The sequence below is a fragment of the Gavia stellata genome, chromosome 4, assembly GCF_030936135.1.
Source record: "Gavia stellata isolate bGavSte3 chromosome 4, bGavSte3.hap2, whole genome shotgun sequence".
Taxonomy (NCBI): domain Eukaryota; kingdom Metazoa; phylum Chordata; class Aves; order Gaviiformes; family Gaviidae; genus Gavia; species Gavia stellata.
The window spans coordinates 73,523,341-73,667,519 of NC_082597.1; the positions used below are offsets into that span (position 1 = coordinate 73,523,341).

The 144,179-nt window shown below is 39.3% G+C and overlaps 4 protein-coding genes across 10 annotated transcripts; 3 read left to right on the forward strand and 1 right to left on the reverse strand.

Moving 5' to 3' along the window:
- Window positions 1-690: 690 nt before the first annotated feature.
- Window positions 691-19,284, forward strand: PYROXD1 (pyridine nucleotide-disulphide oxidoreductase domain 1). Its single transcript, XM_059816623.1, has 12 exons — window positions 691-771; window positions 5,054-5,134; window positions 7,349-7,468; window positions 8,925-9,053; window positions 9,942-10,015; window positions 10,986-11,146; window positions 12,170-12,270; window positions 13,396-13,525; window positions 14,432-14,544; window positions 16,149-16,271; window positions 16,551-16,688; window positions 17,207-19,284. Exons 1-12 carry the CDS (start codon window positions 691-693, stop codon window positions 17,453-17,455), a joined length of 1,500 nt encoding a protein of 499 aa, XP_059672606.1. The 3' UTR covers window positions 17,456-19,284.
- A 4,050-nt stretch (window positions 19,285-23,334) lies between these two features.
- On the reverse strand, window positions 23,335-38,615 carry RECQL (RecQ like helicase). The gene is made up of 14 exons (XM_009810097.2): window positions 38,567-38,615; window positions 36,972-37,169; window positions 34,888-35,067; window positions 33,877-33,983; window positions 32,838-33,036; window positions 31,555-31,721; window positions 30,943-31,024; window positions 29,739-29,887; window positions 29,536-29,653; window positions 28,123-28,261; window positions 27,209-27,300; window positions 24,835-25,054; window positions 23,806-23,935; window positions 23,335-23,599 (listed from the first exon to the last, which is right to left on the reverse strand). Exons 1-14 carry the CDS (start codon window positions 38,580-38,582, stop codon window positions 23,411-23,413), a joined length of 1,986 nt encoding a protein of 661 aa, XP_009808399.1. The 5' UTR covers window positions 38,583-38,615; the 3' UTR covers window positions 23,335-23,410.
- A 2,576-nt stretch (window positions 38,616-41,191) lies between these two features.
- Window positions 41,192-54,142, forward strand: GOLT1B (golgi transport 1B). Its single transcript, XM_059816590.1, has 5 exons — window positions 41,192-41,249; window positions 45,731-45,822; window positions 47,650-47,828; window positions 51,216-51,297; window positions 52,666-54,142. The coding sequence occupies exons 1-5, from the start codon at window positions 41,225-41,227 to the stop codon at window positions 52,702-52,704; spliced, it is 417 nt and encodes a 138-aa protein (XP_059672573.1). The 5' UTR covers window positions 41,192-41,224; the 3' UTR covers window positions 52,705-54,142.
- A 45,001-nt stretch (window positions 54,143-99,143) lies between these two features.
- BCAT1 (branched chain amino acid transaminase 1) lies at window positions 99,144-121,406 on the forward strand. 7 transcript variants are annotated; one of them, XM_059816399.1, is made up of 10 exons: window positions 99,144-99,269; window positions 100,458-100,514; window positions 102,586-102,696; window positions 103,602-103,721; window positions 106,016-106,179; window positions 107,842-107,984; window positions 113,907-113,992; window positions 115,896-116,036; window positions 117,196-117,270; window positions 121,354-121,406. In XM_059816399.1, the coding sequence occupies exons 1-10, from the start codon at window positions 99,159-99,161 to the stop codon at window positions 121,393-121,395; spliced, it is 1,050 nt and encodes a 349-aa protein (XP_059672382.1). In that variant the 5' UTR covers window positions 99,144-99,158; the 3' UTR covers window positions 121,396-121,406. The 7 variants fall into 7 exon arrangements, with proteins under 7 accessions (XP_059672382.1, XP_059672381.1, XP_059672385.1 ...); XM_059816398.1 differs by lacking the exon at window positions 100,458-100,514; XM_059816402.1 differs by lacking the exons at window positions 100,458-100,514; window positions 115,896-116,036.
- Window positions 121,407-144,179: the final 22,773 nt, after the last annotated feature.

Sequence of the window (144,179 nt, forward strand, 5' to 3'; positions counted from 1 at the left end):
ATGGCCTTGTGGAACAGCAACCGACACCCCGCGGGGAAGGGCCGGTGCTGTCACAGCCTGCGAAGGGAGGGTTACGGGCAGGGAGAGGAGCACCTCAGAAACATCAGCTCGGTGTTCATCTTCACACCAGGGTCTCAGTGGTACCTTTAGTATTGTGTCCAAAACTGGGGGGGGGGGGAGGCCTGGGGGAAATGCAGTCTCTCACATTTCCGTGTTTCTTTTTCCTGATTTCCTGTTAAGGAATGAAGAAAGGCCTGAACGTATTTTTGTTCTTTAATTTTTATCTTAACTGTTTGCTATCTGTTCTTTTTGGTCCCTTGACAAAGTCCATCAAAATCCTCCAGCGTTCAGGTCCGCGAAGTCCTCGCCCCGGCAGGAAGAGGAAGTAAACGCCAAATAAAAAATTAAAAAGAAAATCAGGGAAAAGCCTGTTTTGGGGCGGGGTCTCGGGGCGGATGAGAGAGGTGACTGGCCCCGCCCTGGCCCCGCCCTGGCCCCGCCCTGGCCCCGCCCTGGCCCCGCCCTGGCCCCGCGGGAGGGCGCGCCGCCAGCGGAGGAAGTTTGGGCGCTACCGCGCGCCGTAGGCGGGGCGGCGCCGCCGCCTTTTGCACCCTGGCGAGGGCGCGGCGGTGAGAAATCGCCCCGTTGGGTGAACGGCGATTTTTTTCCTGGTCGGGAGCAGGCGGGGAAATGGCGGCTGCCCCCGGCGTTGCGCGGAGTCGGTTCGTGGTGGTGGGCGGAGGAATCGCAGGGGTTACCTGCGCGGAGAAGGTAAGGGCCGGGGCCCCTCTGCCCGCCTCGCGCATGCGCGGGCCCCCAGCCGCCGGAGACCCCCCGCGTGGGGGCGCGAGGCGCTGCCGGGCCCCGGGCCGGGGGAGCGGCCGCCTCCGCCGGGGGCGCCATGTTGGCTCCGAGCGCCGGCCTGGGCCCCGTCCTCTCTCGGCTGCGGCAGGGGCGGCGGGCTCGTTTCAGCCGGTGAGGCCGGGGCTTGGCCCGTGGGCTCCCGGAGGAGGCGCTCCGGCCCCATGGCGTTATCGTAACTTCGGCGTGTCGGGGCCCATACGCGGGTGATGAGGCGTACGGGCCCTGTGTAACTGCGTGTGCGCCTTGAACTCGGCTGGCCCTACGCTGGGTGAAACCGGCCGCAACGACTGTAGGGCCTCATTAGATTTGTACAGTTATTACATAAATATTCTCATTTATACAGTAATATAAATAACCTGATAAAGGCATATGACCGCTTCATAAAAAGAGGGTTAAAACTTTGGAACTTGAGAAAGCTGGCGTTCTGTGTGCTGGTCAAGAGGTCAGAAACTTGAAGGAGAACTGCGTGCATTATTCCTCATAGCCGTAAGGGATCGTACTGCAGCTAAGGTGAAGCCTGCTAGGATGTGCTCCTTTTATAAAAATATTGCCCTGTTTTTATTGGTTCCATGTTTAGAGCTGTACACCTGTGGAAATTGTCCAATCTCTTCAGCTTTCCGTGGGCTCAAGCTCTAAAAATAAGTTTGTTCGTTTCTTGGTTTCAAGGCTTTTGATGTTTTTAAAGTAACAATAACTGGAGATAATTTTGAACCTATAATGTGGAATGAAATTATGTGGATATTAGTTCAGTGAAGAGTATTTTATCTGTTAAACCTACAAAGCAGTATAAAGACTGTGTTTCAGATGCATCTGTTCTCTGGTGATGAGGTGATATTTTATTTCTCGCATATTGTATAAACCGCATGCAGATTAAATTACAAAAGAATATTGATACTGTTCTCCATCTTTATAGAATTGATTTGTTTCTACCATTTATTAGTTTGAGGTTTTTTCCTCTTATTCATGGTTAATGTAATATGTGGGCTCTGGTACTACACACATTTAAATGCTATGTTAGTATGAGTAATCCCTTAAAAGTTGATTAAACTACTCACATAATTAAGGCTCTTGTGTATCCTTATGTGCTTGCAAGAATAAGATTTGAGTCAATATTTAATATTCCCAGAGACTTTATGTTTTCCTGGAAGTAATTTAGAATTGTATCTAATTGCTATGCTCATATTTCACAATACAGTTATTTCCAATATCTATTGGATGTCTGTAATCTTTAAGATTGCTATAAAAGGGACTAAAATTTATTGTTTTCTTGTAAATGCTTTCTAGCTTGTTAGTGCCACAGAGTTCAGGCTTTGCTTTCTTCCAAAGCTCACAGAGAGTGCCACTTACTGCTGTAATTCACACCTCTTTTCTTATGCTCTTTCCTTTCCCTCACCATTATTTTTTTTCCTGGAAGACCCAAATCAGATTGTTATATGATGACAGACTTGCCTCTTTTTCTTATCTCTTAGTACTGCAGGAAGCACGGTTAGCAGTATTAGTGGTCTTCTAGCATACGTTTTAATTCACTGAGTCCATTAAAAGTGGCACTGTGTGTTCTGGAAGGATTTCTGTGTCATACATCCATAGCTGGGGGCATGTTTTAAATAAAAGAGGAAGACTGAACACAATTTTTCTCAGTCCTGGTTTTGAGCAAGTACAAATCTGTGAAACATAGTTGCAATAAACAACTTGTCCATCATATTGCATTTTGGGTATGCATTATGTGGTGTCTTATAGTTCAGACTTCTCAGGCAGTTATCTGAGAACAACCATTGCATCAGGTCTGTCTCAAAAAAATTCAGAGTTACGTTTTGAGTACATTTTGAAATATTCTGACAAAATGCCTTAAAAGCTGAGTTTTCCTTAAAAGCTTGATTTAGATTTATTTTCTCTGCAACAAAATGTTTCATGTCTTACATAATTTCTGCCTTTCATGCTTATATGTCCACATTTCTTTCTGGATTGTGATGACTTACACATTTCCATATGCATGGATAAACCTAATATTCTGTCTGGCAGATTTCTAATTTTAGTATTTTAAAAGGTAAAGAAATGCAATAACCTTAATAATACTGAATGAAAGTTTCAAACAACCGTTAAATCTTAATAAGAGGGTAGGGGTAAGCATTTGAGCACATGTGAGTGATGCAAAGTACATTATGTCAATCTTAAAATTTTGGGTTACAGTGTACATCTAATGATTATTACATAGAATCACAGAATGGTTTGGGTTGGAAGGGACCTTTAAAGATCATATAGTTCTAACCCCCTTGCTGTGGGAAGGGACACCTTCCAATAGATCAGGTTGCTCAAAGCCCCATCCGCCCTGACCTTGAACAATTCCAGTGACGGGGCATTTACAACTTCTGGGGACAATATTTAATATTCCTTGTTCCAGGGTCTCACCACCATCATAGTAAAGAATTTATTACTTATACCTAGTCTAAATCTACCCTCTTTCAGTTTAAAACTGTTATCCCTTGTGCTGTCACTACAGGCCCTGGTAAAAAGTCTCTCTCCCCATCTGTCTTGTAAGCCCTCTTTTCATATTGAAAGGCCACAATAGGGTCTCCCTGGAGCCTTTTCTTTTCCAGCCTGAACAACCCCAACTCTCAGCCTGTCCTCATAGGAGAGGTGTTCCAGCCCTCTGACCATTGACCGTGGCCCTGCTCTGGACCTGCTCTAACAGCTCCATGTCTGTCTTGTGCTGGAGGCCCCAGAGCCGGATGCAGTACTCGGGGTGGGGTCCCTCGACCTGCTGGCCACACTTCTTTCGATGCAGCCTAGGATAGGATTGGCTTTCTGGGCTGCAAGTGCATGTTGACAGCCCATACCTAATTTTTCATCAACCAGTATCCCCAAGTCCTTCTCTGCAGGGCTGCTTTCAATCCATTCATCCCCCAGTCTGTACTGATACTGCTGGTTGTCCCAAGCCAGGTGCAGGGCTTTGCACTTGGCCTTGTTGAACTTCATGAGGTTCACGTGGGCCTACTCCTCAAGCCTGTCAGGGTCCCTCTGGATGGCATCCCTTCCCTCTAACTAATCGACTGTACCACTCAGCTTGGTATTATCTGTAAACTTGCTGAGGGTGCACTCAATCCCACTAGCTGTCATTAGTAAAGATACTGAACATGATCACGTGCTTTCCATAGCATTCTGTAGTTTTTCTGAGGCTTATTAGATACAGTTGGGAGCAACTGCAGCAGCAAGGTATGTTGCATGTCAACCTTTCTTCCTATTGTCTGTCAATACAAAGCATACAGCTACAATATGTGTGAAACACATGTTACAGATTTATGCTATAAAGTGTGGATTACATGAAGTTTTACATAGCCTCCTTAAATTAATTTGTATTTGCCAAGGGTATGACTGTGTGAATCTCCCTTAAACTGGCAACAAGGTTTCACCACTTTCGCCTTCAGATTACTATGTTGATTGCTCCTATCTGAGGTACAGGAATACATGCTAGTCCCTTTATAACTCAGTTGCTCATGTACAACATGAAGTATGCTTCCTGGTGGCTTGTACAACTGTTCTGTTCATCTGTAGAATCCAGGTGACAAGGAACCCTGGATTTTGTCTGTAACTCGGAGATGAGTGGTTTGTACTTGACAGAGCTGATCAATTTTCTGTGGCAGAGCAATGCACGTTTAAAATGGGAACTCTTCAGTTTGGCTTGAGGCCTGTAAAAGTCTTGTATTGCTTAGTAGCACTCTGAAAATGGTAATCTATTTAACAGTTTAATAATAACATTTAAAATAGCCAATAGGAACCAGCATTTCCTCTGTCAAAACAAAATCTGTGAACAATTAGTCACCGCAATGCAATAAAAGAAGTATTTCCAGCAACTGGGTGTCTCCAGAAATCACATGGTCATAGTGCATAGTGTGTTCCTACAGTTGGCCTTTAGAATACTGTACGAATAGCCTTTTGAGTAGTCATTTATACCATGGTTGCAGTTCTTGAAGATGTATTTGTGTGTGAATGAACTAAAATCTTGGGTCTCCAAATTCTGTTCATTTCAGTCATTATCTTTCCATAATCTTGAAGTAGTGTTTATCCAATGGGATTCCACAAGACTAAAGTAATGTAGTAACACATAATACTTTTCACCACTAATTTTACTGTCTTTAAGTCAAAATCTGCTGATGACTGTATTCACTCATCATGATTTCTGTTTCCTTACAAGCTGGCCATGGAATTCCCATCAGAAGACATTTTTTTGATGACAGCTTCTCCAGTTATAAAAGCTATAACGAATTTCAAACAGGTAAGAGAGACTTGATTTTTCTTACGGTAAGACCTTTGCAGAAGTTTGTATATGTACAGGTAATTTAGAACCTAATCCTGAAAATGCTTATGATTTTGAACTTGTTTTCACATTAGTGTGACTGCAGTGGTATTAGTAGGACCGATGAGATATTTTATAGTGATTCATAATCATTAGTAATTGGTGAATATATTCACAACATTCGAGCAAATGTTAAACTGGGTACTTCATGGTTGAAGTATTTTCTAAATTACTGAAGCTTCATTTCACTGCTTTGTTAATGGGTATGCTCCATTTTAAGCACTGAAATGGTGCCTTTGGAATAAATTACTTAAGAAACTTAGTCTTGCTAGTGGTTCTCATATACAGCAGTGTGTTTGAATTTTGGGCAGAAACAGACTGCTGACAAGTAACGAAAAAAGCGATAGCCTTCTGTGAAATTGCCATCAGCTTTATCTACATCTCCAGCAGCTGGTGATTCAATGACCTTTTTCCCTCTTTGAAAAAGAGAATAAAATCCATGCATGAGATCAGATTTCTGGCTTGTAGGTTCATTAAGCTAGTTTCACAGAGGAACTCAGATCTTGGAAAGCGCTGCTGTTTTTCCCACCCTGAGGGAACTTTTAAACTTTACCATAGGGCATGGAAAGAGTTGGAGACTGGATTGCATGGAACTGAGGATGCAAAGCTGCCAGCCAGGAAGAAGTTAGGTATTACCTCTCAGGGGAAGTTAAGACACATAGAGCTGGGCTTCCACCTGGCATTTGTGTTCATGACTCTTTCTGAAACATGATACCTAACAGATGAGGCATATCTCATGACAAGTCAAGAAAGGCCACTCTGTGGTTTGTCTGACAGCCCAGTTTTAACATAATTCTTCCTGATGTATGAATGCCTAATTCAAATCACTACAGGGAGAAAATAAACATAGAGAGATTTGAACGGCAGTTCTTTGCATTTAGTGGCTGTAATAGGCTATCAGCGTCTCTTCCTTTTCGCACTGTGGTTTTTGTCCAGGGCTAATGGGATGCTCAGGACATAGCTGAGAGACTGAGAGCTCTATGCGAGACTGGTAGAGTAACACCCAACTAAAGAGTATCTTCTGAGTTTGAGAGTGCTGGCGGTAGGGTCATGAGTATCCAGGAAAGACACACATTGCAGAGATGTGAAGTCTGTAACTCACATTGGCAGAAGTTTCAGTATCTGAAGAATAAGGGAATAGCTGAACAGTGTTTGAAGGCAGCATCTCTAAGTTTTGGACATGAGCATCTTAATTTCTCTCTGAATTGCAAGTGTAGTGTGGCTTCTGGTTCCTAGCTATGTTCCAGACTCTTTGAATATTCTATAAAGTAGAAGGCCTGGAGGTTCCCATGCAGCCGCTCTTTTCTGGGAGAAACCACAAATCAACATGACTTACTTGAATGTTTTCCAAGTTCTGGTTTGCCTCTCCTCCTCCCAACCCCCTCCCACCAATCTCAAAATACCATATAGTGACTACAGATGAGATGCTGAGTAAATGCACTGAGGTGGTCTTGAATCTGTTTTGCCTAAACACTTGTCTTATACATCCCGCTTATAAGCTGAACAACAGTAAGCACTTTTCCTGACATAAGGGCCAAATACCTGCAATGAGGTTTTTGAATCATCAGGTTTTTGAAGAAAATGTCACCAGATTTTTTTCTTTAAATAGAATAAAAATATATATTCCAGACAAAGGTGTGTTTCCATAATTCTCTAAGATATTTTGTCCAAATTTTTTTTTTTCCTGAAAAACCAAGGAGAGGAAGTTGCTTGCATGAGGGAACATCATTGAGTTATTTTATCAAAGTTATAACAAATGGAAAAACAGGGTCTTAACACTGCATCAGGTAATTTAAAAAGCAGTGTTGCCAACTCTAATAATGCAGTCTATATATGGAATAAAACATTACAGCAGTTAGAGCAGCCATCAGGGTTCTACTTTTTTGCTTAATCTGTAGCTTTAGAATTAAAATTCTCTGTGCTACTGTGACTCCTTACCAGGAATGGGCATGAAAAGATTCTGTATGTAAAAAGGAACTTTTAGCAGTAACGTTGTTAACATGTTTTGAGACAGTATGGGCTTTATGTTGTGACTTCTTTACTGGAAATGAACATAACACATTTTGTTACAAGCTTCAGAAAAAGAGATGAATAAAAGATTCATATTTTTAAATACCTCTCTTCTTCCTACAGGTCTCCAAAACACTTGAGGAATTTGATGTAGAAGAGCAACCAAGTTCTCTATTAGAAAAACGATATCCCAATATTAAAGTTATACAGTCTGGAGTAAAACAATTGAAAAGTGATGAACATGTATGCTAATGTTTTCCCTTTTATTTTTATGTAGTTTTTCAAATTACTTACAAAAGATAAAGCTAAGAAACAGGTGAATATTTTGGGCATGAAATCCTGTTGAAGAGCATTCTGGTTATTAAAGTGTTAAGTTACCAAAATTACAAGAAAATACCACCTAACTTTATTTTTACATATCACTTACACTGTTGTTCAAGTGGAAATATATGCAGGGGACATAATTGTTGATGAAAAATTACTTGTTAATTAAGAAACCGTATCTTTTAGATTTAAATCTTTGACACCTTAGAGATACTGCATTGAATACCTGATTGGAATAGCAGGAAAACCAGTCAATGAAACCAATACTGTATATCAATATAGGTGTCAAAATTTATGTAACCCTTGATTGGAAGTCTCTCTGATTCCCAAATTACTGCTTGTCGCTACAGAGACCAAAATATTAACAGCTTTATGATAAAAACAATAATAATTCTTGAAAGAACCAACATTTTCACCTTTTCTTCTTTCTTTTTAGCAGGAACTATGTTGCAAGCATGAGCAGTGTACAGCACATACAGATCCTTGTTAGTGGCTGTGTCAGCTCGACATGTTATTTTTCACTTCAGCATTTATCAGAAACTCGCATTCAGCTCCAAAACTGGTTTTGCTAATTTTAAGTCACAGAGATACGATTCCAGTTAGATTATAATTCTGCTAATATTCTGAATAGAATTATATTCTTGTATCATTATTATAATGTTGTTTTAATTTAAGTTCTGTCTCTGTGAACATGAATATTTAATGTATATGGATTTGGAGGATCTTTTGCCACTGTTTTCTGAAAACCTTTAAAAACTCCTTTTGTGCAAAACCACTGTAAACTATTTAGCTCATAGTCTGGAAAACAACAAATAAGGTCATAAAATGTTAAAATTTAAGTATTGCTTTTTGCAGAATGATGTAGCTTGTTTAGTGCCTACCCTTTCTCTTTAGCAAAGAACAGAATTTGCGGTCTTTCTAAACTGTATTCTAGTCTGTGCCTAGTTAACACAGGTCTACCTTTGCTGAAATGTTTTGAATGAGATTCTTAATTTCTGATATACAGTAGTGCATAAGTCTACATCTGTTACTGGGGTGGGGGGACGTTGTCACATAGAAAACTGATTATTTTAGCACAGGTAGTGAGTACAGAGCGCCACCAGGTGGTAATCTTTATGTTTCATTTTTCTTTAGGGCACTGTGGACGCTTTCCATTTTATCCATCATATAATGTCATATATTTAGGCTTGTAAGTCTGTGGTGAGTGTAATGCAAATAAATGACACACAAACAGTAAGAGTATGAAGGCTTGCACTTTAAGAATCCAGTTACAGCTTTTAATATCCACAAAATACTATGACATTAAGGGAAAAAAAAGCTGATGTTCTCTTAGATGTCTCCAATTGTTTTCTTCTTTTCTCTTAATTTTTAACAGAAAATTTTCACTGAAGATGGGAAAGAATATATGTATGAAAAACTTTGCCTGTGTGCTGGAGCAAAACCAAAATTAATTTCTGAAGAAAACCCATATGTGTTAGGAATCCGGGATACTGACAGTGCACAGGTAAATGTGTTTTGAACTTACAAGTGTATAGTATATTCCTGCTTCTGATGCAAAATACTAAAAATTATTGCAGAGTGAAATGGAGAAACATAAGATGATGGTTGTTATTATATGTCCTTAAACAGGAATACTTTCAGTAGCAGAGAAATAGCCTTAAAATACCATTAAATAAATTAATTAGTCACTAAATTTATTAAGCTTATAGATAGCTCATAGACAATATTTCTAACACGATAGTCTAGAATAAATGGTATTCTTTTACCTTTCAGGCAGAAGCCAATCTGAAAATATAAACAGGAAGTAGGCACCAGTAGAAACTTCCCTGAGAAGGTGTATCTGGTACACAGTACAAAGGGCTACTTCTTACAGTGAAAAGCTACTGAAGGACACTTTTTTCTAGTTCTACTGTAGCCTCTCCTCATTGTAGAAAAAAGATTCCTGATTTTTGATCAGGAATTTTAAAATTCCTGAATTTCTGTATCTTTGCCTTTTTAATGTTATGCAAATTACTGTGAAAGTTATGCAAGTTGTGATAAAACTGGATTAATAGATACTACAAATGCTAATGGTATCTAGGACAGAGAAAAGTCTCCTGGATTCTATTAAGGGCTCTGTCAAATTGGCTTAAATGTAATTATTTAACTTCTCCTGTCTCAATTTGAGACTTGTAAGGCAGTATCAATAACTTCATCCCTTAATGTTACAGAACTTACAGGTTTCATTAGCTTCTGTAACAGATCTTAGCATAAGAAAATGTGTATCAGTAGTCTGAGAAAATCAAAACAAGAAGACTAAGAGAGCCAGAAAATATTGAAAAGGGTGTAATTGGTCAGTATGAGGGAACACATGATCTAAGTTGTAATTGACTTTTTTTCTTCCTTAATGCAGGCTTTTCAGAAGAATTTGGCTCAATCTGAGAGAATAGTAGTGGTAGGAAACGGTGGGATTGCACTTGAATTAGTGTAAGTAAATGACTAAGTTTTAAAAATACATATGCAAACAAAATCTTTAACAATGCTATGTTAAATCTAGTGTGCATGAGTTTGGGAGAAGGTTGACTTGTAAAATTGTATCTCTTAAAGCATTTAGTAGCAAAATTTATTAAAATAACTTTTGCACAGTACAGTGGCGCTTACTGTCACATAAAATTCACCAAGCCTCAGAAGAAGTTTTGACACATAGATATCAAGAATGTACAGCATTTTTATGATTTGGCACGAACAGGTTTCTGTTAAGACTATTAAGGGCAATATTTAAGTTCCAAAACTTGTCTGACTTCTGGAGACAGAAGATGTGACAGGAATAGAGAGGCAGCTTATCTTGCACCCAGCCTAACTTAAGTTGATAGAGCTTCTGAAGTGTCTGACATGGCCTTTGTCACAGGTAGAATACTGAACCTTGTGGTCCTGAAGTCTTATAGGTTACAGAAACATCTGTCTGTATTACACAATTATATGGTCTTTTGTGTTGCAGGGGATCACTTTTTCACTTTCACTAGACTGTCCTCTGTATAGGTCTACCAGTTCATGTTCCAGGTAGTACAAACAAGATCTAAATGCCTGTTCTTAGCAGTGGGCAGTCTGGCAAAATTGCACAGTTTTTTCATTGTGGGGAATTGGAAATACTAAGTATTAGTATTATTATAAATTTCATGTGCCTCCCCTCACCCCCTGCCCCAGTTCAGCTGAGGTTGTGCTGGTAAGAAAGTGACCTGTCAACCTGAAGAGTTGTTTTTTTGTGTTTTTTGGGGGTTTTTTTATGTGCTCCTTATGTAAATATTTAGAAGCAGTAGTGGATTTGATAGGCTTAAAAGTCTTGGATCCCTTTTTTGTAGCTTCTGGAATGAAACCTGGCACACTTCTAGCTGTGTTGCTAAGAGTCAGATCCCTTTCGGACAGTCTGTCATTTTATCCACTGTTTAAATGTCCATAGGTATGAAATCCAAGGCTGCGAAGTAATCTGGGCTATCAAAGACAAAGCCATTGGGAACACTTTTTTTGATGCAGGAGCAGCTGAATTTCTCATTCCAAAGCTAACTGCTGAAAAACGAGAGACTCCAATTGAATGTAAAAGAACCAAGTATACAGTGGAAGGTATGGTGTTTTAGTCTTCTAACACTGCAGCAGCAGAATTTAATATTAAAGATAGTCCTAAGATCAGTTAATTTAGCAGGCCATAAATAAGGTTCACTGTTATCATCAATGGCATTTCACTGTTATCATCAATGGCATTTCCTTCTTTTAAAAAAACTAAAAAGCGATATAAAACCCCATCCAGAACTGATGTAGACACAGGACAACATGTAATACAGCAACCTAAAAACTGTAAAAAATGTGCTTATCTTTATAGCTGTGCCAAGTTTACATTTCATTTGCTGTATTCCATCTGCTGAAGAACCTATTCTATTTTCTGTAATATTTTAATGTTTCTCTGAATTATGTCAGCATTATGTAGGAAGGAGCTCTCCCATAATAACCTATTGGAGGACCATATGAAACCTCACAGAATGTTATTGCAGATGCAGCGAAACTGCAGTCTTAGTCACGACAGTTAACTAGAACTACATGAACAAACATTACACAAACATATCTCTGACCAAAATAATAAAAAAAAGAAGAGCATGGTTCTAGACTTCAGGTTGGAAGAATAAATTGTAAGAGAGTCAGCCTAAACATCACAAAATGGCACCCAAGGTTCTTCAAATTTATCATGGTATGTTAGAATTTGCACTTTCGTGCAATGGAGGGGACGGTGCACACTTGCTAGCAGATGGACATCGGTTTAAATATTAGCACTGATATTAAGCAACTAAGTCTACCATGGGTCTCCAGAACTCTGGTACTGTTGGGGGTCGTTCTCCATGCAGGCAGGTAAGAGTGGCATGGTTGTTTTGGAGATGAGTGAAGTAATGAAAGGCGTAAAGTTGAAAGGGGTTAAAAATACTGGCTTGGAGTTTGATTTTTTTTGCAGATGAATGGGTTTTGGGACATTACACATTTTTGTCTTCCCTTCTGGCAGCCAGATCATATTTCTCTTAATTGAGAATCCTCATTCTGAATTCTGCAGGCAATGAAGTATGCATGCTAAATCTGATATTCTCCATCTCTTTCCTTCAGGAAGTGAGGAAAAAGAAAGACCTACAGCAGCATCTGACAAACTTGGCAGTGCCTTAGGCCCTGATTGGCATGAGGGCTTACATCTTAAAGGGACTAAAGAGGTATGGTCATAATCTTGCATACACATTTGTTTAGATGTTGCTTTAAATGGGTAGGGATGACAGAACATGGAATGTCACATTCAGGATTATTAGGAAAAATAAAAACAAAATGTGCTTGAACTGATTCTCCTGTTCTGTCAGAATTAAACAGGAAAATATGTTAACACAAATAAAGTCATGTTCTGCTTGAAGAAGGTGGTGGCTGATTGGATCCACTGGCATAGTTTAGCAATTTGCTCTTCAGATTGAAACATAAATGTTGGTTTGCGTATTTCTGTAGGACTGGTGTTGATCCTAGCTTTAACCAGAAGCAGTGGTTCCTGTATTGTCCTGATTTTAGCTGCCATACGTACATTTTATTATGGGAGAAATAGGACAGTAGGATTTGTACAAAAGTACAGGGAACATCAGTCTTGTCACAGCAGATAATGAAATGTGAAATCAGTAGTGGACATGAGCATTGTGAAGAGTTTCATGTTTGAAATAAAGTAAAAATCCTCACATTTCAAAGTTTTTTATCAAGTTTTTATTTATTAATTTCTTAGCTGTTAGGTGTTTGCAAGGCCTGAATCCACAAAATAGCTAAGAGAAACAGGTAACTTCCTAGCATCTGTCTCAAGCTCATAATAGGAGTAAGTGGTTGAAACATGGGTTGATGGAACAGGATATATTTTCTTTTTCTTTCTACAGCATTTAGAACATAAACTTATTATTGTTATCAGAATTTAATTCGTGATAGAAAAATGAAGGATTAGAAATACTGGAAGATAGAAAGGATGAATTTGCTTTTTTTCTGTTCTGATAAGTTCTGACAGGTGAACTTTAATATGTTTTCTGGCATGCCAGAAAAATCTAAATTGTCATGAAACTTCAAGGAACATCAGATATCTGCTGAAAAAGCAGGTAAATTGCCCATTTGTTATACTTAGATCTGTGCCAAAAAAGGAGAAAGTATGGGAACTCAGCTAATGTGTCATGCTTTAGGATGGGTTGTATGGGTTTGGGGGTTTGTTTGTATTTTTTTTCCCCAGTTTAGTAACGTCAATTTAGGAGAAGGTATACTTGCTATTAAAAATACTGTTATTGCTAATCATTATGTTTATGATTTTTTCAATCTTTCTTTAGTTTTCTCATAAAGTACATATTGAAATACTATGTGAAGTAAAGAAAATACACTTACAGCAAGAATTTCTACAGCTGCAACGGACTTCTTTGACTTTTCCTAAGGAAGAGAAAAACGTAGAACCAGATGAGGGTAGGTGCCAGTGCTGATGAGAAATAACATGTTGAAGATAAAGCAGTGCTGGAGCGTGTTTGATCTTGTTTGCTGTTTTAGACCAAATACAGATTTGGAAAAAAAATTCCTTTATTTCTATACATTAAATGAAGCTCTAGCAGTTTATAGTAGTTGAGAATTTGATTTATGGGCTACAATTGAATTACAAAATGTTATGGGTCAGACCCTTTTTCCACAAATCACCTAAAGCTTGTATGCAGAATATTCCCTCCTTGTGACAGTCCATTAAAATCATGTATTAATAGTTGCGTTAAAACAAAAGCAAAAAACCCCAAAAAACATGTAGTGTCAAAACTGATGTAATCCTTCAAAGAAGGTAGAAGAAAATATCACTTGTTTCATGAATAATTCTATCTATAAATTCCACTGAATGAAAATTAATATTAAAAATACTATTTTAATAGCCAGTTACTTTCAGCATAAGATTCTAGGAAGTCAAATCTCTGATGTTCTTTTTGCTTTTGAGGCATTTCCTGTGCATCTGTAAATTTATATCCAAAAGAATATTTGGCAATTGCGTACTTCAGAGAATATCCCATGGGTCTGAAGCAGTGGCAGGGCACAGTATTTTCCCCCTACAAATGAGGGGGTTTTGATTTAGGAAAATCGCAGAGAAAGTTTATAGTAGGACTTGGAGCTAAGCTCCAAAATCTCCTCTTTCTAGTCCTGAGTGAAAGTAAGAAACGTTCTAGGTAATCTCTGGTTTTTGGGTTTTTTTAATTTTATTTTTATTTTTTTCCTACCTAATCAATTAGATCTCTCAAAAGATTACTTTCTTATTATTTCAAGTCTCATTATAAGACATTGTTAATAAAATAACTTCTGTTGGTTACATTCTCAGGGCAAAATTTTCCCCTTTTTTAGTGCTATGGCCTGTATATGTGGAATTAACTAATGGAAAAATTTATGGATGCGATTTCATTGTCAGTGCGACTGGAGTTGTGCCAAACATTCAACCATTTCTTGATGGCAATAATGTAAGTATACAGAGTTCCTTTGAAGTTTAAGCTGTTGTTTTTTTGGGTTTTTTTTTAAGTAAGGTGAAATAAGCTCTTTCAGCTGGTTTATGCTTCCGACGCTGATTGATAAAGGTTTTGAATGTTGTACAGCATTTCAAAATAAGGCAGGTATGTTGATATTGGAAATGCCCAACATGATAAAAATGAATTTCATTACTGTTCTTGGCTTATTATAATGCTACTCATGATATGTACTGATACACAATATACACTGTTAAGATTAAGTCTATACAAAGAGAGAAAAACATTTGTATTATTGGTTAATGTGGCAAAAATTTAGAATAATTTTGTGTTAGTTCTGCACCATATTCTTACCTTACAAATCTTAAAATTTTCTCCTGGGAAGGAAGCAGTTATTTCCAATAATTTTAATCTAGGAAACTGAGCTATAAAGGTGCTCGTGTTCATCAAGGGAAGTTACACTTTGAATGAGCATCTGAATGTGGATGATGGTGGTCAAGTTCATAGCTGCCATGTGAATTTTCAGGCCTTCAGATCGTTCTGTCTCCTTGTGAAGTGTCTGGTTTAACCCCAGCCAGCAGCTCAGCACCACCCAGCAACTCACTCGCTCACTCCCCCGGTGGGATGAGGGAGAAAGTCAGAAGGGTAAAAGTGAGAAAACTCACAGGTTGAGATAAAGACAACTTAAGCAAAGCAAAATCTGCACGTGCCAGCAAAGCAAATTAAGGACTTCATTCACTGCTTCCTGTTGGCAGGGAGATGTTTAACCATTTGTAGGAAAGCAGGGCTCCATCACGCATAACGGTTACTTGGGAAGACAAATGCCATAATTATGAACGTAGAAATAATGCTTAATGCTTTGTATCTTACCACAGAGGTCTTGCCGCTCCTGATATTCTCATGTTAAATAATTTTATTCAGTATGTAATGCTATTCTAAGCTTTTTTTAGTACATCGTTTGATATATTTTAAAGGATACGTGAAGGTCACATGCAACACTGATCTGTTCTTAAACCTGGTGAGAAAAGAATGCAGAGATTGCTAGGAAATTGTACTTTTGTAGGCTAATTTTGTCTTTGCTTATTTGAAAGGTTCTAGGTTTGATAAGATTGAGGATAAATTCGGGGGGGGGGGCAGGGTTGCATTATAATATGAGGAAGTAATTCTTTTATATGTGGACAGTTGTGGAAAAATACTTCATTACAGCACTGTTTGGGGGATCTGTTTTCTCCCCTTGAAAATGAAGGAGTCTTGAGGTTGTGAGGTTTGAACATCATGTTTCTCTTGTGGTTATCAGTCTTTTCTAATTGAGTCAGATTAGATGGGAGAATGAATAGCCATAAATTGTTTATACTGAGTGACCCTTTTCTCTCTTCTGCATGGCATCCAGAAGAGCATCTTGCTGGGTTCCCGTAGTATTCATTCATATACTCTTACACCTTCAAATGTTTTGATTAAGTAGAATAGTGAATTTACTGAAATTTTTTTAGGAGTCTGCCATTAAAAAGTAACAAATGAGATGACTGCTTAACATGGATGAAGTTGAATTACTTAGTTTAAATGATTATTTTTCTTATTGCTGATCTGTGCAAATACTTCAGTTTGCTGTAGGTGAAGATGGAGGTCTTAAAGTAGATAAACACATGCACACATCCCTACCAGATATATATGCAGCTGGAGATATGTGCACGGCATCGTGGGAACCTAGTCCAGTGTGGCATCAGGTAAATTTAAATCATACGATTCTGTGCTCAGCAGCAGTCTAATCTACAAAGTAAATTATACACTATTACACAGATGGGAGCAAAGAAAGTTGAATTGAAACAGACCAGTGAACAAGTAGATAATCCTGGGTGTGTTGATGACAGATAATTTTATCTCTATGGCTGAAAGGCAAGCTGTTCAGCCTTTCTGAGTATAATGAAAATATGTACAGTGAGTGTTGGTCACTGCACAGTGACACATACCTGTGTTTTTAAATCTTCTTAATTTTTTTTTTTTAGATGAGACTGTGGACTCAAGCTAGGCAGATGGGATGGTATGCAGCAAAATGCATGGCAGCAGATACTTTAGGGGAATCTATTGATATGGATTTCAGCTTTGAACTATTTGCTCATGTTACAAAATTTTTCAATTACAAGGTAAAGTAAATACAGTCTTAAACCACTGAGTAACACACATATTGCTTGCTTATATTCACTTGCCAACACTGAGCAGATGCTTTAATACTGACAAAACAGTTTTTTCTATATAGTAATTAATCTTAGTATGAATGGAGAAAATCTAAACTAACTTTGAATGCTGAAACTGAAGAGGGCAAAGATTTTTACAGATTTATTACAAATTTTAATCGGTGAATGACAACTGATCTACTTTGCATCTTTGTATATATTCCATTTCATTAAGTTTCTGTTCATGGATAAATTCAACGCAGTTCAGCATGGTAACTAGTTCATTATTGGGTTTTGTGTATGGTATTTCAAGGTGAAGATTTTTAATTCTGTTGTGGGTTTGAAAGCCAATGAAGGGGGGAGGTTCCCTAAAGACAAATACTTCCCTGTTTACATCAGTCTTTTGAGGCTGAGAACTGTTACCAGCAGAAACAGTAAAAGCCACTACAATGATCTTATGAGTGTTTTTTTCTTTTTCCTTCTGTTAGGTGGTGGTTTTGGGAAAGTACAATGCTCAAGGCTTGGGTTTAGACCATGAGCTGATGCTGAGATGTACCAAGGGACAAGAGTACGTTAAAGTAGTGATGCAGAATGGCCGAATGATGGGAGCTTTGCTCATTGGTGAAACGGACTTAGAAGAAACCTTTGAAAACTTAATTTTAAATCAGATGGATCTTTCAGCCTATGGTGAAGATCTCCTGAATCCAGATATTGATATAGAAGATTATTTTGATTGAACAAAACCCCATTTCCATTTTGTATAAAGATTCAGCACCGAGTAATGTGTCTTATAAAACTGTTCCCTCAGGATTACCAGAAATGAGGGATAAATGTAACTCCTTATTAAGATTTTGTGTTGATCTTGTCAAAATACTGACCGGCAAATTAAGTTAATCTGCATAGAAGTGCAGCAACAAAAGCAAGTGGATTAGTGTTGGCAAAGAGTTTTCATGTAGATTAGATGAGCATATGAGAACTGGGCTATAACAGTCTTAAAAAGTGGGCTTCGCTGTGCTGTTAAGATAGCACTGCATTCACTTGAATGGAAGGTAGCCTTCACTTTTAAAAAGAAGTAGATAAAACGTGTTAAATCCCATGCCTGCCTCATAGCTCCCTTCTTCCTCAAACCATGCATAATTCACCTGCCATGGTTACCAGAGCCCAGTTTCCCCATGGCTTACTGCCATGCACATTCCTCATCTCAACCAGCAAGCCACCCTTGTGAGCCAGGATGCCTTGATGTGATGGTGCTGCCTTACCTGCCTAAAGCTACCTCCGGACTCGAGCAGTGTGAGTATTGGCTAGCGTGGGAAAGCCCCTACTTCCTAAAACGACTTGCTCAGTTGAACATTGACGAAGTAGTCATGCAGTGTCACAGTCCACCAGTCCCCCTCCACCGCTCAGACCTGCAAATACCTGGCAGAGGTTTCAAGATTCTTATTCCACCTAACGGTATCATCTCTGTCGAGCTGGCTCAGATTAAGAGAGGACATCTGTAGGGCACAGGGCACTACTACCTAGAATGTGGTCTGCAAACATATGGCAAGATGGATGCTTTTTTTTTTTCACCCCCATAAGTTTATTTCTGAAATAAACTTATTTTCTACTCAGCTAAGTACAGAACACAAAAACTTTAAACAATGAAAGCCAGGATGAGATGTCAGTTGAGAGCAGGGTTTTTTACTGCTTGTCACTTCAGCAGTTTAGGTATTGTGGTAGAGCTGCACTGGTGCATCCTGTCTGATCTTCAGCAGGATCAGCATGCAGTGCACTCCAAGGGAAGGCTAAACACAGCAGCATTGGTGGATGTCACCTGCAGCGGTCTTCCCTGTCAGGAGCCTGTGGAGCAGGCTGCTGTATCCAGGCTGTGGTAGATGGTACTGGATGCCCTTTTGAATGTCAGTTTTGTATCCCAATGGGATACTTAATAGACAACCATTACAGTCACTTAATGAAAATGTTCATGGGGACTATGTGTCTTGGTCACTTTCTGCCCTCTCCTCACTTCCACTGTCATGCATATTGGTTCCAGGAAGGAATTTTTGCAGTACTAAACTCCAATTTGACTTGTGGTAACTAGTGACAAAATATCTACTATTAAACTCCCGCTTGCAACTTAAGCTGTTTGTTTTCAATCATAACTAGCTCCCTGGCTGTAGGTTTAGTTACACAAGATGCACTTTAATATTAAACAGTGATGTGTACATACAGGCTTGCTTCAGTCAAGTTCCTTCTTTTTTAGTTGCTAGATGTAATTTAGTGCCTAGGTGATAAAGCCCAACAATTGAAATTATGCCTTAATGTCCTCTCCATATTCCGTAGTGCCATGTGTGGACATAGGTTGTTTCATACTGGCTTTTGTTTACACTTGCTACTTGGGAGTTGCTGTTTATTTATGGTGAAACTGGGAACAATTTGTTGTACTCCACTAAACACAAAGTTGCAGTAATATTGACACTTCTCCCAGGAAATCACTGATTATTTTTTAAGAGAATGACTGTTTAATTAAATGAATTAATTCCATTTTTGGCAAAGGTTTCATTTAAATGATGGGTGAAATACTAAGCTTTAGTCACTGACAATATTCTACCAGAAAAATAAAGATGAAGACCATGTTCTTAATCATGTTTGTTTTATATTTAAGTTGGTATACATGTGGGGGTGGGGGGGGTGGGGGTGGAGATCCAAAATGAAACCTACCAGAACTTACATTTATAATGAGTTTGAAATTGCCTTATTGATCATTGCCTAAGATCTTAAAAAATAAATAAATTTAAAAAAATCTAATCTAACATTCAACCTTGTCTGTGCCTAAGCAATGCTTGAAGTCAGCAGCAGCTGTTAGGTCTTTACATGGGAGAGAAGGTTGAGATCAGTCTCAAAGGAGTTTCAAAGGGTAATTTCCTGGTTACTGAATTTATCCCAACAGCATTTTACAGTCCTGGAATTAGGGGCTCAATATACACCATCTTCTAGTTTAGAAGAAATTAGAGAAATCCAGAACCCTGAGGGGCAAGGGAAGGACCACTCGCTCTTACTTGAAACTTTGGGGTTCAAAGATTCTTTTCAATAAATAGCATAACCATCTGCATTAACATCTGCCATTTTTGCGATTAAGCACTGCTTAAAGGTTAAGTGTAAAAAAACCCCAAAGCCAGCAGTTGTTGCCACTCAGGAACTGAAAGCATGGACAGAGCTGCTCTTCAGGCCTTTTCCTTCAACCCAGCTATTCTTGCTCCCAGCTCTGACAAACACAAGTGGAACTGAAAGCACTAAGTTCTCAGTAACAGCAAAAGGCCTTACTGGTTACCAAGCACTAGGATTGCAGTAGCAGCTCACATTTTTCCAAACTTATCAAGGTAACATCTGAAGCATTCTTTTTATCCTCCTGCCACAGAAGTGGCAATTTTCTATGTGAATAACAAGCTAGAGAAATAACAGTTCTAAGAGCAACAGACATATTTTAAAGGGATAAATACATATAATATTTTACAAAAATCTCTACAGGTCAGAAGCACTGCGATGTTTTAACAATGCCCTGTTGAAATTCTTCTTTAAAGTACACTTATATGCTGTAGTAGGTGTAAGTATTGCAGAAAAGGGCCACATCTTTGCTCAAAACTGCAGTGATGGTGATGTCCACCTGGGCTGGAACAACCGTCCCTGGCACAGCAGAGGCTTTGACCCACACACAGCTCCAGAGGAAGGCTGCTGCCCAGGTCTCCGAAAGTCTGATGTCTCTCCCTGGGGCTGGCGACAGCAGCCTCAGCCATGGGAGCTGTGCTCTGGTTGCAGTGCCGAGTTGCTGGGTGAAGGAGCTGGAGGAGGAGGTGAGCAGCCTGCATAGCAGCCAGGAGGAGGAACAGGAGATGGCAGGGTCTTCACAGAGACTCTGCAGAGCTAAGGACCACCCCAGCCCTGCGCTGCAAAGGAGAGAAAACCTTGAGGCTACCCTCACAGGAGCAGTGGGTGCAGACTCCCACGAGAGAGAAAGCTGGAAACCTCTTGCATCCAGCAACACAAAAAGGCTCCTTTTCCACCTGCAGCTCTGCCATTGCAGTGCCATGAGAAAGACAAGGATGATGACTCCCCCCAGGAATGCATCGATGCCAGCTGAACCTGAGCCAAGTGTTCACACAATGAAGAAAAAGGAAGATGGGAGTTACCAGAGAATCCCTCGTGTGGGGGACAGAGGTCCTCATTGACTTGGAGACATCAACAGGTTTGTTTCTTACTAGGTGCCCAGATCCTAGATGTTGCTCAGTTGGCTGTGTGATTCAGAACTTTAAACTTGACAGAGAAGTGAGGAAGACATAGTAGAACCACTACTCTGGACCTCAGGAGAGCAGATTTCAGCTTGTTCAGGGATCTGCTTGTCAGGATCCCAGGGACACTGCCCTGGAAGGCAAAGGGGCTCAAGAAGAGCTGCTTGATTTCCAAACCACAACCTCCTCAAAACACAAATAGTCTATTCCTATGTGCAGAAGGCAGAGCAAGCCTGGCAGAAGGGCAGCACAGGTGAACAGAGAACTCCTCAGCTAGCTCAAACACAAAAAGGAGGCAGAAGGTACAAGATATCCAGAACAAACAGAGACATTGCCTGAGCACACAGGGAGGGAGTTAGAAAAGTCAGTGCTCAGCTGGAGGTGGAACTAGGACAGGATGCGGAAAGCAGTAAGAAGAGCTTCTGTAAGTACCTTAGCAGCAAAAGGAAGGGTAAGGCAGTGCGGTCCCATGGCTCAGAGGGGCAGAGGAGCTAGTGACACAGGACATGGAAAAGACTGAGGGACTCAACCCATTTTTTGCCTCATTCTCACTGGTAAGGTTTGCCCTCAGACCTCCCAGGTCCCCGAGCCTACTAACAGTCTGTGGGAATAAACAGTAGAGGAAGGTGAAGTTATAGACCACTTAAGCCAATTGGCCATACATAAATCCACAGGACTGGATGGGCTGCACTGAGGAAGTTAGCTGAGGGGAGGTTCCTGACAACCGGGAAAAGGCAAATATCTCACCCATCTGCAAAAAGGAGAGTCGAAGGAGTTACATGCCAGTCAGCTTCACCTCAGCCCCCAGAAAACTTAAGGAGCAAATGCTGCCAGAAACATTTTCAGACACATGGACATGATTGGGAACAGCCCGCTAGATCTACCAGAATCAAAGCACACCTGATCTACCAGATTGACTGAGATAACTGCCTGTGTGAATAAGAGGGTAGCAATGGATGTTGTACAACTTGACTTTAGCTAAGCTTTTGACATGATCTCCTATATTTCCTTACAGCTAAAAATATCAGTGAGATATAGACTGGATAAATGTACAACAAGGTAGGTAGAAAGTTGTCTGGACCACCTGGTTCAAAGAATTGGTATCTGTGGTATGAAGTCCAACTGATCACCATTTACTAGTGGCAACACTCACAGATCAATACTGGGGCCAATATAATTCAGGGTCTTCACCAACAATCTGGATACAGGAATGCAGTGTGCTCCAGCCAGTCTGCAGGTGATACCAAGGTTGGGAGAGCTGTTGGTAACACTGTAGGGTAGGGCTGCTATTCAGAGAGACCGAAACAGGCTGGACACATGGGCTGACAGGGATCTCTAAGTTAAAGGCAAAAGCAAAGTCCTGCATCTGGGATGGAGTAACACCATGCAACAGTACAGGCTGGGGCCAGACTAGTTAGAAAGTAGCTTTGCAGAGAAGGACCCTGTTCCCAGTAAGTACCAAGTTGAAAACGAATCAGCAGTGTGCCTTTGCAGCACAGACGACAACTGCATAGTAGACTATATTAACAAGAATGTAACCAGTTTGGGGGAAATGACTCTTTCTGGGTATTCAGCATTTTTGAGATTACAGCTAGAGTGCTGGGTTAAGTTTTGCACTTCCAAGTAAGAGAAACACACTGATACACTGGATTGAGTTTAGCAGAGAGCTACCAAGCTGCCTGGATGCTCAGAGAGGAAAAACAGGGGCTTAGAGAGGAGAAATAGAGAACTGGATTTCTTCCAGATTAAAAAACAGGAAAGCCAGGGGGAGGCAGAGTGATTATTGTGATCTTGCTGTTGTCTTTAACTACCTAATGGAAGAGCATAGCAGCAACAGGGCCAGACTCTTCTCAGAACACAGTGATAGGACAAGAGGCAACAGACAAATTGCAACACAGGAGATAAAAAAGGATATTTCTTAGAGTTAATTGTTCTTTTTTTTGGTCATGAAGGTGGTCAAATACTGGAACAGGTGCTGAGAGGGGTTGTGGAATCTCCATCCTTGGGAATGGTCAAAACTTAACTGGACACAGCCCTGAGCACCCTGTTCCAACTGGACCCTGCTTTGAGCAGGAGGTTGGATTAGATGATCTCTGAAGTCCCTTCCAGCCTGCGTGATTCTGCAATAGTGTTACTATACACTACACTTCCAAAAGAGTTAAAAAGGCAACACTGTAATTATTTACATTTTGTAGTCATTGCTGTATCATAAGACATGCAGCAGTTATTTCAATATGAAGCATTTTTCCCTTGACTACTAGACTTTTTCTAGATTTGAGGGTTTTAAAGACACTTGCTTCCCTGTTTGTTTTTTTTAATTAAAAAAATGCACCAAAAATACCATTACTAAAACACAAACTGAACTTACACACTGCATTGTCCATAGAGAAGCAAACATGATTAGATCTTAAATACAGTCTGTGAAATTCAGTCAAGAACTACTGGTTGGTCGTCTCCACCTGCCTGAAGCTTAAGCTTCTTTGCTTTTAAGTTAGAACCACAGTTCGGCCGTTTATGTTCCTGTGAATTCTTCACTGCTGAATCTTGGACAGTCTTTGAAATAGTCTCAGCTTTTTCTCTGCTTCCTTTCGAATTCAAAGATTGAGATGGTTTGTCCTGTAAGTTATAAAAAATTGTATTAAAATTCTAACATTGTTTTCCCTCTTTTTCAGTGTTCCCACACAAGAGAGAAGATAATGAGATTTATTTTAAATCCTGTTGATTGTATTACTATGAAAAATATATTGAGCAGATACCAAACTACTAAAATAAACTATAATGGGAAAGATACCTATATGGCAAGTCAGTACAGATATAAATACCTTGTAAACACTTTTCTTGTTTGTTATCCCTTGTATAGTGATGACATGTGCCTCATTTTTCAGCAGACTTGCTTTTGGTCCTATCTTCAGGTAGGATATTGTGGCGAATGCCGTGAAGCTGAAGTCTTCCCTGCATAAATTAGATCAGTGTTATAAGAGAAGGCTGGAGACAAAGACAGGCTAGACGATGCAGGGGAAAAATGGGACACATTAACACTTCTGATGGGTGTTCCAAATAGCAGCTTGATTCTGCTTTATCTATTCAAGTGGACAGTCACTTAATTTAGAGCAAGTCTGGCCAACACTTAACATAGTTCAGTTTGTGGACCTTTACACACACACACACACACATATCATTCTGTTGGAATACACAGAGGAAAATGAGGAAAAAAGATGTAATAAGTCATCTGCTCACCCTCTTAAGAGTGTAAAAAGTCAGCTGTATAAACAGATGCCAAAAAAAATTTAAAACAAAAATAAAGGGATTAAATATTTGGTTTGTACATATTCTTGGAACTTCTAAAACTATATGAAAAGACAAACCACATATCACACAGACAGCCAGGTTACAAGAGAAGCACTGTTGTTATTTTTCACTACGCTTTCTTAAAATTCCTGAGTACCACTTTCCACATTAGCCAGCCTGTCCTGACTTAGATTTCATCTGGGCAACCCCATTTGCTCTGCTTAGCCATGGAATGTAAATGAGGCTCCATATAAACAGCAGAGTTCTCCAAAATGAAGCCTGCTGCAGATTTAAAGGTTCAACCTGAATACAGAAGACCTCAGCTTTTTAAAATTGCAAGAGATGCAGCATTTCAAATGTTTCTCCAACTTTTTTTTTTTACATTTTGAAGTAGAAATACGGTAATCTTTTGAGGTTTTTTAAAATACATTAAATGCATCTGAAATAAAGGCTAAAAATGAGACTACAAAATGTATGCATTAATAGTATACAGAATTAACATGAGAGTAAAGAAAAATGATTACTAGATTTAAAAAAAAAAAAGTAGTAGTTGCCTTACATACTTCAGATACTGCTGCAGCAGTAAATGCGCAATAATTCTCTCCAGTTCCTCTCGAGGGTGCTTTGGTGGAGTAACTTCAGCCACCCTGAATTTTGATACACCTTTCCCAGACCACGCATCGATTAATTTCAGTGGGGTGAGTTTCTCACTCATGCTTTCAGCTTGCTCAAGTATCTTGATTAGATCCCTGCAGTATCCTGTTATATCCATTTTCTCACATGCTACAAATTAAAGTGAAGTAATATTTAAATAGCAAGTTATTTATAGTTATTTAGATAGTATCCATATATACATTAGGTGTATACATATATATGCACTTTTATATGTGTATCTATAAATATATAAATGTACAACAAATAAAGCTGTAACTTCTAACAAATAAAGCCATAACTTTCCCTCTGTCAAATTAGGATATATTTGTACTCAAACTTACATTTATCTTTCTACTTCATTACTAGAACTCCAATTCTGCAAACATTTTTACATGTAATTAATGTTACAAACCACACATATTATTTCAAAGAATTGTTTACAAAGCATAAAATTTGTAAGGTAGCTACTATGTTACTCTGCAGCTGGATTCCTTTTCCTCACCCATAATATTTATTATGGAAAGAATAGAGAGCAAAGAGGAATTGAAGAATATAAGTGAGACATTTCTTCTCTCAATACATGGACAAAATGAGACAGAAAAAAAATTTTTGATTTCATTATACAAATCAGCTTCATCATGACTAATTATTCTGAGCACTAACACATCCATGTAGTACTTCTACCGCATGATCAGATCATGGCATAGAATTACCCCAACTGCCGCCTCCAACACTAAGAATTAAGTACTGAAAAACTAGTACTACTGCTAGGTTTCCTCAGACCTTGCTTACACATCAAAAGGCCCTGGGGGTAAACCAGCAGTAAACAGGATACATTTCAACTATATTTCATCACATGGCTCCTGTAAGTCTTGGGTACAAGCCAGCTCCACACTCTTCTCAACCTCTAATCCCATTATAAATTTCAACTATGCCCCATTTCCAGCTAGAAGATAATAAGACATTGTTACTTGCATAACTTTGCAAACCAGTTTTATTATATAGATATTACTAATTGTATAAATAAATAAAAAAAAGAAGTATCTTTGTTTTGTCTACTTTACCCTCCAAAAAATGTACAGGGAAATAAAGTCTAGTTATGAGAACAGCTTTGAATACAGAGTTGTTCCTAAGTTTTTCAAGTGCTGATCACTACATTACCCAAATGCTTCGCAACAGATATGAGGTATGAGGAGATGGTATTTTCCACGTATTACAATTCATCAGGTCCTCAAAAGAAATTTAAGGTGGTTTTGTGTGTCCAGTTACAGATGCCCAAGACCAACTTTTTCTCAGCACTCTTTTCAGAGCTTTCCAGCTTTGTATGGGATTTCCTATGTCTAAACCAGAGCTCCCGCTCAGTAATTGCAGCAACAGATACTTTGTGCATCTTCAGAGACTTATGGCTTTCTGGATGGATACCAAAAATGACAGTTAAAGCAGCCAATGATCACCCGTGAAAGTGTAGTTTAAGCTAGCTACCCAACACTGCCCAAGGCGTTTGTGGGCAAAGCAGCAAAAGAACTTATGTCCCAGAATCATGTTCTAATGAAACCATCCTCCTTTACCATGCAGCAGGTCTTGTTCAGCTCATGTCTCAAGTTCCCCTCTATGTCTGGCCCATATGCCTTCCCTCATATGATCCCAACTTTCTTCCAAAGGAAGAGCACACACTAGACAGACTTTATGCTGTTAGGGCTAACACAGGGCAAAATCCTGAATTAGTGTACTCAGTTCTGCACAACTGTCATGCACAGTCCTGACACAGGTAGGTCTCATGAACATGCAACACTGAAATCCTCAGAGATTTTACTAGGCAAGTTGTAAAAGGACATGTACAAACTGTGCCTTTTCAGAGCCAAAGTGTGAACAATTTGGCACACAGAGAACAAGAGTCTCCTTCTCAAAATAAAGCTTTCACACCCCAAAAAAATCCTGAAACAAAACCCAACACATACCAGCATCTTTTTAAAACAGGTAAGCCAATCTCCCCCTTGCCCCAACTTCACTTTTGGGAACAGGTGAACAGCTGAGCCTGAAAAGATACCAAAGTGTTTGGCCTCAGACAAAAAGACAAACCAGGAAGCGTCCTGCTAAACACCCTGAATTTGGCAACACTAAGCCACTGAAAACTGATGTTCATAACAAAAGTTGAACCTTGGAAAGAGGCAGTACTATGAGCACACTTTACAGAAGTTGCTCACTGTTTGTCTAAACTAGGTATTTCTTTAAGCAAACCTTCTCCATGTTCTCTGTCCTTGGTTACAAAAACAATTTACTCACAGTTCTCTCTACAGCAGTTATCACACATTCTGTTGCAGTTTGCAGAATCCCATACTTCATCAAAATGATGGGCTATGAGGACCCGGCGACACCTGAAAGAACAGAGAGCAAAGAGGAACTATAGAACATAAATGTAGACACCTGTATCATAAATCATGAAAGTGGCAAAAAGAAGGTCCCCTGAGTGAGCTCATATCTCAAAACAAGCATGAAGAATTATCTTAGGAAAAAAACAGAAAACAAACACTGCAACACAGTATCCCCTGTCAGTTACACTAATAGCAGTAATCAGTAGCTTTCAGCAATATTAAACACTGCTGTAGAAACAGTTTGGTTAAAGCAGAAAAGTAAGTATAATCTGCAACTCCAATAGAATGAAAAATCGTAAGAATATGAACTAATTCTCAGACTGAGGCCAACAAAGGCTATACTGAATGCACGAGTTGTCCACAACGCAGATACAAGTATTTTCCATGAATTATTCAATACAGCAGATGAAGCATTAAACACATGCAGATTCCTGTATGGCCATGAAACACTGGTACCTTAGAGTAAAAACCAAAGCATTGCAGTATTTGCTCTGAATGGGATTTGAAATCCAAACATTGTATTGACAGATATTTTATCTCAACATAACTGCTTCCAGAACTTAATCCTGAAGCTGGCAAGCAACACACCAACATTCAGTTATGTGCAAGAACACATATACCGAGCAGCCAAACCACAAGCTCCATACTCAAGCCTCTGTTACAATGTTAGTGTTTCTACAGTGTGGTGGGGTTTTTTTTGTTTTGTTGTTGTTGTTCTTGTGGCTTTTTTGTTCGATGCGTTTTTTTAAAATACCCTCTAAAAAACCCAACAAAATTAGCCTAATTATTTAAAAACTAAACAACCAAGCCACCACAGTAACTTACTTGCTCATATTCTGGCAGTAAGACACCATATCATACAGCTTCTCTTGCCCTACATTTTCCATCACTACCATTGAGCTGATTCTGAATATATCTCCAAAACCGTAATACAAAATGCAGTCAGCTTTTTGGTCATCTCTACCTGCAATGCATTAACACAAACAAAACTTTTAGACTTTAAACTTTAGAAGAGATTTACTTTAAGTATAGCATTTTCTGGTACAAATTCCTCTCTTATCTGCATGGGCTTCTGCAGCCCCTATATGGAAAGTGCATGACTATAACAGAATATCAAGCATAACATATTAGCCAATAGAACGTAGCATGATACAGACTAGAAATAAAATAGATTTAGAACAGTCTTCTACAACTACAGAATCAAGCAAACTGAAAATACTACACAAAGAAGATTTTGACTCTTTAACAACTAAAATAAAATATTAAAGTCATACAGAAACTCAGTGAAATCACCATTTTCTCACCCTAACACCTCTTGGAAAATCCTAGCCAAATACATCTTGAAGCCTAATTCTTATTTGATTAAAAGACATTGTGAGCTTCAAATACCTTATTAGGTATTAATGGTAATAAGTAAATAATACAGAGAATTAGGTATTATTTAACAAAATATTCCATTTAAAACCAACAGTGTCTTCTATAGCTGAACTTAGATCATCTCTATGTAAGCAAACACAAACTCCCACAGACTTTAATGACTTGTATTTCTTAGGCCAGCATTAAGGCCAATTTCTATCATACAGACATAGTTAAAATCTCAACCAATTGCCCCTCAGAGTCCTTAAAAAGCTTTCCTCCATATAGATTCAAATCTGTCTTTGAAAAAGTAATAATGCATAAGGTCAAAAAATTGAAAGAAAAACAGAACACCACAAAACCTTTTTTTTTTTTAGCCGTAACAGCTATTTAGTGTTGCTATACATTGATCAATCCTTGAAATTCCCTGCTCCAGACTCCCCACCCTACGGGTATTTCTGTGGCCACTGAAATTCATACAGCAATGTCTCTAGATGTTTAAATCTGAGCAAATCAGGCATCCCAGCTGCTATGCAAAGGAGAAAAAAAAATATTCTGTAACATACATCCGATCACTCAATGTCATGTTATGAAATTATTCTGGTAAGCCACAGATGTCAAAAAAATCAAGTAATTAAAAAAATGCTGAATAAAGGGCTAGGTACTCAGTTATTCTTTGCTACACTGCAGCAGAGAGGCCTGAGATCATTAATGTAATTTAGATTTGCTTTAAAGCCTCTTTACAGAGTCAGAGTGGCATTATAAACTTTAGAACCTGTCTCAAAGACAAGACACTTTGCACAAATCACCGAAATCAAAGTACAATTTTATTGGTTTAACAGATGTAAACAGCTACTTTGCAAAAGCCATTTCCTACAATACCTGCACGTCCACTCTCTTGGTAGTAGTTCTCCATGGATTTGCTCATAGAATGATGGATTACAAACCTCACATCAGGTTTGTCAATTCCCATGCCAAAAGCAACAGTTGCCACTACAACCTGAAATAAGATTACGAAACCATCAAGATACCAAAACACAATTTGCTTAAATGAGACATAAAACTATGAAAAGTATCTGCTTTACCTGGATTTGATTCGCTGCCCATCCTTTATGAACTTTGGTCTTATATTTAGCATCCATGTTTGCATGGTAAGTCCCTGCCTTGATTCCCAGTTTCTGCAAACTCACAGTAACTTGCTCAGAATCCTTCTGAGAAAAACAGTAAACGATTCCTGCACAAAAAAGATGCCTTATCGTAATGTCTTAAAAAAACCCAACAATTCCCAACACTTAAAAACAACTTCAAAAGTTTTATTAACTTAAAAATAAATAAAAACCAGTAAACGATCTTTGTGCCTATTCAGTCTGCAATACTGGTAGCCATGAATGGAACTTTAATTATCAGCTTTGACTTGGAGGCTAAAGAGAAAGTATGGGTGCCAATCCACATCATCATGGAAGTATTCTATTATGTTCAAGGAAGACTATGGTTACTAATGCTTACGTAAAGGGGTGCTGTTCCTTATGACATCTCACCTGAGGTTTCAGATAAGTCTGCTTTTTGTCATTAGTCAGTCTTGGCTAAGTCAAGGATAACACAAAACCCCATGCAATTTGTGATCATCTTAGCACAGTTTGTACTCGGGGAGCTGCTCAGCACAGCCAGAGTTCCACAGTAGAGACAGGGACAGACTGCTGCTCTGGAAAACAGAGTTCTGTTGCCTTCGTAATATAGCTCTCCTCTTCATTTGCAGTACATAATTTATCGATTACATAAAGTCCAACTTTTACAGTTCTGCATTCATCACAAAAGCGCAATTCACCCCACCACACACCCATTCTGGGCATTGAATAATAAATGAATCTCATGATCAAATACGAAAAAGTAGTGTTAAAGACAGGAAGTATCCTGACATATAGATACTAAATGGCATATGCATGATTTAAGAACAGAGAGATAACCTTTTTTGAGCCTTGTTTTCACAATCTTAAAAATTGCTATTATTCTTATCTATGTAAGATTGTTCTATATACATCAACATCGTATTTAAATACTTCAGAAGATATAAGTAAACTGTAAAGACATTTAAACACTAATGACTGAAAAGTGTAATTATTTAAGGTATGGATCTTGTTAAATTTCATTTCATTTAATGCTGGGTGCCTAATGTATGGTGAAAGTGGAACTTCTCTACACATTTCAGGAGCACTTGAAAACATCCCAGGGGTAATGGTGAAGATTATAAAAAACAACTTTTTTTCCTTTTTTTTTCTTCACCCTTTTTACCTGAAAGTCCTTTGTATCTTCCATTAATGATCTTAACTATGTCCTCAATGAAATCTTCATTATTTGAAGGCTTATGTCGAACCTCAAAAATACAATAAACACATGCCAGAGAGTTCTTCAAGTGGGCATGCAATCTGTCAAACAATCCTACTATTCTAATTCTTCCAGTACAATAAACACAACTGTTCTGCCATTTAACCAAAATTACTAGATTCTCTTTTGTGTAGTCAGATTACATCTCAAAGGTCCATAGAAAAAAAAGCACACAAGTTTTTCCATGAAGAACAATAAAAGAAGCTGTGGTCAAACTGAAAATGCAGTACAACACAATAATCCACAACTTTTTGCAATCATGACATACTTTCCAACAATGTGGAAGCAGTTTGAGCCTGCTACCTACCCCTCCCCTGTACACAGTCTTATCTATTAGGCCTTGCTCACAGAGCAGCCCAAATTCCTCTGCAGATGACAGCAAGTTCAGCAAGATGAAGTCATGAAAGAACACCATCATTCAGTTGAAAAGCTATTTATCATTAAAATGTATAATTTAAAATCTATTCTAAAATTCATCAACTGTAACTTATAGTCAAACAAACAGGTAATAAGACATACCTCATAGTAAAGATTGGGCCGGTTGAAAGATGCAGTAAAGGTAATGCACTTCTGAACGTGCAAAATTTTCTGAGCATCCTTTAAAACATGATTTGTAGCAGTTGCTGTCAATCCAATCAAGGGAGCATTGGGAAACTGTCTTTTCAAGATACCAAGAGACTTGTAGTCTAAGCAAGAAAACAAGAAGGGGAAAAAAAAAGATTTCTCATGACATAGATCCAAAGTTAAAAAAGATAATAATGTAGATAGCATTCAATGGCGTAATACTGCAATAAATGTTATTGCTGATCAATTTACTACAGAACTAATTTATACATCCAAATGAAGTAATAAAAAGGTCACACTTATCAAAATAGACGCTTTCTCTTCTAATTGAATTTTATAAAAGCAGCCACAATTCAGAAGGCAAAACATACTGAAATAGAAGTTCTTAAAAAGGTAGAAAAATGTAAGTGGCACCGCATTTACCAACATTCAGGTTATTTTGCAGATCTGTTCTTACAAACAGCTTTTCAGTAAGCACAGCTTTGCTAATAAACAAGCAATGTGGAATTTGAACACATAGACCAGACTGTGCTAAGGAAAGATCTTAAAGGCTCAGTGCTGACAATCACTTGCTGCCTTAGAACAGAAATGCAGCCAGAGGTACATATCCAAATTCCACACTGCTTGTTTAACTGGCATGGCTCTTTGCTGAGACGGCGCTTTTTAACAAAACTGCAAAGGTTGACTTTAAAGTTACCATGGCTTCAAATCAGGTTTTCTTTCAAAGGCAAAGAAACAGTAACCAGTAACTAACAGTCTTCTACAACTGACAAGATAGGAAACAAACTGAAGCACACTTTGTTTCCCTGCAAGACAAGGGCATTTGTTTCAGCATCTAGAAGCAATTAAAATAGATCTCATGTCTACCTCTGTCACCCAGAGTGTTAGGGAGCGGTGTACAGAATGACACTTTTTCATGTAGTGCTAGATTAAAGATGATGGTATTGTCCATATTAAACATAGCAGCCAAAAACTTCCATTTTATTAAGCTCCAATTAAAGTAAACTGATTTAGGAGTTTTTCAGGATACTGACAACAAAATCTACATTGAAATTGCTCCTGAACAAGAATATAGTCATTTGTGAATTAAATTTAAAGTCCTTGAGCTAACGCAGGTACTTGCCATACTCTAAGTATTTACTTAACACATGAAGAAAGGACCTGGCTTTATTTCAGGCCTAACTCATTATTTATTGATGCCTGAATAACACTGCAAACTGGATTTCTAATGAGCATACCAGGCCTGAAGTCATGGCCCCATTGACTACAGCAATGGACCTCATCTACAGCAATGCGAGCAAGACGCCCTGCTTGATAAGCTTTCTCTAGCTTTGACATGAACATTTTGCTTTTTGCAATCTTCTCCGGGGTCACATAAATGAGCTTCAGTTGCGAATTTTTGTCTAGCATTTCGGTATGAACCCACTTCACATGTTCCTGTTCAAAACAAAAGGAGAAATCAGGGGCTAACAAACTAGGACAACACACAGAAGTTGCTTAATGCTAAGATTCTTAGGCTATTAACAATTCATAAGGGGTTATTAACAGAGACTGATAAACTGTTACATAGTATTTACCACTACTATAAGTCTTTGCAAAAGATCATTATATATAAAATGTTCATTTTAATACTCGGAAAATCTGTCACAGAATTTTTGTAATCTTTACTACTGAGTTTTCAAAGCACCCTACCTCAAAGCAGACTCCAAGTTTGACACATGGCATCAAGCCACTAACCTATGAAATCCAGTGCCATGTGCAAGTTAGTGATGATGGCCTCCTGGTAGTCAGGAAAATATATTTCACTCTAAAAAGCAATTGACTAATAACAGACTGGGAAATAAGTTGCTTCTTGGCCTCTGAATCAAACAGCTTACCATCCTAAAGTCAGACAAATACTTATATGTAAAAGCCCGCACTGCTTGACATGTGGTCAAAAAAAAAAAAAATCACCTACTCCAATCTTCTTTTAAGTCTAGAAACTGAGTAAAAATCGCAACACACATCAGCCAAAGGTACTTCACATCTTTTAAATAGTTCCATGAAATCTATTTATTCCGTGAAAGGTGTTGGCTTACATGCCTTCTTGTCATTAAAACAAGAACGCAAGATACTTATTCACATTATCCGTATCACAGCATGTAGCTGGCAAGATACTGTTGACAGAATGGCATTAGCTGATAAAACTGCCATTCATTCAGTATTCATAAATAACATAGAGGCAAGACGCCGGCACATACACCACAAAAAACATGAAGACTTGGCAGTTAAACATACCTTAGTGCTTGAGGCATTTAATAAAGTTGCAGAAATACCAAGCTGTTCCAAAACCATGAGCTGATCTTCCATAAGTGATATCAAAGGACATATCACGAGTGTGAAACCTGTAACAATCAGTCATTGTGCAATCTGAACAGTTCAGATGTCACAAATATCTCCTCTAACACTTTTTACTAATGCATCAGCCCTGTTCTGAAGGAACTGCCAAACATGAGCTTAAGCTTCATACACAGTAGCAGATTCCCCTCCTAGATAGCTAGTGAGTGAGTGCTAGGTCACATAGGTATACTTCTGATCAACTGCCTATGACATGCACCTTCTCTTAGAATTTAGACCACAAACAACTGAGCTGCTACAACAGAGTATAAGAACTAATATACAAAACAAAAAGTTGGATTCACATCTGTGTCATGAGGTGATAATTTACCACACAGCTAAGCGATGCTAGGTATTGGTAAATTTGGTCTTTGTAAATAAGTGAACTTCCATGCAACTGGATGGGTTATTTTTCAAAAAAAGAAAAAAAAAAGCTTAAAAAACTAGAACTGGATACTTATTTTTAAAAATTAATACTCAAAGTGTCTCCCAAATAATCTGAAGCTGAAACTTTTAAGTGGAACAGACAAATAACAGAAATCTATACCTTAAAAATTTATAATCTGTATATGGAATTAAAAGAGAAAGAAAGAAAAAAAATTAATGACAAACTTTTAAAAAGTTCTTTTGGTGTTTAGTAACATAACATATTTTGAGAGGAACTAGATATATTATTTAAATCGAAATCACATCTAAAAGGCACATCTTATTAAGCTGCTATTGCTCTTTCAGCGAAAATAAAATAAGAAAGCAAAACAAATACTTCTGGTAAATCTTTCTCTCATATCTTTGCTCTTTTTTCCCCCCATACTGTGACATTAGACACCAATATAATGTTCATTCTCCAAATAACTATAAAAGGGAGAAAATAAATCCAATTGTTTATACATGACCTTTTCTTCCCTTACATACCATCAGAACAGACAGCTGGTAACTGATAGCAAAGGCTCTTTCCACCACCTGTAGGCATGACAAGAAATATATCCTTTCCCGCCATTGCAGCATTTACTGTTTCAAGTTGCAAGGACCTAAACTTCTGGAGTTTAAACTTGCTCTGCAGTGCAGTTTTCATCTTCTCATACCAAGGAAAATCTGTTAAGGAAAAAAAAACCAAACATGTTTCATAACCAAGTTTGTTAAAATATAAGAAGAAAGGGCAATTTACATATACAATAACTAAATCTGGAAGTGATACAATTTTAGATCTGATAAAGTATTCAAAGATTCAACAATGGTGCACAAAAAGCTACACACAACCTGAGTCTGTATAAACTAATTTCTAAGGTGGACCTTTGAAAACCCTATGAAATGTAAACACAATCTACCTCCAGACTAAAGTCTCTCATTGCATATAAATGTGAATTAATGCTAAAAACTCAAAAGCAGATGAAGAGCTTCAAAGTGCTAATGATCAAGTTAACTGTTTAGTCCAAAATTAAATGGAAATGAGAAGCCCACCCTGAAAATAAATAAAACCAGACACTGAGCCCTACAACAGTCTCACTACTAAGTTGCCCAAATGATTCTCTCATACAAATGCAATGATTAAAAATAGTATAACGAAGGCAGGGCTACCATTTTTTTCATATATTCCACAGATAATAAGCGTTTATTAAGAAAAAAAGAAGGGGAGGGGAAGTTTAGTATTCCCCAAAATAATCACCCCAACATGCTCATAAGTTTTTTTTTCTTCAATAAAGAGCTAAAGACTGCACCATTTAAAGAGATAACACTGTAAAAACTTAAATTTCAGGTTTATCAGGATGCATATTAACCATTTCCATATTAACAAAATTAAAATGCAGAAAAACTGTGGCAACTCCAGGCTATACTGCATGCAATGCAGGATTTAACTCTGGGACTTGAGGTGACATTGCTTCCTAGTTTACAGAGATCACAGCCAAAATCCAAGGCTCTCTGAAACCAAGAAAGCCTCCCACTGACTTCAGTGAGCTTTGCACTGGGGCCAGATTTAGCTACTGTTTAGCACAGCATCTGATTGCAAAGATGTTCGTTTTCAAAGCACAGGAGGAGAGAATTAGGCATAAAGTCACCCAAAACAAATCGATTTGTTCAATAGCATCAATTTGCAATTATAAAGTATCAGTATTCTTACATACACACAACACTTTTCTCAAACACAGACAGATATGGATTAGACTACAAAATTAATTTCATTTTTAAGAAAGGCAAAAAAGAGAATACATAAAATAGATACAGGCAGAAACTAACAATGCATTTCCAAATTGCAAGTCAAGTAAAAGAGGAGGGGAAAAAAAATAATAAAAAGATCTGAATTGGATTTGGCTAGGCATAACATGGTCAAGACTCACCAGCTATCCAGGACTTCAGTTAATGTTTAACTTGAAAGATAGCACTTCTAAAAGAACAGCAGCCCTCACAGCACCATGGGGCACTTACCACTTGGACTAATGCTACCATACTAATGTAGTCTATATTACTTTTGGCAGCCAGCATCCATCTAATTTGCATAATTTGGTAAGATGGTGAGGCTACATAACCCATGGCAGACACAACCAACATCCTACCCACTCAAGGAGGAAGAAACACAAAGAGAGCAAGAGGTAAATTTGAGAGTGCAAGATTGTTATTATTAAATCCTGAAAAGATCCAGAGTAATTATTTTTAGAACATAAATAAACAGGGAGTGTAAGTATTGCAATATATTCAGACTTACTCTGGGATTCTTACAGCAAATCAAATCAAGTTGTGACTTTGCAACAAGAAAAGAATAAAAGTAGTTGTAACAGGCCATTCCTGTGATAATTCTGCCCAGAGGAACTCAGATTAGTATTTAGGAATGTCCAGGGACTTATGTACAAACATTACCCTTTGTAATTAAGATGGCAAGTCACCCAGCTGAACAAAATTACATAGGACAATATCATTATCCAAACAAAACTCTGTATGAACACATTTTTCTCCCACTGAATGAGTTTACTTCTGTTAGAATATTTGAATTTGATTCCGCAAACCTTTTTTGTTCCATGCCTCCGGTGAAGTTTCGCTGTCTTTACTTCCACCTGCCTCCAAGTCTCCTGAGGACTGCTTTATTAGGCTCTTTACCCTCATCTTCTTTTGAATAAGTTCCTGCTGTTTATCCACAAGCTCCTGAATCTGCATCTCCACTGCCTGCAGCTCATTTTCAATGGAAAGCAGTACCTCCTCTAGCACTGAAGGGAAAAGCAAAGTGAAGGCAGAATAGAGACTACAGTAACATGCTAATCACAGTTTTAAAGGATATTCTATTTCATTTGTTGATTGAGAATAATCAAAATTAAACACAAACCAAAAGCATCTAGAGAAACAGACAGCCTGACAGGCCCACTGGTAAGATTATAGCATCTAATATTGTATATGCCATATAAAAATACTTAGCAAGCTTAACAACATATTTCTTATACTAGTGGGTCATATATACACAGGTATACTGTACATTGTCATCTCCGATACGGTGTATGACAGATATGCAACACTACCATTGCCTGCATTGATTAATAGAGAAAAAATACATCACAATCCAGTTTCTCAAAAGCAGTGCCTCTCCAGAGAAACACTTGAAATTATTTTCTTTTCTGCAGATGCATGTTAAGCAGTGAAAAGCATATTGCATCTGCCCTGGTATAAAAGCTGCTGTGTTACAATGAAGACAACGAGTACTCCAGCCAACTGCAAGGTGAGCACAGCATTAGAACATTTTTAATAGAAAACATTTACATGTGAGAAGCAACATTAATCTCAGCAAATAAAGGTCTTCTGAAGATGGAAATGGGGACATTAGCAAAAAGCTGCATTTCATGAACCCAGATCTCCCTTCCATGCAGAACCAGCGGATCTGCTGAATGTCAAGGTCTGAACACAGAGGGCAAAAGCTTTTGTGGACACAAGCCATTCTTCAGATCTGAAAAAGCTGAAGCAAATACTCCCTAAAAGCTTAGGTTACATAAGTGAATCTTTGGCAGGAATTTACCTCTTTACATCCTTATATGCATCTGTGTGAATTACAGACTGTGCTCTAGAATCCAATCCCCCAGGTTTAAAAGAATAATTAACACATACCACAGCATGCCAAGCATGTATCAGTTTTTCAAAGCCAGGTCAGAAAATCATAAGAAATGTTTTCCTCTCCACCCCACCACACAAAATAAGAGATTTTGGTCCAGCATAGCAGATATGATAATCTGCTTATGGAAGCAAAAATGTATGATATGGAAAAAGATATCCTCATTACAAATGCCACAAAATGGGGACATATGTCTTCCTAAATGTCCACTGTTACTCAGCAGGAAAGAGTCGAAAGTATCTTAAAGTATGAAGCATATTTTCAAAATATTGAAAACTGAGTAATTTCTTTGACATACGTGCTTCTGTTTTAGTTTTTATCTAAGAAACAAGAAGTTATCCAGTAAAAGAACTTTTTCTTCAAATCTGAAGTATAACAACATAGACCCCACAAACTCTTTTCTGCATACCTTAAATTCATGTAAATAACAAGCAATAACATCAGGTGATTGTGTCCGTTAGTTAAAAGACAGCAAAATGAACATATTGAATACTAATTTTGGATTACCTGCAACAGCTGTCATCTTTGGAGATTAGAGAATGTTATCCTTAAGAGATCTTATTTAACCAAGCAACTGTCACTAAGAATAAAATAAATAAAAAAAGAAAAAATATTTCATGAGTAATCCTTCTAAACCTTGAAAAAATTTACTGCAAGAAATTATTCATTAATACAGGAGGTGTTAATGTAACAGCTTCATTTAATCTGCCTATATAAATTTGCCCAACTAGATGACAACACACTTCTTCCCGTCTGCAGAAGGGACAGATACAACTCACAACCAATTCCTAAGGCTATAGCTCGCGAGCCTTCTGAATGAAACCAAGTGAATTTTGACCAAGTCATAAATTTTCTATGAGAGGCACCATATAGACCAGTCATCCACCTACCTTCGACCTATCTTTTTTTCTTTTTTCATCTCTTCAAAGACTATTTTACAGAAACATCTGAACAAATTATATTGTGCCCCTTAGAAAAGTAGCCACCATAACACCTAGAGGATCTTCTAGGAGGAAGCAGAAAGGTAGTTTGGTTCAGAGACGGGGGACTGGCTTTGACTAGATCATCAATGAGATGAACTTGGAATTCTACTTATTGGCTAATTTTTTGAACAACATTCTTCATCGTATTATATGCTAATAATACAAAACTCAGACATTCTCTCACCCTTGTTGAATTCTGAACTATTTATTACACACACGGGAACCAAGTCTGAGGGAAGGTAGGTGAAAGGCAACAAATTCAGTGGACCCTCACTATAAGCTGATGCTAACATAACAAATATTTTGCTGCTTTCTTATAAATGGGGGGAAAATACATTTCAAAAAGAATGTGTGAATAAAACACTGACTTTGCCAGAAGAGGTTATAACTAAAAACAAGTTAAAGGCACACACTTCAGAACTAAGTTGATTATTGTAAAACACAGCAGTGCCCAGGTCACCCACATAATGCGAGTTACATAGTTCTGTCTTTATACCACCTGCCACTTGCACAGAAGTGTTTGGAAATATTAGTCTTCCAAAGTACACAGCAACTAGGGACATCCAGAAAAATCAATAGCTATGGCACAGATACACTGTAAATGCAATATGCTACTTCTACTCTCCCTGTAAACACAATCCTCACAAATATCACCAGGCTGATAGCTCAGGAAACATAAGTCATTTTCTTACCCAAGGAGGGGGAAGAGAATGAAAATTACCTCAGAAAATTTCCCTATGTGCTGCTAAAGCTCCACAAGGCTTTAATTTAGCTCCTGTCTCTAAATGAAGTAGCTCAGCATACCTTAGAATTGGTTCTATACCACCACTGCCACAAAATGGGGACATACGTCTTCCTAACTGTCCACTGTTACTCAGCAGGGAAGTGTCGAAAGTAACTTAAAGTATGAAGCAGCTCCTAAGAAAGTGAATAATGGTGAACACATATCTTATAAACCACAGTGGACAAAAGGCAAGTGCAAGCATTTTGCCCATTAGGCAGTTTTACCCTTCTGTAAACACCACTGAATTCCTAGGAATTCATCCCATTACAGCCTCTTCTAAATAGCCCACTACTGGGAAAAAGAGACTTCTAAGCAGATACACGCTGGCCATGCCCAAAACAGACAGGTTAGTAACCAGCATTACCTCCCACCCTGCACAGTGTCCCAGCACTGGAAGCTTTCTTATCCCACCTTCTATCCAGCCTCCCAACTAAAGCTCTTCAGCCCCAACTCTAAGAAGTAAGTGATGTTAAGACAGCATTATTAAACACAGAACCTGTAAAATTAGGCAATAAACCCAACAATAACCGCACAAGCATGGTGTGTCATCTCAGCAGTAGTAAAAATCCCCCATCCAGCCACAAAACCCCGAGAAGCCAACTTAAAAAAAACCTCCATAAGAAAGGAACAAGAAAAAAGCCAAACCGACAGCAAGGAGATATATTTACACTAGCCGTTTCAGCATCCGTCACCTGCCTGCCGAACGCGAGCCGCGGGCCAGAAACGCAGGGAGCGCCCGCCTCACCGAGGCGGCCCCACGCCTCCAGCGGCCCGTGGCGGAGCCGTTACGACCAGGCAGAGAAGCCACCTGCTTGGCGAGCCGGAGGGCGGAGCGGGGGCAGGCAGCGCCCCGGAGGAGGGGCGGGCCGGAGGCTGCTGGGGCCACACAGGCGGCGGAGGACGCGGCCGGCAGACCCGCGCCGCCAACAGCCGCAGCCCCCGCCGCGCCTCATTACCCACTTCCTCCCGCACGACGGTTACAGCCCCCTCCCCCCGCGCAGTCCCACGCGCCGGCACCGCAACTGCTCCTCACTCCCACCTGGACGGCCGGCTCTCAGGCCCCGCCCCCTCCTAGTTCCGCCGCTTCCGCTGCCGGCTTCCCTCAGCCAATCGTCAAGAGAGAGAGAGAGAGCGCGAGGGTGATCACGTGCATCCCCTCTCCCCCAATCAGCAGCGGCCCCGCGAGGTTCCCGTCTGCTGTAATGAAAGCAGAGAGGCGGGCACCGAGACGGGAGGGGGCGCAGCCGCGCGAACAACGCGTCCGCTGATTGGTGTCGGCCCCTCCAATCGGCGACCCCCTTTCACCCGGCGGCCAGGCGAAGGGGGCTGCGTGTTTCCGGAAGACGTGGCTGCTGTGGCTGCCGCTTCTGTGCCCCGCGCCCACTGCCCCCCGCAACCATGATCTCCCTCTCCGACACCCAGAGTAAGCACCACCCTCACCACCGGTAGTCCATGGCGGGGGGGTGGATCGCCCGCCGCGGGGCTGGGGGCGGCCGAGCTGCGGAGCGGGGAGGCGGGGGCTTGGGGGGGACGCCGGTGGCGGCTGAGCAGCGCGGGGCGCGCTGGCCTGTCGGTCCCGGACCCGCCCGGGCCCTCGCCCTTTGTTCGCGCTTCTGCGGCGCGTCGGTTGCAGTCGTTGGAATGGCCGGGGCTCAGGGCCCCGGCCCGGGCCGCTGTGGCGGAGCGCCCCTGCGGAGAGCTGGTCTCCTTCCTCGGCCCGCGCCCGCTCAGGGCCCCGGCGCTGTGGCTGAGCGCGGCGCGGAGAAGCGGCCCTTGGCGCTGGGGCGGGAGTCGCCGAGGAGGGGTCCGGCCTGTGCAGGCGAGGGAGGGCCGTCGGCACGCCCGTTTGCCACCCCGCGGCGGTCGCCGACGGGCACCGGCTGGAAACCAGCCGCGGGGTGGGAACGGGAGGGCGCGGGCGGAGCTCACCTGGGCGCGTCTGTCAGCACCGCCGCTTCGTGAGGGCTGTTAAAACCGCGCGGGCCCCGGCCTCGGGTCTAGCGGCGGTACCGTGAGCTGCCAGGTAAAAGGGAAAGTGAGGTGGGATGCAGGGCTACAGAGGCGCGCTCGGCAGGGCTGGTTCCCTCGTTCTGAGGAGGGCACTATACCCCCAGCGCCGCTGCCGCCGCCGCTAGCTTTTGTCTGGGTTGTGAGCTCTTTGGTGTTGGCGGGGGTGCTGTGATGTGGCGATGGCGAGAATGAATGAAAGCTGAACGGTAAACAAAAGTAACAATTAGATAAAGCCTTCTACTATGCCTCCATGTGGACATTAGTGGTTTAGAATCACCTAATTGTACGTTAGTGTCTTCACTGTGTGTCTCTTAACTTGCTGTGATCACGCTGAACAGGTGACACTGAGGGGTTTTAAGGTGAGAACCAGACACACAATCTGAAGTGAAAAAAAGAAGTGCTTGTATGTGACTGTAGTTTTGTTTTCACTGAATAGAAGTATTTGGAAATAGAGATGCTGAAAGAGAAAATGCAAAGAAATCAAAGTGAAGAGGCTCATAAGAGTTTAAACTGCAAGGTAAAGGAGAATGTTAGGTCTTTGATTTAAATTAACATCTTGCGTATGATGTGTTTCTGGCATGGTTGCCATGAAAGGAAATTAGTCTGCTTGATAAGCACCGTAGTGTCACTTATGAAGGAGGGTAAGTGTGAAAGATGTAGAAAAGAAAGTTAAAAGAAGTAAGTTTAACTTGATAGCAGGATACTGGAAATGGAGGTATTGGAGAGCCAGTCAAGGCCAAGGATGAAGACAGGCAGAAAAGCAGGTTAGCGTTATTCAAAGTCAACAATTTCTTGAGAAATTCAGATGCCTGTGCTCTGTTAGTGGGATGGATGCTAACCACTGGGGTTAACTTTTAGATTTCTGATTGATTAAACCCTTGTGGGCTTTGCTTTTGCCTGTTCCCCTCCAGTCTTCTGTCCAGAGTATTCATTGCAAAAAAAAAAGAAAAATCTCTTCAGAAATAGGAGATCTAGTCACAGTTTCTCCTTCTCTTAGTTCCTCGTTTGGGACCTTTAGCTAACTCCAGTGCTCACTCTGTTGGTTTTAACTTTCAGATCCGAGAGTAGTTAGTAAAATCCTGTGGAGTTCAGGGTTTGTCTTCACAGTTTTTATGAAATTCTGAAGGTATTTCATCAGATATTTTTAAACTCACTGCTGTCTGGAAAAATACAGAGTTCACCATAGCATCACTGGTGGAGTAGTGTGATAAATACCCAGAGAGGACCACTGTGTTAGCTGATGTCTGGAAAGTTAAATTTGCAGCTGTAGTCTAGAATGTTTTTTAAGTGATTTGTTTAATGGTCTTATAAATCACTAGTAATTGCAAAAGAATGCACTTAGTTTTTCCCAAACAATTTAGTTTTTTAATACTAAAGAATATTGCTAGCAAAATAATAATAATTAAAAATTGAAACTTTCATAACCTATAAACTGCATTATTTTTTCCCTTCTGAGAGCCTATAGTGCATGATCCTATTCTTATTTTGTACGCAAAAGATAGGGAAGACAATGCACATCCTCTGAACTTTCACAAGCAATGGATCTGAATTTTAAGTCTTAATATTTACTAACCTGTTTTGATACAGTGCTGCAGTACTCTTGCACAGCTTACAGGATTTCTGCAGAAACATTGAGAAAGCGTTGCTCCCTCCGCTCAGTAAATAATAATAATTTTTAAAAAAATCCAGAGTAAATATCACACGGCTAGTGTGTGTTTCTGTATTTCTAGGCATTGAAATGTTGTACTTGAGTAATACGGAAAAGCTCTTCTGGAGCAGGAGAGAGCATTTAAAAATAGTTCTCACCCTCTATAAAAATTCCTAGTTCATTGTTGCAAAGATTATGTAGAAAATTACAGTGGTTTGGGTTTTTTTCTTCCTCTAAGAATGCTAGTCAAATATATTTCCAAATTCTGATATTAATCAAGTCAGTAATACCTTCTACTGAGATGTTGGCAACAGAGAATAATAGTCCTGGACTACTCATCTTCTTTCAGCAGTAATTTTGGGATGATGAGTATGGTGTTTCTTCTTTTTTCTTTTCCTTCCACTAACCAGAGAATATGGTTGACTTCTAAAGTGAATCTGAATCTGTTGTAGGAGTAGGTGATTACAAATATGTTTCAAGAGAATACAGAAGTGTCAAGAGTAGTAATTGCAGCAGTTGTTGGGAGTTGACCTATGCCTTCTTGCTAGATCCCTACTTTGTGCTGTGTCTGCGGGAGGAATGAATACTCTCTTCCCGTGGCTGCATATTTATCTTACTGGCAGCTGGTAATTCCTTTGGAGTCCTGCCTCCAAGTGTTTTCCTTCCAGAATACAGATTGTTCTGGTCTTCTAAAGTAGAGAGTACTAGAGAAAAGGGCAGATTGCAATTGTTACATTGCCTTCAGTCAGCGTATTCATTGAAAATACAATTTGTCATTTCATTTTTCATTATAAACGAGTATGAGAATGTCTGCACTAAATCAATTGTAGCAGGTTACTTAGTAGTTTTAATTCTGGGTGGCTAAAATGCTCATAGCAAAAGTTTAACATGGCAAGCGATATTGTAGAACTATAGATTAATACCATATGGTCTGCAGCCTTGCTGAATGATGAGCCCTTACAGAAGGTAGGTTAGTGGAATGTTGCTGTAACAATGTTGCTTTACTCTGAACTATTTTGAAAATTTTTTTCAGTAACTAAATGGAGGCTCTGAAAGAGGCTGAAGGATACTCCATTACTCCTGAGGTCTTTGAGCAACAGTAAATGATCAGTTAGATCTACATTGCAGTCAAAAGTGCAACTAAAATACATTTAGGTAGATCTGGCTAACAGTAGCATTGTAGGCTATGATAGTGTGGGTGGATGGACTAGGCTGCCAGCCTGTCTGTAGTATTACGGCTGGTTTTGCTAGCTGCTTTTATGTGTCCCGTAGGTTTCTAAATTCTCTGGTCAAAGGGATAACAATAATGTAATGGTGAGTGCATTGATAAATGCAAAGATGTTTTTGCAACCGTGTTGCTGTTGTTCCTGTTATTTCTGTCCTATTCAGTCTGCCTGAGAGTCAAAGGAAGGCCTTAGAGGTTTAATTTTGAAAGTAGGATGTATTTCTGAGTATGGTCTTCAATATACCTTAGAGGCTATTGTCAAATGGTAGCTTTAATCATAACTTGACATTTCTAGCCCAGTTTCTCAGACAAACCTTCCATCCTACTCTTGCCTTCCCAGTGTTTTTTTGACCAACCCTTACAGACAGGCAGAACTCAAAGGTATTTAGTATCTACTAGTTTTGTGAAAACTGGCTAGAGACCCAAGCTAGTGTTTAATAGCCGTCAGCGCACGTGTAACTTGGAAGGAGCCTACAGCATTAATCTGAGTTGTGTTTAATCCAGAAGTTGGGGGAAGTGGGACTGCTGTGCAAGATTATGGGAGGTAGAATGTGAGGTCTTAGAAGGATGGAAAGGACTTTATGTTAATGCGGTAAACATAATGGGATCAGAGCTGCAAATGGAAAACAAAATTTCATTATCTGTTCACAAAACAATCCTTTTATCTATATTAGCATTAAATCAAAAGGGATGTCTTTGCCTTATGCATGCATGCTTTTTTGTTGCATTCAATTTCAGTATATAGTTCCGAATATGTACTTTTTCATTAAGCATCTTCCAAAGATCTCTGTGTCTGTTATTGAAGTAATTGGTGTTTACAAGACTTACTATATTTGTACACTCAGGAAATTTTTCAGGTGATCATAATATAGGCTGAGTTTTTCTATAAATTTAAAATGTCTGTAGATTGGACGTTCTAAGTTTTTCCACAATTTACATTCTACATTTTCCTACAATTACTGTGCATGAGTTTTTCCTGGTACCATGTTTTGATGTAACAAAAAAATTGTTTCTTTTTCAGAGATTGGAATGGGACTAACAGGCTTTGGAGTATTTTTTCTTTTCTTTGGAATGATACTCTTCTTTGACAAAGCTCTTTTGGCTATTGGAAATGTAAGTGCCTGCTGTTTAGTCTTAGATTCTGCACTGCTTAGAATTAATTATATGATACATTTAAATGTAGAACAATATGTTATCCATTTGAAACTGAATCACAAAAAATACTGTGGCTGTTTGGTATAAAGGAAGAGTTATGCTCAGTGATTTGAGCAAATAGTTTTCCCCCTATTAAAGTTAGAGCAGCTCACATCAACCTAAATTTTGTACCTCCAGGTCAGGCCTGCAGTATGTTGGTCAGACAAGAAGCAGCTTGTTCAACAGTTGTTATGCTGCTGCAAATAAGATTTTTAGATTGGCTGTCATTACTAACGCTTTCTTTTTCGTGATCTTGTAAAAGAACTGTCAAATTTAAGTATATATTTGGATAAGAATAGTGTTCTGTGCACTCTAGCTTTGCTGTGCTTTATGAGGAAAGAAAGAAGTATGAACTGCTGATAGTCAGGGTTTAGAAGAGCCAATCACTTGTCATAGTAGAGAGGTTTAGTATCTTCAGTTTTTACCAAATCGAAGTTTTCCCTTAAAGCAGGATGGAGAAGTAAATCCTAGTTCTGATACGCAAAATTCCCAATCCAAAGCAAACACAAAATTACAGGGTGTTTTCTGAATGTGATATCTCTGTGCCTCTGCTATTCTCAGCTTCACCAGCCAGCCAAGAGCACAGCCTCGTACAGGTTCACATACACTTTTGCTGATGCCTAAAAGTTTGTGGTCAAAACTGATCAGTTTCATTGTGTGGCAGCAGAGTCAAACACTGAGATTCACTGAAGGAACATTTAAAAACATATATTTGAATGTGGGCGCATTAGTTGAAGCGTTGTTCTGAACCATCAGTAAAGTGTATAGTGGAAGAGTAAAAAATAAAATAATGCTTATTTTTTCTTAATGGAAGGTGGAAATAAGAAATCCTGTTTAGGGAAAATGATGAAAACATAGGTAGGAAGAGACAATGACAGACTATGTGGTAACCAAAGATAATGCAAGAAAAGGTACTGTATCCTTACAGAAAATTAAAAAAAAAAAGTGATATCAGAAAGGGGAAAAGGTGGTAAGAGGGTGGTTTATTAAATAACATACAAAACTTAAATTTCATCTATAATCTTGAGTAAAATCTGAGAAACTATTCCCTTTTCAGCAAAAATGTTGCCCAGATATATGCTTAAAAGCTGAAATAATTACAAGTCCTATTGCTAAAGGATGCAAAAAGTAGTTCTAACTAGTTAGGACTAGTGTGATAGTGTTCAGTTTGTACTGGAACTAGTAAACAGTAGAAAGACTATACACAGTAAAAAAAACCCCAAACCCAAACAAACAAGGAAGATAACTGATACCGCTCTTCAGCTGTTTTCCTTTTTTGGCTTTGCGCCGTTCAGTAGATTAGTAAAATCTATTGAAGAAGACCATGGTACAGAACAGAGCTGCTTTTGTAACATGTCTGTTCTCAGTTTTTAGGAACCTTTGGTACCACCTTAGTGGTACTAAGCTTCAGCCCTGCTTGTGAATAATGATTGTACTTATGTTACAGGACAGATAATTGTTGTCACCAAGTCTTTTGACATGATTGTGTTTGTCAGAGTCCACAAAGATAGACTCGGCTCTTTTGGCAGCTGAGAGAAGAGTTTTCAATGCTAGCTACAAATGCTTTAAGATGGACTTTACAAAAGAAAATCACTAGTAAATTCCTTCTCACCATCTACCTTTCGGTATTAAAACAAGTTGTGCAAGAAATGCATCTAATTTTGTAGAAAATGTGTATGTTTACATCCTAAACTTAGGAATATAATTAGCTATTTTCTTTATTTGGTTGGTTTTTGTCTTTTCTAGGTTTTATTTGTGGCTGGATTGTCTTTTGTTATTGGTTTAGAAAGAACATTTAGATTCTTCTTTCAAAAACACAAAATGAAAGCAACGGGCTTTTTCCTGGGTGGTGTGCTCATAGTTCTCATTGGTTGGCCTTTAATAGGAATGATCCTTGAAATTTATGGGTTCTTCCTATTATTCAGGTAAGACTTGTCTCAAAATACCTTTCTGTGTTGGTGTATCTAGGAATAAATGTATTTGTTTAGTGTTGGCCGCATTACAGCTGACAAAGCGGCATCCTTTAAATATTCACTTTTGCTAGAATTTTATATAAAGTTGTTGATTTACATTTGCAAGAGGTGGAAAGTTGGTAAGTATTTTTCTAGAACTCAAATTTGCTAATGTTTGTGAGGCATATACCAAACTGACTTCGGTAATATTTTTCATGTCTAACCAAAGCATTGTAAAGCTTCAAAATATCTGGGAGCCCAAGTTGTTAGCAATACAAAGTTTAAATATCTCCTCCTTAAAAAAGGCAACTTAGATACTTAGTATTTTTCTGGTGGGGAGTTTGTTCTTTTCTTTAACAAATGGCACAAAATAGTTGGTTACAAACATCCTAAGGTTGTAACCTTACCATCTCATTACTATAGTAGCCCAATGAAAACATGTTTTCTGTCATGTTTCATTACACTTGTGCCCTAGTATAGTCAGAACTGCTGATTTTGGTTAGCATTATCTGGACTGAGTTAAGGAAAGGTGAAAATTCTTATTTTTTGAACAGCAATCTTGATACATGTTATAGCTTTCACAATGTGTCATTTAACTTCTTCATAAATGGAGTTGTAATAGTGAAATAATTTGACTTGTTACAACCTGTATATTTATATTTTATCTTTATTTCCATGGTTGAAGTTCCATACTTCAGTATAAAACAAAGTACAAAATATGCTAATAAGTAAGAAGGGAGGCTTTTAGTTGTTCTTGGACTTCTGTTCAGATGAAGACTGTTCCATTAATGCTTATTAATCTGGTAACAGACCCCTAAAATATTTTCAAAGTGCTCAGCTGCTGGCTAAATAATACAGTTCCTGTTAATCAAAATCAAACCAGTGTTTTCATGGCGCTCTTTTTTCCACTCAGTAAAATTGTATGTTAACCTTGTATTTAGTTTAGATAAAATGTTTAAATATTTTTGAAAAAAAAATCTGAACTTGGCTTTTAATATATGTTTTGTATTGTTCTATTCTGTATTACTCTGAACTCTGTCACTGCAAATGTTTTGAGAATCACAGTATTTTATTGAATACGTTGTCACTTCTTGCATGTAACACTTGAGTTTAATCAGCCAGTACAAAGCAAGTAGAGTGTGTTTCCAACCAAACACCCCTCCTTTTAAAAGAAGCTCTTGAAAGAATTATAAATTACTATGTCTAAGCAGGTATGGTTATGGATTATCTGTCAGTGCTAGCCAGGAGCTAGCAGGGTAAGAGAATGTTGAAAGGATTATAGAAAGTCAGTTAGTTATTCCTAGGTCACTAGGACTATCTCTTAGCCAGAAGAGTATCAACAAGGGATAGATAATTCCAGGTGTGACTGTTTATCTGATCTGTTTTAAATTAAAACATCTCTAGGCCATCTTTTCTAGTGCTTAATAGCTTAGAATCTAAATCCCTTGTTACAATCTTAGCTAGTTACTACTTCAAACAAAGCTTTTTGTTTTGCTTCAGTCTCGTTCGTTTTAACCATTATCGTGTTTTTGGCAACTTGCTCCTTTCTGAAGAAAGGCTCCATTTTTAACTTCCTTAAGCATCATTTTATATGATTCCTCAGGATCCCACTGTTTGGTTGCAGAAAACTTCCCTGGTTATCATTGGTCTCTGAAGTACATAATTTTCTTAGGCCCAAGGAGTACCAGATCAACTTACGCACCTTTGGATTTGTTAGGGCAGTATGTTGTGAGGATGGGCATTTCTGGGTGTCCTAATGATTCTAGTCATGTGGATTACCAGGACTTTTATATGAAAAACATTTATATTTATCAACAGCAATTTAGCAGTTCTGGTAACTTTACTTCAACTCAGACTAAGTACAAATGTAAACCGCTGTATGGTACTTTTTTCAGTCTGTTGATTTTTAGACCACTAAACCAGTTCCACTAGGTGTTCAGATCCCTCTAGAATCTTTACTTGTAGGTTGTTGTCTTGCATATCTAGACTAGTACTATTTACACAGTCATCTTTCATATGCCCTGTAGCAGTAATTGCAGAGCCCCTGTTGTCCACATAGCAATGGTTAGGTACTGGTGACCAAGAGCACTTAAACAAACGACAGGATTGCAAAGATTATTATTTTTTTTTAAAGATGCATCTGACTGAAGTAAGAGAGAGACACAGTTGTTATTTTACTCTGGTTTAAATCTAGAATGTCTTTCCCTTCTTGTCTTTATTTAACATGCTGCCACAGGTTTCCTACCAGAAGTTTTGTCTTTTGCCATACTTTCACATGCTCAGATTGCATTCGATGGAGAGTTATTATGGGACAGTATGTCTTCTTGTACTCTAAGCTGCTTTTGGAGCCTTGTTTACATTACAGGCATCCAAAGTTGTGGCTAACAGTATTTTGTCCATACTGACGATTCCTTATTCTTGGCTATACCAGTTGTTTTAAACTGTTACAAGTGGTTTGTGTGCCCTGCATCACAATTTACTGGACCACTGAAATGATCCAGGCTTTAAAAAAAGAAAATCTCCAGGAAAAACTTTCTGATATCGATATTATCCAACAAATAGTTCTTATCAGTGTAGTGAAGATGATGATGACTTGTGAAACTTCAGTTTCATTGTGGCTGAAGTTTTACTACTCATTAATCCTTATTCTACGCAGGAAATGTGTAGCTCAACAAGAGAACTTAGAATGCCACCACCAGCTGAATTACTGCAGTTGACTGCAAACAGCTGAGACACTGCAAGAGAAAATTTGTCTTCCTGCTGTAGAGATGAAGTGGGCAGTGCAGGGGGCTACAACGTAGCAGCTATGCTAGGCAACATCCCCTGGCTCATGACTCAAATCCTTGACTTTACATAAATTTGTCAAATAAGTGAATACACAACTCTGTCATGCTTAATTTTCTTTAGATAATGTGAAGAGTACCTTATAGGGTTTCAAAGGGGATTACTCAGAATTAACTTCTTGTTTTTACATCGGCTATTGCAAGAATGTATTTCCTATAATGTAAAAAGAAATTATCTCAAAATATGTATGGTAACTTTGAGAAATTGGTTGGGAGCATCAGCTCTGTTGACTAAGTTGGGTATTCTTTCTTTAGTTATTTTTTGAAGAGCTGACTGAGGGTTGCCAGCTATGAAGAAAGTTAAGTCCATTTAAAAATAAGGTGTTTCTTTCCTGGTTTTCTCCTTTCTCTGCTGAATGTGTGTTGATATATTTGGTAAAATTAATTTGCTGTTAACGAGCTACAGGATTTTATGTAATCTTGGTTTAAAAAAACCAAACTATTTGTTAATTTTATAGCAGTATGAGAATAGTTTAATTATAGAAACTAATACAATCTTCTGATATCTTACATAAAGGGGGTTCTTTCCTGTGGTGGTTGGCTTTATTAGAAGAGTTCCAGTTCTTGGATATCTCTTGAATTTACCTGGTATAAGCTCGGTAAGTGTTCGGTACTTCATGCAAAATTTGAAGCTTATACTGTTTTTTATTCCATTGTTATAGCAGTAGTAGAAATGCATCAGAAATAAATCAAATATAACACTAGAACAGTGACTTTGAATGTATTCCTGTATAGTTCTTGCACCATACAGATCACCTTCATTCCCAGTGAGAGACTTTTAGATGTAAAAGGAACAAAAGGACACCTTTGCAGAAGTTTACTAAGCCCCTGCTTACACGTTGTGAAGTGGAAAGAGCCCTGGATTGTGACTCGGAACGCTGGGGTTCTGCTTCATGCTTCACTGTTGGCCCTAGGTGACTAGACAGGCGAATCATGCCACTGTTCTGTGCCTCTTCTCCTGTCTGTACGATGAGGAGGACACTGTTTTTCTTTGTGTAGTATTTGGATATATTATGAAAAGTGGCCTGTAAAGGCAAACAGTTTAGTTCAATGTGAAGTTGCAGCCTGTACGGTGCATCCAGAAACTCTCATGATGCATAATCATTCATCAAATATATTTATTAAGGTCCACTACACCAGACTACATCTTGCTATTTACTAAGATTTGTATTTTTTCAAATGCAGTTTTCCATTTTCTTACCCAAATAGCCAGGGATTTGAAGACAATTAACAGGTGTCAGAAAGATGGTAATCTAGGGTGTTTCAGTCAACTACTTTTACTGTGTTAATTTCTGTATGTATTTTAACACAAGCATTTTTAACCCTAGTTTTAAAAGTAACAGTTTTAATAGCTACTAATAAAAAATTGATAGGGGATATAACTTAGATGTATATAGTCTGTTTTTCTAAAAATTAGTGTTCAAGATCATCTGTTCCAGTCTTAATTTAGGCCAAGTTCTGGCTCCTAATTCATGATCAATTGAATGTTTCATTTGTCAATTGATCTTACATTTAATTTGATCATAATGGGGTTAAATCTTGTTTTAAAAAGATAATTGTTAATGTTTTATTCAAAGCCTACGTAGGCTCAGAAGAGAATCCACAGTAATGGTCAGTTGAAATATCTTACTTGGTCTACTAATGCATGTGTGGCTGATACTGTATTGTTTTGTTTTTATCATTAAGCTGGCAGTGTTATCTGCATTCTTCTATTTCCTTTTTCATTCTGTTGCATCTTCATGTTGCACTGTTAATGTCTATATGAGAAAAACATGTCATGCAGAAACACAATTGCAATGTAAGATTTTTAATTTTCACAAACTTAAATCATGAGACCTTGGTGAGTATTATTTGACTCTCATTTTCAGTCGCATACTAACTGTGCAATTAGCAAGTAATATTTGAGAGTAACTTCACTGTACATAAATGTCATGCAGCTTAAAACCTTTTTGTTTCCTTTTCTACAGCTTGTAGATAAAGTTGGAGAAAGCAACAACATGGTATAATGACAAGAGGGCAGAAGACTGATTCTAAACTTAGTGTATTATTTATAAAATCCTTTTGAAGAATACTCAGCACAAAGATTATGTTGTGTACAAAAGAAAAGCTTGTTACATTCTTTACATAACAGTTTAATTTAAAATGTATAGTCAACAATATACATTAGAAAAGAAGCTCAGCAAGTATGCTTCTAGGAAAGTAACTCCAGAGTTCAGGAAGTAAACTGAAGAGGTGAAAGTCATGGAATAACCCATGTTACAACTGTTCAAGACTATTTTTGTTGTTTTTGGAAAACATGTTAGAGGCAATGAACCCTTGTGGAATTAATGGTGCCTGTACTTTACCTCCTTATTTTGAAGGTGCAGTAGAGCAAACAGGCCTACATTTTTAAGGGTGACCCAAACTTATCCAACCCTGTTGTGTAACCAACTTCTTGTGTAACAAGAGATGCGACTTTGCATGAAGGTTAAGATGACTGTTCATCTTTAAGTGTATTATGATAAAAAAAAAAAAGGAAACCCTACACGGTTCTGTTGTAAACATTTTTGTAAATATGTGGCTGAAATAAAACATTGTTATCTTAATGTTTCAAAGCCAAATGTAAGTTGATTGTATTTGCCTTCCATTTCGGAATATGCAAAAGGTCAATCTTTAATAACTTCAGTCTTAAATGTTGGTTCTGAACATGTAGAGCTCAGCAGGGAACTCTGGAAACGGACTTGCACTCCTTCCAGTTTGTTCTCCTTGAGTCATTTTACATGTGCATCTGGATGAGAATGTAGCCCCTTGCCACTAACATGAAAACTTTGTGAAATATGCTTAGTTCACAGAAAAATGCATTTGGTTAAGGTGCTGACATAAACCCTGTGAAATGTATCCTATCAAAATTTGAACCTTTGTTTTTAAATAGTTTGAAGCTAAGGTTTCTTTGTTTACTCTGGAACTACAAATTGACTTTTATTTTTTACTGTAATAAAATGAAAACTTAAAGTTGTGTGTATGTGAGTCTCTGGGGTGAAAATTGAGCTAATGGGGCTAACTAAAGATCAAGTGCCAATCTCCATATGTTTTGTAACTTGGTGCTTGGGTTATCTTCAAATTACTTAAAACTTCTGTGAGTCACAGCAACAACTTTGCTGTTGCAGAGATTCTTAGCTAACCTGGAACACATGTCCCCTACTAATGCAAGGGTCACATTTTTGCTTCTATTAAAGTGTTAAACATTGTGCACTTTCGATAGATTTAGTTACATAGTATCCTCACCTAACAAAATGTGACCATTAAGTAAATTGTATTTGTGGAGGCTTTGGGGGTTTCTGTTGTTTTTAGCTTTCTTTTCCCTTAAATGTAACCCTGAAAACACTGAAATGCAATGGTGGTATTTAAAGTAGCTATGTAGACTTAAAGGTCTAATGACTGTTTAATGGTGGTTTTTTTTTTCCTTTATTATGCAGTTAAAATTGGTATTTTCCAAAATAACTTTCAAGTTAAGAAGAATCCCTGTATACCAACCCTTTTGGAAATTGCTGCAAGGTTTATTTGTACAAGACATGTTTTATTTTCATTACAACTGTATAAATAGCTACAGTCTACTATTCCCAACATTTAATTTGCTTCCTTTTCAAATAGGCACAAAATTATTAATAGAAAAAATTGCCATTATATTTACAATGAGTAACATCTGAAAAATCGGTGGTTTTATTTTATAAATGAGAAAAAATGGCTATATTTGCCTAATGGCATGTGTGTTGTAGTTTACAGACAGGACTAAATATGACTTGCGGCTTCTACCTCAAGAGATGAACCAATTTTAACTGCTCCTGTAGATCTGTTGTGTGTTAAAATGACTAGAGAATTAACACTACAGCAGTTTAGCAAACTCATCTTGTTTGCTTTGGTAGAGCACTAGTCTGTACTGTGGGAATCAAGTACCATTTAAAGCAGAGGGTGTTCATCATTTACATTAGAAGTCAGCTACCTGAAGATTTTTTTTCTTGTCTTTTGAAAAGCAATGTGATGGGAAAGGTGTATTGCACCACATGACTACGGAGCTCTGACTGAAAGCAAATTGCTCGGTAAGCTGAAATACCATCATCAACAAGAAATTTGACGATATCTTTCAGAGGTGATGAATGTGTTGCTGTATATGATCTTTTAGCCCTCTGAAATGCTGGGATCTAGGCAGTTCATCTCACTTTTATTTAATTCATTGTTTTAAATCAAAAGTCAATTTTTGTCAGATGTGAACTGTTGTGAAAAGCATCTGAGGGAACAAAATCGTGTGTTGAATTTAGCATAGTCTTTATCCCTCAAGGTAATGTCTTTGAGAGAGTTTTGCCAAGATAAATGTAGGTGGCAGCAAAAGTCAAAATGACTTAGCCTTAAAAGTGTTTCTGTCGTTGTAAAAATATCTTTAACAGAAACATGCTTGGAACATTTCCCCTTTTAAATGTAATTTATAATTGCTGCTTTAAAAATCGTACAGATGGATCTTATTCTGAGCGAATGAATACTGTAAATATCCTTGTCATACCTTGAATAAATGGGTACCTTTTTCTATAATTTGTGTTTGTGTGTCTTTACATGCACGTTTTAAGAAAGCATTTGACAAGTTTTCCTTTCCAAAGGTTAGGGAATGCATGCTGTTACTGCTTGGTTATCTTTCGTAGTGAATAGTGTCTTTGATTAATCTTAAATGGAAAGGTTTCATCTTTTTCTTACAATAAGCCTTTTACAGAAACATCCTCCTAGTTATTCAGGTTCCAGTTTCAAACACATCACAACAAAATGTGGAAATTACAGTTACGTGGGAAATAGCTTGCTTGTTAAACTACGTCCTTTCCTTTCTGAGGCAATAGCTGTGAAACTTTAGGAGAAAAAGGGCGCATGTCTAGAATTTAGAGCAGGTTCTAGTCTCTGTGCTTTCAGTTTAGTTCAAGGATATGAGCATGAGCTCTTTATATCTTAGAGAGTGTCCTGATAAGCGGGTTTACTGTTCTGTGGTGATCTGCAAGCTTACAGCCCGCTCTGGAGGATTTTCACAGAGGGAGTAGAACAGCAAAGCAGGGATTTTAATTGGTTGTTGAGGTGTTGTGTTGGTGCAATGTGCAAATTAATGCCCTAAAAACTTATTTTGACCAAAGTTCCAGCCTCTCAACTAACTTTTACCGGAGATGGTTCCATCCTAAGAATTCCAAAGAATTATCACTTCCTAATTTAAAAGGAAAAAATCTCAGCTACATCTAGTTAATTTGTTAAACTGTGAGAGGTACAATGTTAATCTGTATGTAGCACATGGTCAGTTACTTTCAGTGAACAGCTGCTATTTATTAACCAGGAATACTTTGTCTTTGTTATTGCTCACAATATGTACCCCTGTGTCAAAAACATTGTAAAGAAACGTATCTTGTCTCTGCAGTAGACATCAAAGGCAAGGTTTTATTGGATTACTTTAAAATTGTTTCCTTGCCACGTCAAGGTACAGACTCATCTAGTTGTTGCCTTTCTGGTTCTCTTGATTATCAGGCTAAATAGTAGAGTCCACATCCCTCAACCAAGTGTAGTATGTATGTCTCCCTGTGGTCTCTTCAGATATCACTGCCAGCCCTTGGACTCCTGTCTCTATTTCTCTGGCTGACACGTCCTGGTTTGCTTTGGCTGTGACTTCTACCTTTCAGATTGCCGTTACCAGGTATGACAGCACTACCATGCCGTTACCAGACTAACTTACCCAACAGAATTTGGCCTTTGTGGCCCATTTGTTCTAAGCTTTACCCCTCTAGTATTGGTCTTGGCATATTAAAGCATCTTTCAGAAGACTTGGATCTCATCCTCAGTCCAACAATGAGATTCTGCAGCTGCTGTAATCCCTCGCCAAACCTAATTTCAGCACAATTGTTATATGCTAAAACATCCTCCTCAGATATGTAAAAATTCACAGAAAAATGACAGGACTGGTGTGGAGTAATTCGGTGTGGAATTCATTATCTCAAACTAAGTGTTACGACTGATAATTTGGCATATTGCTCAAGATCTATTTATAGAAATGCATTTATGTGTTTTTTGCCAGTCATTAATGTGTCTAGTTTACCTGCTGAAGTAGCGAATGTCCAGAGGTATGCTTGCTGAAAAGAACGTGTGTTCCTGTATGCTTTCTAGCAGATACCATTTTTCATTGAAGTAGTAGTACTACTTTGCTGGGGAATGTAATGGATCTCCTATAAAAATATATAGGTTTGAAGTATCTTACTGCATATGATGCCAAAAGCTCATAAAAGCACATACAGGAATTTCTCCACTGAAAGGGCAGCAGTGTTTAAGCTACTGTTTGGTACAGGGGTGTAGATCTCATTAAGATCCAAGAGCCGAGATGTTTAGAGCCGAGAACTGGTCTCCTGCAGCATCGAATTGACACGGGCAAAACACAGGTGACCCACAACCGCTCTGTTTTCCTTTTTTCGGTGCCTGGCTCTGAACCTCGGTTCGGGTCCGAACCGGCCCTTCTGCCATCAGGTGCGGCGGCGGTCACCCCGCGGCCGGGGCCCTCCGCGAGGCGCGGGGCTGCCCGTGGCCACCAGGGGGAGCCACGAGGAAGAGAAACGCCCGGGGACCGCCGGGAAGGCGGCGGAGCCCCACCCGGCCACCGGGAGGGCCCAGAGGGTGCGGGGGGATCACCGGCTGCTTGTCAGCACCAGCACGGGGCCCACGCTGCCCAGGGTCTCTGAGGCAGCGAGCGGGGTTATACCCGCCGGGGTAAACAAAGCCGGGGACTGGAGATGGAGTGGTGATAATCTCATGCAGTCGAGGGCAAAAGATGCTTTTTATTGTCATCTTTTTAAATCAGCCATGCAACGAGCCAACAGTTTGGGGTCCTATAGCCAGTAAGTGGGCCCCGAAAAACGTCTTGAAAATATCTGGCCAGTTTGTTGTGCACTTCTGGTGTCTTTTTAAGCTTGATTTCATTTAGACTGGGGAACCAACCGCAACGTGGCTTTAAAACACGAAGCGGATGTCGAGTTTTTATAGAGAGCTGTTCGTGCGGAAACGCACCCCTCTCTTGGCTGGCAGGATTTGAAGCAGTCGGGTTGTAATTTGGAGGTTGGGAAGGCGGGCTTTCCACTTGCCACAGCCCAGCTGCTTCGCTGCCTCCTTCTCTCTAGGCACTCAAAAGCTCTTCTAGTAACATCAGAGAAATCAAGATTTCACATTGATTTCTGCCATTTAATTCCACTGCTTTGAAATAAAAGGCATTTTTGGCCCAAAATGTTTTATACCACCCAAAAAAATCACATTAGGTCAGTCTTTAAAAGTATATTGATTTAGTTTTGCTGTTGAAACCAAGCAGTTCAGCAGCAAGTCTTCCAGGTGGCCTGGCTGAGGGACTTTTATCATTAACCATTTAACTTACGTGGAGAATTATTCTCAACTTGCTTTCCCCCCCAAAAAAAAAACCCAAACAAAACACCAACAGCCCAAAATACCAAGGGTTACCCCTCTCTTACTTTTCTGCCAGTTGTTCAGCAGGCCTGAGTGGGGGAGGAAGAAGCGACTTAGTGGTTATGAAATCTTGGGAATCACCATGGGTGGGAAAAATGGGCTGGAGAGGAAACATGCTGCTTCCCTTAAAAGGTGAAGGAGTGAGTTGATTGTGATGAGAACTCAGGATTCAGGCGGCCCGGGTGCTAAAGCCTCAGACGGAGCCAGCTGAGGGGAGCTCTGCAGCTGACCCGCCTCCGATCTGCTGCCGCCACCTGCAGCGTCTCCCTGCGCCCCCGCTCCCACCTCTGGTGCACCTAAACTCATTTAAAATGCCGTGTGAAAGCTTTGCTTCAGAAGCATGATTGACACTTTACCTTCTGCAATGCGAAGGAAGCTGGCCCCATTCCGGCAGTGCTGAGGCGAGGCGGGTGTGGCAGCCCGGAACCTTCTGGAAGAGGCCTGTGGGGAGGGGCCTGCGCTGCCCCCGCCCTGCCCTGCTGCTGAGGAGGCTGTGAGGAGGCGGAGGAGAGGTAAGTAGCTAGAAAATAAAAGTCTGGAAGAAATGCTGGAAACAAACTCTGTTCTTGGTTAATTCCTGGACCGTAGTGTTTTTCTTGCCTCTCAGGGCAGAAATAAGTGACACATTCACAAAGTGCTTATTTAGGAAGAATGCATAAAATGCTGTTTCCCTGAGTGGGTGGGAATGAAAGAGCAGGAGATGTTGTTTATTCAATTCCGATTACCCTCACACATGCAGCCCTTTTCCTTTCAGCCTTTTTCTTGGTGTTTTCCTGGTTGTCAGGTCTTCTGTGGCTGCTTTCCCCTTTATCTTCTCTCACAACTCTCGTTTTTTAATGTTTCTTTCTGAGAGTATAATTATGCAGTCTGTACTTTGTGAGAACGCCAGCTTAGATGCTTCCCGCCCTTTAGCATCTACAGCAATTACATCCTACTCCCATGCTTTTTATCTGGGTTTTTTAAACCCAGATCACTCTACTGATCCATTTTACAGCAGAGCCCGCACACAGTGGAGTTGGCATGTCCAAGGAGGTGGAAAAATGGCATGATGATGGAAATGAGGAAATGAACACTGGGAGAAGGTGCTGCCACAAAAAGATCTTGCTTCTCTGAAAATAATATCCACTGAAACCTTGCATCTCACTCAAGCCCTTCTGTGAGGTGACGTGTGCCTTTGACTATGAAAGAAGCCACTGTGCCTTCATCTTTCTGTTCCTACAAAGAATCCTAACTGTTTCTCCTCCTTTTCCAAAATTAGGACTAGTAATTGCAACCATTGCTTTCTGTGTATAAGGCTTATCATTTCAGCTTCTCCCATCATTCTGTTGTAGCCCAAAATGAGAAGACTTTAAATGACCTGTCCTTCCCTGAAATAAAAATAATTTTAATTTTTTCTTACCCTAATGTTTTGTACATACATGAACAAATATATACATATGATATTTACATAATATGGGGGTTTTTTTGTTTGTTTGCTCTGTTAGGAAATTTTTACACCACCAACCTGATTCTCATCCAAAGGTTTTTCTTTCCCTCACTTTAAAAACTTTCCACAACTGTATTCCCAGTTCTGCAAGGCAGCTATACAGAAATAATGTCCTGCAATTGCCTTAATTGTTCTGAAGAGTTTTAGTTTTGTGACTGACACCAGTCACAGGTTTTCCCTGAAGAATATTTTAGATGAAAGTTGATGTTTCGTTATTTTAAATATTTGTGCCAATGCGCTTTCATGCGGTTGCAGAAACTAAGCAAGACTGAGTTTTAGTACAAAAGCTAAGTAGAAGCAAAGTATTTCAGAAAGTTCAAAACATAACATTCTGATATTTTTGGAAGAGATACTTTTTTTTTAATAGCTTTGGGACACATTTCAAAAGGGCTTATATTACAAAAAGGTTTGAAAATTTTAAAAGATCAAAATCAAACTGACTGATTTTGTCAAAATTATACCTTTTGGATCAAAATTGCTTTCCCCACATTTTACTACGGGACGTTTTCATTCCATTTCAGAAGGAAAAAATCTCAGAATCCCAGCTTTCTCTTAAATAGAAAACCTGGTTTCTACCAACCTTCACCCTATCCTCTTTGTGCAGACCCGGGTTATATAGAGGAAACCTTTAAAAGTGTATCAAGCTGTGGGCTTTTGCCCTTCATTCTTTGTAGAATTATGGAATTATACAAGCTGCCTCTTTCAAAATTCCCCATTTGGCTTTACATCATAGAGCCTTTTCATTTTCCCAATGGTAGTTTCTCATATTTCTGTGGCTAAAATGTGAGTTTACTCAGTTCTGGTTTGGATAATGTGCACAATTGAAACCCGTTTGGTCTTCCGCAAAAATTCCACTCACGAGCCCAGAGCATGCAGAAGGAATGCTGTGCTCTTCTGCACGGCTTCTGTGCAGACCAACAAAAAGAATGGAACATACTGATCACAGGTTTTTGTGGCCATTCTACAACCGTAATCTGCCCCTAGGGCCGCGGGTTTCACAGCTCCTATTCGCCTTGTGAATCTCTAGAACTTGTGGAAACACTTTGGACTCAAAGCATATAAATTATCTAATTCTCTCATATCTGTGAAAAACCTACTCATTAAAATTTCTAAAGTTTAACAGTGCTGTCAAGCGTTCACAGCATGCTTTGCATTAATGGAAAATCTAGCGTAGACATGAACAATGGCCTGTTTTATGAAAATGAAATATTCAGAATGTAGAAAATTTATGTTGTTATTAATTAATAGATCAATACAACTGATTGAACCAGTAGAGGTAACGATAAAGTCAATGTTCCTTGCATTATAACTTCTGGAGTGTTACATAAGGAAGTGTAACTAGATTGAGGTAACACAAGCCAACACTGCAAAAATATGTGTGTAAGGCACATTTACTAATGGCAATTTCATTTTTTGGGGTGTTGCAGCAAGATGCAAGTTTTGAGGTAAGTTCTGTAGCTTCTCTGCATTTGGTCTCCTTTTTCTGATTTTTATTTGCAAGTTCAGGGCCAGTTTGACTATCAATAAAAAGATCTCTCTTTAATATATATCCTAGATGACTTGGTGTTTTGGCTTTGCACAAATCCTCTATAGTTCAGATAACATTTCTCCTTTCCCTTTCCTTCCTTTCTCCTATTTCTTAGTTATGCCAAGGCCATGGATTCTGCTGTACCACAGCAGTTGGCAGTAGTTTGAGGATAACTTGAAGTGCATCTGTATGGTGGAGCACGATGCAGAGAACTTAGAAAGTAAAAGGGCTCACAGCACAGTTCTGTTCCGACTGGCAAGTTGAGGTCTAGAAACAGTAAAAATGCATTCAAACAGCTTTTGTTCTAAGAGGGATTCAGGATACTGAAGTAAGTCTGGAGAAAGTGTAGAACCTGTATTAAGGAATGCAAAAAGACATATATGGGTAAATATCACATTGAGGGCCAGACTTAGCATGAGTTTTCTGAAAGGAAATCCTGACCTGCCTATCTAGAAACTTCTTTGAGGTCCAATTGATACAGTCTACTTGGATTTTGAAAGGACTTGACAAGGTCCCTTACCAAAGGCTCATAGAAAATAAGCTCCCATAAGAAAGGTTTTACGGTTGCTCTCAATAATTGGTTAAAAGAAACAGAAGAGAGAAAGAGTTTGTGCAATTGAGAAAATGGTAGGGAAATGGAGGCAAATAAAGAAAGAACAAAGTTTGTTGATGAGATTAAAACCTTCAGGGTAATGGTGTTAAACAATTCAGGCAAACCAGAGCTATCTGCAAAGAGTTGCAGAAGGACCTTATGAAGCTGAGTACAGAGTTGTCAAAATAACACATAATAATGTCTGCAAGTATAAAATTATGCATATGGCAAAAAAACCCCCAAAGCACTATATTTATGTAAACAGTGATGGGTTATGAATGACCTGTTAGCTTTCAGGAGAGAAATCTCAGAATTAGATCGTAAAAATAGCAGTTCAGTTTAGTGCTCGGGAACAGTCAAATTAGGAAAAGAAACAGAGGAAAAAAAGCAAATTAAAAGTAAATATGGCGACCTGCATTTTGAGAGTTTTGTGTAGTTCATGTCCCCATCCTAAATCAAGGGTGATCAAGGGTATGGAACTGTTTTTATATTAAGACTAAAAAGATTAGGACTTTTCATCTGGAAAAAAGAGATTGCTGACAGAGGATTCAAGAGTAGTCTGTAAAATCACAAATTATATAGAGGGGATGAATATTTTGATCTTCATTTGTGTTTACAGTCTCACAATATCAGAAGAAGGGAGCATGATGTGAAATTTTAAAGTGGCAAATTCAAAATAAAACAAAATTATGTATTTTTTCCACAGAACAGAGCTAAATTGTGGAACTCATTAGCACAAGATCTTATAGATGCCAAATTTTACATGGGTTCAAGGAACAATTAAATTAATAGAACAAAAATCCACGAAGAACTGTTAAGCCTAATGAATCTGTCTTTCAGGAAACTGCTGTGGTACAAACCCCTTGAGGCAAAAAGAGCATATCAGGAAAGTGCCCCTACACGCTTATTCTGTTCTTGTAACTCTTCTGTTGGTATTGTTACTGTTGACTGCCAGAGACAGGATATTGAATTAAATGGACCTTTGGCCTGACCCAGCATTGTTGTTCCTACGTTGTGGTTGTAATCTGAAGATAATTCATAGTGAATGGATTGAATTGCTCTCATGAGTGCTGAGGAGTAGTTCACTGGTGATGAATTGTATCTGTCTGATGCTTCTTTGCTGCCTTCTCTGCCTCCTGTTATTTGCTCCATCTTTCTTCTCTCCTAATTAGCCACTAAAACGTCACTGTTCACATAAACTTTCATTTTGGGTAGCATACTTTACCCGTGTTTCTTTGGAATCCAAATTTTTGTAATTCCATTAAATAGCACTTTCTTACTTGGCTGAAGAGTGGCAGGAGCAGAGATCTACTTACGTTTATGTAACCAATCTCTGGCATTATACAAGAGAGAAAAATTCACATACATCATGCAAAGCAGAACCTGACACTTTTGAATGTAGCATTGAGATGAAACAGCTTTCTACAACTATTCTCAAGCAGATCAGAAGGGTAAAACATTCATGAAAACAGTAGTAAAGGAAGAAAAGACTTAACCGTAAAATCAGTAAATATGAAAGTAAGCACAGTGTGAACATTACACTGTGGTTACACTGGGATTTTCTCTTAAAAATTCCTGGTTTTATAGTACAACTACTGTACAGTTTCACTGGCAGCAGCACTGGTAGAAGGAACAGAGTAGGCTGGCCTCTGATGTTTATTCTTTTTGTCTTCAGGCGCTGGTCACCTGCCTGCCAGGTACCTATGCACAGAAAACAGACGCAGTAGAACACACCAGCTGGCTGTAAGATGGCCAGCTGAGGTATGAAGAGCTGTGAAGGTGTAGCTACATGGAATTTGGCGTGGACTAGGCACTGGTTAGCAGTGGGAGGACCCAGAGCCCCATTGTGGAACATCTGGCAATCCCAGCCGGCTCCAAATAAAATGGGTAGTGTGGGCCCCTCCTGTCTTCCTTGCCAGTGCTGGAGGACTTGGAACAAGTTGTGTACGTAGTGGTGGAAGGCGGAAGGCCTGGGGAAAGCCTGCCGTGCAGCGGGAGAGCTGAAGAGCTTGCTAGTGATGGGAGGGGTAAACTGTGAGGTGTTTGGTGTGTCAGACAACTTGGACGCAAGAAGGAGGAAATGACTCAGAGACTGAAAATGATGAGTTTCTGAATGCTTGTTAGGGGAGAGGGGTAAGAAGAATGTGTTATACTCAGTATAAATTACAGTAAAAGCATTTAATTGTCTCTGCTTGGTAGGCATAGCGTATGATGCGGGGCCATTTTAGGGACAAGCTACGAGCCGCGGCTGACACTGCAAGCCCACCTGCCCCTGCGGATAGGTGTGGGCGGTGGGTTGGCTCCCGCCGGCCTCGTCCCTGGCTGGGGCTCTGCCGGTGCTTCCCCAGGGAGAGGGCGAGGGCGAAGCGGGAGCGGCGGGGCGGCCCGCCGGGAGGTGTGCGTGCCCGCCAGGAGGAGCCAGGCGGGGCGGCCCGCAGCCCCTCGCCGCTTTCCCCAGCGGCGGCCGGCGTGCGCGCCGCCCTCGCCCGCTGATGCAATCGGAGTCCGCAAGCGGCGGCAGCGGCCACGGCAGCAGCAGCAGCAGCAGCCCCGGCGGCGCCCGCAGGCGGATCGGCCGGCCCTGAGCCCGCGCAGCGCTCCGCCGCCGTAGCCGCACCCGGGGGCTCGGCCATCCGCTGGGCTCCAGTACGAGCACTGCCCAAAACGAGCGGCGGCCCGCCGAGAGCCCGCTCCTCCGCGGCAGGGGAATACACCCTGTTTGCCAGTATGATCAAGGTAAGAGGAGCGCGTTTCCTGCCAAAAAAATCCCCTCGTCCGTCCTTCGGGGGATGCGGACCAACAGAGGGACTTTTCCTTGGCAAACAAGGAAAGCGGTAGTTTACCGATTTGTATTTACGGATTTTAATGCTCTTATTTGTTATTTATGCTTTGCGAAGGAGATTTCTATCCCCAAGAGATTTATTGTTTGAGATTCAGAAGTAGGATGTGTGTGAGTCTACCTCTTTCCATGTTCTTTCATTGCAGACAGCATGTGTGGAAAAGAAATAATGAGTGGGGAGGGAGAAGCGGGGGAAGGGAAAGTGTATGATTTCCTCTGGGGGGGGATTTCTTACTGTTTATTTGTAACATGGGACTCTTAATGATTAAAAAGAAAACAACTGCAAAGGGTATGGTCCCCTGGCAGGCATCATGCCTTTTTATGCCTATGAGTTTATTATAGGTCTTATGTCTGCCATGGTACTAAAATAGACTACGGGTAAAACCCAGTCCAGTAACATGTATTTAGAAGTTTTGAGTAATTTCAGAAATAACTTTAAATAATGGAAGAGTTGTCAGTAGTGAACACTAATGTGAGAGATGAGCATCTGTGGGAACTATCCTTTTATAAATGTCATGTTTATCTTCATCTGCTTAGTGAGGCTGATCTGGGGATTAAAAAGAAGTCTTCCTTATCAAGACAAAGGGCATGGAGATAGCACAGGTGCTTTTCAGTTAGATTGAGGGAACATCACAGCAACTTTATACCCTGTGGAACAGCTGTACTAAGAATAATTCTTGGGTTTTGAAGAAGGTCTGGGCTGGGCTGACTGTGACCTTCACAGCCGTAGCCTGATGCCAAAGTTAACAGCTGAGGAAAACCAAGACTGAGTCATTTGTTCTCCTTGGGTAACTATAGCAGATGGAATATGGGCACAACAGGTATGTGACTGGCAGGTGTCTCCCCAGCTCCTCTCTGCTGCTGGTGACAAGTGTTACTCTCATTCCATCCTAGGTCTCATGAACATTGCTCTCTCCTGGGTGGGTCTAGCAGTGGTGCAGGTGCTACTGGTGGTGGCAGGGCTAGAATGGGTGAGTGCTCTGGAGGAGCCTCAGGAGGCTCTGATTAGTCCCATTTGCACTTTCTGCAACTACAGAGTGTCAGACCAGCCACGGCAGAAAACTGATCTGAAACTGCTCAGGGAAAATACCCAAGCAACTGCCCCCAGCCAGAATGCTTAGGGACAGAATGCAAGCATGCCGAGTGAAACAGACTATCATGTTTTATATAATTTTTGATGTATCTGTTGGGTGTCTAGGAAAGAGGGCATGACCCTGGTCTCTGGGGTGTTATCTAGCACCCAGCAGTAGTGCTCTGGCGTGCCCATGCAAAAATCAAGTAGCAGGCAAGACATAGAGGTACCTGCCTGTGTGCTCAAAGCAGCACTGACATCTCGTTGGGTTCTTCTCACCTGCATAAAACCTAATTTTGCTTTGTATTTTTACTGTAGAAACGGCAGCAGGAAGCAATAGCTACACTAGTAAAAGTACACTCTTGTCACTTGCAAGTGGTGTAGCCTTGGGCAAGTCAGTTCTGTCTGAGCCCTTTACCCTTTATTTGCCTCATCTGTTCAGACTGTAAGCTCTTCAGGGTTATGGCTGCCACTGTGTATTTGTAGAGCATGTATCAAAGGTGCAGAAAATTACCATTTGATTATCATAATACTTGTGCAAAACCCAATAAATTTATAAAGGTATTGGTAAGCAACAGCATTGTTACAGCTCCTTATCCCTTCATCTCCCCCTTCATCATTTCCTGCTTTTAGTCAGAACCCTCGCTTTCTCCTTGAACCATTTCTAGCCCAGCCTCAACCCTCTCTTTCTGGCCTGTTTAAAGGAATGTTATGTATAAGAAATTAATTATGCCTCTGGTTTCTGCAGTCCTGCCTTGTCCACCTATTGCATTGATTGTTACTGACAGGCCTAACACTCTAACGTTGTGTGATCCAGTGGATATTCTGATTTTTCCCATGGAAATTGAGTATTGAAATCTACTGCAAAGTCATAGGTAAAAAAGAAGCTCGCAAAATCATTAGGTAGCTTTAACACAGTTGATATCTTGCTAAACCAGTCCATAGACCATATCCTTGGTTTAATTTGATAGATGAAAATAATTCAAATGGAATTCACTAGTGATGAATTTATCCCTGGGAGGGCAATGTTAAGAAAGGAGGTAAATCAGCTTGTTCACTGTGTAAGCACTCAGTTGCTCTGAATCTGTTCAGCCATTTTAAAACAATTTATTTGGTGTGGGCATGCTAAAGAATCAGAACAGACATTATTTTCATTACGTCCTTATGTCATGCCATTTTCTTAAATGAATAATCATAGCTGAATGTATAGCAAACTACAGATTATTAGTAGGTTTGAAGGCAGGACCTTCAGTGTTAGAATGCAGGACCTAAGGGGTAAATTCTACTTGCAAAATTAGCATAATTAGCCTTCTTAGGCCATGCACGTGAGGACTGGCATCTTCATGTCACTACAGTGAAATATTATATTCTCCACAGTGCTAGATAAGCTCATCAGAGACTTCTATGATTTCAAGCCACCCAATACTGATTGTGGTTTTTGGTAATAAATTGTGGCTATCCAGCTGCCACGATGGCTGTAATGTAGAGATTAAATGCACAACCTTCATCCCTAATATCTGAATTTCAGTGATACTCAAGTGTAAATCAGAGTAGTACGTGACCCTACTTTTTTATTCAGTCACTTGCATGCTTGCAACTTGATACCTCCAATTCTTACATAGCAAGAAGTAAATGGGTGGTCCCATTTACCTTGGAAACAATTTCATTACTTTATGACTTTACACATTAAAGGGACAGGAAATACTACCTCATAAAATAGAGCACCTGTTGTAGAAGGGGAATTTAGCAAATATTACCATATGCTATTGCAGATGAAAATCCAGTGTTATGCTTATGGAAAGGCCTAATTTTGCCCTTTGGTGTGTATATCTAATGATCAAAAAAAGTTAACATGAACTAAATAATTGAAACTATCTTTAAAATGATCAAGCAGTTTTATCCATTTGTCTTTTTTGCATCTTGGCCCATAGTTTATTACTGTTTTTACAAACTAGCGTCATAATACCATTCCAACAGAGTTACTAATTTACTTTCTTCCCTTAAGGTCTGCAGTTTGTTCCAAGTTTTATTTTAGAGTCTACTTGATGCATTAATGAAGTGCAGCATATGACTTCTTAGTAGGTACACAGCTATTGTTAATTCAGTTTGCCTATTAGAGCATTTCACACAATATTTGATAAAAACACTCTTAGTAAGCACAGAAAATATATTGTTTTTCCTGGTATATGAATAGTGTCTAATTCCACAAAGTTCTGATTGTATTAATTTCTCCTAGCATTCAGAGAGATCAGTGCCACACAAGTCATGTCCACTTCTTTAATTTTATTTGGACTGTTGTCTTAGGGGTCATCACTTCTGTAATAAATGCTTGAATTGGTATTACCCTTACTGAGAATGAACTTTTTTTAAACTTTGACACTGAGAGGCTGAGGGAACTGGGTTTGTTCGGTCTGGAGAAGAAGAGGCTTTGGGGTAACATAATATCAGCCTTCCAAAATCGAGAGGAAAATCAAGGAGATGGGGCCACACTCAGCAATGATGTATGGTAGGAGGACAAAAGACAATGGCATAAATAGAAACAAAAGGGTTCAGTTGGGATATAAGGAAAAAATTCTCAGGCAGTGGAATGGGTTGCCAAGAGAGGCTGTGCAGGCTCTCCATCCTTGAGAGCTTTCAAGACCCAACTGGATAAAGCCTTGAGAAACCTGGTCTGAGCTCAGAGCTGACCCTGCTTTGAGCAGAAGGTTGTACTAGAGACCTCCTGAAGCTCCTTCCAGCCTGGATTTTCCTATGGTCCTGGAAAAAAGCTTAGGCACTAAGTTTTGGTTTTGAGTGTGGTTGGTTTTTTGTTTTTTTTTTTAATACAGTCTTAGTCTTTGACGCAGTAGTGTGGATCAGTACATGTTTGTCCAGAGTTCTGCTTGCTAGGCATTTAACAGTACAAAGAACTCTGTGGAAAGATGGTCTTTAAAGTCACCAGTATAGGCAGATTTCTTTGCAGAAGGTAATTTCTTTAACATGTCAGTATAGTAGTAATATTTTTTTCCTCTCTATTATCTTGAGGGACTCCAAGTGCTTAACAGAAGAGGTTGAACAGTAATGTTGGTGCAAGTCTCTTCACAAGAATGCTACTTTATTTGGACCCTTTGGAGTTTGTTTGTTGGGGATTTGGGAGGCTTTTTTTTTTCTTTGGTTGTTTTTTTTTTTTCTTTCCCCTGGGAACCTTGTTGCTTTAATTACCTCATTAGGATCCATGGTAAGGTTTATCAATATTCCATCAGTGTGCCTACTGCTGAGCCAGGAAAGAGGACTGTACCTCCTTCCTACACTCTCAACACCTTCCCTCTGAGTACTGCATCGGACAGCCAAGCTAGTAATTTTTCTCATAATCAGAATACATCCTGGTTTTGCTAGATTTTTTTTTTCCTTACCATGTATTTTAAGAATAATTCTTTCAACAAGGATCATTGTACCATTAGGCACTGACCATGGGAAGGGAAGAAGTATGTCAGAACTCCTAGGGAAGTCACTAGTGTCAAGGGAAAGTTAAGGGGATATCTCAGGGATTCAAACATCTTTTTCTTAAGGCTAGGGTTTTTATAATACTGCTGGCTTTTTAAAAAATAACAGCTTCTTGTTGGTTTTGAAATGAATTCACAAGGTCTTCTTTTTACTTCTTTTCAATGCAACTCACTGCAAGTAAAGCTCAATGCACTGTTAGAGTTCTTACAACAAACTACACTAGTAGTTTTCACTTCTGTAATATTTGATGCTAAATTTTTCCTTTGATATGTGGAAAATAAAACACCGGCAAAACTATATGAAGCACTGGAAAAAAAGGAGATCGTTTTTGATTTTCTGGAATGTGAACTTTAAATTACCATATCTTAAATATAATATATAAATATACCATACAAAATTGCATATTCTACACTTAGATCAAAATTATTAATTCACAAGGTTTTATACAACTGCATCTCATCATGCAATTCAATAAAATCACGTAAAGTCCACTTAAAATCAGCAGTAATAGTATAATTTCTGTTGGTGCATGGAGTTTCTCACCCTCCAGTAAAATAAAGGAAACTCTTAATCAAAACAATATGGGGAAGAAAAATTTATAGCAAATTTTAATACTTGCAGTATCCTCAACATATTTAGCAGGCTAGTTGTTAAGTAAGTTTCATACCAGATGCATCATGCAGGTTTTATTTCCCTGATTTTAAAGTTCGAGGAAACAGGTGGAGAGGTTAAGTTTTTGATCCTGGATGAATAAAAGCATAAGTCACTTTTTTTTTAATAGGATCTATAGTTTTAAAACATTCAGAAGTACCATAATCATTGTTGAGAACAGACCATCAAGATTTATGTAGATCATCAAATTATCAAGGTCACAGTCAGTGCTAGTTTTAAGAGTCAAAACTGTAAGTCCTTCTGAATCCTGCCCAATACTGTGGTAGTGCCTACTTACAAACTCAAAAACCCCCTTCCTAATTGCTAGAAAGTATTGCCTGAAGTATATGGGGTGAAAGCTATAAAAAATGAATAGTTGTGTACTAGTATAAAAGTGTAACGTAAGCCATGCTTATTGCTTACACAACATGAAGTAGTAGTTGTAGCATAAGGTATTGTAGCATAGAGTGGCTACACAGCCACATTTTTTGCCACACCTGTACGGCTGCATATATACATATACTACGTGTTGCATTCACATGTTCATTTATTTGAGGCATTTATCCATCATGAGTATATCATTTGGTTTTTAAGCAAGCATGATGGTTAGATATGCTGTAACCTATTTATATGTGCATGGGAACTAAATTGCAAACTCTGCCTTAAACTGGATTAACTGTCTTTAGAAACAGAAGTGCGGTTTGGGAGACAAATGAAACAAAGTTTCCCATGCTGGGAAGTGTTTTGTTTCCGTAACCATAAAGCAAGTACATTGGGTTGTTTGACTGTATTTGGTTCAGTTCAGTTTTTCTTCTTTCTATATCTTTCTAACACAGCTGTGGTTTTTTCTAAATCTGGTCCTGTGTTGCGGCCCAGTCCATGGCCCAGACTTCATCCTCAGTATTACACAGTGCTTTATAGAATACAAAGACATGTTCTGTAGTCTATGTTTTTTTCATATTGACAAATGTCTGTACCATTATAATAGCTTCATTTTTTAATATTATTCCTTGCCTTTCAACACCTTTTCAGAGATGGTTTTTGGTATTTACAGGTTGATTCTCTTCTTGACACCTGGAGAAAGAAGTTCAGTAATATCAGCATTCCTTTCTGGTTCTCCATTGAGCTGAAAATGCTGCATTTACAATTGCTTCCATTTAGATCTTCTTTAAAGTGGTTTTGCTGTAGCTGGCAATGTTTTCATCATGTCAGTTGGGCAAAATATTTATTACAACATACATATAAAATAAATGTTCTGTCCTGCCATTTCCAGGTGAACTGGATTTCAACAGTGGACAAATCGGATCCAATTCTAGACTGTTTTAAGATGCCTAAGATTAGCTTAATAAATTCAGAAATGTCAGTGACATTCTAGTCAATAGCATTGATATTCATGTGGGTTCATGGGTGTGTTATAAATAAGGCATTTGTCAAGATTTATTGAGTTGAGCAGGGCTGGTTGATCATTGATACAGATGTTGAACTGTAAGAGGACAAGCCTATATTATTTGTCATAGGCTCGTTTATTATCTTCATTATTGTGCCATTTCTTAATATTTCAAAGTTACCATTTTTCTAATAGAGACTGTATCAGTCTTGATTTGTGATGACCTTTTACCATGCGATAATTTTGGCATAGGGCCTCTGTTTGCTTTGCGTGCTTAATGTGTGCTTAATGCTGACACCTCTACAAATACCTCATTTGTGACCATACTTTTTCAAGGCCACTGTTAATGTGCTGAGTGCTGTTTTGCTCTCAAATTGCCTGGACAGAACCCAGTTTGCTCTGGGCACTCTCAACAAATGATAGGGGATTTCAGATGAAGGGCTTGTTCACAGGGTATTTAGAAAGGACACATAGGGTAACTTTAATGCAACTCCAAAACGTTGGAGTGTTATAATGTGTGATTTTCCCTGTCTTAGAGTTGTTACACAGTTGAATATATACTGAGTATCTGGCTTTGTCACTAGTTTAAAATATTTTACCTCTTTTGAGCAGACATCATCAGGAAAAGCAGCTTCTTGTGGCTGTTATCTTGGTGTTTTTCCACATTCAAGGGAGTAATGCGCAACACTGTACAGTGACACTGTAGTTGTACTCCTCTTTTCTTGGCTTGTTAGCAAGCTTCCATGGGATTTTTTACATTTGGTTGGTGTGGTGGATTGTGCCTACTACCTTTCGTTGCACCCACTGAAACTCATAAAGACTGTAAAGCAAGAGAAGTTCATAGCTTATTCTGAGCTGGACATCTTATCATCCAGATATGTTCCCTGTCTGTATTTTGTTGTTAATTTGAACAAGAACATGAACATCATTGTAGGTGCTGTCTTCAAACAGGTTCCGAGGATTTTCCCTGCAGGTTAGCACTGTTCCTAGTGCCCTTTACATCAAGAGGAAAGCTTCAACTTCCTTTCTACTTTGTTGAATTGTGTCCAGTTAAATCAAATTAAGGCAGTGTTTGAACACACAGCAAAAGACATGTCACAAGGATATAACCCAGGCTTTGGTAAAAGCCAGGGAGAGATCTCCCATTACTTTGAACCAATTATGCCAGGCTTAAAACCCACTAGAGCTAGTACAGGCAGGTCTTTTGCAGCCATCACCTGTGTGCTGTTATGCAAGAAGCTTGCATAGGACACAGCTGTGAGTAGAGTGCATAGCCAAAACCACATCAATCATTTACACTTGTTCTTCTTCCCTGAGAAGAACTCTAATGGGTATGTCTCCGTGAGGAAGAGGAGCTTAGTTCCCGGGGAGCTGTGCAAGCCCTATTGTGGCACCTGTCCACCTCCCAGTGAATTTTCTGAAGCAACTGCCAACCAGTGTGAGGTATGCAGATGGGACAATCTATGCGTAAATTTCCTGTCCGTAGGAGAGACAGATATTTCTACCTTTCTTCACTTAGGTGTCACGACTGTAGACCCAGTATTAATTTTTAAGGCTTCCAGGTATTACAGTGAGAATATAAGTTTAAAGCTTATAAATAATGAAGGTCTCAGTTCTTTATCTGGAACAAACAGTAAAATAACTGCAAGCATCATACAGACCAGCCCACCATCAGAATTCAGGAGAAAGCACAGTAATTGCAACACCTCTAGACAAAGCTTGCTGTCTTTCTGTTTGTTTTTTTCTTTTCCCCCTACCCTGGCTTGCATCACCCATTTAAAGAGACTTACTAGATCACTCAATCCTCTGTAAGCCTTGAAATCCCAAGTCTGGGTCCTTCTGCAGCATTGTGGCCAAATGTCCAGGCAGAACACATATCTAGGTGTATACAGTTCTGCCTGCAAGCAAAAAACATGGACTATGCTTAGCCATCTGGAAAGACTAACATAGTAGTGAAGCACGTTTATAAAGAGTAGTCCTCTGACTAGTCAGGCAGAATGTACCTGCAGTATTGAGCCCATTCAGATCCCCAGGTTAGATAGCTGCTTGCCATGCTTTATCAGCTTCATCTGTTGGACACTTAACAGCTAAACAAACCACTTCAGAAGCAGGGAACAGGTAATAACTGCACTAACAGCCTAATGCAATACAGAAAGTCATGCTTCTTATGCTTTTGCACCAGTGGCATTTGATACTCAGTGATGAATTAAATGGGCCATGCAAAGTTATCAGGGCTAGATGTGATATCAAGCCAGCATGTGCCTACCCTTTACAGACCAGCAACCACATGCACAGCTGCATAATGTTTTATTGTACTTGCTGTTAGTCAAGAGCCAACTGTGTAAGTTACTGTTTTATTACCTCTAGTGGGACTGTATACAGGACTGTGGTGAAAAAAGTGACTCCTTTCTCCTCCAGAAGCTTTTTTTTCACCCCAGAGCTTTTGTTTTCAGTGTATGATTCATCATTGCTCAGCGTCTTATGTAAACCTTTATTCCAGTGCAAAATGGACTTAAATGGGACACGGTCTAAGCACTCTGAGAATAGCTACAAATGACCCCTTATACAAGCCAGTGATTCAAGCCTGACCCTGTGTTTCTTCTGGTTCCACTGTAGTTATGAGGGAGCTTGCATACAGGAGTATGTCCTTAAATACAGGTTTTTGTCTGCTAGCTCTTTTCTTTAAGCTTGTCAGTTCTCATTTTGGAATCCATGGCTGTCTCTGCTGTGGTTTGTTTTTTTTTTTCCCTAGGAGTCTACAAAGATTTATTTGCAAACTGCAGAAGCTTTGGTCTCCCACACTAAATTGTCTGCTTCCAGTTCTAAACCCTCAGTAACTCTTCAGACAATGATTTTATTTGTTTCTGCTGTGTATGCATTCATGTTATTCACATTATCATTTAGTAATTACATCAAGCGACTTGCCTTGATCATCAGCTGCAGGATCTGTGCTTAGTTTCCGCATCAGGGTATTTCACAAATAAATTGTAAGCTATATTTTATGCATCTTTAAATCAGATCTGTACTTTACCTGTACAGCTGTCTCAGGATAAAAAATATAGCCAGTATAACTGAATCCCTGAGGAAAATAAGCAGGATAATTTTTGTTGTGCTTAGGCTCATCTTTGCTGGTGTAACAGTGCAGTTAAAAATGTATCCCATAGCTCTGGTTAACTTTACTATAAAAACTTAAAATGCTAATTTAGTACCTGGCATTATAGAATACATGAGCAAAGAGAAATGTTAGAGAAAACATAATGAACACAAGTTTCCTTCTGGTTAACAGCAAAGTCCTTTCACAGTAGTAGGGGAAAGTATATAATAGCATTTCTACCCTTTCTTGTTGCCAGTTTGATGTAAAAGATCTCATATCAATGAGAACCGGGCCCAAACACAGTAAAACCATGGTGACTTTCCAGAATTTTAATTTATTTTGTTTGAGCAATAACCATATTACATAGCCATGCAACACTATCTAGTTAGAACACAGGCGGATGAATTTATGGGTCCGCTAGATCTAGCTGGTTGCTTTAACATGTTTTTCTTTATGCCATTCTAGCAAACAATGCACTTGTTAAAAACCTAATTAATGCTAGAGCAGACAAACAAACCAACAAAAGAGGCACTTAGAGGCACTGTTCCTAGGAGTTAGAGATGGCAGAGCTCCATTAGGTCATCTGCCTATTCCCCTAATAGTATGAGGCTGTTTTCCTCAATCAGAAGGAAAGAGTCAGTGAACTGAGCAAGAGGGTAAAGACAGAGGAAATGGCACTGGGGAGTGACAGAGCAACAGGAGGGTCATAAGAAGGAAAACAAACAAGAACAGTATGACCAGTGGGCTTAGAAAACAAGGTTAAAGCACACTGCATTTGGAGGTCATTCATGAAGAGGATTTCTTCAGAGTACTTGCCTAGTTCTGTAAAGAATATGGGAAGGAGGATTGTATGGTTGTGCAGGAACTGTATTAAGACAGAACTGACTATTGAATAAAGGCACAACACGCAGGGATGTACAGCTGCTCTATGTCCTGTATTGAACAGGGCTGGTGGTAGGTTTTCAATATTTTTCAGTTGGGAAGGATCACACTTTAGGCTCCATGTTGTATGAGCGTAATTCACAGCTCATGTTGTAAATTTTCTAAAATATCTGGCAATATAATTTTAGCCTGAAACTGAAGAGACCTCTGGTCAGGTTCTCCTTAGAGTTTGTTACAACAGATTGATCTATTTTCTATTTCTAGTGATCTCTTTTCCCTTTAGCCTTCTTGATAATTGAGTTTGCCAAGCACACCTTCTTTTTGGATTTCAGAAGTAGTTATCCTTCACCTTGCCTAACCTTGCTACCTTTCAGGTGAACTGATACAAGCTTTCTTGTACAACAGGTTAGGCCTTACTGAACTCATTCAAATATTAATTTAACCACTGAGTCAAAAAATTGGTTTCTCACCTGAGTGCTGACTGCAATGACTTTACTTTGGCAATATTGTCCTCATGAAACCAACTTGGTCTGTTTTAGAGTTGTGATATAGCTATAAATGTTGCTAAATATGGATCTTAGAAGGACTAGCTGAATATTTCCATTTCTTTATGTTCTCTGTTTTAAAGTTTTTCTAACCAGTAAGTTATGCTCATGTAATCTGAATTGTCTTTTATTTAAACATAATAAAAACAGTCATACTTTTTTTTAAGAGGAGCATATCTCAGTGTTATTCAAACTACTTAAATTGCTTTAAATTAAACCCAATAAACTGCTCAAGCCAGAAAATAAGTGCCTGCACAGTCTTTTGGACTAATTTAATGATAATCTATTTAAATTCAACCTTTATGGAATGCATAAAGAAAGTCTTGTATGTTCTAAGCCCTGATGCCTTCACTCTGATGCAAAATTATCATTAAATAATGTGGAAGCTTTCTTTTTCTGCTTTGCTAGTTGTCTTGTATTTTTCTTTATTGTGTGCTTTTATTACACTGCCTCACTGTTTAACCAACAGTAGCGCCAGCTCAAGGTTGAACAAGCAGCCACAGTAAGGTGATAATGCCCAGCTGACAAGGCATCAGGGCAGATATATGTTAAGTAAGAGTAGTCTTAAAGAAACATATTGGAAGTGCAGAAACCAACACAAGAATTCTTGGCGAACTAATTAAAAAGCTAAGCACTGAAACTGTGTATGCCAAATTATCCTTATTTTTTCCTTTGTGTTTGGTTTTGTTTTTCCTCCCCAGTCCTGATCCGTGCATACATTGAGGTGTATCATTGGAGCTGCTCTGGGATTTGTGCTGTACATGTTCTTTGAATTCATTATTGAAGCTGGCAAGCCAATACATGGAGACTGCTCCAACCTAACAAACAAACATGCCTCAAAGACCTCTCTTTGGCTTGATAAGTGGTTAGAAATACAATTTAAGAATTAACCTTCTTGCTCCTTCTGTCTTGATTTTGAAAAGAGTAGATTTAAAAGAAGTTGTGTGGGTAAGGAGTGCCATGCTATCATGTGAATGACCCAGCCCAATAAACATACTTGGTGACACTTGCATGGTAACACATACCTATCTGTATGTTCACATTCACATACATACAATATAAAGACAGTATTAAAATATTTTTGTATCATGCAACTACTCCCATGACGGCTGAGGTAAACATGCCTGGCTGTTAGCTTCCATAAAGGAGCTTCCTGAGCTCTGGAAGTCTTTTATAAATGTTGTTAAGCAAATAGAGTTTTTAGTTGATATTAAAAATAGTATTATATGACTTGGCCCTACAGCAATATTCAGAATTTCTCTCTCAGTCTGATAACGGGTGGATTTTTTTTTTTTTAAAGCTATGAACATCATTAATGGTTTTTTCTGCAAATTCATCTTTTATGTGGTGTGGCTGCCAAATTGTATTAACATTTCCTAGGGGAGATGAAAACTGTTTTGAAGTCATGGAAGTGTTTTATATGACAGTAGCAATACACAGAATATGTGGCATTTGTGCACATTGGACTCTATTTTATACCTGGAATAGAAAGGCAACTCTGATTTGTATGGCTTTGAATGCCAAAGTACCTGTCATTGCACACCTGATTTGGCTCACCTGTAGGCAGTACCATAGTATAAGTTATGTATTGAATTTATTGATCTCCTAGATTCCTGGAATCTGATAAGTATTCTAATTTCATGATCCTTCCAGTGTAAATTAGAGCATGAAATATTTCTTAGACTCTTAGCCAGAAGCAAGCACAGAAAAAAGCAGTAAGACACGGTTTTAGCCTGGAGAAATGTCTCAAAAAGGACTTTCTTCATTGAAAACTATTTTTCATATGACTTCTGACTGAGAAGAAACTCCCACTCCATCTGTGCTGGGGCCTGATGACTGCTACAAGGTAGTCTTGGTTTTAAGTTTCTCTGCATAGCAGGAGGTGGTGTTGCCTCAGTAGAAGGATCTATATGCAGCCGTAGCTCTGTATCTGTGGCTTATTTGCTTCTTTAGGTTCTCGTCCTCCATGAATAACCAATACCTGCCAACAAAGCATTGTCTGCAATTCTTTCGTGTCATGAAACTGGGTTTTCAGATGTTGCTTGTCACTGGTAGTACTCTAACCAGGGTCCTGGTGCTATTGATGAAATTCTCACTCATAGTGGAGACATCAGAGCTGTCTGTGGGTTGACTTGGATAAGCATGCACTGGTGAAACCAAAAGGATGGCTAAGGATTTTGTGAAACTGCAGATCTTGAGTTGTTTTGAAAAAGCCACCAATATGATTTCCTAGCTGAAAGTGTTAACTCTGTAGAAATTATTTGCAATTTATTTCTTTACTTTTACCTTCCACTAGGGAAACTTTTCTGTTCCCCAGTGGTGAGAAGAGTTATCAAACAACAGGGGAAATTAAGTGAACACAGAACTGAGTAAAGAATTAGATATCTTTGAAAAAGGGTGACAAAGTACATATGGAGGTAACTGCAAAATTTTTTTTGAGAACCAGTGCCATTTCTTTTTATTAAATAATGTCATACACTGTAGGTTAAACAAGTGCAGTTTGCAGCTTAATTTTACAGTGATGAAACTTCTGATAACCTTCAGTTCCTATTTCATAACTGAGGATGAGCCTATGGGATAATGGGGTAGCTAAAACCTAAGAACAGCAGTTTGGCAAAGGATCTGGTAGAATCGCAGTTTATAGAACAGATAATCCCAAACGAGAACAAAGACATTGGTGCTACCACTGGGTCTCAAAGGCCACCAAGTGTGAGGGCACAGGAAAAAACTAAGGCGGACTTATGTAGTCTAGGGAGTTTAGGGAGGAGATGGGCCTATTTTTGTAGCAGAAGGTCCTTTCAGCTGAAGGACAAGTGATCTGACTGAATAAAAGAGGTAGATTCTCTGTTTTGAAGAAGCTGTGATATGCAGGAGGATACCCTAAGGCTTACCTCTTCTTTATATAAGAGTTAGATTGGAAGTAAGTACTAATGTAAGGGAGCTTTATTATCCAACTGGGTATAGTGTGATTACTTCTGTAAATGCTAGAGGATTTGCAATTATTATTATAGCATTGAGATCTGTGAAAGTAAAGACAATTACTCATCACCAGGTCTTTATTTCAGTAGTGTTTCTCAGTGATACAATGATATAAAACCCCATTTTTAAACAAAATTTAATCTAGTGTAATGCTTTACACTTTTTTTCTTATATAGGCTTTACAGTAATGATAAAATCAGTGTGCAATTTCAATATTTTTGAAGAAAAACTGTGAAATACTGTCCTATTTCCAATTTAGAAAAAGCACTTAATATACCATAAAGAAAATGTTGTTAGCTCTACACCACAACATAGGAAATACTGTCATGCTTGTGTAATTGCATTGCAACTTGATACAGACTTCAGTGACTTTTGAGGAGACACTGACCCAGTGGCTCAAATGTATCTTTAGGATAACATCAGTGTTTTAATGGATGCAGTTTTAAATCTACCATGCTATTAAACACAAAGGGCAAATTTAAGCTTGGCATATCTCCCTTGGCAATGTTGGCACTAAACCAGAGAGTAATTTTCCCTATTGCATTTAACAACATGTTTCAGATTTAAAAGCCATGGAGCCATTAAAATATGACTCCATCAATTAGAAAGTAATTGTGGTATGTCTTTCCTAGTGCTGAGGGATTAACTCAATTTAATCTCAGTGTGGTTAACAAAGGCAGTTAGCTACTTGCTTTAAATATGAGTCAAATCTGTAAAACATAATGACTTCATGGAGAACAGAATTGGCCCCATGGCATATGCCCCAAAAATGGGCTGTTGACTTCACAGACTTCAGGGGGAACCTTGAACTGAAAGGCATACGCTTGAGCCCCTAGGGGCTGTTCCTGTAGGTGGTCCACATTTGAAATTCACATATAAGTTTTGTATCTTTTTAAAGATCATGAAAGAGAATATTAAACTATATCCAGCTTTGGTCCTCTCTGTGTTGATGCCAACACTTGCTTTAGGGCAACTTCATGAAGCAGAGATGGGAAGAAACTAACGCATAATGGTTGAGTATTTGTCAGTATTTGCTGTCACCAGTAATTACTATTAGAAAATCCAACTTTGCATACTAGATATTAGACAAAAGCCAGCAATGGAGCTGGAGCTGCTTGAGAAATTCTTGCTCCACAGCTGGCAGTTATCAACCTGTTAGCTGGTAACCAGCACACTCTGCATCCTAATTCACTGCAGTGCAAAGAAAAATCAGTTGGCTTAATTAATCTGCAGAATAATTAACTATTATAAACTGATGGTGTCATGAAGGCCTTCTGGGATTTTACCACTGAATTTGGAAGTATTTGAAGAATTCCAAGGAAAGCAAGGACCTATTATAGTTCAGACCGTCCCTCAGTTTGGGTAACACTTTAGCCCTGCTAGGGACTTACAATGAATGCCATTGAATACTCTACCAAAAAGACTTGCCTTTCTGGAGTAAAAAACCGCTAAGTTTTAAGGCAAACAAAACATATTTTTAATAAGGTTTTAAGGTAAAGCATATTGGTACATTGTAAAGAGAGCTGTAATTTGTCTCAGCAGATCCTCCTTTAGTTGATAGGAAGGAGGCTGTAGCCGTGATCGCATGTCTCGCTGTAGAGGGTTAGGAAAAAAGAGGAACAGAAAGAAGGGTTAAAGCTGATGGTGAGAAAAGGCAGGAGGGATGTTATGGCCTCCCTGGGGCGTTGGGGGGGAGGGGAGAGGAAGTGAGATCAGCTGTGGCTGGGAGTTTGCTTTTTCTTTTGTTGGTACCAAACCTGCTATCTGTTAAAGGCCCACCGAAGATACCTCGCTTTTTCTTTTTTTTTTCCATCTGCTGTATCCCCAAGATCTGCAAAAAGGGAAAAAAATCATGTTATTTGCCTTGTGTGTGTCATGCTTCACAGCCTGTGAGCCATGTGGCCCCAGTCCTGGCCCCACAGTTTGGTGGCTGCTGCAGGACTGTGGTGGCTGGCATCTCCCTGGCACTGCCACCCACACTACACGCAGCCCTCCTTGTAGGGTGAGGGCTGCTCCCTGGTTAAGAGCTTGCAGCAGGGACCTTGCAGGCTGACCGTGAAGGGTATCCTGTGCTTTCCTTCAGGGGATTGATTATACCTTTGACTTGGGGCTTTCCCACCTGGGCTAGGACTTCCCACCCAAGATGCAGCAAGGCTGAGGGGTGGTAGAGTGAGAGGCAGCCACCAAGTGGTGAGCAGCCAGTGCAGGCACCTGCTAGGGCTTCTCCCTTGTAGGGTTGAAAGCCCCTTGCCTGTCAGCCCTGGCAATAGCATCCAGTAGTGTCCTTGTCTTTCCTTCACCCCCTTAGACAACCCCTCTGACGAGCCTGACTGTTTCCCCATGCCCACCCATCCCTGGCCTCATCTCAGTAGCTAGCCATTCCTTCTGCTATCCCCTCCATCTTGCCAGTTCTGCTTCCCTTAAGCCATCCTCCTAGCCATCCCTTTCATGGCCCATCCTCCAGGCAGTCTTGCTCCCAGCACCTTCTTCCCTCTCCCAAACCTCTGTCCCCACTTCACCTTTCCAGCTCTTTCTCAAAGGCTGCTTGGAAACAAGAAATGCTGTCAGGGCTGTTATTTGTCTCCTTTGCTCCATGCTGTTGGGTGTAATATGCATTTACTGGCCACTGGCAAGGAAGGTCTAGCTAGTGCAGGAGGGTCCACAAAGGTGCTAGTCTGATGCTGTGGAAACCGGGATCTTGCTCTTAGGTAGATGGCTTGCACCTGTCTGTGTTATCCCTCTGTTGCTGAACAGGATGGCTAGAACTATCACTCCTTTTCTTTCAGTTCCTTTCTAGCATGATCAGTCACAGAAACCTTAAGTTCAATGTAGTAGATAATTCAAAATACTGTGATTATACATTTATACAGGTAGACATTCCTTATCACTGTCTTCATTTAATGAAGGATTTAACAAAAACAATTCTTTCCCCTTTTCTTCCATTCTGCCTAGTCAGGCTTCTCTGAGAAAAAGGGAAAAGCAAATCTGTTAGGTGGATGCTTTAGTAGAGAAACTGGGATCTGATGGAATTGTCTATTCAGCTTTGAATGAAAGGCTTGTGATGTTGTCCATACCCTTCCACACTTCAGAGCAATAATGTAATCTAAAATGTTGTCCCTCCTATAAAGCCCTGAAAGAAAGAATAGAAGGTGGAAAGTTTTTCTAAGAAAGTACCAAAAAGTTCTTGCTAATATATTTACTGATGATGAAGTCTGAGTGATCATTCAATACAATCTGTCCCTAAAAAGAATTAACTGAATGTGTATCAATTTTTCTGCGATGTGCACTGAATTTTATTTCCTCTGGTTTTGTTTCTTCTAGGGCTGTCAGAATGAGTGCATGGCTGGAGGATGTTTGGGAGAAACAGCAAAGCATGTGACTGAATCTTTCAAGGTACTTTGTTAAAAGACGACTGTCTGAAGCATTTCAGTAGATGGTGCCAGACAGCATCCGTAACATGGCATTGATTGTTGTGCAGGCATTCATAGCTACTGACACGCTTGAATGTCATAATTCTGTAAGTTGCATTTGCTGAAAATGTTTTCAATGTAGAAATTAAGAATGTTACAAGAAGAACTTTAATTTGTTATAGTTTCAGGTACTAGCTAAAAGGTTAGTAGTCATTAAGCAAAAATTAAAATGGTATAGGTGATTTTATTTTTAACTCTTGCCTGCTTCAAAAGCAATAGAAATAAAGACTGATTCCCCCCATTAAGGTTTTTTCCAAACAAAGTCTATGTAACACTCTATTATTTGTTTAACTTTGGCATTATGAATGGTGTTCAAAAGTAGATTTTTCCATCTGGTCTCCAAGTTGCAGAGCTAAGGATCAGAAGGACTCCAAAGCACACCACAGCTCTGGCACATTATCAGCACTCAACAAGCAAACAGGGCTATGATAATAAGGAATGCTGAGCAGCTGCCAGGAGCTGACATGGAATTGAATCCCTTTTATTTTATTTTAATCTTATGCTTAGAACTGAGCTCAGTTAAGAAATCACTTAAGAAATCATCTTCTGCCTCTTTCCTGAATGCAGTGCCAGTAACTCAGAGCTCATTTTAAACACTGTATGGACACAGATGTCAACTTTTAATTTTCTGTTTGTAAAGCCCCTCAGCGTGTTCTCCTTTGAATTCTACCTTCTGTCCTCATTCCCTTTTTTCCCTGCCTCTCTTTTATACTTCTTTTGCCTTTATTCCTTATGTCACACATCTGTAATTCTTTCTTCCCCACTCTTTCCCTGCTTCACAATCTTTAAAAAGCTTCATCTATATTTTGCAGATGTTTAAAAATAGTCCCCAGAAGAAGGTGACCTCACTTGTGCTTTTTCAGCAGTTCCCTTCCTGTTATTGCTGACTATCGTCAGCAGTACATGAGACGAAATTATAATGATACACTTTGTAACTGTCATGTTCTTCCTGATTTTTTGGGCAGTGTCACTGCTGTGCAGTCTTCTGAATTATGCTCAAGTAGTTATTTCTCTCTTAGTTGCCAGGCTTTAACCAGATATGGAAAATAAATGCTGCAGAAAATGTGTTGGACTCCTTGATAAGATTTATTCTGGTGCTGATCTCACTGAAAACAGCAAAGAATTCTTGTGAGTCCATGACTACAGAATTTTGACATGTAGCAACATGCCATTTAATGTCTTTTTCCCCATTTTCAGCCCTTCCCAGTTATTCTCTTCCTCATTTCTTTGCATTGTGTCTCTCTGGCAATTCTGCACAAGAAGGAAGATTTAGGATGACTTTTAGCCAGAAGGCCTGATTTGGAAAATGTTGACAAAAACAGGCATGCAACTGGTTTTGAAACCCCAAGAATTCACAAGTATGGAGTGCAGAGTTGTTTTGTGAATTCACCTTTAATAAATAGACAAGATAGATCTCAGTAGAGTGTGCTAGTGTATTTAGAAACAAAAATTACTTTACAGAGAGGAGACTGTTGTGTCACTGCACTGTACTGTTTCCTTCCATTCATTGACCTAGTCCAGAAGGAAGGTAGACAGAAGAAGATAGAATAAGAAGATAGAGTGGCAACAAACTCTGATAGTGTTTGGGTCATAGGTGAATTGGGCATAAACTAAAGCAGACTTAAGGCAGATTTAATTATACCTGCAGTCAAGCAGGTGCCTTAACAAAGCTCCAGCTATTGCATGGCACAAAGTTGGATTTAATCCAGTTTCCTTCCCATCAATACTTGTATGTCAGCCAGAATGGCAAATCATTGTAGCGGAGAGTCTGTGTGAGGGGAAAAATATATTAGCAGGTGGGGCAGATGGTCATAAAAGGAATAATACTAGAAAAAACAGCTGGCTCAGGCGGAAGTCTAATTTGTAGGTTCATTCCTGCCTTATGGCTCTGTTTCTGAAGATCAGCTGCAGTCACCAGAAAGGGGTACAGTTTTTTAGAAAATATTGTACTGTGGTGGGTGTGTGCATGAAAGTTATGATGGGAATACAGGTACTGATTGTAGTATGAAGCATTATAATAATTATTTGCAGTCTCTTTAACTTCATGGTCAAATTAAAAAGAAAAACTTTATTTATAAAGGAAAAAGTAACACCAGAGAATGACAAATAAAATAGCCTGGATTCATTCTAGGGAACTTCACAAACACTTCTGTGGAAGACAGTTACAGTTACAATTTCAGAAACTATAGCTAATAATATTTCAAAGGAATCAAGTTGACCCATGGGACTGACTGCACTGAAGAAAGCTGCAATTTTGTGCCAGTACCTAAGTAATCCAAGATTGTGGGAATGTAGAAAACAGGGTGTGTTTTTTTTTTTTTAATGCTTACATAAAACATATTGTTTAAAGTGGTTGATAGCCAAAGCTTGAATGCCAGATTAGCCCTCTGAAGACATGTCTTTTTAGAATGCAGTGCTGAGCTTTTTAGGTGGGGTGAGCTTCTTTGAGTTTTACTGCAAATTCTGCCTGACTTTGAAAGATGGACTCAGAGAGTCCCCATACACTGGGAGGGGAGGAATGAATGCTACCTACAGCTTCTAGCAAGCAGTAAGCTTCTCTTAAATCAATAGGTCAGAATTGGCACTTTGTTCATTTTAACTGCTACTGAGCTACCTTAATTTGACTCACTTCTGCAGTTAAAAATCATCCTGACAGGTCTGTGATTTACAAGATACTTAATGTATTGCATTTAGAGTTAACGCATGACCAGTGATCTTGGAACAGATAAGAAACATCGAAGGAAATAGTGATTATGCTAGAGTTTCCTGTATTGTAGAAAATGTCACATCTCCAGGATTTATCTACGCAGCTCCTTCCACTGGAGTGGAATCTTCCTCCCTCCCCCAACTGTTGTATTCTCATATTTATAAATTTATTTATTTAAATAACTGGCTGTGGTTTGTGACCATAACCTAAGAAGTTATACCTGTAGTTTTTGTCTATTGTCAGCATTGGATCTCTAGGAGTGGAGTATGAAACCAGTAATTGAAAGTGCAGTCAACCTCTGTACCACTGAATGTATTTTGGAATGTTGAATCAAGAAATGCATGTATCTGGTTTTGCTCTTACACATTTTTTTTGCATTCAGTAATACCATGAAATAGCACACAGTTATGTGTAAGGCACTTAATGTTTATGATCAAAAATCTGGTAATTTCTGTAATGCATTCATTCTGCTTATTGTACTGTCACAAGACAGAATTAATGTTGTTTGGATAATGTAGTGGTCTATTTCCATACATAACTCTAATTTGGTTTCTTTTAATGTGTGTATTAGCTCTGACTTTGACTTCTTAATACTTGGTCTTAAGAAACTAAAGGCATCTATGATTGTCTTTTCTTTCCCTCGTGTTATCAATCCATATCCAGAAAGATGATTTTAGTTTTTATGTAACCTTTTGTCATGGAATACATTTTCTCTTGGAGAGACTGATAACGTGGAATATTTTAAGAAGGTATTACCTACTCCTGTTGTGTTTCTCTGTGTTTTAATGATCTGAAGCTATGTAGAATTAGTTGGGCATCTTAATGGTGCAAAGTTCAGTTCTTTTGTTTTAATTTTTAGTGGCCTATTTAGCGTACCAAAATGGTACAGACCTTCTAGGGAATACTGGCTAGTCTGCTACTCCGAAGCAGAATAAAGTAGCTGTAGTTTGCAAGTGGATCTGGATTGACTTGCTAATATGAAGACTTGTGGTAGTGGAATGAAAAATGTTTAAGTGGAGCTTCTATATCTGAATGGCTTCTTAAGTTACTCTAAATAACTGTGAGTGTTCCCACACAGTCTTCTGCAGACAGATCCAACCTTCCCAGGCTCCGAGCCAGTGGGATGTGAGCCCATGGCAGACTGGAAGCTATATAGACAGGTTAGTGCAGTGCTGTGCTCAAACTAATAATCCCTGTTGAGATCTTGGACTTGCTAGACTGAATACAGTCCTACGCTAATATATTTGCATGGCTTCCAGTTTGAAGCTAGCTCACGTCTAGCTGTGTGAGATTCTGGATATAGTGAATTTTCTGTAATAATGTATGTTTTAGTATTTGTTTCTTGCATTGCTATAATGTTTTAGAGCCCAAGCTGTGAACTAGCTGACATTGTGCTGTCTTGTACAAATGAGAACATAAATATTATTTCCATGCTATAGGTATAACCTACAAATAAACAACAGAAATCTCTGACAGAGATTTCAGACAGAATCTAAAGATGTAGTGTATTTTACCTCTGGATGAAGTATGAAGAAACTGAAAATTTATTTCCATTGCAGCCATTTGTGGTTCAAATTGAGAGATTGCCAATGAAAGATTTACAGATGTTGATCTTGGTCTTTGAGGTCTCTTCACAAAAATGTAGTTGTTCCTTGTAATAGGACCTTTATTGCATGTTTTAAAATGTGTAGCCTTTGCATGAAATGACTGTGAACTTGGTTGGCTCTATGCAAAACATACTGTGCTGATTCCAATTCTCTGCCTTGTTTCACGTTCTTGACAAATAATGAAATAGAATTAAAGGTAAAGAACATGTCTATATCTCACCCTGGAAACAATAAAAGTATAAATAAGGTAGTATTACAGGAGTAATCTATGCAGTTAAGATGTAGGTTAGATGTTATTGTAGTATGCAGCATTTCTTGTTATGTGGTGTATGTCAGAAAGAGTTGGAAAAATTCCTTTTTTCTGTGGAGAAAGTTATGCTTATTTTCAAAACAGTCTTTCAAAGGAAAACTTGACCAATTATTGCATGTTCTATGTTTACATTAATGAAACTACATTACTGTGATTCACTACTGTGTTTATACTAATGAAACTCAAGTGCATCTATAGTTTGTGCCAAATATACTGGGATATAGGATTCCTTACGCTGGGAATTGTGAGAGGGACCAATCCATTTCGAGATATTAGACAGTTTTAAGCTTTATTTTAGAAAATTATTTTATATGTGAAAAGGTTGCTGACAGAGGTAAAGAATAAACAATTCTCTAACCCTGTTTTTTAAAAGAAGAAACATTTTTCTTCACCAAATTTTCTTCCTCCCCCTCCAATGCAAAGGCTAAAAACGTATAAAATACAGAATAGTCTAATTTTTTGAAACATCTTCTAAAAATCTGAACCAATTGACTCTGTCATATTGGCACAACATTAGAGTTACATGGTGAAAGCTCCACTCTTTGAAGACTTTAGGAAGTACATAGCACTTCTCTTGTGTTTTCATTTTATATGAGCACTAGGTAAAGTTTCTGATATGCTTAGAGCACATGGGTCAAGGGAACACTGAAATGTTTTTGGAATGACATCTATGCATTGTAGTTACCGCATTATGAACAAGGCTAACAAATACAAAGCGGTTTACATGGTTTATATATTTTCACCTCTCCTTCTCTCCAGCCTGTTCTCAACTTGTCATTTTCTACTGACATCAATAAATTATTTACCTGCCAAAGCATATGGGCACTCAGTGAGGCTTTTTGTCATGTTGCAGCTGTTGATTCTTCTGTGGTTTTGGGGTTAGGGGTGTGTTAGGAAAATGCCCTGCATTTCCATTTTAAATTCTATATTACAACCCATTTTAAATTTTGATTGATCAGATAGAGCATTTCCTTTATGTTTATGTTAAGTTGTAGGGGGGAAAATTTGTTACAGAAATTTATCAGTATCTTGATGCTGTGATGAGCAGTAGCTCCTCAAAACATGTATATAGGAAAGCTGCTTTTATGTAAACTGTCTTGAAGCAGTAAAAGAAAGACAACCAATTGGATGTCTATATGTGTGTAGGTCTATAACGTTAAACAATAAGGCATCTCCAAATATTTTGTGCCTTAGAATCCTAGGCCTTCTAGTCCATCCTCCCACTGAAAGTGGGACTCTTGTCACCACCAGACCAGATCAGCTGTGGCTTTGTCCATTAAGCGCAGTGCTGTGCTAGTCTTTTTAAGAAAATGATTTTTTCTGATATCCAGTCTGAACCTCCTAAGCTAAAGCTGTGTCAGTTACCATTTGGTAGGTTATCTCTGTATCATTTCCATGGAAGTACGTAGCTGTAGCGATTGTTTGATCAGGATGCCAAGCTAGAGGCCAATTCTGTTGTTGTCATAACACCATTTAGCATTTGTGGACAGGGCGTTGCTTTAGAAAATGTAATTCTGATTTTGTCTTGATTTCGATTGAATCTATTCACTCCAGCTTTTCATCAAGGGCAATAAAGTGATTTGCTTTTTGTCATGTATTGAGTCAAAAAAGATTGGCAAGTAGTAATATCATTGGATCGCAGTGCCTTCATATCACTTGATTATGCCTCCTAGCAGGGTTTGTATATGCTGCAGAATTACTTCAAGTGATTTACAACCAAATCCATTCCCTCATCTTCACCTGCCAAGAGGAAAACCAGCCACAGCACAGAGACGATTGAGCACTGAGTGGTTTCTGTGGTATTCTGCATCCACACAGGCATTGCACAAACTCTTTTGAATATTACTAATAATAGCTGGGCAAGACTGACTTACATATCTTCTGCTTTCATTCCAGTTATTAGGAAAGTATGGGTCTAGGTCACAGTAATGATCAACACACAGTACGCTTACAGTTGAGCATCCTGTTTTGATGAGAGAGAAAAGAAACAAAGGCCAATGTATGTTAATAAATGTTTCAGTGGTTGTTGGTTGCTAGGAGAAAGTGGCTTTCCTGAAGGAGACCATGCAAGTTGCATGCACAGGTTGGAGGGTACACTAATGCAGCTTAGTATCACTGATGGCTCTACTTGGCACATCAATGTTTCTAAATCAAGCTTGTTATCACAGAGTAGCAGCAGCAGTGTCACTGCTTCAGGATCATAGTAGCCAAGAAATGCTACTGAGCGACCACAAGTTCTTAGTGCTGTGAAAAAAATTCACCATGATTCTTCCATGATACGCTAAGGGATGATTTCCCAGCAGTCTGCAAGTAGGTTTCTTATGCCATCAAGAACCCATCTATAATGTGGCATTTGAGACCTGTGGCAGCATTTTTCAGTTTTAGCTTGGTGGCAAGTAGCCCTTCTTTTCAGATGGGTAATGTCCTTCAAATAGTTGCAAGCTTTTAGCAAATATGTTTTCTAAGCTGTAGTAGAGAAACTGATTGTCCCATTATCTGAAGCTGTAGGATTTGCAAATAAAGCTAATTGTCTTCAGCAAATAACAGGAGCTTTTAGCCAAGAAAAAAAGGAAGATGCTAGAAAAACAGCCAGGGGACAGTTTGGCTGAGTTGATTTATAGCACAAAGAAAGTGGTGCTTTATCTTCTTTTTAACTAGGAGCTTAAGATACAGTTGGTGTCTTTAAAAGCACAGAAATTGTACTAGAATTTTGGAAATTCCATTTGGCTTATATCATTTTCTGGATTTATTTTTCCCAAAGTGAAGAATTGCTTTTAAAATTCAGGGCTTTAGCACCAGCCAATGATTCCCAAAGGGAACTATCTGACCTCAAAACTTACAAAATCCACGGTGTCCATACCTATTTCCAAGAATTCTTAACTTTTAATGTCATTATGATATCAAGTCCCCAGGTTTGATATTAAATGTTTTCTTTGCTGAACACATATGAATAGGAACTGCGATTTAGGAAAATAATTTAGTCTTTTTCATCCATAGGATTCTGTTGGCCTTTCTGCTTGCTTTTGAGATTATCTCTATATCCTAACTCTCATGGACTAACAGCCTAGAGAGCTAGAAGAGTTTTATCTTAATCCCGTACTTAGTCCCCGTTTCTAAGAAAGTACTGAATGGAATGAATTGGCAAAATGTGGCAGTTTCAGTGGCAGATCAAACACTGAAATTCATGTCAATTTGTAAGTTTACCTTCTGTCTACCAGTGTGAAAAGGAGATGGGATAAGAGAAAAAGGCCGGTGTGACTAACTGTATGTTTGAAATTATTCCTGTAACCTCTATGTAAGAGACTGTACCATGAAAGCATTTTATATTTGCAAAAGTTTTTGAAATTCCATATGAAATGATAAATTCTGAATGCCTTTATTCCATGAATCCCCCTCCCTGCATGTCTGCAAGCTTATTAAAATCAGGGTAAGAAGATTTAATTGCAACTGCTCAGGGTTTGGACATGTGAGATTATGATTCTATTCTTGGCTATTCCACATAACATGTTTGTGACTGGCCAGGCTACTTAGGTGAAATATTTCCAACTCGTTTGTCTGAAATTTAGGTTTGCAATTAGTTTCTTCCTTCAATATGGCTCCTCTTTTTAGAGCTTAGATGTAAATATCTCATTTTTTGTTTCACTTTCTTCATGTGAAATAGAAATGATGCTTCATGAACCAGGAGACAGTAGTGTCTTCAATCTTTGTGGACCAAATTTGTAAGCTTTGTTTTCATACAGCATTATTTGAACATCTAAAACACTGTGCCGTTGTACAAAAATGTGGTATCAGTGAAATGTCACAGATCTCCCTATTCCAGTTTTGTGTCACAGGCCAGTGTGAGCCCTCAACTTGTGTTAGGCTCAAACCTTCTCCCAGGCAAATTCTTTCTAAAAATGGAACATTGTGTTTATGCTACAATGCAGAAATACAGTGGTTGTGTGGCAAGGAGCAGCACAGCATCAGGAATTGCATTAAGCAAGCTGTCAGATCTTTTGAGAAGAAGCAGTATATACTAATAGTGAATAATATGAATAGGGTAATTAGTTAATGTGTTCCATTAGTGAAGAATGGTCCTAGTTTTATATTTATGGAAATGTTTGTGTATGACTCTATGAGAGGACTTTCTGTACGAGGAATTGGGCTATTTGGAATTGCTTCTTTCTAATCAAAAGCCCAGGTATATCTACATTGCAGACATGAAGTGCAGTTGCATGGCCAAAGAGGATTTTCATATAGCTAACTTGACCAACAGTAACAGTGAGCTACAGCAATGTGTTTTTCAGCCCAGTGCAATGACTGCCTTAAAGCCTGCTCATACTTCCTCCCTATTCAAGCTTTCTGATCACCCCATTTAGTTAACTGGAATAGCTGTTAGCAGACAGAAATAGTTTATAGGACCACAATGCAATAATGTGTCCAGTTTCTGTTCCTATGTTTAACAGTCTTATCAGCATCTTGGTGGTTTATATTTTAAAGAGGTAGTCATATTTGAAATGTTTTATATAATTCTTTGATAGATGAGATACTAGATGACTGTTTTTCATAGATCTGAAAATACCATTAGCTGGAGTAGAGGAGATAGACCCCATTAAAATCAAATAGAAGTTTTCCTTAAGATTTCCTTACTATCACGTAGAAGGTTTCCTTAGGATATGTAGGAATATCATTCCTTCATTGTTCTTAACTTTAAAAATATATATCTTCTGAAACTTATGTCAGTGGAGAACAGACTAATGAGTAAGGGACAAAAGAAACCCCCCAAACCATTACTAGTGCATTTAATTTTCCTGAAGCAGTAGAAATGGGTGAGGCTATAAAGATTCAGGTAGTTTTGCCTCCCTTACAATCGAAATTCCTACAAAGCTGGAGGAAGGGGTCTTGATTATCTTAGATGGTCTTGGATCAAATCAATGGGAGTTGATGCAGGGCAACATTTCAGCAACATATGGAAAAATTCTTAAATTTTAGTTAGTGCCATTGAAATAAATTATATTATGCATTATCCATGTGCTTGAGTGTTTTGTAGGGCAAGATTGGTTTCTTCAATGCTTTCTCTACAGTCTAGCCAGACTGTAGCTTTCCAACATCTTTATTTCCCTTCTGGTGTGTTTTGGGAGCTTCAGACTCTATTTTTGGCTGTGCTGCTGCCCTAGGTGCCCTTTTCATTCTCTAAGGCAAAAACTTGATATCAATTCCAACCACTTATCTGTTGTCTTGTCAGAGCAGGTTTACTTCCCTGCTTACTGCTCCAAATCAAACATTCCTGCATCAGAGTTGGAGCATTGGTCAGGTCAGGGGAAAGAAGCCAATAGTATGTTGTGCCCTTCTCCTTTTCTTCCCATTGCTTGCAGAGTGTAGCAGAAGCTCATTCTTTGGTTTGAAAAATATTTGATAAATATCTGTTATGAATAGTTTAGGTTAGATGCTTTGCAGAGGATGGACTAGACAAAGTCCTTCCAGCCATATTTTCTGTTGTTTCCATGATTGATTCACAACTGATTCGGAACATTGACTCCCTTTTGCTTTGTCATTTGTTCTGTGGTTTATTACCCAGTGTACAGTCAACCTGATGCAATGATTCCAGGCCCCAGTCCAATTACATGTGCTAACACATTCTCAGATGAAGTGTCAGGGAAGCTTTATGTTGAAACATTTCTGGGTATTCTCCCTGGGGCTGCAGAAGATGTTTTGTTATATTTTGTTTCCTTTATTTTTTTATAGTAGGAAAATTAGGGCTTTCTTCCTGCTCAAATCTTATTATATCTTGGCGCACTTTCTATTCTCAAACCTCAGGCTCTGCTGTAAATTTAAAATATTAATGATGATAAAGGGATTATAGAATAGCTTACATTAACATTACTTTTTATACTTACAAGCTAGTAATAGATTTCTAAGAATTTATTTAACTCTGTCTTATCCTGTTTTGAGTTGATAAAACTCTTACTGTTCTTATTGTTTCTACTGTAGACTTCATTATTGTGATCAGAGCCCTACAGGACTTAGCCCTGTACAGAAAGTGATGGTCTCTGCCCCAGAAGACTAGCAGTCTTTTCCAAACAAGGTAGGGATGGGAAAAGAAACAAAACCACAGACCTTGGTTTACTGAAGGCCTGTAGGACATAAATCTCTTTTTTACTCAAGTAGATGCTGCTGTGGTGCCAGCTAGTGATTAGTGGATAGAGTTGAGAGGTAGTAAGTCAGACAAACCAGACAAAAATAACACCTGCCAAAAGAGATTGCATTGGTTTCATCAACTGGAGCAGAATTCAGCATTTCTATTTCTAAGACAGGGTTTAGGAACAGGCAGAACAGGTGACTGCTTATTTTGTCCCAATGGAGGAGAAAAGTACCAGTTGCCCTAACACCTGTCCTATTTTCTAGTTGCATAGCCTTGCACTGCTGCTGTCTGCTCTGATGCCACTGATGGAGGAGTTAGCGTGTCATCCCTGATTCCTCTCAGAGTTTGGGAATAGTTTGGTGCAAGCCATTTTTTTCTGTGCAGCAGTAGCTGTTAAGCATGATTGATGATGTCTGCCTACAGAAAGCAGGTCCATGTGGTGAAGGCTCTTTCTGGATCAGGTTGCAATTCCCCGTGGGCTGCTCGTAGTAGCTGCTCTACAGGAGCAATTATGTGCAAGATACAGTAGCTTGAACCCTGCTGTATGAGGCTGCTGGGTTGGAATATCTAATGGATGAGCTTCTCCAGCCAGCTAAGATCACTGCTCAGGTCAGCAAGAAAATTGGGGCTACCCTCTGCCACCTTCAGCTTGACATCTGGAAAGCGATGGAGCTGAATGAGTTACAGGAGAAAGGTGGTAACTTGCTCATTGGCTGCAAGGCCAAAAAAATCTTGTTTAAGAGAAGGGAGGGTTTCAGCTTCCCACGGTGAATTAACAAGTCACTTTTTTCAGCCAAGTTAGTGTCCTCAACCTAGTTCCCCACCACTGCTTCTCTTTGGCAGTACAAACCTCTTCTCCTCAGTCTGTCATATAGGGCAGGAGGTGTTGTGGGGCAAAAGTAACTGCTCCAGCAGAAAGAATGGTTTCCTGGGATAGAGATGTGTGTGCTGGGGAGGGTCCAAAAGCAACGATAAGGGTGCCACAGTCATAAGGACTGAACGGCAGGAAAACAACATCCTCATGCCTGGAGCCCTCCTCAAAACCATTCTGTTTAGTCCCAGCCTCGTTCTCTCCAGCTCTCCCTGGCTACACTTTGTTACCTTTCCCCTTTAGTGTAATTCCTCACGCTCCTTGTAATCTGTCTCCTCTCAAAATTTTCTCTGCTACTGCAACCACCTTTTGCTGTTCACAAGTGCAAGGGCAAAACAAGTTATTCAATTTTGCCTATGCTTCCGTGTCTGTTATTGCATCAGAAGGCCCTGATCTTTCCTAGGATATGCTTATAAACTCAACATAAGTAATAGAAAGTAATAATTGCAGTTGCTTTGTGATCTTGAATGAATCACCTTGAGTAGAAGTCAGGGAGGTTACTTATTTCATTAGAATAGATTACAGTCAGTCTCACTGAGTGGTTGTTAATGTTTTGAGGATCTCTGCTGAAACTTGCTGTTATAGTTAGGTAACTTGTAAGCTATTTTACAGCTGAGGCTGCCAGTTCTGTTTTTACTGAAGTAAGTGATAGAAATGCTTGGCCCAGCATGGTGTGTAGAAAAGTTTGGGTATGTCAAATGAATTACACCTGTTACAGCTGCTCAACCTACTGCTTACGGTCTAGTAGTTTCAGTGCTGTGAAAATAACTGCAGCCAAGAATCATTTGGGAAGGCATTAGCAAAACTTGATGGAAATAGTAGGACAAAATATGCACTTGCCATCTGCACCTACCCAAGATAGCTCTCTAGGATAAGAAAGATAGAGATGTGGTAATGAGAGTAACAGCTCTGGCCAGAGGCTGCTGTCAGCTCCAAATCCACTTAAGGCTATTGCAAAGGCTGGGTAGAATAAGCATTAAACTGACACCTTGGCTGGGGGCACCAGAATGTCTTGCTACTACAGCTTTGGTTAAAATTGACACTGACCAGCATGTCACTTTTAATTTGACCTAGCTCATAATTGACAAGATCTGTTTTGATCAAATTATGAATTTTAGTTTCAGGAGGTCACAATATATCTTCTTTACTTGGGCTGGGTAAAGCTTCGCTCTGGAAGAAGTTGCGTTGGAATCGGCAGGTACTTTTCAGATGAGGGATTATTCAAAAAAGCACGTCTGGTCGAGACAGTGGGTGTTTGTAGGTGTAGTGTTGCTATATAAGCCCTGAAAATCAACAGTATCCAGCTGGCTTCCCCACCACTCCCTTTTGCCTACCATAGGCAGGGTAATCTGGTTCTTCCTATTTCTTACCAGGGTGCCCTGGGCTGGGACTTAGGCACATATATGTTGTAAGTACTGTACTGCTGTGAAAGGGAGAGTTTGCAGAGCTGGAACTATGTCATTTTACTTTAGGCAACAGGGGCTGAATAACTGTACTCAATAGACTTGTGCCACATCTGTTTCTTTCTTTATCTCCCTTATCCTTTTTGTTCCTACATTTACCAATTTTCCTTACAGTTTAATGGTTTTATTAGGCAGCAGCATCAGAAGGTGCTTGAGAGCACGCTGATAAACAAAGCAAGCAAAACACAAACCTAGTTAAAAACTGCCCTTTGTATTGGCAGTACAAACAGCAGAGATCTGGATGGGTGTTAATGCCAATCCCTAATGCATCCTTAATATGCTGCTTTCAGGGCTGGGGGAATGTTGACAAAGGAAAGAAATAAACTGCTGTTTATAAAGGTCATAGGTGATACGATGGTAGCACTGCGATAATTTTTTAATGAGTGATATTAAAATAATAGGGATTGATACTTAATCAGTGCTCCTGGTATTAGTCACCTGGCCTTGCTCTGCTCTCTTTGTGTGGGTTCTTCTGAGTTTCCCTCCTGCTGGTGCTGCTTGAACAGAACCACAAAATGCTGGGACAGGACTTCAGGGCATGTTAAGCCAAAAGGGTCTGCAGGTCAGGTGAGATGTTGTATAGGGGGTCTTATTACTCAGGGACCTAGAAGAGGTTGAGGGTGCTGGCAATACTTTGTGCTGCAGACCACACTGTTGGAGAGAGTACTCCAAGGATGGGTTCTCCAACCCCCTCCCTGCATCCCCCTTCATGGAAAAAAAAGATTGAATGTATTGCAGTGCTTGATGGTGTCTTGACATAAAAAGCATTGGGATTCTGAGAGATTCAGGTGACTTTGCACAGTTAACTTGCACTACTCGCTGCTTGGTAAAAAGAGAGAGAAAAATACAACAGAATGAATAAGGGGGAAGAGCCTTAAGAAAGGATCTTAAGAAAGTAATGGCCAAAAAAAATCTTAAATGCATCTCCTGAGAGCTTAACAGGATTATAAGGATCAAGAAAATTGCCTTTTTGCCTGTTTAGAGATTGTTGCCCTACTGGTCTGCGCAGTTTAGCCTATACTTGAGGTCTTATGCAGGGTGTTCCTACCATTGTTTGAAGGAAGTGTTATGGGTCTAGTGTCGTACCTGATATTGTTGAGTCAGGTGTTTGCAAAATTCCTGAATGAAAGCTAGTTTCCCTAAATGCTGAAGGAGGTGAGAAACAGCAGGTGGGCTCCTTGTTCAGAATGCGCAGCTCCAGGAAGCTCTGTGGTCCAGAAACTATTTGCTTCTTTTCTGGATAAGCATCATAGCTACTTATCGCCCTAGGCTTTCTGCCTTCAGGTGACTCAACCTGAAATCCAGTCCAGTGATTTCTGTCTGTGACTGCAGAAAGACCCCATTCCTTGGGGCTGAGACCTAAGGAGTGTGGGCTACTGCTCTGAGCCATAGTCACTGCTGTGTGACCACCCATCCAAGAGGAGTACCCATTTTATTGAACTTGCAGGAGTGAGCGCTTGACCCACCTCTTATCTCTTATGAGCTGGCATAGAAGTGACTCTGGATCTGGGACCCTGTTTGTATTAACCACCAGAACATAACAGTGTGTTTATATTTGATCAGCATAGTTTTAATAAGTTATCACTCACATGACAGAGACTCTGTCCAAGGCTCTCTTGAATCCCAGGTCTCCAAATCTGGAGAAATATCTTTGGTGGCAAAACTGGGTCAAAGAAAGCCCAAATGTTCCCAAGTGAGCATGTTTCTTCACTTGTGGCTGCAGCTTGCTGCTCCCTCTACATGTGTTTGTGGGCCTGTGAGAAGAGCCAGGTTAAAATCCTTCCCCATCCTTGAAGTAAAAGCTATTTGTTAACCTTGATGAGCTTAGCAAACTGTTTTATAGTGCTGCCTTTCAACTAGTTGTGCTACCACAACTGAGGAAGTGGCAAACTGAGGCATAAAAGCAGTAATCAGCACACTGATGGGAGTTCTAGGGGATGAAACTCCATGTGATAATTCTGGTCCCCAGGCCAGTTTATTGTAAAGATAATTACCTTAATGAAAATGACCTGAGATGAGACCGAAGCCTTGACTTCAGGGAGAGCTGTTAATACTGCTGGCAGTAGGAGTTCTTTAGAAGCTGTGATTCTATCCAGAGATAAAGCTAAGGATATAACTGTGTTCTACATCCTCGCTTAAGCCCCATTGACATCCTGCTCCTGCATAAGTGTTTTTCTGAGCTGAGTCTTGCATTGTGGATAATTGCAAACACTCCTTTGTGGCTTTTATTTTGATCCACCCTCTTCTGTGATATCTTTTTTTCCAAAGCGCATGATAAGAGGTTGTCAGGTAAAATTCATTTTTATTTTCAGGACATCATTAAACAGTGCTTTTTCCATTGGAGCATTCACTGTCAGCAGGTTAAAGGGTACTATAAGGAGTTAAGAAGAGTAATTGTTGCTTCATCAGATTGTGTATTAGTTCAACCAGGCTAATGCACTGTAATATCTAGACAAGCCCTATAATTGGAGATAGTTTGAAACAAGCTTTTAGCTATTCATGTGCTCCAGCTCTAAGTTAATTTCACATCTAAGCCATTAAGGAAAAAAAAAAACAAAACCCAAACAAAAACAACCAATCAATAAAAAATAGGCCATTGTTCATTAAAGACATCTTCAACATCAGGTTGTTTACAGAGACGGGGTGCATGTGTCCTTTTTAAAAGCTTGGGACTAATTTTTTCTCATTTTCAAAATGTGTGCTGTGTCTGAGAAGTCAAAATCAGTGCTATCTCTTGCAGAACGACCTTTTTAGTGCATGCACAAATCATTTGAACAATAGTCTCAACTACCTGTATTCCGGTATATTCTATATGTGCCCAACATAGAGGAGTAAGATTTCACTTGGGGGTCGTAATAAGGGTCAGTGCTTTCTGAGCCATGTTAGGAAGGAAAATGGAGCTTTGAATACAATTCTTTGTTGAATTCTTCCTTGCCTCTGACAGGCACAGTTTAAATGGTCAGTTGGCATACAAAGAGAATGGAGTGGGTAGATCAAGACTCTGCCTGCTTCATAGCCCTCTCTAGTTGTTTAGCCCCTATCTGTGTATAAAAGGGGAGTTACATGCCAGAGATCCTGCATTCCTTCTTTCCATGCTGTTCTTTAGGATGATTCACACAATGCAAGCTACTATAAAGAAAATTAACTCTATCGCAGCCAAAACCAGTACAAAAAACTATGGTGCATTTCTGCAGCTAGTCGTGGCCTGTAAGAGAAAGTCTCTACAGTTAATCATGCAGGGAAACATTTAGCCTTCTTTGGTAATGCGATCTTTCTAGGAAAATATGAATGTGAATTAACAAGCTAGTGTGACCCAAGTACTCTGCTGACTGCTGGCTCTGATCTCTCACATTGGTTTTATTCATTAAAGGAAAATCAGCGTAAACATATCTACTTAGTTGTGAGGGGGATTAATTTCTGATCAGCTTATGTTCTGAGGTACAGCAATTGGGTGTTTCTGGAACTTGTATAGATGTGTTAATCTAAATGTCCAAGAAATTTTCATCTGCTAATTTTCTGTTTTTACACCTTGTACTGCTTCCTCTGCTTAACAGTGCTTCAAAATATGCTAACTACTTCTGGTATAAGCAGCATTGCGTATATGTGTATGTACACAGTATGAATACTTAGCTTCTTAGAGGTTAGCCACCTTTAACCGTTCTGTCATTAAATGTCCCTGCAGATAAAATATTACATTTGTCCATGTTCACTGATGCAGAATAATTTTTAAATCAGTCTGACTTAATTATTTTTATACACTTCATTTTTGTCTTTATGTTCCTTCAGGCTTCAGACTTGATTATCACCCCAGCTACAACTTTCAAGGAAAAACCAGACCCCAGTGGTTTGGTATTTGGAACTGTGTTCACTGATAATATGCTGACAATTGAATGGTCCTTGGCTTCAGGATGGGAGAAACCTTATATCAAGCCGCTTGAGAACCTTTCGTTGCATCCAGCCTCCTCATCTCTGCATTATGCTATAGAAGTGAGTACTGAATCAATTTGGAAATGGCTATTTTGTATTCTTGAAGCCATATCCTTGTAATACAAGGACTATTACTGTCTTAAGTTTATTAGTATTGAATTACATTTTGTTTTGTTAACTGATGTCCTTCCAGAATAATTCCATTATTTACAACAGGGTTATGTTTATGTTAGTATAACTCAGAAGCAACTCCGGCCTGTGGATTCCAGCTCACTTAACTTTCTAGCCTGGTGAAGGTGAGCTCTCTCTTGTGTGGTGACAAATTCGTTTGAGAAAGCATTCTAGTTCACTGACGGTGGATCGGTCCAATTACTGTCTCCGATGTAACTTAATGAAGCACTGGATAAGACTGTGTGAGATTCCAGGAGTAGCTTTAATTTGGGGATTGAATATGCACTTTGTGAAAGTTATTTTAAGCCATTTTAATGGTTCATAGCTTGGATTGCAGGACAGACTAGACAGATGCTTGTTTGCAACTCCAAACAAATCTGGGGAGCTCTGAACGAGATCTGATGCATTCAGGATATACAAGTGTATTTAAGCAGAGAATATACAGCAAGGAACTTTGGAAAGTGAAATGTTAAGTCGGAAACCAGCGTGGTTAACAGTTTCCATGCTTAGCTGCTTACTGTCTAAAGCTGCCTTTTGTGTCTCCAGAGCAGCTTTGGCTATACTCACATCTGTGTGAGAGCCTCAGTAGGGTACATATGCTGAAATGGAAGCCTGCTTCTCCTCCCACTTCTGGGTAGGTGGAATTGTCTCCGCTGAAGTTAGTGGAGTTGCTTGTGCTTCTTTTATTATTTCTTTTCTTTTTTTCTTTTTTTTTTTTTTTTTTAAACCACTGATATAAGGGAAGGATCAAGCTTTTCCCTGCTTGTTGTCCCTGAGCTCCTGCCTTCACCATTTTTTGTTGTTGCTGTTTTTTCCCTTCTAGTGACCAAGCCTCCAAAGGTCCTGTGTAAATTACAACAGGCACCTGTGACTAAGGCTGCAGCTCTTGATCTGCCCAAGAAGTAAGAAACCACGCTGGAGTCCCAAATCTATATTTCACTCTTAGTAGCATATTGCTTTAATGCTCGGCCTCTGGCCCAGTCTGAAATCACTGCTAATATGAATATGCTCTTATTTTTTTTTCCATTTTTTTTTTTTTTTTATTCTTTTACCCTTATTGCATCACGTTTCCTCTAGCCAAGAGGACAGACAGAGGAGAATCTGGTGCCAATGCTGTGGCTCAATGAATACACAGTGGGTATAAAAAAAAAATGATGGATTTGGCATTCCCTTCCCTTTCTCCTTGCCCTCCATGATGCAGTGCAATAGTCTGGATCTGCTAAACTCCAGATCCAGCTCCTGTGATGTACAGATGTCAGATAATATTGTTAGCACACCTTGGTAGCAACCAACTGTCAAGCAACCACAGCAGTTGCTTTTATTCAAGTTGAGCATTTCTGGAACACATCACTGTCTCCCTTTTTAATGAGTGAAAGGTTTTACTGAGCTCTGGAAGGTTGAAAGTACTTCTTTTTGGAGAAAAAGATTTAACAGCTTGAGAAGGCTTTGTGTTTCAGTAATGATGTGATTCTTACTTCTTTGAAACCATTGATCAAATCTTAGTAGTAACATTCCTTCCTCTTCCCTCTCATTAAAAGTTCTGTGAATGTGTTTGGGAGAAGGGTGGGAGGAAATAACTGTTCTGTGATAAGAAAGTAGCATTACAGCAATGTGGTATTAGTTAGTAACTGGCCCAATAAAAATCATATCAAAGTATCAACCGTATCACCAGCTATGCCACCCTTTATTAAAGGTACAATTTTTTTTTTTTTGTAGCTACAATGTCTATCCTAGGAATAGTTTCTTTTCCAAAACTGTGTACAAAGCTTTTAATAAGGTTGGCATTGCCATAGGAATAAGATAATTTTTGAAGGCAAAAAGTTCTGGGTTCTAATTCAGGTTCTGCTCCATAGTTGGCATGTAACCTAAGGAAAATTGCCAGGATTCCAGCAACGCAGTTACAACTCAATTAAAATTTGTCATGTGGAAGGACCTAGCTCTGTCATGGGACTACACAAAAGCTTTCTAAATATTGCATTCCACTGATCCTCATGAGAAAATGTTATAGAATATAATAATAATGAAAACTTGAGTATTCTATTAAAATCACTTATACACAAATACAGGATTCTTTTTTCCAAATAAAAAAGCTGCATATGTAGACTTCCAACCACATAGAATGTATTTCCAGCCATTTTTTGTGGAACAGTCAGGAGGAGAAGTCTGACGAGACTGACAGCAATGATGCAGTTAAATGCATAGAAATTACACTGAAATTTAAAGTACAAAGAAATGCTTTAGAACATAAATTCTAAAAATCTGAACTCTTGTCTATAAGCACAGGCGATCCTTTAATACTTAACCTAAGTAACACCTGTATATATGTATATATTAATGTGAGCTTACCTGTGTTTTCTGTCTATAACTGTAACCGGAAATGATCAATTTGTAACTGAAAATAACCATGGATATTTTGTGGGCATATGTTTTTTTGCTGTGCTTAGGAGATGCTGTAGAGCATTCTGCTGGGAGGGCACTGGTGGGATAAGGGCTTCTGGTAAATTGATTGTCAACACCAGCCATCCGGATTCTGCAGTTCGATGGGACAATTATGACTAATTTAAGTTTCCTGTAAAGTATAGATAAAACATTTTCATGCATTCTTCCTCTAGTGTAAGGCTGATGCATCTGTCTCTCATGCTAGCTAAACCCCCTTCCACAGTGTAGGGGTATACAGGGGAAATAAGTGACCAAGATTTTGCCACAACTACAGCAAGAACTGCAACAGAGTTCCCTTAATTACCTTATGCTATGCTTCCTACCAAAATGCATTTTGGACAGAGCCCTAAAAATGATTAACATATATAATTAAATTCCATAGACGTTTTCAGTAAGGGAGAATACTGTTTTGGCTCAGCCTTAGGTATCAGTCAGGATGTGAGGGATTAGTTAAGTCAAACACATGCTACAAATTTTAATTGCTGTAACCAAATTATGAAAAAAACGTTTATCATTAAGTCCCCTGACAGAGAAAGATACATCTGAATCATAGGCAGGTCGTCTTTGCAATATAAACTTCATAATACTACCTCACAGGAGCATGTTGCAAGGATTAACTTGTTAGCATTTATGCTTTGAGTAATGTGAGCAGGGAAGTGAAGTTCTTTTATTTCCAAAGGGTGTGTTCTGCTTTTGCACAGATCATCATGGGATAACATGTCTCAATTATTATTTGATTTCTTTTTCCTCCTTTTTGGCTTGGTAGTTGTTCGAAGGAATGAAGGCTTACCGAGGAGTGGATGGCAAAATACGCCTGTTCCGGCCAACCCTCAACATGGATAGGATGGCACGATCAGCAAGACGAGCAACTCTGCCAGTATGTAGCCAAGGCATCTTATTCTCCTTAAGTCAGAGCGTATCTGCATTTTCAGAGTGCAACTCTCTGAAACTTTACAGTAGTGTAACATTTATCAAACACACTAACTCTTGGATAGTTCAGTTAAACTTTGTTAAGAAATCTTACTCAGTGAAGGGAACTGTTTAAAATGCATTTTTCTTTTAAATCACAACAGTGTTTTGCTTTCTTTGTTGTGTTCCTACTGCATCAGATGTACACAGTATATTTCTGAGGGATGAGCACTGTTCTGCAGGTATTTGCATGCAGACAGCTGATGAAATTCTTCTGGCGCAGATGTTTTTCCTTTCCTTCTTTCCATTTAGTTAAGCCTTTCAGTCTCTGAGTGCCTTCTTTTTTGGTCATGTTAGCAACTTAACACTGCTTTTAGCAGTTGTGTATTGGCCAGTAAATTTCCCCCCATGCTTATTAGCTTTATTACTGTAAGAACTTGTCAACTTTGTAAAACTGGGAGACTTGGTGGGCCCCTTGGAGTTATAACCCAAAGCACTCTTCTGCAGAACAGGTGGTGCCATAGCTTGCAGCGTGCTAAAGTGAAGGTGTTGGCTGCACAGGGAGTTCTCTCCATGTGCTTTGGAGGCAAGAGGGGTCAATGGCTCCTTTTTACTATCACAGGAGCGTACTTTGTAGCAGAGGGAGGGTATTCGGAATACTGTATAAAAAGGCACAGTGGCAAAGACCATGGGATCTTAAATTCTGTAAGAAATGAACTCAAGGAAGATGATGTAGTCCTATGAAACTCTATGGACTGTCACTGTTACATATCCTGATGAAGTGTTCCCCTTAGCATATGGATCTATAAAGACCACAGAGTGTTCAGGCTGTGTTTCTCCATTTGCTTTTCTCTCTTTGCTTTTCCTTCCCAGTGTTTTGACCAGAATGAGCTGTTAGAGTGCATCCGGAAGCTTGTGGAAGTGGAAAAGGAGTGGGTTCCATACTCAACCACTGCCAGCCTGTATATCCGTCCTACCTTAATTGGAACTGAGGTGTGAAACACTTTTTTTCCCCCTCTTAGTTTTGTGTATTTAAGCACGAGGTAAAAGCCTCCTTCCATAAAGGGAAATATGCAGCAGTCACTAGACAGCAGTATTACAGTTCAGGGGCAAATTGTTTTCTATGTTTTTGGTTTTGAGTTAGTCACCTGTAGCTCTACTTCACAAATTTATGTTGACCACACTACCACCTAGTGGACACATTGATTCAGATCACAGAAAGTAAACTGATTAACTCTTCTGAGCGGTAATGGTAAAATTTAGATTAACTTTGGTTTTGTACTAAAAGGATAGTTATTTGTGACATGGCATTGTATGCCTTTAAAATACTAATAATCTGGAGAAAATGTGAGGGAACAGAAATTTTCTGTGTAGATTTTGTGATTTCTTCTCATACCTCCATCCTGAACTTAGTGAGGAGATTTTGGAAGATTCTACCCAGTAAATTAAGGCGGCTCTTCTGAGGGAGACTTTTAACAGAATTAAGAACAAGTTCTTGTGTCAATTCATTCTTGAACCCATATAAACCTGACCTTATAAGAGGCTCCTTAGCAACTAGGTATTAGTGTGTACTCTCTGAGGTTCATGTGGGTATGAGTCAAGCCTATAGTATTTATAAAGGGAATTAGAATCAGGGAGTTTATTTTAATAAAAACTTTAAGGGTTTTTTTTTACCAGTGGCAAGAGAGAAACCTATAAGGGTAGAGCATAGGACAAAGAAGCTAAAGAATGTATGGTTCCCGACTAGGCAAGTTACTGTTCTGCAATATCCACATTTGTAAGTAGTTACCATACATAAGCATTATACATTTCACATGTGTTCTAGAAGTCCATTAATTTAATGCTTGTAAACTAGTTGCAGATTTTCAGATGGAAGGATCTCCACTCAGTGACTGTAAAGTATTAATATAAAAAGTTTAAATTTTTTTGCCTGTTCTTGCTTTTGGAAATTCTTTTGCTGTTGAGCTTTGTTTCATATTAGCCAACACATCTGGCCTTTCCGTGATGTCATATGTTGTTCTCAGGTTGCATGGCCTGCTGATCTTTTACGAATCAGCACAATTAGGAAACCCAGTCAGCAAGATCTTTTGAAAGATTGTGTAAGAATCAGGAAAAATATCAAGATCTCAGTTAGTTAATCTTGTTAGAAGTTTTGCTGAAGAAGTAAGGTAGACAGAAATCAAAAGACCCTTCTCAGCACCTGAGGAAGGCTTATTTGAATTTTCCAGTGGTTACATTAATACACTATTATTTTCCCTCCCACTACCCAATTTAGTTTCACATGCTTTGCACACAGTGTTTTGCTTAGACCTTTGGTCCTAAAGATTTAAGTTCAATAACCTTTTTTTCAATGGAGACCTAATCTTAGAAACCAAGGATGAGTTTTTTCTTTTTACAAGACTGGTTTCTCTGAGTGGAGAGAAAATAGTAACCCATTCAGTTGCACAGAAGATCCCAAGAATCATGTGCAACAAGCTATACGTAGCCCTTCTTGAGCAGGGGGATTGGACAAGGTGATCTCCAGAGGTGCCTTCCAACCTCAATCATTCTGTGATTCTGTGGTCAGTCCTGAGCTTTGCAAAGAATCATATAGTTAAGTAGAGTCTCCTATCACAGGATTCAGACTTTGACCAGTGCCAGACTTTTCACCTCCACCTTCAAGTATTGGTGGTGATGACTTGAAGTGTGAGAAGCCATCTCTCAGAAAGGAGAGGGGAAAAAAAAGGTTATTTCCTGTGCTGCTCTGTGAACCATTTCCAGCAGGCAAATCATCTTAGCTTGTCACACAGCCATTCACAGAGCCAGCACTCAACTTTACCAATGCCAGTTCAAAAGTGGCATTGGCTAATTCTCATCACTAATGCAGCTGACAGTGGTTCTTCCACTGTTGTTATTGCTAGCAGTGGTCCTTGTCACTCCTCTCCCCAGAAGGCTTTGCAGGCTTCTGCTGTGAGTAATTCATATAATTATAAACTACCTTGTTAAGCTAATTTCTGAATTCTCAAAAGCTTGAAACTATTTAAGAATATTAGAATAATATATAGATAAATGAAACAGCTGCAAGTGAATGGTGACAGTATTTAAATTAGGGTTGTTTTGTTGCTTGGATGGGGGAAAGTTATATAAATATTTTCTCTTCATTGCAGCACTTTGCATTGTCCTGGTAAAAGCACTCTCGTGCTGCAGTTCCTCTGAAAGAAGTGTTTCAAAAGTTAGTTGTGCAGCATCTGGTATTTGGAGTGAAGTATACCAGTAACTTTTGATTTGTTTGTGTTCCTTATTTTCAGCCTTCCCTTGGAGTGAAGAAGCCAACTAAAGCCCTACTGTATGTCATACTGAGCCCTGTGGGCCCTTACTTTGCAAGTGGAAGCTTTAATCCAATATCCTTATGGGCAGATCCAAAATATGTAAGAGCCTGGAAAGGAGGAACGGGGGACTGCAAACTGGGAGGGTAAGAAAACATAAATCTTCATCTTTTACATAGCTTACAAAGGAGATTTGGTTTTTAGTGAAGTATCTAATCCAGCAGAAGTAGAAGTATTAAATGTAGCAGTTAAACAAACAACGTACTATAACAAAGATTTCAAAATCGTACTTTGCAAATATTATTTATACAATTCAGTTGCATATTTTTGTTTGGATATTACAGCCAAGTGGATTATTTGCAGAGGCAATTTTGCAACATCTCAAGCTGAGGAACTGGACCTGGAAGGTGTCCATGTAATACTTTGGCTGTTCCCCTTGCAGAAGTTGACACTGAAGACACCACTTCCGTGATGCAGCTTTCAGTATAGCAGCCTGCTGCCAACTGGGCAGTGAGCAGCATTGACTGCTGACCTCTGTCCTTGGCAGGCTGTCCTGACAAGCCATCTGCAGTTAGCTAGGGGAGCATGGGCGTTTAAGGGAAAGCATGAGACAATTATCTGCATTGACTTGGCCATAGTCTGGCAGCTTTCTGCTGAACTAGGCCAAAGCACCAGTTAGGTAGAAAAATAATTGTTAATGGCCAAGTACTTGACTTGTAGAGTGAAGCTGTGTGGGACTTGACTGGAGCAAGCACCCTGGATGCGGCTAAATAAATGACTGGATGATACGTCCTTGGTCTTTGGTTTAAACGAAGCTTACTGTCTCTACCTGGGAGTTTCTTTTCTAGGCAGGAAGTTAGTAGTTATTAAGTGCTGCTCAACTGAGCTAGCAGAATAATCAAAGAGCAAGAAAACAGCTTTCCTTCATTCAGTCTGATGTTCTGAGACCTTTACTCTTTGTTTGTGAGATTTTGCTTAGTTTTAGAAATACATTAATTGTTTCCTGTGCATCCTTCATATGTCAGCTATGAAAAAAGGAATAGTCTGGAGTCACTACTGACTTCACTTGTGCCTAGAGGTGAAAACTTAACTCCAATGTGGTCAGCACTTTGGACCTGCTGACTTTGGGTCTTGATGGTTGTTGAACATCAGAATTGAAGGGGTTTTTTCCCCCTCTCAAAGCAGCTACAGAGTAAACACATATTATTCAGTTAGGTTCACTCTGTAGGCAGCATTTTAGGAAAGCAATTCCTCCTCAAGGATATGGAATTCATCAAGGCCCATCTGCAGCTCCTGAAGCTGCTAATTCTGTGAATTTCTTTTACTGGAAAAGGAATAACTTGCCTCTGGTGGTTTTTGTGTTCCAAGAGGTTCATCTGACATATATGACCCATCTGTTCATCTGACGTATATGAAATGAGGTAGATGGTTTTGTTTTGATTTTTTTAAATCTGTGAGTTGGATGGGAATTGTTGCTCTCTCTCCAACTTCTAAATAAAGATAAATGCTTTCATAAGGTGTCCAACTGCAATGATTAGAATGTCCAGAAAATGGAACAAGAGGTATTTTTAAGACAATTTGGATGGAGCTGTTGATGTTGTTCAGCCCTTCAAAGTTTTTGGGTTGTAGATACAAATGATCTAGTAAAATACTAGTAGAGTACCTCCAATGAAAATATTCCAGGGACAAGCAGTGACTGTGCAGAGCACTTGCTCATAAGGTAGATGTGCACAAAACCTTTCATAGAAATGAGAAAATACCCAACTGGATACTCGTAACTGTTTGCTCTTTGTTTTTGTTTCTGGAAGGAATTATGGTTCTTCTATTTATGCCCAGCAAGAAGCCATGGAATTAGGCTGCCAGCAGGTTTTGTGGCTCTATGGAGAAGATCACCAAATAACTGAAGTTGGAACAATGAATCTGTTTCTCTACTGGATAAATGAAGATGGAGGTATAGTAACGCAAAACACAAAAACTTTAATGGAGTAGACAGTTGGGACTGTAATCCACAAAATTATTACTAGAAGGCAGATCATAAACTTTTTAATGAAGATGATTTAACAAAGGAAATGTCTATTGTCTTCTGAAAACTGATAGGTGACTGTTAGTTATACCATTATGAAAGAGGAGATTCTGGAGCAGCTGTGAGTCCTGCCTACTGATAATATACTAAACTGTTGGGCCAGTCCACATGCTCAGAAGGGTAGAGTCTAGCCATACACAAGGTCACACTGCAGTTTTGGTGTCAAATCTAGCAGCATGCTTGATTTTGAAGGAGGTGATAGGTCAGAAAAAATGCAGACATACTACAGACACCTTATGGCTGTGTAATATTCAAACTCTGTGGCTTTGGGCATGAGTGGTTCCCATCATCACTTTCTGGCAAGTCAAATGTTCATGAATCATAGCCAAAAGTATTTCAGCATCCAAGTGATGAACTCAGCTCTTTCTTCAAAGAGAATTTGAAGTTCTCTCCAGTGGACGCAGAGAGCGAGAAGCATGTCAGTCAGCGTTCCACATCACTAATGCTCAAATGATGCTTTCAAGATATACCATCATTCTTGAAGCCATTTTTACCTCTTTGTACCCGCAGTCATCTGTGAGCAATGTACATGTTGATTTGAAAACTATCTTGTTAATGAGCAGCCAACTATTTAGGCATCTCAAAAACACCCATTGGGCATGAGAATTGATAGCTGCACCTGAGAAATGGTTCAGAAGACTACATGACTCTGAGTCCTTAAAGGATTGAGCCAATGCATAGGCACATGAATAAAAGAACACCTTCTGACTTCTATGCGTGCTGGGCCTCCATGAAAATTAAGTGTTATTGAATTTTTGCATGGCAGCAGACACAGGATTCAGACTCTGATTTCATCATAGTGCCATGGGTACCCTTGGAAATTGACATTTTTCTGGCAGTGCTCAGCTGCAGTACAGGGACAACAGTCTGTGGGAACAGCAGTGTGCTTTGGATAGTGTAGGGTAATAGGAATCCAGCTACCCTGACTCCCATCTCCAGTTTCATTACTCTTTCTTCTGCAAAATCTTCACCACTTTTGTAAGAAAAGGGATGATACTCCCTCAGTGTTGAATGAGTCTGTGAAGTCTTGTGAATGAAATTATAAAGATGAGACATCTTATTCTTGTTGCCACAGCAGCCATAGATTTATTCAGTGTAGCTAGATCGCCAAATTCACGCCTTGTGTAACTTCGCTGGAGAGACACGAAAATAGGTTTTGGCGCATTCTGCCCAGGGAAAGGATACTGAAGGGGGGACATAATTAGAATTCTATGTTCTCATTGTACTTAAACCAGGAATATGCTGGAATTATCCAGCTGCAGCACCGTACTGTTCCAAAGATCTGCCAATCACTGTGTTACCAGTGCACGACTGAATGGTACTATTGTGAGGTGGCTGTAGCAAACAACTTGTAATTCATGCCACCCAAGTTAACTGTATACTGGCAAACCTGCCATTTCACACGACATGGTCATTAGCATCATTGCAACACTTTGCTGTCTCCGGGTGTGTTGATTAATGCTTAATTTATGATATCTTTTGTTGAGAATCACTCTTGCTGCCAATGTGTATCATCACATACCTGCCTATGGCTTTACATTGTGATTTTAAAAGTGTTTGCCATTATGTTCTGTCACTTCACGAAGAATACTTACTTAGGCTGTGGTTTTGTTTTGTTATGCAAATTCTGCAGCTTAAAGAGGGATCTAACACAAAAATAGTGAGGCAGAAATTGCAGATCATCATCAAAAGGATAATGCCCTTCTTTGTGTGTTCAGCACTGCGGAGTAGCCTGAACTGCTCTCCTTGGTTTATAACAAATCAAAGACCCAGCCCAGTAAAGCCTAGACTAAAGGACACCTATGCTTCCAATGAGAGTAGGCTTTTCTTGCAGCCTTCGCTATATATTTTCAGTTACAGCATTGTGACTAAACATGACATGTTTTCTTGGGTGGCAGGAGGAGCCTGGAAAAATGTTTCGTTTGTAACATCGAGGAGGGAGTAGGGGAGGAAACTACTCAATTTCTGGTAAAATAACACAACATGCTCTATGCTGCTGTTGTATGCCCGCTATTGCTCTGGCTGAGTCTTATAATATGACCAAATCTGGATCTCTGCTGTTGCACAAATACAGGGGTGTGATATTTCATTCATCAAATACTGTTTACGGTTTATGTTCACAAAGTGAAAAATTTGGTCACCCTGCAGTCCCTTCCACCTGCGTCTTCAAGCACGTAACAATCCCAAGAAGCTGTTAACACTGAAACTCATTTCCTTTAATAATGTCTGTTCTTCTGCCTAGAATATAGGCTTGACTTTATGGAAAACCTTGAAATTTAATCATATGTCCAACCTGAAGGTTGCTAACTATGAAATCTGTGTGCACTTTCCAAAAATTCAGTTTCTTCAGAATGATTTGGAACCATCTGGGCTCTACTCCTAGCTTTAATGTTAAGGCATTGTGAATAGCATTCAGGCATTACTTAATATTTTTGTGCTGTTATTAAAATGGTGATTAATAGTGCCTACTTCAAAATAGCTTACATAAATTAAAAAATAAATATGTTAAAAGATTCTCTGGAACAGCCAGGTAAAATATCAGGCAAGTTTGCTTAGTGTTCTGCAGGTGGAGGATTATTTGTGCTGCAGAAGTATCTTGTACAAGTAGACTACTAACAAAATAAGGATTGTACCTTCTGCTCTAATAGAAAGCCATAGCAATAGCACGGAGGGGAGAGCAGCAGATGAATGAGATGCCAGACAGAGAAAAGGAGGGGAAAGCAATTGAGGAAAGTAAATTGACAGAGACTTGAAGACAGAGTGATTGCATGAGGGGAGAGTAGAAGAAAAGCCTGAGGGAAATAAGGAGAAAGAAATAGAAAAGTCCAGAACAAACTGGGAGAGGAAGTCAGCTGTTAATAATAGTGAAATCAGGGTTTCCTGGGTTCTCCTTGACCCTGAAGTTCACTTGGTATCTGTTATAATTTTGGTAAAATATATTTTGGTGAATTTCTCTGCATTGTTGTAGTGTGACTAGTACTGAAGGCATCCCATGTTTGGAATCTTATCTGCTATATGTTCATAAACACAGGTGTGTAAAAAATGAAGCTGTGTAATATGCAAAACCTCATTTGAAAAATCCCTTTAAACAATCTGATGGAGTTCCGTTGTTACAGCATGCCTATATCATGCCTGGTGTAATGGGGCACTGGACTAATAGTGCTACTACTATAACAGTAACAGTAGTCAACTGAAGAGAAACCCTGATATTTTCCTTCAAATGCCTTCCCCCTGCTTTTTGCTACCATACATTTTAAGGCTTCTAGCCCTTCAAAATCATTCAGAAAGCAAATGGAGTCTGTGAACTCACAGTCTGTTTTTTTTGGAGATGGACAAACTGATGTCATATGGAGCCTGGTTTGGCATCAACTCACAGAGAGGATGAGCTTTTTGGCATGCCATGTGGTATAGCATTATCATCTCTGCCGGATACCAGAGGAGCAGATGTTCCTTGGGTGGCCCCAGGCTGGTAGGCATCATATGTATATTTGACAAAATTCTACAGAGCAGGCTGTTTGAAACATTTTGGGACTCCCATGTCCTGTCTGCTCAGTGCTGTTTGGTGGCTGGTTTGGCCTGGCACCTTTTCAAACTAGCTCAAATCAATTAATATATGTTGGTGAGCTTAAACAGGTCCTGGCCAAGATCTGTGGCAACATCACCAAATAGAGAACATTATCTGGTGTGTAGTCACAATATTTGGTATTAATGTCCACGTTATTTGAAGTTTTCTGTCAGAAAAAGGGGATCACTTGTATATAACTGGGTCACAAATGCAGAACATCAGGTTTTCAGTGTTCAGAATCAGATGAGCTCTGTGGCTTATGGAAAATTTTTAAGTCCTCTTCTTTTGGTAGTTGTGCCAGAATTAGGACCAGACATGCATCACTATTAGGAGTGATGCTAGACAGACTGCAAAAAAGTAAAGCTATTGTTCCTGACTGTATGAGAAAGAAGAGATCACTGCTGTACTTAGGAATCTGGGATAGGTTAGGGAATGGCACTATTGGTTAGTCAAATCAGAGTAGAATATATAGCCTGTTCTAGGGCAGCTTTTCTATACGTTTTGTCATGGCAGTTTACATCTATTACTTGTGTGTGTATGGATCCTCATAAAAGGAACATGGAAGCATAGACAGGACAAACTTCTAGTCCAAATGAATAAATCTAGGGGTGGCTGCATTAAAAAGTGACAGACATTTCCTGAGAGAATGGACAGTGAGTAACAGATTCAATGAACAATTCCATTTATTTATCCTCCATTTCCCCTATTCCACCACAGCTCCCAAAGCCCCCTCTTGCAGAGTGGGAGAGACTCCATGCTGTAGTCGGCCTGGAGCTGTGTATACACTGGCTTGCAGGCAGTATTTGTGCACAAAATTATCTAGCTGACTGTTGAAAACAGAGTATTAAGCAGCTGACCTCAACCTGCTCTCTCAGTCCAAGGATGAATACCATGTTTCTCTCTTCTACCCAGCTGCAAGTTTTCACAGGACCTATAGAAACACTTTTAAGACAGCTTTTCCTTTGAGACTGGTTCAAACAGGCCTGGATTCAATGATCTTTTGGTGGTAGGGAGAAGGAGGAATAATAAAAACAGAAAGATACATATCTCATTCTTTTATGTGACCTAGGTAAAAAAGAATCAAAAACCTTAATGATTTGTGGGTTTAATGAGCTGGATAGTATCCTTATAAGATAAGAAAGATAATGGATTCTCATTGGGAAGAGAAAATAGTTAGAAAAAAAATATGAAGAGTATTGCTGAAAGACTGTGGATGTCTTCACTTCTCAGTGCAAATTTAAGACTCTCTTAGAAGAGCCTGGCTGTCTGAAAGAGTAAATGCTCAGTATTCTCTGATAATAGAAACCACTGAGTATGCTATGTGATGGTTTAAAACGAAAAAGACTAACTCTGATTTGCTGCAAAGGTCAGATGGAAGAACAAAGACTACATACAAACTTCTGCGTTGTAATTTAAGTTATTTACCAACTATGGATTATCATTTATCTGCCATTTCCTTAGTTATGTTAGATGAACATTTATGTAATGTTCTTTTTCAAAAACAAACAAGAAAATCAAGGTAACAAACTGAACTAGTTGAACAATTTGAATTGTTGGTACTTTTTGAATCTTATTAGGACTGCTCTTTTTGTGTAAAGAGAAACTTAGGGGAAAAAAAAGGATGTCTAGACTAAGACAAAAGATCACTAAGGAAGTCTCCTCTCATGATGCATTTGGCAAGGTTTCCACTGCTTTGCTTGTTCAGTAAATGGGCCTCAAAATTTCTGGTAGAGGTTTCATATTAATGCTAAGAAGTAGGCATACTGAACCCCATATTCCTAAATTAAGTAAAGCAGTTCAGGGAAAGTCATGATCTGCCCCGGGATTATTAGATATGGCTTTCCCTTGTGCCTCTCTATTCTGAATTTGAAGACTGAGCCATTCAATGGTTCCCAGTAGTTATACAGTGAATCCATAACACACTGAGGAATAAAACATACTACTAGGCTTTAGCCATGTATTTATTAATGTATTAAATATGTTTCTTCCCCACCCACTGAAGTGTACTCAAATATTCCAAACACTCAACAACAACTTATTGGAATTGAATTTGTGTAACTTGTGTTCTTATAGAACTCTGATAAATGTTGCCTCTTACTGGGTAGGGAATGTTTCTGATATCATTCGACCTCTTTTTAATTTTCATGTTTGGTGTAATATTGGTAAACGTTATTTTTGTTTGTTTGTTTTTCAAGAAGTGTTTCTATTTCTTTTGTGTTTGACAGAATATGAACTGGCAACCCCACCTTTAGATGGCATCATCCTTCCAGGAGTGACAAGACAAAGCATTTTGGATCTGGCACGCAATTGGGTGAGTAATGGTTTCAAATATCATGTTATAACATCAACAAAAGTAAGCATTCCTGGTGCCTCAGTATCTTGAAGTTCGACTGATCTGGTCAAATCCCTTAACCTAAATGGGAACTAAGGGCATGCTAATTCATAGACTCCCAGCAACATCATCAGAATATCCACACCTGTCACACAGAACAATACCAAGCTTGTTAAAGTAGCTCCGTGTAGTATTTAACATGAAAATTCTCATTAAATCCACTGGTACCAGCAACTTAAAGCAAGGAAACAAACAATTACCATGCATGACCACAGCTATACTTCAGTCATCAGCACACTATTTCTCCACTTAGTTCTCATGGTTCCACCCTTATTTCTAATAACCAGCATGCAGCCTAAAATCCAGCCACAGTCTTGAAGTCATCTGTCTGCTTCCAGATTCCAGTTTTGTAGTGTAGCCATCCAAGTACTTATTTGAACACCTGGGACTACCTCATATCTTGAAATGCAGCAAACTGTTCACTCTGCCTGTACGGTATTCAAAGGTTTTATTGCAGCTTGGATAAGAATACTATATAGCCAAAGGTTCATCAAGCCCAGTATGCTGTCTTCTGGTTTTGTCCAGGCTTATGTTTAGGGAGGAGTAACGGGAATAACACAGGCATGTGTGATACTTTCCCCCTGGTATTAACTCAGCTTCCAACCACCTGTAGCTGAAAGACTTCCTGAAATACAGTTCACAGTTATATCACTTAAATCTAACTTGCAGTGAAGAGAGCTAGGCATGTACGTCATGGCACATGTGTGCCACTGGTTGACCTGCACTGAACTCTTACGCGTCTTGTATTGGTATTCCCCTAGTGCAGGTACACATGCACAGTTCTCAGTCCCATCTCCTTTACAAAACAGTCAGATATTCCCAGGTGATAGGGCTTGTTTGTGAGATACCAGACTCTCACCTCAGTCCTCTTGAATAATTAGGTGTCTTCTACTCTCACAAAGGTTGTTCTATTCTTCCTGACCTCCATTCCCTAACCTATCTGAAACTCTCTTACATGGTGACCCTGCCTCTCTCTCCAAATACTATCCTGTCCAGAGCTAATCATGTTTTCTGCTGTCATAGGCATCTCTGTTTCATGTTAACAATCTTGCATATAAAACAAGGACTAAGCTTTAGTTTGGTTTGATAGGACAGTAAAGTCCACATAAATCCATGAAATGAAAATTTCAAAGTTTGATGTTTATTTTTGTTTTTTAAAAATGTCCCCTCAATCAGTTTTTATGCATTCTATCAGTTGCTATGCATTCATCAACACTTGTAGAAGGTAGAACACATCCTATGTTTAAGACTGCCTAATGCGAATTGCTTTACTCATACCTGCAGTACAGTTAATTTTTGTATGTGACAGCTGTGTGCAGGGTACAGTGTGAAATTTCATCAGAGATTAAAGAAATATATCACATCTAGTTGGCATTGCAGGTGGAATTAACAGAATGTATTTTGTTTAGGAATTGTCTGAGAGTGGGACGCAAAGCTCTCTTGACATAATTGAATAATTTTTGTACAAACTTTAGCATGTTAGAGACCATGAGTAGTCAGATCCTGTGTCACATAACACATGATAAATTTTGCTATGTTATTCCCTAATGCAATATTGATATTCTGTACCAAATCAGAGGGAAGTGCCACTCACTCATCAGCATTGTATCAGGCAAACCACTGGCTTCCTTGAAGGTCATTCTTTTGATTAGTCTATCTTGTGTGATACTGGGAGGTTTGAAAATATCACAAGATCACAGCCAAAACTTGACTGATTGTCACTAGGCTAATTGTCCTATTAGAGATGTTTCAACATGGAAAACAAAAATACAACCCATTTTTAAACTTTTTACAATTTTTATGGTTGATTCTTCTTGTGCAGGGAGAATTTAAAGTGTCTGAGCGATATATCACCATGAGTGACCTGACAGCTGCCTTGGAAGAGAACAGAGTAAAGGAGATGTTTGGTGCTGGAACAGCTTGTATTGTATGTCCTATCTCTAAAATTTTATATAAGGGCAAGGTAAGAAAATTTATCTCTTTTTTTTTTTTTCTTTTTTTGCTTTCCTTCTTTCTTCAGAATTTTATCATAATTAATTGCAGCTGAAGCAAAAAACAAGTGAGATAGAAAAGGAGTGCTGCCAGAGGCTCCTGGAAAGATGAACAGTGTTAGTATGTTGTTTCCCAATTGAGTTACTACTATGTTGTCAGAAGTGAACTTTCCCTCTCATTTTCTGGGTTTTAATAGTTAAAATAATAAAATCTTGATTCCTGGGAGAGGAAAAAAAAAATAGTTCCCATCTCCCACCCTGTTTGAAAACACAGAAAAATACATTCTCCCACGTTTCTTTTATTGAACATTTTTTCCAAAGTTAAGGCACCTGGGAAAGGTGAGGAAAGACTTCTGCAGGGAACCAAATTTTTGAGCCACTGCATTCTTTCCTTCTCAAGTTCATCTCTCCTTCACCCCTTATTGCAGGGAAACCAGCTCTGGTGGAAGAGCTGTTTCAGGGGGGTGCACAGCTGCTTCCACCTACCATAGACGATATGGGAGACTTCTCTTGCACAGGTGGAATTCCACAGGCATTCAGACTGTTAAGCTGACTTGATGCTATTAACCAGCACAAAGTTAGTTCAGAAGATTGGGTTATTGCAGCTGCATATATGAATGTGCTTTGTTCCTTTAAATATGGCAAGTACAGTAAATGTCTGTTAGGTGATACTTCTTGAATTAATAAGATGGAAAAAATGTATTGATACTACCAGATGCTAAGATACTATGAGAGACATCAAGGTGCTGAGTTGATGATAAGTACTATGAATGTACTTGTTGCGTTTCTACATGATATACTCTGAAATGCAATACTGTATATAGTGTTACTACTCTTGCCTGTACAATATACCCTCTGTTTTGGACAGACCTTTTGGAAGGCTTAGATTAGCATTTGTTTAAAAACAGCATAACTGCTCAACTAATCTAACTTTTCATTGGCTCAGCATGCCCTCCTATAAAAAACATTACAAACAATCCTTGCCTACTTGTAAGGAGGGCTAGAAAGCTTGATAAATACTTATTAAAATTCTTGGTGACCCTAAGGTATTCATATGTATATAAAGCTATTACTACACGTTATTCTATCTCTCTCTCCCTCCTCCCTCCCTCCTTCTTTATTCAATGTCAGCATTTGCACATTCCAACTATGGAGAATGGGCCTCAGTTAACAACCCGTTTCCTGAATAAGCTGAGTGATATCCAGGTAAGGTGCTTCCTCTTCTTTAACCAGATAAAATAATAAAAGGTGAACATTTTAAAACATTGGAAAATAATATTATCAATAGTGGAGCTATAGGCACAATTATATAATAATATAGGTTCTTTTGTTTGGTGTGGTTATTCTAGAAATTTTTCCTTTTCCTTTGAAAAAGTATGATATGGATGGAGAGTGATATATTTTTTCCCTGTTCATCTTGGAAGCTCGATGAGAGTTGTAAGATACTACTGTTATCAGTGAAATCCAGTACTGTTGTTATAGGTCCCTTTTTAAGGGAAAAAATAACATTATGAAGCATCTTAATATCCACGATCACAAATTAATATAGGCTAATCAATAAAGAGATGGGTGAAGTAGGAAGCACTCACTGGTTGCAGCCAACTGATCACCATTTCTGTTTCTCAGCACCTTTCCAATCACACGGTCACTTCTTGTTCTTGAAACAGTTCTTTCCTCTATGATTTGCTACATATCTAAAAGCACTTGTGTAACTCCTGTGTTACTTTCTGATGTCTAGGCGATGCTTTTGCAATATATATAAGAGACTCCAACAATCTGTAATCAGTTTGAGTCTCCACTGATCACTTCTAATTGCAGTCATGGAACAGCTCAGCAACAGAAAGAGCTGAGGCCTGTTCTAGCACCTTGTTGAGCGTTACATGTGGGAATAGGTACTGCCTTAGCAGTTTGTGTCATGAGACAAGCAAGTGCCTTCTCTAGAAGAATGGCTTGTGAAATCCAGAATTTTGTTTCAGTGGACAACACTGGAATATGTGTCTTTCTCCCTCAGCCAATAGACAGTGAATGTATTATTAAGACAAATTTATCCAGCCTGCTCCCTGAAGCTTCCTCCCATGCCCTCCCCAATCACCCTGCTTTTCGACCCCCAACCAAGGCTCAGGAAGAGGCTGAAAAAGTGTGGATTGCTTCTAACCATTATCTTCCATGGACCTTTTCACCTTACAACTATGCATAGGGACCTTTTCACCTTTCAACTGCATACATAGCATGTGTTCATTAGTTACATGCTAAGAGTAAATCCATCGCTCCTGGAAAGTGCTGGACTATTATATATATGTTTACTTCTGTGTTTTCTTCCTTCTTTAAAAAAAACAAGGAGAGTTAGAACACTTCATCGTTAGAAACATGATTTTAAAGAGAATGATGGCTGCTTCCCCTTTAAGAGTCAATCAGTGGTTGCTGATTGTGTTTCTGCACTTTTCTATCTGTGGAGATATGAGCTCATATCCAAATGGACGCCAGGTTTTCATACAGAAAACAATGCTGCAACACACAAAATGGCATATATGATATTCTTAAAATGTCAGGGGAATTTTCAGGATCTTTCACAAAGTTCTTTTGTATACTCTACCAGGAGGGGAAAAAAAAAGATCTCTTTGCAGTATCTTTGGACTATTGTCATGTCATTTGGACAGTCTGAGGCTGTTATCCCAAAGAACATTCACGTTCTGAAGAATAAAATGCAATGGAAATTACACTCAAACACAGCTTTGGTCTCTGTGCTGTTGTCTGAACTAGGGCAACTTGGACAACAGACGCTTGTAAAAAAGTAAAAATTCTCAGTACCAACATTGTCCTGCATTTGAACCTGTGACCAAGAGGTGCAGGGCTCCATATCCAATATTATTATACCGATTCCCTTGTGTACAATACACGCTTTTTTAACATTTTCAGATTATCTTCATTACTGTGTTTCCAAGTCTGTTTTCATGCTGCTCATTGTTCTTTTGCAAGTTTTCTGTGTTCAACAGGATTTCTTGGGATTTGAACAGCTGTTCAGTGGAACTAGAGCTAGAGTGACAAATTAGAAACTCATGGGCAGAACTGATTCCATTTCTCATGCCAACTGAGAGAGACAGTAGTAGACTGCGATATACATTTCCCTTCCTATCACTGAGTGGAAGTCATGATTACTAAAGGCTGATAAAGATTTTAGATTAAATCATTTACATTGTATACAGTAATGGTGTGCTTATGAATGAACAATTTATAGCACACTGTCTTCTATAACTGCTTGAGTTAGAAGATTTAGAGATAAGATTCTTTTCTCTGGGAATACACTCACTGAAATTCCACTCAGATGTTTCTGTGGTTTTGCATTCCATGCTTTGAGAATAAACAAGCTTTTGCTATACCCTTTAAAGTGTAGATCAGGATGCAACTTGGAAGGGATGGATAGAAGGTAAGACATATTGTTTATACTACATGATATAAAATACATTCACACGTTTTGACATTCAGTCAAAAACCCTATCTTTCTCAAAGTTGCACAATCTATATGGGTAGGCCAGTGGAAATCAACCAGGAAAGGAGAATGTATGTGTTAATTTTTATAAAGAAGGACATGGCGGGGGGGGTGGGGGGTGGGGGGTGATGGAGTGGGGGGGGCGTGGAAGGAGGGATGGGATTGACTAGCCTGAAGTCACAAAGTCTTTGACAGAATCAGAAAAGGAAGCTAAAACTGCTTTTATTTCTGGAATTAAAACATCTTGATTGTGGTATAACATCTTCATTCCCCTTTTAATTCTGGAAGCAGGTTCAAACTGTAGTTAAATGGCAACTCAGACCAGCCCTTGCAATTTCTGAGGTTGGCATTAGATGATACCACTACCTAAAGCCAGCAAAACTTACAAATAATCTCTGACCTTTGCCTACTTTCTGATTTGGGGGTGGTGGGGGTGCCACCTTTTCCCTGAAAAGCAGTGATATGAAGGTTGAAGACATCTCTTTTTTTTCTCCCTTTGCCCCCATCCTCAACAAAATTGCCTCACATGAGGGTAATCCACTGCTTTTTGGTTAAACTAATGATACATCTGCTTTTCCTTGGTTAGAGTTCCCAAGGCAACCACACTGACATCTGGGAATGTAAGCTGGAAATCCTTTGAACAACTAATTCATCCAAGGTCCTGTGTAGCACCATACCAGTATTTAGTCAATCACATTGCAGACTGCAGAAGAGGTGCAGCAGAATTAGTAAGGAAAATAAAAAGTAGATGTGATACATGTGGAGGTCATTTTAAAGGCTTTACCTGGTGGAGTAAAGAGTAAAACACAATCACACTGAACATCATTCCTTTGTGGATCGAAAAGTGTGTTTTTTCTGGCCTATCCTTATTTGGAGCTGTTGTCTTTTCCCTGCTTTAATGTCCCTTTATTTCCTTTCCTGCTGAGGCAGAACATGGATTGGAGGAACTTCGTTTTATCCTCTGGAGAAATTATCAAGTGATCTTTTTAGACTACTTAGCCTCTAAAAAGAAGTCTTTATTCTTTGGTGAAAAGTGTTTTCAAGCTCCCTGAACATGGTACTATGAGGGAAAGGGCTCCCAACTTACATCTGCCGCTAGTCTGTCTACCTCTGCTTTTCTTACATACTTGAGCCCTATGTGCATTTTTTGGGCTCTCAGGAGCATAATTTACAGGACTGGTGACAAAGAGCTTTAAAACATGGAGCCAGTTTAACAACTAAAAGTGCTGGAGGACTGTATCCTCCCCTGGAAGGGATACAGCTCCATGTGGTATGTTGCCTTTGTTTCTGCCTTGTGATCCTGTTGGTATGGAAAGACGACTTGTTTTATTTGGGTTACAGTTCTCTCTAATTGTACTCTGTGGTATTTGTGATGGGTTTTATTTCCCATTCAATCAGAATGCTGCAATAAAAAGCCACCTTGAAAATAAAAAGAAATATAGACAAATGTGTTTGTTTATTGGAGCTTGAGCAGGGGCATACTTATGAAAGCATTGGTGAACTGACTTCAGGGAATAACTATGAAATTGATGGAAAGCTCTAGTGAAGCAGGGCTATTCTGTATCATCTCTAGTCATTATCAGTATCACCTCTTTTTAGTCTACTTATTGGAAGATGCATAAAGCTTCAAGCTTCCTTTAGGCTTTGCTCAAATCACAGACAGAAGTAAAGGCATAATTAATAATGTAAACTACTATCAGGGTGGTGGATATGAATCTTTCTGAGGATAGACCTAAGACGTTATAATTATAAACTGTTACTTTCAACTTTTGTTCTTAAACTCCATTTTTGCTTCGTTTCAGTATGGAAGGGAAGACAGCGACTGGGCAGTGCTGGTGTCGTAAAGTGGAAGAGTTCAGACCCTCCAGACAGAACAGACATGAATAATGACAACTTCTGTAGCTGCCTGTGCGTAGCATAGTTTCTGTACCAAGTTGCTCCCCAGGATGACTGTTTCCACAATCCAGCAACTGTGAACACAATCATTTTGATTTCTACTGTAATCCTGTTGGTAGAAGCCTGTCTTCTTGGTAGAGGTGCTAAATGTTAGTGATAGAACTTTTCTAATGGTTTTCTTAGTGCCTCCTTGTGTTTTATGTACAGTCTGAAAACTTGTAAAATGCTTTTCAACTGCTCTTCAGTTTGCTTTGTTTTAACTGCCATCACCAGCAGAGCATGTTGTCGTACAACAAAGACATTGCCTGTTAGCTGGCCACAGGGTTCTGTTGACATTGTTCTGCCTTTTGCTCTGTGTTTGGGAAACAATTAAGTTCAGCCATATGCTCTTTCCTTTCATACTCTGCTTGTATGGGAGATTCCTAAGTTTGCATAGCCCTCTAGATCCCCTCATGCATACTCTGTCAAATAACAGCTCTGTCCTTTAGGCCAAAATTCTCTGAGTTGATCTAGCTTGTAATATGCTCCCTGTTAGCCTATTGCCTTTCCCTCCATGGGGATATGCAGTGGCTGCTTGGGCAGTGCATACCTCTCTAATAGTTGAATACATCCTTCCATACATGATTTACAGGGCTGGGTCATGCCCTGCTGAAACATGAATTACCCTGTCTGGCCTAGCACAGAGCTGGGCGCTGCGGTCACAGTGCTGCCTTCCAGGTGAATGTCTAGAAAGCAAGATCAGACAACTGTGGCTGTGAAAGTTGAACTGCTCTTCACACCAACCAGACCTTTGGATTAAGGAACTTCTTTCGTCATCCAGTCACATAATTTAGCTCAGCAAAATGTTTTTCTTGTCCCCTTCACTACTTTCTGTGAAATGTATCCAGCCTCCATTGACACACATGTACTTTAATAGGGCCTTCCTATTAAGGAACAAGCTATGCTGTCAACAGAAAATATCTAGCACAAGAAGGAAAGAGATGTTATTCAAACCCTGGTTTCATTCTGATTAAGCACATACTTCTTCGTATACCGCTACTCTCTGACATGCAGTCTTCATACTATTTGGAAGCAATATAGAGCAGGTAGCCCATAGTTAGGGAAATAACTTCTGCAAATGTTCACTAACAATCATACTGTGATATTTATTAGCTTTCTCTTTTTGCACACAGCTTTGGCGAACAGCTTTAAGATATCTTTTGCCAAAAAGGATCACCATATTCTATATCTTTTGCCAAAAAGGATCACCATATTCTGTATCAATGCTCCAAAGTGCTACTTCAGCGTAAAACTGGTGGAACTTTATTGACACGAATGGAGTCCTATAAGAAATAAAAGTGAAACATTTATTGCCATAGTTTGCAGTAGAGGTGCACCAGTATTAAGGGAAATATTTAGCACTTTATTTTTTTTAAGACCCAGCATCTTAAACAATATGTCTCCCATGCTTTATAAGTCCTTTGTAGTTACTGGCATTTGTTAACATAGTCTAAAAAGGCAAAACATAATTTCTAATAGACCATCCATGCCTCATGCAACTGCTAAAAAGTAGCCTTCTGGCTTTCCTGTTCATTTTTGTTCAGATTTTAAAGACAACCGCTACTGAGCCATCACTTTCTTTTGCTCCCTCAAATCATCACTTTTACTATCTTTCACTGCAGTCCAATCTGATCTTTTAATGAAGAACAGTTGAAGGTTCTCTCTGACAATGTAACTATTGTTAAAATTTGTTGGGTAGTTTTCTCTTTAGAATACAACTGCAAGCACAAAGTGTTGTTTCACTTCCAGTAGCAATAGTATTGTGTGGCTGCTTTTCTGACCATTTTAATCTGTATTGTGTGGTGGTCTTCTTTCAGTATCTCACTATGTATTATAAGCTGCTGGTAGTCTTTCTTTTTATTTAATTAGATGGGTGGAAATATTAACATGGGGAATATGTCAAGATGCAATGTGGGGTAGAGAGTTTTATCCAATGAGACGAGTATCGTAACTAAAGAGTGCCTTTAACTAGAGTGTGGCGTGGAGCTCTCTAAAGATTACGTAATGAGCAATCACATGTGGCTTCCTGTTACTGAACTATCTAATATGTGCCCTTATGTTCATCTTAGATTTAGCAGCAAAAGGAAAAGTGGAAATATCTAACTTCAGATGCATGGCAAAGTGGTTGTATGATACCTTAACATCTCAGGAGGTTGATAGAGTTGACAGGTGTCATATATCAAAAAATCCCCATGAAGGCATCAGTATACCAGCAGTAATCTATTCACTAGTCAGAATGAATAAGGACTAGTTAGAAGAATTATTTGGCTGCAGTGTAAACCTAAAAGTTGTGTAAAACTCTTCTTAAATAGGACGCAAGTAATTTAATGTGAGGAAACCAGGTGGTTTCATTTATTGTGGTTTGCACTGTTTCCAGCACTGACCAGAGAGACACCTTTCCTTTTACTGCACATTTTGAGCTGATGGAGACTTCAAAATGATGAGAGTTGAACTGGAATGACCCACAGAAATGCATAGACTTTTATAGCAGAGAAGAATGAAAGCATGTTTGTTAACTGTCATCTTTAACATCTTGATTAATTGCTTTACTCTGGCTATGTCAACTCAAAGTTGTGCTTGTTTCCAAATGGGATCCTCGTGAACAGGTTCTAGACTTTAAACTTTAAAACCTAAATAATGGAGCTGACTCATCCATATAATACAGGAAATTCTTCTGACGTTGCATGCTGTCCTACCCTGCATTCTACCACTGCTTTTTTATCCTGTTAACCAAAGGGAAGAAATAATATGTGTAAATAATAGTGGGTATTTGGTATTGCATTCTCCCTATTTTCCCCTGTAAAATTTAGGAGGGAACTGTGGTATTCCCTGAGCTAATAATAGATTGTAAAAGAACATCTGCACATCTTTTCTCTATGTGTCCTATTTGTTTAATTGCAACAGATTTACATAGAAAGAGTATGGTACATCATAACTAAGCAATTATCCATTCTTCATCACTTAGTTATGGTTCTGCTAATTGCCCATTTAAGGCATAACATAGTCTAACATTAGGAGAATTTGAAACTGTTCAAAAAAGATCAACAAATTAATATTGTTGTGTGATATTTGCATAATTGGCTGCAATTATTTAATGTTTAATTGGGTTGATCAAATGAGATTCAGCCTTTCATACGCTTATGTTTTACAAACACTGATACTTTAAAATTATAATAATGAACTCTAATTTTTGTATCTTCTTTCTTCTCCCCTTCATTCTTCTGATTATTATTTTCAGTATTGAGCATGTCCTTAATTTTCAGTCTGGTGAGCATGATTCATGCATAGGAAAGGGGACCTTCAAATGAGAGAACTTTTCATGAAACTGGCATTTCATACAAGCTATTCTGATGCCAAGAGTTATGGCTTCAGCAACTGGCATTTCTTAACTAGATTCTAACTGCAATGAGGGCAAATTCGCTGAGAGTTTACAGTGACAGACTCTGGTGAGAATGCTAATAAAGGTTCCTGCTTAATGTAGGTAATCTGTTCATTCGGTAGCAGTGCAAAGCAAACATGATTTTTGTGGGATATAGCAGGGAAGCCTGATAAGACAAAAGCAAGATAGCGAGAGATCTCTCTGCCCAGCCATTGTTTACATATGTTCAACTATCTCAAGCCAAAAAGCAGCTGTCCTTCACTCCTCCTTTTTCTAGATAAACTCTTCATTTCAACAGAAAGATATCATTGATCCTCTCTTGTATAGTTATTTTTCCTCAGGCATGATGAATGGTAATTTGGAAAAATGTGATATTTGAAAGAGTCATTTGGAGTGCAAGTTATTCAAAATGTCTGTCTAATATACGGTTTTCCAAGGAGGTAGACAGAAAAACAGCTGGGACTGATCTCATAGCTGCCTAATTAGAGGAGGAACCCTCTTGAATTCAATGGCCTCTCCAAAACAATCTGCATAATCTCAACAGATTGCTTAGTGTGAACTGTCTGTTGATAGTGCCTTGTTATGGAATAGAATACAGAGATGATAGCACAGCCTGCCAGACTATGGCACATTGGCTCTCTCTTCATGGGATTCACCCTACTGATGGTAAGTTTTAATGTTCTAGTGGCAGGCTTGTATACTGAGAGGTGGGCAGATGTGAATGATGGCTGAGCATGCCCTGAGGTGGGCCATTCCTTGCTGTCTTTCCCTTGCACACAGACTTGCAGCCCTTTTCCCCAGCCTCCTATCATGATGCCATTTAGTCTCATATCTAAAAGTTACCATTTAAGCAAATTTTATGTTCTTTTTTGTTTTTAGCAGTAGTGTCAGTTAAAAAAAAGTCTTCTGTTCATCTTGCAGGTGTCCAGGGATCAGAATTGCACTTTACCACCTGCACATGTAATGCCTGAACAGACTGCCACTGACTTTGTGACCCTGGACAAGTTATCTAACCTCTTTGTAAGTGCAGAGTAGTAGTACTACCACTTATGCCACCTTTAACTCTAATCCAAACTTTTGCATAAAAATTTATTTTACTACAGATCAAATAAGCTTTCCAGAAAGCTTTTTAAACAGCAAAGATGCCATGTAAAGTCCAGTATTTCAAGGATTGCTTTAGAGTAGAAGTATCTTGATTATGCAGGAGGAAAATGTTATTTGAAGAGAAATATATTTAAGGTTTGCTCTATGAACCCATAAACAAGTAAAATGTGTAGTTCAGAATATAAAGTAGCGTACAGAAAGATCTTGAAAAGAGAATTCACCTCCACCTTTCAAACAGTGCTATGTTATTTAAAAGTGATGCTTGAAGGAAGCATTGTACCTCTCAGTGTCGAGTCATTAGATTACAACTGTTCCAGAGGTACACTTTGACATGTAGCACTGAGACAGACCCCTATCAATCTTGACTATGAATTTTCTGAACTGCAATGTTTAGTACTTGGGAAGTGTCAAAGTGCTGTGTTTTACTGTATTTTGTCACTATTCTCAGGATTTGGAAAAATAATTCATAGGTCCTAAATCATTTAGGCTAAGTAACTTCTTAATAAGTATTTGTATTTTTAGTCATAATAGCAAAAGAGTACTGGTATTGCATTGGTGAAAAGTACTGTTGTAGCAATCCTTCTGTCCATGCCTTGCTTTAAGCATGGTGGTTATTAGTGGGAATTCCAGGATATTTCCCCTGACTATGCAAAATCTGAGTGCCATGTATAGCACAGTTGGCAAATATATCCCAAACTCCATAAATAAAACTAACTTAGCCATTGCCTTGAGCTAGAACAGTCAAGTACATTAGTGCTTAGCAGGTGTGGTACCATACTAAATTAGAATAGTCAAGCCTTCAATTTGGAACAGAATTTTGGAACTACTAGCTCAGATAGAAATAAATCTCATTAACCACACTAGCAGTGTTAACCACATCAAAATTTACTAAAAATAATGATTTTTAAATTCACTAGTAATAATAGCATGGCTAGATCCTTGTCCCTCTCTCTGACCATGAATTTATGCTGTTTGCTTATCTTAAAACTTCATTCTCATGCCATGCTTTAATAAAAAGAATCTTAAATTTCATGTTCATAGGAAGATCTTAAGGAGGTTTTAAGACCTTCGTATAGAATTTTAAAGTCTTTAAAATATCTGCTGGATAAAGTTAAGGTAGAAAAAGAGAAGACAACTTCATGGAAGTAATTAACTACAGTCTTCCAAATGGTTTTCCAACACTAGTAATTTTTGGTTTTTACCAAAGAGGTATGCAGGGAATAGTAGATAAAATAAGTGTAGTTCTTTTTTTTCTAAGCAAGAGTTGGGAAAGTTTCTAAGAGCTGGTTCTCTTGATAACGCTAACTCTTTATAGGACTTGATTCTGTTAGGCTTAGAGCAGTCACTTAAGCGTGAGATGGAGGAGCTCAGAAGTTATTTCAGGTGGTACTATCTTGCAGGAACAGATTTTCTTTGATTTTATGATCAAAGTGATCAAGTTCTGAACATGGAATCTTCTAAATTTTGCACCTTTTTATAAAAATTTTGCTTTTCATTTTAGAATTCTGATACAGTGTCACTGAACTATTATCTTAAACTATCATCTTAAACTATCATCTCAATAGGTTATGAGAAGAAAGCAAACATTCTTATTCTTTATGTAATCACCTTCTTCCTGTACGCCAAATGTCCTCTTCATTATGATTTGGTCACTGCTAGAATTGTGACCTCTTCAGGTGAAATAACAGGTTTTTTTCTCTACTGTACCCTACCAGGGCACTCTTGGGTTTTTAGTAAGTACTAAGTGCTTGCAGCAAATACCAGAGCAAAAAATAAAGTGAAAAGTCTTCTGTTTCCAGAACAGGCATGCTAAGGAATGAGAGAAAAATTACCCATCAAGTCAGTCAAGAAAGGAGGTCAGAAGAACATCATTATCATTCTCATTCAGTCCAAAACAGAGACTGCCCAGGTATACCAAATGTCTAGCAGGATGGTAGATTTCTACTGCTATTTAAGAATGCTCTCATCCAGTTGCTTAAATATCTACATCCGTGCCTACATTTTCATAACTTGGGCCCTAGTATCTTAACTGAAACCTGCAACACACTTTTATATGTCATGAAACAGTGAAATATTAGATCAAAACAAGCAGGTAATGCTCCAGATCATGTAACAGGGAGTAACTGTTTTCTGCGGTCAGTGACCTATTCTGTTCCCATAATTTATATTCATTTTCTAATTAGTAGTTGACTAGAACTGCAAATAGGAGACAAATATATATTAATTCTATTCCATAGTCGAGGATGTTGACAAAGAGTGAATCTATTCCCTCTATCTACTGGGGAGATGGCTTCGACTCTAGCTTGGTCACTATAGTAGAGAGTGACAGAATGTAAGAGGTTCTTTGCCATGATGGAGACAAGTAAGAGTTTTATCTGAAGCTATTTGCAAACAATATCTGTCAAAGCAGTAAATTTGGTAGATGTCCCAATCTACCTGACCTTTGAGGCATTCAGAAGGGTGCAATAGTAGTTACTGGAATTGTAGCATATAAGCAGTGGGAAATTAGCAACTTAGAGGGAGAAGTAAACATCTCTGAAGGATCTGTGTGTTCTCAAACGTTAAAGTTAACTGGGTATTTTACAAGGATCTAAGCATATAAAACAGTAAAGGACAGATGTGTGAAAAAATACTGGATAAACTAAAGGAAACTCTACCTCATTCTTCTCTAAAGGTTTTGTAGAAGCACAATTAAGCGCTCCTAATGGCATTGTTACGTACAGACCATCTGGCATGAAAGAAACACTTTATATTTGTATGTCTATAAATCCTGTAATAATTGTATTTTGCTGGCAGTAGAAACAGTCTATACTATTTGCAGTTTTCCTCATCAAATCTGTAATTATGCAATGTTTCTGTCATCAATAAAGGAATTTAATGGGCACCTATTTGTGGCATGTTATGAAATCATCACTGTTGAGTACAGCTAACTACACATAATTATCCCATAGATGGGAGCTGTTATGAAATGCATTCTTGAAGGCTGGATTAAAAGAAAAAAGAATTACCGAATGACGTGTGGCATTTAAGAACAGCAAAGCAAGACATAAGTCATGAGAGAGAAGCTAACTCTATAGTCAAAATGCAAAGCCTGTATTCTGCCTCTGGCTTCCACTGAAGTCTGAGGATATGACACTCAGAGGGAAGAATGAGGCCTTAACAATGGTAGACATGCATCTGTCCTGCCAAGCCTGGAGGCTGAGCCAGTTGTTTCACTTACAGTAAAATGCTGGACAAATCAAGCAGCAAGACTACCTACCTGCTAACCATGTTGTCATGAAACAGCTTTTAACATGCCAGGACTATGTAGCAGTCATTGAATACAGCCCCCCTTCTAAGGGTTTGAGGGCGATGAACTCAAGGGAGAGAAGAAAGCCAGAAAACAACTTTGTACTTTGAGCACTTACTTCACTGGGCAGTTTTAAATAGTCATTGCTCTAAAGTATGTTAACCAATCGGAAGCCTTTTAAAGATGGAAAGCACTGAAAAGTGAGTGTCATTAAAATCTTGACATTTGCCATGTGTAGTAGCTGTATTTACCAAAATACTTGATGTATTCCCCCTTTTCAGTGCAGGGAATGCTGTGATTAAAGGTAGTACTTATCCATGCTGTGGTAAAATACACATCAGGGTATATTTTCCATCTGGTTTGGTTCTCAGTGACTTCAGGGAAAGCTGGCATGGATACAGGACACTCTAAAGAAGCTGTAGACAGGTAAGTACTGAGAGTTGTTAATTACTGCTAGAAGAATGAGCCTAACATGTCAGAATCAGACTTTATTCCTGTATTTTGGCCTCTCCACTTTCATCCTAAGGGAACCTTTATTAACTGTAACTCTAGCTTGAGCTTCAGTAAGACAGCTTTCAAAACTTGCTTTTCCCAAGTAGTAGTAATTTGAGGACTGATCCTACAAGGTGCTGAGTGGGCTTCAGAGACAGACCGACCTGTGCCTTTTAGCAAAACTTAAAAAGACCCCTTTTTTCCTCCCTTTTGAAATGTCTCAGTAGCTGGCAATAGTTCTGTTCAACAAAGCACTTGCAGTACCACCACCAGCACTGTGTTCTTGGGGATGGAGAGTATCAATTCTGAGGACTCCGATCTGGGATACATAGTCTTGTAACATTGATGTGACAAAAAAATAACAGTTTTAAAATAATACAGGTTGAGGACACAGCAGGAGGAAAAAACTGAGTTCTGTACATATAAACAGGGCAAGGAAATAAAGTTGGGGATTCCAATACAGGTAGTCAATATTAGAATTAGAAATGCCAATTTTGAGTGTATATCAACAAAAGTGTTGAATTTCAGTTTTTCTTCTTCCTTTCCTTTTGCTCAGTGTTCTGATATTGTGACATCACAGTGGTGATTTTAACAGAGGTGCTAAAGAATTACCTTCTTGCCAGGAAGAACAAAATTTTCTGTAGTAGCACCTTTGTTGTTCTGGATGCTTCTCCAATGAGGAACTTGTAAAAGAAAATACAAGAATGTGGAAGGTGCCTACTTCTCTCTCCCAAGGGAATGATTTTTAATGCCAGGTAAGAAAATGTTTGTCCTGCTTCACCTGCAGGTGGTATTACATTGTGTCTGTACAAATTCAGGATATTAAATTCTGAGTATTGCCAATGCCAGGTTATATAAGACAAAACAGTTTATATTAACTCCTATAAGTTCTTGTGGGTCATTCAAAGAAATTATTTTCTTCTGAAGAGATTTCAGAACAATCTCTGTTTTATAACTTTTTTTTTCCCATCTTGCTCATCGAATAATTCTTTTTGAAGGTTCAACTTCGGTTGAAGGCATTTATCCTTTACTTTGATGGCAGTGTAGGCTAATATATTTTTTAGAGTGAGGTAAAGAAAATTCATATACAAAGAAAGTACCCTAACCAAACCTCAGTATTTGTGAGGTAAATACCTAACACTAAAGGATAAACAGAAAAACAAATGTTTAAAATGGGTCAATTCTAACCACAGACTATGTAAAATGCACCCACGCTTTAATTTTAGACACTCTACATATTATCAAAGGGACTTAATAATGAAATATTTTAAATTATCTTCTTATTGGGTGAAATAACAATTGCATGTCTAAGGCACATATGCTTATTCGTAGTCTACAAAACATACGCCTTTCAAACAAAAGCCTGATCAAGTCAATACTGATTTGATATGTGGTATTATCTATGAAGCATTTTGTAAATGCTCAGCGAGCAGGCCAGTCATCTTCAGCACACAGCATGTATTCAAGGACCCCTCTTGGTCTGCTCAAAGGCAGATGTAGGTAAAGCCCTGGTCTAGATGGGGCCTATGCAGCTGAAACCGTGTCATGATACGGAAGTGTGTGCTTCACAGGCTTGTATGTGTGAGGGAGGTGATTTTTATACCCAACCTTATAGGTATACAAATTAAATACATGCTGGGAGGCTGCCACTATCAGAAACACTATCACTTGTAAAACAGCTAGGGCTGTTCTAACTCTCATTTTGACAGGGATGAAATTCATCTACTGTACTACACCTAAGCTGAAAACAAAGAATGTGACTTACCTCCCTTTTAGGTGAAGTTTACATAGGTTATCACCAAGCAGAGCCAGTGGAAACACCAATTTCAGTGGAAACTTCAAATTCAACTGGTATTAGCTCAGACCCTAACTTGAGGTGACTTTCATGCGCTGAGCATGATGAACAGAATGGCTCCACTCTTCTTATTTCCAGCTGCTCTATCCCTGACCTTCCCTTTGTAGCACTGCTGGCACTAGAGCAGTTGCAGTGACCAAATCACTGCTTGACCACAGGAAGACAGAAGCATATGCACAGACCCCATACATAGGAAGAGCAGGACAGCTGTTTTAGCCATGGCAGAGTTTTTAAGGAGCTGAAGCCAGTTAAGAAGTCAAGCCCATATGAAATGTCAGGATTTGAGTATCTCTCAGGTGCTAGCCACTTTTATTAAGGCTCTTAAACTTTTATGCACCAGGCTTTGCTTAAGTCATTGCTGAGTTCTGGATTCTTTTTTTTTTTTTTTTAACCTTCCTTTAGCTCATACAAGCCTTGTGCCTGAGCGAAGACTGTAATATAGGTTTTACTGTGAAGTCCCAGGTTGGAAAAGAAAGGAACTTCAGAAGATTTTGTGTCTTCATAATAATGGCATGCCTGAAAACTGGTTAGAACAAAGATAGTAAAAAATACTCCCATCATTTTAGGAAATCTCAGTGCTTAAAAATTTGAAGAAAAATGCCACAGATCAGACTACTGTCCCAGTATCTTTTACCTTTAGGGATGGGGTTCTGACCATCCCATTACTCTGCATCCTACCAGCTAAGACTCACATTGCTCCTAAATGCTTAGAAACTTAACATCATTCTTTTCCTCCACCATAGAGTCTGTCCTTACTTATATCATGCAAAGAACAGAAAACCTGAGTGGTTTGTCAGCTGCTTATATGCCTGTCTTGAAAATGTACTCCTCCAAACACCAACCTCTAAGTGTAACTTGTAGCACAGGTTCCTTTAGCTATTCCCTCCTTTTGCAGGTAGAGTATTTTTATGGTTCTTGAGGAAAAACAGTTGAGTCTGAGCTGAACTCAAGGTTAGAAATCCTCCCTAACCCCTGCTGCTAATCGGTTTTCTACAGAGGGTTCTCCCTCTGAAGCGGTAGGGTCAGTAACTCACTGGTGGGGAGAAACCCCATCTGTCCTGTATTTGGTGTTATCAAAATGCCTACTTAGTTTTCAGGTGGCAGCAATTTTCATACTGTTATGCAGGCTTGCAAAGTCATTAGGAGTATTGTGAAGGTGAGACAAGAGTTGCTTATCCACGATAAGCAACTTACTTAGAGAAATTACAATTTCTCTTGATCTGTTTTGGTATCTTCAACTACCATTGGTGAGACTATTAGCCTGGGAAGTGCTAATAGTTGCTATCAAGTAAGTCATTAATGCAAAGATCTTCAGATTTGTCAATGGCTGTGCCAAGGACTTTTCAGACTGCAAAGTTTGTAGATTCTGTGTGTGTTAAGGTGGAGAGCAGAGAAAGGTAGTGTTGCGTATGCTTTTTCTGAAGGAGCAAAGAAACACGATTTTGGGAATGTAGGGTTTACTTGCACGGCATGCTTGAGGATTCCTGAGTGAGGAACCTACCTCTTTTGCTGTTTGGTCCCATCACATTCCTGAAATGAGAGCTTCTTTTTAACAAATAAACAAGCTAAAGAAGTAATATTACCTAACTTCATTGACTGTATTTTTGCTGTCATAGAAAGAATCTGGTAACACCCCAAATGCTAGTGCACTTTCTCCCTAGTGCAGTATGACCTCCAAAAGAGGCAAAGCATAATTTCTTTTTTTTTACTTTAGGGAGACCAGACTACAACCTGTCAGCCTAGGCAGAGGCTTATTTAACAACACATGCATGAAAGCCTTGTAACTGATGCTGGCATTATGCATATGAACCATAACAAATCAGCAGATATTTTAGGTCAGATGGCTGCTCTGGTTTTGAAAAATCAGTGTTACTGGGTTCCTACCTTGCAACTCCTTACCTCTACTAAGGTGAGTCTTAAGAGCTTGATTGTACCTCCTACAGCTGTTTAACTCTCAGAGTCACTTGGAAGGATTCCCTTTGTTAGCCTACATGCTGCTACATCCAAGCAAAACAAAGGAGAACTCCTTATTCCACATTTCATTTCACATTCCAACAAAAAAGGTATCCAAATCCGTACTGTTTCCCCATTTTTGCATATGTGCAATATTGGCAAGCTTTTTCAGTACTAAGATAACATCAACTCAAAAGTTAAGAGAGATGTCAATAAGGCCAAAGTTCATGCTGACAAAAGGGAAATTCCCCAGATTTTACAGGATAAGATCATATTTAAACACAAACTTTATTTTCTGAACATGTACATATCTCTGCCAAACCTCACAGCTTCTTTGTGGCAACTTTTCACTGGAAAGAGAAAGTAACATGAACAAGGGATTTATTATCTGTTACTACATTTTAAGCAGCATGAGGGAGAGCCAACAATGTTTGACCCAGTGAGACTCTCATCAAGTCATATATGAAGTTCAGGGCAAAATTCATCTGCTTTAGAGTTGTTTAGCCTGCTTTAACCAATTTTTTTTTTCTCTGATAAAATATATATTGTCAGGGAAAATAATTTTGTGTTTGTGTAGAGCTGGTAGTCAGAAAAATGTATGGCTTTCATTTTAAAAAATGAAAAGTAGTTTTTCAGGGGAACAAAAAAAAGATCATCAGTAATCAACCCAGTACATTTTAACAATTACTGTTTCATTCAGTCATAAGATGATAAGTCTAAGATCTTTCACAGGAAAAGAGAAAATTGAACTGCAATTACAGTAAATTGCTAAAAACATGTTGGCTTGTAATGATTTATTTTTAAAAGATACTGCTTCTCTTGGTTTCCTCTGCAGTGCATAATATAAGTTTATCAGATAAGAAGTGATTTTCATTAGGGAAAAATTATAAGCAATCTGGAAAGGAAGAAAAGATCAGCAGTTACCCTTGATCAATTCCTTTCTGTGCCTTTGAGCAAGGCAGGTAACTCTCCTAGCTCCTCTTTTCCAGCTGTAAAATGGGGGTAATAGTTCTCAGCAAACTGAGAGACTCCTGTGAGGATAAACGCATGACAGGCTGTATGATCAATGAGCAATGGAGGGCCATATGGACCTGAAGACAGATTCCACCATGGCTGCCTTCTCCACATTAATTTGTAATAGCATCCTTACTCTTTCAGTTAAACCTTACAGTCACTTTTCTGCCAAGCTCAGTGTTGCTTGCAGTTTCAGTGAAACTTCGCAAGCTGGAACATTGCCTACAGTTGACAGTGACATTTAAATGCAAGAAAATCAAGCTTATGCATGACCAAACCTTCTATAATTCCAGGCCTTGTCAGTCTATTGTATTGATTCTGGTTTAAACAAATAAACACACAGTTCATTTTCACCTAACCTTGGAAGAGTTTGCATTGCCTGAACGTTCCACTCTGAATCCCAGGTGATGTCTTCTGGAATTATGAGTGTTCAAAACCAAATGAATTATACCAACAAGCATCTAGGCACAGTGCTATGTTTTTTCAAAAGAGTGCCTGGCCACCTAAATTTTAAGCCCTTCTCCTTTGTGCATGGGGACCAAACACAACTTGGACCTCAGAAGAGGGAGGCAAGCTCCAGAGGAATGACTTTGGAGACTGCACCAGAAAGTCAAGTTTCTGTGCCTACGTGTTTAGTGGCCATATTTTTTGCATACACAGTTTTCTTTATTGAGGACCAGCTGTTTTGCCAGTACGAAGTTCTTTTATGTTACTAACCAGCATAGAGTAAAAGAATCCACACAGGTGAAACTCGAAGCTTGACCCAAGCCCACACAACTGGGAAACCCCACAGCCATCTGTGGAAAAAACAACACAATGGTTATTGCTTTGGAGAGAAAAGATGGACTTGAGTTGCGGTTCAGTGACTTAACCAAGATCTTTCTGCTTCAAAACTGCCTGGCTGAATGTGCAGTTCATAGCTGCAAGAGCCCTTCGGTGCCTGTGTGTGTGAGTGAAGTATTGAACATCGTGGACTCTTGCCTGGCCAGGCCAGGGCAGGATGTGGTCAGGCTGGCTGTGCTCGCTGTACCTGCAGGACAGTCCCCTCCACAAGGAGGTTATTCTGCAGCTGCCCTCTGGCTCTTTTGTGTAGCACTACATTTATTTAGCTGACCAGATAACCTTTGGGTGTACAAGATGAGGTAAGGTGACCGAGACATAGAAAGGAAGACCCATGTTTGACCTCTTCCTTCCTGCCCACAAGTGAACTGGTTTTGCTGCTTAAACGCACTCTGTAGTGCTGGTTTAAAAGAAAAAGAAAAAACAGTACCAAAAAGATTCTTCCATGACCTCCACTGCAGAAGTAAGAGCTGACATCTGCCCTGGAGCCCCTGCAGTCAGTATCTATTATGTATCTTGCCCCTGCTTTGGCTTTTCCAGGTTAATGAGATTTTTGAATGCCTGAACTGCAGGAACATTCATTCCCTGATAAAACACAGAGCTTCCAACTTTTCTTCATATAGCTTGAGCCTAAAACCTGCCTTGTCTCCAGCAATCAGGTTGTGACCCCTCTGATTTCCACTAGCACAATGACTCTAGGTTGTTTATCACAATTTTAACTTTCCAGGCAAAATATTCATTTAATTTGAGATGCATGATTGGATCTTTCTTCATACCTGACGAAAGATGTCCATTGAGGGATATGTGCAGTTCTTCGCTCCCCTGAAAACTGTAGGGAATGCAAAAAGTGGTGGTGTTTTTCATGCACAAAAAGAAAAAAAAAAGGCTTGCATATTTTCAGTTCACAATAGCTTCCTCTGAGTAAACACAACACTGCTAAAGAGAACAGTAAAGCCTGTGTGAGGTATCAATGGATTTTTAGACCTGCTATACATAATCAACCTCCAACCCTGCTTACAACCTAAGTGTGATACACTGTCCTCTTATGTCTATGCTTAGGTGTATTTTATCAGCGCAGACATACAGCCGCAGCTCTACCAGTGAAGCTGCAATTTTTGTTTATATAGTAAGACCATACCTGGCCACAGCCCCACACAGGAAAATCTATACCAGGAAAAGCACATTTTTGCTAGAACAACGGAGTCATTTGGGGCTTTGGTTGGCACAGTTCTGCTGGGGAAATCACAATTCACCATGCTCCTAGTTGGCGTTGCTGTTAGCAGAAGTTTGGAACGGAGTCATAGTCTCACAGGACTCTCATAGCTCACAAAGAACAGATTGCCTTTAAACTTACTGATCCCAGGCGACCCAGGTCTTCGGTGTTTTCTTGACAGCCGTGGGAGCCTGTGTGAGTTAGAACAGGCTTTTGTAGAGCTTTTGTAACATACCGTGATTTGTTTTAAACTAGAATTTCCCTCCTTCACCCATAACTACTTCTACCACATTACTTACAGGAGCAGATGTGAGTACTGCCTTCTCTAGAAGATAATTTGTAACCATTTTTACTTCAACTGATAACCACTTCTTTACCTAATATGAGAAGTTTGTCAATAGTTTGGGAAATTAGATCTTGTTCCAGCTTTAAATCTGGTGCAGGAAAAAAATAGGCCAACCCTCCAGACAAAATAACATCTTCCCTTTCCCCTGGCATCCAGCACCCTGTCCTCAAAAAAGGAAAGCAAAAACAAATATAGAGAACAGAGGTAGAGAGTGTATTTCAACATGAAACCTTCTATATCAGTCCTGCCAAGAAACACAACAGTATTAATTCATTTTGTACTTATTTAAAAGCTTTAGTACTATGTTTCTTCCAAATCAAACGAAAACTGATATAAAATCCCTCTTATGCTGAAATAATGTACAAAGGGGAGCATTTGGGAGAGTCTACCTAAGAATGGACCACAATCACCATCATCATCATCCCATGAGTGCTACCTTACAAGTTTAGTTTCTTACGTCACATTCTCTACTTTTCCATTCATACAACCCAGGTCATTGCCTGTATTATTTAGATTCATAGTAAAGAAATTTTTAATTCTCTGCTGTTTGAATTTCAGCCTGCCATTCACTTTTCAGTCTTCATGCTGGTCTGTTCAGTTACATTCTCCTGGTGGGAGGATGCCCTCGGCAGACACAGGGCAGCATTACTGCTCCTGAACCCTCCACACTTGTCTCCTGGAGTGCTGATGAATTGGCCAAGTGGCTTTGTACCCTGGCTGTACCTACGGTGTGCCAGAGCTGAGTGAGCGGGTAGGTGTCCTGTCAGGCTCACACTCCTCTGCTTCAGTGTCTCTTCTTCCCCCTGGGGGCTCTGTCTAAGGACCACCACTGATTTGCTGAGTAGAAGTAACAGCCACTAATAGATTTGGACGAATTTCCCCCTAATGCGTGTCTTCTTGCCTTGACCTTTACATTGCTTTAAATTAGAGCTGGCCAGTGGATGGGCCAGATCTGGTCGATAATAAAGTTTTACTCTTCCCTTCTCTCCTCCTGGCAATGCTGGTGGGACAACCTGATTGCTGCCACTGCTGATGTAAGGCTCTGGGGAACAGGGAAAGGAGATGGGGATGAAACAGAGAGTCAAAGCTGTCAGGATGGGCTCAGTGGCAGGGCTGTGCAAACCAGGCTCTGTTCTCTAAACACATGGTGGGAAATGAAAGTGGTCTCCTAAATTCTGGGCAGCAGTGGGAAATTGTTTGGGCTATTATATTAAATTAAGCTGAGGTAATGGCAGAGTCTCAAGGAGAACACACCTGAATTTGAGTAATTTAATTCTCATTTTGATTTCTTGTTCACCCTTCTCTGTCTTTGGGAGGAAAAAATGGTTTTTATTCACTTACAAAAAGCAAGAAGTCATTAGCATGCTGACTGCACAGTTTATGTTGATTTATTAGGAAAAGTAGTATAGCCTAACCCAAAATCATGAGTCAGGACTTACAATCCTTCGAGACAACCTTAAAAATCCCAAACATCTTTTGCAAAATAAACCAAATATTTGCATCGCCCTTTCTTGGCTTTCCTTTTTAAAATGCATGATACACATATTCCACCTTTCCTCTCCATCCTATGTGCTAAAAAATAATGTTTAAAAATATTTTTTTCCTGTCTACAGCATGTAGAGCTTTAAAAAAAGGTACTAGGTATTATGGAGCTTGTAATAAAACACAGACAGCTGTTTACACTCTGTCAGGTATTTTTTCTAACAGTTTTAAGATGTCCCTGCTTTATGGCTACAGACACTTTGAAGGAGAGTTGCTCATATTTTTTGTGATCACTTACCTCTCCTTTTCTCAGGAATCTTTGCAGCCATATCTATTGGGGACATCACAGAGTTAGACAATATGCTTCTGGTCTTTGCAGGTCAGGTATAGCAGCACTTTGGTTTAATAAGTGTTTTCAAATGTCTACTCATCTGTCCTACTAACTTTAATTGTCATCACCATAAACAGTCTTTACCTTTTAATGACAAAGATTGCAATATCAGTAGTTGATTACAGTGGGAAGCAGAGATTAACAGCATTATAATCTGGCACTAACATGTCATGCAACTAACACACATCACTTCAGATGTATTCAAATGTTATATATGGGGCTGTGAAAGGACCCAGCTTTTGTTCCTGTCATGGAAATCAACACACCCTACTCTCTAGCCCTTGTCTCTTGATAGGATTTTTTTGGGTTCTTGTCTTTTTAGGGATATACATTTGTAAATTATTTAATCCCATGCATGTAAAGACCTTTGACATGAATATAACCTTCAACTTCGTTAATGACTCTTCAGAATCATAGTCCTCTCCCACCAGCCAGCAATGCTGACCACTTAGTCTCCTTCTCAGGTTCTTGGGGTGTTCCTTGGCTGCAGCTGAGCTTGGGGGGATGCCTCTTGCCTTTGAGATTACTCGCTCCTTTCACTTCATTTGCTCACAGTCAGAAAGGGCCAGTTGGAAACAGCCAGTGTTGCCAAGGGCTTGGGCCTACAAACTGTGAATAAAGAGTTTGTCTGTGGTAGATATACAGTTTAGGGATTGTTGCCAAAATACCAGTAGGGTGACAGGAGAAAGACGAATGTCATAGTATTTCAGGATAAACTTTAATTAAGAAATTTTACAAATCTTACAAGAAAGCTGGTTCTCACAATATTTCCAGGTTGAAGAAATTTGCTAGGGTCACACCCCAGACTTCTAGATGTATTTTCTAGAAAACTGCAAGGCTTTAACCGTCAGTTCAAAGTAGAAGAGTTTCTGGTGGCTGTGGGGATGCTTCTGCTGATTGCAGGACTGCTACAGCCAAGGCTTCGTTGGGAAAGGGCCTTTCTCGCCTTCTTACCAAACCAGTGTTTTATTAGTTAGCAATAGATGGCGCTAAATTTCCACCTGTCCAACGCCGTCAGCCAGAAAACGCGTTTGAAGTAATTAGGCCTGCAAGATAACACTTAAAAGGGTTACTGCTGAAGTTGATGAAAGTGTGTGGGCACAGAGAGGCAGGAGCGCCAAGATGCTTCACCAGCTGGAGAAGTCTTAGGTGAGATAGTCTGGCTGCCAGAACAGGCTGCCAAGATAGTCAAAGGGAAGGAGCCAGGAACTGGAGAACGATTTGCAAATTCTTGAGAACAGCTATCGCGATCCTCTTGCTGGCTGGGTCAGGTAATGCCTGTCATTATCAGGGACTGAGGATCCCAGGCCAGACCTGTTAAAATCCCTCTAGAGGTTCTCAGTCTAGTCAGTGGTTTGCCACAAACTCCCCTCACCCTGGGATTAACCCATTCCCCAGCGCAGGGGATACATTTGAGCTGTGTCATTTGGAGAGAGGCTGTGCTGGCAGGACCAGAGAAAAGGGCTTCAACAACTTTCTTACAGTCCTGCTGGCTCATCACCCCGTGCTTCTTGGTGCTTACAGGTGTAGGGAGCAGACATAGTCATTTCTCACATGAAGCAGAAGGGAGAGGAAAGAGGATTCCCTACTGAATTTTGCGCTCATTTTCTGGCGGCAGCGGGGAGCACCTCCACAGCATGGGGCTCAGTGCTTGCAGTTTTTGTTGCACTGGCTTTTTCTTTTGTGTGATAGCTCAGCATCCCACAGGTGACAGGTATAGGTGAGGAAAAGGACAGAAGAGCTTATTGCAATAGCAAGTCACTCTCATGCATGCTGTGGAAATTATATGCATAAGAGGAGAGGTTGTCCTGCTGGGAGCCAGAGCACAGCTGGTACCATATGGCCTTCTCTACACTGCTCGGTTAGCTATCCTCACCTGGCCATGCCGAGCAGCTGCCTGCAGCCCCCTCACAGATTTCTTAATGCTGCACAGTCTGCCCTCATGCAGGATCATGCCTGAGATCCCTGCGTTTTAAGGTACAGACATGATATTACTTAGAGGGGTGCGGAGTGGGAGATGAGTCTCTGTTTGCCGTGGTTAGTTGGGAGGAGTACGTATCACATGGTACTAGGCAGTTGTGGGTAACGGTAGCCCTCAAAAAGTGAAACATGTCATGAAGACCACTTACAAACTTGTTTTCCTAAACAGTTTTCCCTTCACCGACACATCTAAACATAACTTGCAGGGCATTTTTTTCCATGATGGAAAAATCTCTTTCTGCATTTCTCAGAAGGCTTCTCCTCAGAGCTGTTCTGCACAACGGAGTGAGCAAAGTTTAAGTGTATTGTGGACGATGGCTGAATTGCATGCACACTTTGCAGTACACTGGCTTCTTTATTAGGTGGGCAGGAGCTGGCACTGCTGGAGCCAACACAAGTAAGGGTGTGCAGAAAGAAAAGGAATAGCTCACAAAATAAAATCCTGACCAAGGATGTGAATTGGGCGTGGAAGATACAGAAACATAGTGTCAAAGCGAAGAACACAGACAAATTTTGCTCAGAGACGCACCTGTATTAACGTTTGAAAATGAAAAGCAAAAATGGAAGTCTTGTATTAACTTTGCAAAATCATCAAAATTTGTCAGCTCTGACCCTAGATACAGCTGCTTATCAGGACGAACCAGACTGTGACTTGTCTTGTATGAGGAAAGGCATCCAGGTTTATGAGGTTCATCTGGACTCTTGGTCCTACATCCTCCAAGCCAACTCAATGTTGCAGGACTAATAATCTTCCTCCTGAATAATGCCCACTGCTTTAGAATTTGATTGTCCACCAGTTCAGCACCATTAAAGCAAAGTATAGTGGATTTGATGCTTGAAATATGTAGCCTAGAGGTTTAAATGTGGAGTTGTGCTCTGCTCCTCTCCTTGCCTCTTGTCTCTCAATAGAGACTTTCACCAAGGACTTCAGTTCTCTCTCCTTGTTCCTCTAGTAGTACTCACCTCACAACGGCGGTGTGAATATGATTGGTTGCATTGCTGTTCAAAGTTGAGACATTATTATTATTATTACTACTACTACTACTACAACAACGGTATCTCTCTGCAGTACTTTGCAAAAGAAAATATTGCCATAGATTGAAGTTAAAGACAGTTAAAGGAGTCCCCTTGCCACCAACTCCCTGTTTCCTACCTGTGCTCCCAAAGCTGCCTTGTAGCAACACACAGAAAGGGTCACCTATCCTCTTTGGCAAAAACTTAAAAGCCGCAGTGTCAAGGGCTCTTAAAGGCTTTTCAGTAGCAGAGGTTTGTTCCTAAAGACACTAGGAAGTCTGTGGTGCTTATCTGAGTTTGTGAGACTTTCAGATACTCAGTTGATGTTAAATGTAGGCCATTGCACTTCGGTTGCCGGTCTGTGGCTTTGGGAGCTCTGCTGCAGGCAGCAGGGTTTGGAAACGCTGGTCTTTGTGCTAGCGGCTCGTGCTGTTCTGAGGGGAGAAGAGGTGGCTGCTGCCACTGAGCAGCAGGGTGCTCATCTGCTTTTTCATATCGTCAGACAAAGGGTGTATAGAGCAGGGACTTAAACTCATAAATCCGGTGTAATTAAAATACTGCATGTTAACCGTTAAAAGTACTCTGAACAAAAAGACTCTGAAAGAGTTATTAAAAAAACCACAGAGCTTTCAATTACTGTTAAATGAAGCAATAAATGCACATATAGTTAGTGATGTATCCTAATTATTATTCTGAACTTCTGTCTTATTAGTAGTGTATGCTCGCTGGTGAGTGCAACAAGCTGTAAGAGGCAGAAAGGATTCTCCAGTGTCTCCCTTCTTCCAGAAGGTGTTGCTATTATACAGCTCTGTTAAAGACACACAAAGTCGTGTAGAAAGCAGGGTGGAATAAAATGTGGTAAGGCTGGATTAAAAAAATGTAAACCATACTAAGTATATAGAATTCAGTCACAAGGATTTCTATTATGCAGGGAAAAGAGAGCCTTTAGTGTAGTATGTGTCCACAGTATAAATAGTTCGGCAAAATGTAAACACCAAATATTTCCACCAGAGATCTTTGCAACCTCACATACAGTAGTTCTACTTTTCTTTTTCATTAAGGGCTTCTTTTAATAAAGGGGCTTTTGTGGACTGAATTGGGAAAAATAGCAGCCACCTGTAACTTTTTTTTAAACCTAACAGTACATACAGTACATCTATCAAAAGCGGAGGAATTTGAAACCTGCAGACTTTTTAAAGAAGCAAGTTCCACACATGATATAAAACAAATGCCATGTGTGCACCAAGCCAAGCAAATTAACAAAAGGGCAGGGGCATTTCCAATAGTGCTTAAACAACTCAGGCTTAATAATGGGCTCTTTTCACACAAGCTCACAAAAGCTAAAATGTGTTTAAGAAGAAAAACATGCATTTTCATTGTATTGTGTGGCAAGAACCCTGATTTTTTTAAAAAAGCTATTAGCCTAAACACATGAATTCTCTGTGGGTTTTTTGGGGGTGAATGTAGCACCTTGATGTAGAGCTGTTCTCTGGATAAAGGAGAAAGATTGGTTTTTCTGGTCCATTATGTGTTGCTTGACTGTCAGAAGTACTTTCTTGAGGTCCCTTCCCACCAGATAGGCATCACAGAAGTCCCCTGGTTGCTGGTTTGTTTGCTATCAGTATTCAGGGAGAAGCCAAGTGTTATGTGGGTTCAGAGACTGATGCAGTGCAGAGGCTGGTTTTCAGAGAGGCAGAATTCACTCCGTTCCTGCTAGAGCTGGGTTGGTGTCTTTGGATGCTCAACAGTTCCATGTGTAAAACTGTGAATTGTTCCCAAAGGTGGCACCTTTAAGTCAGGGCAAGTGTACTCAGTTAAATTATTCTTCAGAGCTGGCAAGTCCCTTATTTTTCACAGCCACAGATAACTTATAAACCCATTCTTTAGCATGACCATTCAGCTTTAGCTCTTGGTGGTTGGTGTGCTAGTGGTGAACCATGGTGGTGCTTTACAGGGATCTGGATTCATTAGGACTTCCTTAAAAAGGAAAAAATATTTTTAACATGATCATGCTTACATTTTTCAGTCCACTGGAGAATGACAAAAAGACAGGACAAAAAGATACCAAAAAAATGACTCACGCAGGAAATTTAGAATTATGCGTTGGTTGATATAAACAGTCCTTTGTATAGAACTGTTGTTCCCAATCTTTGTTGGCTTTGAATAAGCAATACAACATGTCACACTTTGCCTTTCCTGTTGGCCTCTGTTTAAACTTCTCAATTTCCTGTGACCACAGCAACATTAAAAGGTCTTGTGAATAAAACATTTGCCCTTCTTCCCTATAAAAACCAAAGGACCTCTACCACAGATCCAGTAGAGATGAACTTGGACTCCCCTG

Excerpts from the sequence above, each read along its gene's own strand:
- PYROXD1 (XM_059816623.1), top strand. The coding sequence starts at position 691 with ATGGCGGCTGCCCCCGGCGTTGCGCGGAGTCGGTTCGTGGTGGTGGGC. Across the intron at positions 10,016-10,985 it reads GGGATTGCACTTGAATTAGT|GTATGAAATCCAAGGCTGCG; the intron begins GTAAGTAAATGA and ends AAATGTCCATAG. Across the intron at positions 12,271-13,395 it reads ATCTTAAAGGGACTAAAGAG|TTTTCTCATAAAGTACATAT; the intron begins GTATGGTCATAA and ends ATCTTTCTTTAG.
- RECQL (XM_009810097.2), bottom strand. Across the intron at positions 35,068-36,971 it reads GGAGGCATGGAACAAAAAAG|ATTTTCCTTGGTATGAGAAG; the intron begins GTTTGCGGAATC and ends TTTCCTTAACAG. Across the intron at positions 31,722-32,837 it reads GGGCCATGACTTCAGGCCTG|ACTACAAGTCTCTTGGTATC; the intron begins GTATGCTCATTA and ends TTTCTTGCTTAG.
- GOLT1B (XM_059816590.1), top strand. The coding sequence starts at position 41,225 with ATGATCTCCCTCTCCGACACCCAGA. Across the intron at positions 47,829-51,215 it reads GGGTTCTTCCTATTATTCAG|GGGGTTCTTTCCTGTGGTGG; the intron begins GTAAGACTTGTC and ends TCTTACATAAAG. Across the intron at positions 51,298-52,665 it reads ATTTACCTGGTATAAGCTCG|CTTGTAGATAAAGTTGGAGA; the intron begins GTAAGTGTTCGG and ends CCTTTTCTACAG.
- BCAT1 (XM_059816399.1), top strand. The coding sequence starts at position 99,159 with ATGCTGACAATTGAATGGTCCTTGGCTTCAGGATGGGAGAAACCTTAT. Across the intron at positions 103,722-106,015 it reads CTACCTTAATTGGAACTGAG|CCTTCCCTTGGAGTGAAGAA; the intron begins GTGTGAAACACT and ends CCTTATTTTCAG. Across the intron at positions 107,985-113,906 it reads CTGGATAAATGAAGATGGAG|AATATGAACTGGCAACCCCA; the intron begins GTATAGTAACGC and ends TGTGTTTGACAG.